Raw genomic sequence first — 136564 nt, 5'->3', positions numbered from 1 at the left:
ATTATTGAGAAGCACACCTTTCAGAGAATACATTCAAAATAGGCTTTAAAATCTGCCTGGTATACTGACTGGAAAATGTTCTGACTCTGATGTTACAGTAGCAATAAGATTTATTACATATATTATCCTAATTCACCATAAACTTATTATATTATACAGACACTTGGTCATAAATTGACTTTTTAAAGGTCAATTACAAACTGAATAATGCGACCTGGCAGTTCGATATACTATTCATATAAACATTGGCAAATTCGAAGAGATTTTGTAAAAAATTAATAAGAAACACTATATGTCTGAAGGGAAAGGTATAACATTGCTGTTTATGGATTTGTACAAACTGGTATGCCCATAGGAATTGTGCGGAAGTCTGGTAAAAAAATCGAAGAGGAAGTTAGGTAGCGAATATTAAGCCGGAATGACTACGTCGGACAACATGGGCCAGAATCGTATTTCATGTTCTATGCAAGTGAAATATAAACAGACATGCCAACAATAAAAAACAAAATTAATCAATTGTTGAATATGTTTTAACTATTTCTTACGTTGTTAGACCTTTTCAGGTATGTGTAACGGGTAATAAATAACTCACCGAGACCATGGAATTTCAGGATAACGCGCATGATCGTTAGCACCATCGATACAAGTAGCCGATCCATCATACAAGTAGCTGATCCATCATACAAGTAGCCGGTCTTCATATAAGTAGCCGACCCGACATACAAATAGCCGACCCATCATACCAGTTGCCGATCCATCATACAAATAGCCGATCCATCATACACGTAGCCGACTCATCACACCAACCGCCCACCCATCATACAAGTAACCGACCCATTATACAAATAGCCGACCCATCATAAAAATAGCCAACCCATCATACAAGTTGCCGATCCATCATACAAGTAACCGATCCATCATATAAGTAGCCGACCCATCATACAAATAGCCAACCCATCATACAAGTAACCGATCCATCAAATAAGTAGCCGACCCATCATATAAGTAGCCGACCCATCATACAAATAGCCGACCCATCATACAAGTAGCCGACCCATCATACAAGTAGCCGACCCATCATACAAGTAGCCGACCCATCATACAAATAGCCGACCAATCATAACCGTAGCCGACTCATCATACAAGCCGCCGACCCATCATACAAGTATCTGACCCATCATACAAGTAGCCGACTCATCATACAAGTAGCCGATCAATCATACATGTAGCAGACAAATCAAACATGTAGCCGATTAATCATAAAAGTCGCCGATCAATCATACATGTAGCCGATCAATCATACATGTAGCCGACTAATCAAACATGTAGCCGATCAATCATACAAGTCGCCGATCCGTCATTCAAGCAGGCGCCCCATCATTCAGGTAGTCAACCTATCATTTGAGAAGTCAAACGACAAGTGCATCCACTGGGGTCCTTATATACTATGCGTTTCGTTTCGATAGTATAATATTCCCATAATTACATACACCATTACGCGCAATAACTTGGGGAGTGATTCAATAATATGCCGAAGGCTTAATTCGGTTATTACCCGTGAGTTATTAATTCATGTGTGAAAGAGTTGGGCATATTTTTGTATAAATATGGCTGTGGTAAGCGTTTCACACGATCGACTGTTTTATTCATCAAGATGAGTGGAAAGTACTCAAAATTCGGCTTCTTCGCGAAGCGTATTAAAGTTATGTGTATATCAATCGAATGATTTCGTATATAATATGTAACTTAAATAAAATATGATCTAATCATCAATCGGTATGTACATTCATACAAAATATGTTTTAAGATAAAACTTCAGCTCGAGTATCTCTGTTTTTTTGTTTCATGAAATAAATTGTTAATTCAGTGCACGTTGTTGTTAATATACAACAATTACTGAATTGCATTAAAAATGTGGAGATGCAAACTTTGATATCAACCACAAAATATAATTTTTGACATTCATGGGTCTATGTTTGTTGCAAACAACCTTACACTCTTAAGAACTCACTTTAAAGATATTGTATAGATAACATCGATAGGAGACCTTAATCGAAGGTCAATAACAAAAGATCAGTATGCACAAAGATATAATATGTCAAATTCACAGACTGGAATGTATGTTTAAAGCAGAGGGTAGTATGGATACACATGTTTCAAACTTAAGGTGTTGAAACAGAGCATATCGCGTTTTGCTATATTATGCTCTGCATAGCATTACTTGGTGCTGTGTAGTACACTTTGTTAGTGTGTGAGCATGTTCCGTTACGAACGAAACGGTCTTCTCAAAAATGGTCAATACTGTATCAACTGCTCCACAGTTAACACAAAACTCCATGGTTTTACCAGGAATGTAAACAAGTTCGACGGGACTTTCGTTTGACTTACAGAAAGCTAAGACAAGCTTAAATCATTTGTATTGTGATGGTACGTTATTCAGCGATGTTGAATTTGCAAGAGTTGTTTTAGACATTGAAAAGGTTGTAAATGTTATAAATGAGAAGCAATTAGACAAATAGGTTGATATTGAGGAAGTTACTTAAGTTATTGAAAGTCGGAAACGAGGTAAAAGAAGTGGTACGGTTATCTCCGGAATTATTAAATACTAGTATGAAACACATTTGCTCCAATGTTATGCAAATTATTAAACTATATGTATTCCTATTGTTTATATCCTTCAAGTTGTTCAAAGTGTATTTTTGTCCCTGTACCTATGAAAGGTAACCTACACATTGTAAATAACCACAGAGGCATTACCTTCACCATTATGTTTTCGAAATTATATTAAATTATTCTAGATATTAGGCTGACAATAATAGGTTGCTGTCAGGGTATTAATATGGCTTTAGAGGAAAACCTAGTACTTCTGTATATTTAATTCATAGTCTAGTACAAACAAAGTTATAACCAATGATAAATGAAAGTACTGTGCTTTTGTTGATTCTCGTAGGGCGTTTGATGTTGTCTATCGAAATGGTATTTGGCATAAACTTATCCCTTACGGCGTGTCTTGCAGAATCAATTAAATGGTCCGAAAAAAATATGATGTCGTGTCTTCATGTGAATGAGTAAATGCAGAGTATACTGATTTCTTTGAAAGCCATATGGGTGTGAAACAAGGGGAACCAATATCGCCACTTTTATTAACCAGGTTTTCACATAGCGAAACCTGGTTATTACAACGACGAACGTCGTTGTTCGGGCGGGCGGGCGCGCGGCCGGGCGGCGTCAAACTCACCTATGAAACTGAATAACTTTAGTAAGGGTTGACATATCTTGACCAAACTTGGTCTATAGAAAGAGTTTATGGGTACCTTTCATTGGATTGCGTGTAGGGTCCCTAGGGTCAAGGTCAAGGTCACTGTTATTAAAAATAGAAAAACGGTTGAAACTGAATATATTTAGTTAGGGATGACATATTTTGACTAAACTTGGTCTATAGGAAGAGTTTATGGAGACCTTTCATGGGATTGCATTTTGGATCCCTTGGGTCAAGGTCAAGGTCACTGTTACTAAAAATAGAAAAACCGGTTAAAACTGAATAACTTTAGTTAGGAATAACATATCTTGACTAAACTTGGTCTATAGGAAGAGTTTATGGAGACCTTTCATGGGATTGCGTTTGGGGTCCCCAGGGTCAAGGTCAAGGTCACTGTAACTAAAAATAGAAAAACGGTTGAAACTGAATAACTTAAGTAAGGGATGACATATCTTGACTAAACTTGGTCTTTAAGAAGAGTTTATGGAGACCTTTCATGGGTTTGCGTTTGGGGTCCCTAGGGTCAAGGTAAAGGTCACTGTTACTAAAAATAGAAAAACGGTTGAAACTGAATAACTTTAGTTAGGGATGACATATCTTGACTAAACTTGGTCTATAGGAAGAGTTGATGGAGTCCTTTCATGGGATTGCGTTTGGGGGCCCTAGGTTCAAGGTCAAGGTCACTTTTACTAAAAATCGAAAAACAGTTGATACTGAATAACTTTAGTAAGGGTTGACATATCTTGACCAAACTTGGTCTATAGAAAGAGTTAATTGGTACCTTTCATGGAATTGTGTTTGGGGTCCCTAGGGTCAAGGTCACTGTTACTAAAAATAGAAAAACAGTTGAAACTGAATATCTTTAGTTAGGGTTTACATATCTTGACCAAACTTGGTATATAGGAAGAGTTTATGGATACTTTCATGGATTGTGTTTGGGGTCCCTAGGGTCAAGGTCAAGGTCACTGTTACTAAAAATAGAAAAATAGTTGAAACTGAATAACTTTAATCAGGGTCAACACATCTTGACTAAACCAGGTATAAAGGAAGAGTTTATTGACACCTTTCATGGGATTGCGTTTGGGCTCCCTAGATTCAAGGTCAAGGTCACTGTTACTAAAAATAGAAAAACGGTTGAAACTGAATATATTTAGTTAGGGATGACATATTTTGACTAAACTTGGTCTATAGGAAGAGTTTATGGAGACCTTTCATGGGATTGCATTTTGGATCCCTTGGGTCAAGGTCAAGGTCACTGTTACTAAAAATAGAAAAACTGGTTAAAACTGAATAACTTTAGTTAGGAATAACATATCTTGACCAAACTTGGTCTATAGAAAGAGTTTATGGGTACCTTTCATTGGATTGCGTGTAGGGTCCCTAGGGTCAAGGTCAAGGTCACTGTTATTAAAAATAGAAAAACGGTTGAAACTGAATATATTTAGTTAGGGATGACATATTTTGACTAAACTTGGTCTATAGGAAGAGTTTATGGAGACCTTTCATGGGATTGCATTTTGGATCCCTTGGGTCAAGGTCAAGGTCACTGTTACTAAAAATAGAAAAACCGGTTAAAACTGAATAACTTTAGTTAGGAATAACATATCTTGACTAAACTTGGTCTATAGGAAGAGTTTATGGAGACCTTTCATGGGATTGCGTTTGGGGTCCCCAGGGTCAAGGTCAAGGTCACTGTAACTAAAAATAGAAAAACGGTTGAAACTGAATAACTTAAGTAAGGGATGACATATCTTGACTAAACTTGGTCTTTAAGAAGAGTTTATGGAGACCTTTCATGGGTTTGCGTTTGGGGTCCCTAGGGTCAAGGTAAAGGTCACTGTTACTAAAAATAGAAAAACGGTTGAAACTGAATAACTTTAGTTAGGGATGACATATCTTGACTAAACTTGGTCTATAGGAAGAGTTGATGGAGTCCTTTCATGGGATTGCGTTTGGGGGCCCTAGGTTCAAGGTCAAGGTCACTTTTACTAAAAATCGAAAAACAGTTGAAACTGAATAACTTTAGTAAGGGTTGACATATCTTGACCAAACTTGGTCTATAGAAAGAGTTAATTGGTACCTTTCATGGAATTGTGTTTGGGGTCCCTAGGGTCAAGGTCACTGTTACTAAAAATAGAAAAACAGTTGAAACTGAATATCTTTAGTTAGGGTTTACATATCTTGACCAAACTTGGTATATAGGAAGAGTTTATGGATACTTTCATGGATTGTGTTTGGGGTCCCTAGGGTCAAGGTCAAGGTCACTGTTACTAAAAATAGAAAAATAGTTGAAACTGAATAACTTTAATCAGGGTCAACACATCTTGACTAAACCAGGTATAAAGGACGAGTTTATTGACACCTTTCATGGGATTGCGTTTGGGCTCCCTAGATTCAAGGTCAAGGTCACTGTTACTAAAAATAGAAAAATGGTTGAAACTGAATAACTGTGTTAGGGTTGACATAACATATCCTGACCCAACTTGGTTTAAAAGAAGAGTTTATGGATACCTTTCAATGGATTGCATTTGGGGTTCCTAGGGTCAAGGTCACTGTTACTAAAAATAGAAAAACAGACACAGGCTGAAGTTCTTCTGTCAATCATTAAAAACCTGGTTTCGTCGCATTGCGGCGTTTCTTGTTTCTTTTTTCATTAACGATATTCAACAGCATTTTGATAGCGATCACGAACATGCTGTTTCAATAGATGGTTTGTATATTTATGTTGTTGTTCGCAGATGATATAGAGGATATTTGTTTATTTCAGTGTAAGATCGTATTTTATTTCACGAGTGTCATAGAAAAACATATTTTCACGAGTGGTTCGCCACAAGTGAAAATATAGTTTTTCTATGAATCGAGTGAAATCAAATACGATCTTACAATGAAATAAACAACTTTTCTGTTTCTTTTATGCTTATTTTCGGAGTTTTATTTGTATTTTAATTTATTTTCTTATTTATCCCCTTTTTGAAAAGGGTGTTATTTACGCCGCTACCCGTGGTACGCCCCTCACGCGTAGTTATAGCTGATGACGTAGCTGTCAATTTTCAATTTCCGGTTTGCTGAGAAAAAGGTCTTTGATATTATTTTTAATAGTTTATTATTCGCTCGTTTTTAGTGCAAACAGTTCATGAATATCAATTAATGAAGTTTTATTAGTGCATCTATGTTCCAAAAAAATAACGAAAGCACTTTTATATTAAACAAGGCATGAACACATAGCCTAACTACTACACCGACTTTTATTGAATGAAACTTTGAAAGGTCGAACGTGCTAGCAAACCAATCGCGGATACTCATTGGATATAAAACATTTTTCTTAGTATAAGAGTGTGTTTTATAAAACATGGATATTCAGTCATCTCACTGTGTCAGAGACCAGTCTGTTTTGCTTGGAGACAGGTTGTGATCCAGGTAATGAGTAGTCCAAATAAACAACCGCTTTAGAGTATTTGACGATTTTTGTTTTGGCGACTCTGGGTTAAGGGACCAAAATGAATATCTAAATGTTAAACAAGTTCCCTAAACGCGCATCTTTGTGGCTAGGTAATGAGTGAAGACCACACTAGGTTGTTGCCAAATTTTCAGGCGTGGGTGGGGTAAAAAAACATCAGTTAATCTGTTAATTGTTGTGTGAGTTTTCCGGGAAGTTCATATTGCGTATAACAACGACAAACAGTTACAAAATATATTTGAACGATGATATAATATTCTATTATGTTCGAGCAGTTGTTTTCGTCTGTAATTTGTTTGATATGAAACCAACTGTTAAAACTTGTCAGAATCAAAGTTCAATAAAAAGTTTGAAGAACGGGATTTCAATTTCTAATAACGGTAAGTTGCTTATTTCCAAATACATTTTTATAAACTTATGTTGACTTTGTTTTTTTTTAAATTTCAATTTATTTTATTTTGGCAAAATTTTCTGGTTCATGTTTTTTTTTAGTATATAAAGGTCTGCCCGCGCCCTATAGTGGCTGCGTTATGGCTTGACCCCATCATATCCCCAAGTGTGACTGAAACATATTTTTGAGGCCAAAGGGGGAGTTTTATTCCCACCGTTTAGTGGGATATTCGCCAAATGAATAATTTTGAACCGCAAATGTCGAGGCCTACGGTGAATGACATCTAGAGTGGTCCTACAGCTCTGATTTTCTGGTTCAAAGTGAAGTGTTCTATTTTTATCAAGGGGAAGTAACTACAATGGATTTTAAAAGAAGTTCTGAAAGTTGATATTTTCACTCCTTATTTTGCAGTGAAAATATCAAATTGATATTTTCACTGTTGTTATTTCACGGATAAACTCCATATTTCATCGAAAGGCATGAAAGAAAATATAAAACTTTTCGATGGAATAATTAGTCCAATACTTAATAATGGTTCAGAGATTTGGAAATTTCATCATTGCCCGATTAAGAACGTGTTCATCTTATTTTTAAAACATATCCTTTGGAAACAAAGGCTCCGGTATACTGCGAATGAGGAAGATGAATATTTTGCGAATGATACGAAATGTGAAATTCTGGTTTAAATTAAAAAGTAATCTTTATTCATTTATATACACGGTTCATAATATGATTACATGGTTCTTGTCTGTTCAAAAATGCTAAATGAACTTCGCTGCTCATTCTTATTAACACAAGCCCAAGTTGACAGTGTTGTTAGACGACCATATGGTGTATATTATCAATAGTTGTGCGATAGTATCAATTCATCACCAAAGTTAGATAGCTACAAAAATTTCAAAACAAGATGAGTGTTAGAAAAGTATTTTTATGAATTAAAAATGATAATAAAATAATTATGATGACGAGGTTTAGATGTTCAGCTCATACTGTATCGAAAGAAAAAGGTAGGTATAGAAATATTGAACGAAAAATAGAATGAATACCACGCCTACTAATATGTCTTTTATCGTGACCTTAAAATAACTCATGTGCCTAAGTAGTATACGCGCTGGCCAAGTTTGTCCAAATTTGTAACACTATTGTCAACAATAAATGTAAATATCATTAACATAACTGCAACCTATTTTCGAGGATCAACGAGGATAATACTATTACACATTGATGAAATATCTAAATAATTATATGTTTAGGTCAGTTGACGATCTTATCAACTCGTCGACTCTTACCATTTAGTGTGCATACTATTCAAATATTTGTAAATAAAATACTGACTTGACAAGTTTTTCAAAACTATGTTTCCGTTTATGAATATACTGTTTATATGTAATTCAATACTTGTAAACAATTCATTCGGATAAAGCATTGCTTTCGGACACATTTTCTTACGGTTTATGTTCTATGTATATAAATAATGCTATGCAAAGTGTAAGCTCACGACAATGATTTATTTCCGTAATCTGTGATTACAGCCGTGAATTGAATATTGCGATTCTGTATACGTGCGTAGCAATGCAAACGAACACTATAGTGAAATTTGAATTTTCTTTATGTGGTTTCAATATTGCAAACATTATCATTAAAGTTAAAGATTAAAAGAATTTTCCATTTTTTTTTGTTATATATCGCTCATTAAAAATATACGATATTTTAAAACGATGCTTTGCACCCCGAGCAATAATTATAATGAGTTCTTTTTTCCTATATTGGCATTAACCGAGTCTAAATCCAAATACAGGCCGGCGCCGAATTCCCGGTTCGGGGAGGGTAACCTAAATGATCCATGTCGCCATTTTGTATTCACAGACTGTCCATTGTGATGCAAGTTTTTGCAAGTTATCAGCGAGAGCCTTATCAGGTCACCGACCTACGCCTTCCAACTCAAATCTTCTGTTAATATAGTTGGTCCATTAATTGGTTTTCCATTGGTTATCTTATTGATTATTTCGTATATTATAGCATATGAATATTCTCTGAAAATAAAATATTTTTAAACCAATTGGTTAGCCGTTCAAGAATACACCAAACTTCAAAAGAGACACTTTATTCCAAACACTAAGAAAATGTCTGGTAGAAGCCAAACAGCACCATATTAAATGTTTAGTGTCAATTTATTGCGCTGTCAGTCAAAGACGTTTTTTCGTTATCAGGCACAGTTTCAAACGATCATTTTTCATGATTGACAGTGTCAATGCAAAGGCAATAAACTGGGTAGTCTTTAATCGATGTCCTTGTCCACCAACATAAGTTTTAACCTTCAATATAAAGTTAAAATACCAAGTAAATGTTTCGTTTGAGCAATATACGACGAGAATAGAACAAAACAAAGTTTATTTCGTTTTAAACAAAAAACACAATATACACAATCATTTAAGGAAAACATGGCCCTTGGTCATTGATAAACTGAATCATACGCATATACGTATACATGGCGATCGTTCATGAAATATGGCTTATAAAAAGAAAGAAAATAGTATGAAAACCAAAAACAAAATCATAGCGCTTAAAGCGTTGAATGGCTTTCGGCCTGCAACGTTTTGTGAGTATAGTCATGCAATTGTAAAACATAATTATTAACATAAAAATCAAAAGATAGTATATGCTCGCTCATATTTTCCTTTGGAACATTTTAAAGTTTTATGTTGATTCTCTATTAGATCATATAGTACAAGTCACTTGAAATGTGTAATACGCCAAATATATACGTATAAGGTATGGAGTAATTCTCAATATCATATAAAACCTTATCTGGAGCTTTGGTTTCAAAAACAATGCACTGCCACGGATAAAGCATTTAGGAATTTTAGTAAAATCAACTCTACAATTTGAACTTGACTTAGGCGTATTAAATTTACTTCCAGGATATGCCAGCCTAACCAAATGCATCCCAACAAAATGCATTGGACACATTAATTAGGTTCATGTTTTAGGCTTCCTTCTACAACGATAAATACGTCTGGATCGAATCACCCAAATACTATTTATTCCCTGTATGTTTGATGTATATGTGTGTTAATAATGCCCTCAACCTATGTCACAGAATGAACAGATTTCTCATTTATATCAGTGGTTTTTAAATATGCATATGCATTATACTACATGCTCAAGACTTTGGTCTGAAATTTATGAGACAAACTGAGGAATATTCACACACTTTCTGTTTCATTCGGCATTACATGAATATACCACAAATTGTAGCAGGTCGATAGCCTGTCAATCCTTTACGCGATTTGATTTGAATGGTAAAAGTGCATAATATGCATTTAGTACTGGTTAAAGGTTGTTAGTATGTACTTACACAAGAGAATGGTCTATTGCGACACTCATTTTACAAACACAAGGAAAAACTATCAATCTCAATAAAAATGTCAAGTAAGAGCGATTTAAGCAGTTTAAAACATAGAAAATATTCTTATGAATGAACTTCAGTAACCAAAAAATAAACTGATTGTAGGATAAAATGAAGTATTATAATTTCATTTAGAACATTATGGTTTGATATCTTACGCCTAAATAGCATTTAATTGCATCATAATACAATCCATTTCTCGGGTTTTAACGAGTTCTCAGAGTTTATTTCCGGGAAATAAACCTGTCTGAATGCGATGACCCAGATTATATTCTTAACTACAAAGTACATGTAGATATTATCGGTCCTCGGCCTTACATGTATTTATTTGATTCATTACGCGTTCATTTAGAAACTATTTGCAGATTATGCTTTTTATATTGCGTTCTGTAACTCGCCGATATTGAAATAATTGCTTTTTGACAATTTTAATCGCGTTATATTATGCAAAACGCAGCTTATGCGAACTATATTAACCGCATAACAAAGATTGAAATCACCTAACAGCGCTACTTTTAGCTAGCTAATTAATATGCAGAACGCAGTCCGAAGCAATTGAAGCAGATTGCTTACATGGTATATTGGACGTAACTGTAAATGTAAATAAGGTGGTTGACCAACGCAGTTCTAACTGCGCTAGGGTTGATACGCCCGTGCGCGCATTAATTCGCCGAAAGTTAAAAATGTTATGTCGATCTGACGATGCAATTTCCGAGATACGGTTATAAAAGTCTGCAGGCCTAGCGGCCTACAGCCTAAACAAATAGCATTTGATCAATATATGGCAAAATACGGAGTAACAATATTCTTAAACAAAGTCAAATATCAAATTTTAACTTCAATTAAGTACATTAAAATATACAAACCGGTGAAACTTAACAAATTGTTTGTATCTTTAACAATAAATTATTTATTAAGAACTAATTAAAAACTTAAAGCGTATGTCCTTAATATACAATGAATGCGTACTTTATATATTTAATGTTCTATAAGTCACATAACACTGACAATAAAAGGTGCACAGCATAGAAATACATCTCATAAAACAGATTCCGGGAGCACATCCTATCATCCCGGCCATCATTTGCCGTTGCCGGTTCTCTTGCCGCTTGAACCACACCAACCTGGGATTGTACAGGCCCTAAGAGAGAAAACAACATATGAGAATACAAACAGGGGTTAAAAGAAGTCTGAATGTTCAATCAGGTTTAACATGATATCCTATTTTAATTTAAAGTTAACCTGAGTGGCTGTACGCTGTTCTTAAAATCGTGGTAGGAATCAAGATTGAAGTTTTAAAATATATTTTTTCCTTGGAATTTCTTTACCGAATGACTTAATACAAACATAACAATAAAAAATACATCACTTTAACAAAATATGCATACTTACACCCGGTTAGTAATTTAACCTTTCATTGGGTACAATTATATACTGCATATCGGGGTAAGACTTTCTAACGAAAATAACGTTAAGCTTATCAAATTCCAAATAATTGTGTAGATTAATAACTATTCTGAAGAAGAGATAAAGTTGCTCCTCAGATGGCGTTGAAGCTTTGGTAAACGATAACGAAAATGTATGAAAATTATTCAAATTCTATACAGTATGCTACATTTCATAAGTTCGTCCGTCAAAAGGTGAGTTTTTGGAGGAGATTTTGTGTGGACATTCCCCCTGTACAATCCGTGGCGAAAAGACAATCGTGCGGCTGAGTACTCAAGAACTAGTTAACCCCAAGTGAACTCATTATTTATGCAAAAAGCTACAGAAACATGCTCAGTAGCAAAACGTTTAAACATAAACCCGGTTTAGTGGCAATGGGCAAACGCCAAAGACATAGAACACAAAATCACAAACAAGAAACATAGAACAGCACAAAACTCTACAAACAGCACAGTGCATAAATAAATACTACGTATATATAAAAATAATTGGTATGTTTATCAAGAATTGTTAGGTACCGCCTTGGAACGGTCAGTAAAATGTAAATTTACTGGGGGTTTAAACCAGTTTATGTGCACAAACCTCACCCTTATCCCAACAATCCTTAATAAAGATAAAACGCAATAGGTAAATTTTATCAAAGTATGTTGCGCGTGAACTCCAACAGTAAGTAAATATAAGTTTTGATGTATACTCCATCTGTGATGCTGTATTGTTTCGAAGTGTGCCTCTCTTTGAGTGTATATTAGACCTTAACCGTGTGCCTAAAACAGGACTTTTGCTATTTATACTACAGGGCTAGTTGTTGTAGTTTCCTTTGTATTGATTAACACAAGTTGTAATTGACATTTAATAAAAATAAATTAACCCAGTTTAAATCGTACGTTATCGGAATTTAAGGTCAGAACGGTACAATTTGCCAGAATATTCCATTTTCACGTTGTACTATGTTGTAAGGATAACGATGAAAATTGTTTTATTAATTTCCGGTCAAGAAAACTATAACGGCATTATAAGACTTAGTGAAGTAAGTTTGTGTCAAAGTATGTATTTGGTACTATTATGTATCACCTTTTTGGTCTGTGTTTAACCGTCAGTTGCTGCCGATCTCGAACCACCTTTCGGATGTCACTTTGGTCGGCAGATACGGCGTCCAGGACCTCACCAAAGCGCAACCTCTCCTGTAACAGTCGTTTCCGATTCCATTTTGTTATGCGTACCAGGTTTTCCGCGTCCGCCGCCTCGGTGGCTTTACTGTATTCCAGTAAGTCGGCCAGCTCATCTGCTATCTGCATTGCCAATGCTTCTCCCCGCTCATACGGAATACCAGCTGAAACAATACTCATTTTAAATATCCAGTCAGAAAGCTGGACAGCCGGAAGAGTTTTCCGGTTTGAAGATAATTTTCCTGGCCATAAAACACTTCTGGCCGAAGGAATATTTTTTCCGGCCGTACTTTTTTTCTCGACTAAGAAATGTGTTTTGTTGTTCAAACCAACTTATATAGGTTACCAAACTGAGAACAACTCATCAACTAGATTTAACCATTTCCAAAGCTGGTCAAAATTCCTCAAAAAAACAATAATAATAATAAATGGTGTGCTGTAGGGGACAATTACACCTGTCACCCAATATGGTCACCATTATGGGAAAACTCGTTAACTCGTTTTAACCATTTCAAACGTTCAAAACTCCATAAAAGTCATCGGCGTCATCTAGAAATTTTACATTTTGATGAAATTCATGGTTCATTATGTGTCCTTATGTACCTTTTTAATTTATGCCAATTACGTGAACTGAACGGAACAATATCTCCATAAAATTATTCTTTATGTATATCGGTAATTTCAAACAAACGAGGCGAGCTCAAACGTTGCACATGAAGTTCAAACGATGTCGTACATTGTTGTACAATCTCGCAAGAAGAAATGAGTCGTAACTCGGCACAAATGTTGTAGCAACTGGTTCGGTACCTGCCTTTTGTTGCAATGCATGGCCATGAATATGTTGCTTCTTTACGGAGAACAGTCGAATATGTATATAAATCTATGGCATGATGTGTAGCAAGTATTCCTAACCGATGTGTAAAAAGTTAAATAGGACGGCAGTATGGAAGGTCGAGCGATCTTAAATCCATGTTTGTGAAATAGTAAGTGCATGTACAACAAACGCTAAACAACAAGTCTGCAACAAGTTTCACATTGTATCAAGGTTATACGTATATGTAAATAAATCATAGAATGATGAAAAGAGCCCACACTGTAACTGTGATCTGCTACACTGCTGCTGCCAACCATAAGTAGACAACAATGAAAGTAAACATGCATAACCAGTTAGACAATTCAAGACCTGCTAATCCTTTATTACACAATTACATCAAGTAAACGAAATTCCAATAAAAAAATATAACGCTCAAATACAACACATTGGTTTTTCATTAGAACGATTAAACATAGTTAAAATAATTCATAATTCTAATAAATCACATGTCTGCATTACAAAAGAAAACCGGTTCTACTGAAAACAAAAGGTGCAATTCACTAAATCTAGAGAGAGACCCCTTGTACCATAATATAAATTATTTTCATACACAATTTGTTCGGGTTGCATACCCCCAGGTTCTTTGGATGACATTTCGTCCATCCATTAAACTTCTACTACAATAAAGCCTAAATGCCACACCAGAAATCAAACTCCACACTAAACAAATTCGTACTCATACTTCAAGTTCACAGGAAAAAAATGTATCCAAAATTTCCATAATACTTACAACTCCATAATTTAAACCGTTTATCGCCTACTTTAAACGCGTCTATGCGTAACCAAATATAATCATAATTATTAAAAAAAAAAACATTTAAAGATAAAATTAGGACTTTACTCGTTTAAAACACTTGTACACTGTAAAAACCTTGGTCTGAATGAAATATCTTTGTAATGCAGTACAAAATAAAGTTGTTGTTAAATGCTTCTGGTGTTGTTATTGCAGTCTGGTTTCTAACCTTTGGACGGGTCAAGTGTCATTCATACTAGCTCTTAGGGTATGTAGTGTTGATGTTTAACAGAGGTATTGGTTGCTGACTTTCTTCTAAAGCACCTTACACATATACATACATTCTTGTCAACGTTCACTCATTCCAGGCCGATACTACTGTTGATACAGCTACATCATGGTTCTGTATTGTTCTATAATCGTAAGTGTCTCTATATGTGGTTGTACTACGAATGATTAAAACATCATTCACGACAATGTTATCTCCACTTCTGACCTTAAAGTTTAAAGTTGTACGGATCCAGTGCCGAGGTCCATCTCGTAGCATATATTGCTGATGTAAGTATGATGTTTAAGGAAGTATTGTCTACTAAACCTTTTATGGCTTATCCTTAAAAAACTGACGTCCAACTACAATGCAAGAAATTATAATGTATACGCCGGTTAGTTCTTCTCTTGATTAGTACGGGATCTTCTTGCGTATGCGATGACGCGTTAACGGCTGTGCAGCCCTTGATATGATACGGCACCAAGGCCATTGATGGAAGCATCTATGTGTATTTCGAAAGAGGAGTTGAAGTTATTGCTTATTGCTCTGTGCCAAAATGAAGTACTAGGTGGCATGCATCCTACACTATACAAACAAAAATTATGGGGCCGTGTCAACACACATATTGCAATGCTCTGAGGCCAATTTAAGTACCAGATGTCCCGGTTTTCATATCCTATACAGTATCCTGGACCCGTGTCAACACACATAATGCAATGCTTCGATGCTAACGCAAGTACGAGATGCTGATTTAAGGCAGCGCCCCTCTTTAAATCCACCTAACGGTCTTGGTCGACATCTCAGAGAAATACGCGAAATCGCTTATCTCAGTCAGACAGCTCTTCATAGGCTGCATTTTAGCTTGACCGGTGTGACTTAAAAATACATCTTTGGGGAAGTGGTGTTGACATCAAATCAGTACGTTTGAAGCCAAAATGCTGTGAAAACGAAACAGTGATTAAAGGAATCTGCAACGTAAACATTTTGTAAAGCACCCTTTATAGTGCCTTTTAAAGTCACCCTACGATGTTTCATGGGCTCGTACAGTGACTAGTTTTAGGTGGTGTATTTTATTTTACGATGGGGATCAAACCTGCGTCTTTTGCGTTCAAAGTCAACATTCATAACACAAGACCAGGAATCCGGCTGTGTTTATAACACTGTCACACGGTAACCCCGTTTAACGCCCACATATTTTACCATTTCAATAGTACAGATCATAAAAAAATAACTATAATTACAATTCCACGTCCGCCAATGTAAGTGCTTAAATATATAATTAAGATATTTCTCTTTAAATACGTCTAAATACTTGGTATTGTAGTAATGCATAATTAATAACTCACAAAGACCACGGAATTCCAGAATAAAGAACATGATCATAAACACTACCGATATTTGTAACCGCACCATCCTCGGTTGTTCAGCAGAAAAACAAGAGCATCAGTAGGATAGTTGCTATACATACGGAATAAACGCAAACGCCTTAACCACGGTGTCGAAACGTACACCGGATTTCGCGAAATAAGTGTGTAAACTACAATGACTCCTCATTCAATCTTTCATTTTAATGTACATGTCTAATTAGTGAACACATTAGGAAAGGGACCTTTGGTGCAATATCTATATCCAAGCACTATTGATAGTTTCTACTGTTCAAAATATTGGTCCGTTGCGAGGACTGAAAACAAAGTCACGAGCAATATTGTGTTCAGTCTCTCTTAAAGATTTTTGGACAGTTTGTCCCGACCCGATTAGATCAGCGGAGCGGTTTACTAATGGACAGGGTTAAGTATTGTGGTATTGCGCTGCACATGATTCTAAAAGCATGTTTTAATGGCGACGCTATTTAAACAAGTCAAAATTGGTACCTTCAAAACATGTTGCAAGGATGCGTTTGGAAGCCATGGATGGTATGAACAGAACAAGCATATGCATATGCAAAAACTAACAAATATAATATTCTGGGTTACATCTCTGATATTTGTTCAGCAGAAACGAGAATACAACACTTCTCAGCACTACACTAGACTCCATAATTGCACTACACTACACTAAACTACATTACACTACACTGCATTGTGCCACGCTATACTTCACCACGCTACACTGAACTACATTACACTGCTCTGCAATACGGTACATAACACTTCACTTCAATAAATAACACCACACGCTACATTTCACTAAACTACATTACACTGCACTGCACCACACTACACTACACCACACTACACTGCACTGCACCACACTAAACTGCACTTCATTGCACCACACTACACTGCACCACACTACACTGCATTGCACCACACTACACTGCACTTCACCACACTACATTGCACCACACTATACTGCACATCACTACACTGCACCACACTACACTGCATTGCACCACACCACACTGCACCACCCTGCACTGCACTGCACCTCACTACACTGCACTGCACCACACTACACTGCACTGCACCATGCTACACTACACTGCACCACACTACACTGCACCACACTGCACTGCACCACACTACACATCACTGCACGGCACTGCACTGCACCACACTGCACTGCACCACACTACACTGCACTGCACCACACTACACTGCACCACACTACACTGCACCACACTGCACTGCACTGCACTGCACCACACTACACTGCACCACACTACACTGCACTGCACCACAGTACACTGCACCGCGCTACACTACATTTCACTGGCCTGTACCACCTACACAGCACCTCACTACATCAAACTGCAATGCGCCACGCTAAACATCACTAAACCACATTATACTGCACAATGCTACACGTCAATGCACCGCATTACATTTCGCTACAGTTCACTGCACCTCACTACACTGCACCAAACTATCAAAAACGTTATTATACTGCACCACGATATACTACACTGCATCACACTACGCATGTCTACATTACAATGAACCAAAATATACCACACTGCACCAAACCACACTAAACTGTAATAAACTGCACTACCATATACTTCGCTGCACCACACTACACTTAGCTACATTAAAATGCACCACGATATACTCGATTGCACCAAACAACACTAGACTACTTTACATTGCACTACAACATGCTAAATTACACAAAATACATAAAACTGTACTGCACCAAGCAACCTACACTCAACTATATTACACTACACAGCACAACGCATCACGACACTACACTACACTACACTACACCTACACTACACCTACACTACACTACACTACACTACACTACATAACACTGCACCACATCAAGTTACCTTTCACAAATTTACATCAAATTGCACTGCACCACGCAACACCACACTAAACTATATAACACTACACTGCACCATGCTGTACTTTCAACACAATACTACACTTCACCACGCTATATTACACGCAATTACATCAAACTGCACTGCACCACGCAACACTTATCTTATCTACATAACACTTCACTGCACAACGCTACACTACACTACACTACACTACACTACATTGCACCACGATGCATCATGCTGCACTGCTCTACACCACAATACATTTCACCACGCTTCACTACACTATCCTACACCACGTTTTGCTATAATATACCACACTATAATGCCACCACCCTATAATGCTCCACGTTTTTCCTACAACACTTTAAGGCACACTTTAGATCGCCGTTTCATATTTTCTATCTAACTAGAAGTAGTTTGTCCGGAGACCCGGCTTCTGACAATGTACAGAAAGAATAAAATTTGAATTCGTGACCTGCATTTGTAGAAGATGAAGATATCAAATGCATTACAAACACGATATAAAGCGGGCTTAAAATGTTGATACCCCGAATGTTTGTGACCAGTTATTGAGCAATAGCAAGTGTACGTTCTCGTACCGTGACAACACCATATTTCAAATGCATGTATTATATGGGCGGAAAGGAGTTTAATACACATGTGATTTTCAATGGAATGTTTTACGTCATCCACAATGCCCCATACTCTTCCAAGGTGTTGCAAATCAATGTTAACAAGATTAATATGTAATTAATTAATAGTTTATATACGTACACCTATTCATGTCGATTTTCTTTGCTTCGTTTCATTAACGAAAGGTTAATCAAGCGCATTCTCTACAAAAACGTCCACATGTTTCTATGAAAGAATCAGTTCTGAATATAGGAATTTTATCTCAGTTGGTTTATTATTGAATACCACATAGAACTAGAACATACACAAATCTATCAATTATCTGACTGTAATTAATTCAAAACGGTGTCATCGACATGCTATCCTCTGTTAGATCTGGTTCAAACACGTCATCTAGCGCACCCTCGTCATTGGCGGCCGGGTCTGCTAGTCGGGGCGGGTCCGTCACGAGCGATGACGTCACCAGCATCGTATTCCCTGTGGCCTCAAGAACCACGTCACCATTTATCACGTTCTTGTGTTTCGTACCCGCGCGTGACCCATCGAGATTCTTTACTACAGTTGAGTACAGGTCAGACTCCTTACTGGCTTGTTCCTCATCTTGGTGAACATCGTTGACATAGTTGTTATGGTTCACACCTGGGTCCATAAAATTCGAATCACCGTATGGATCTTGAATATTCCTTTCTAGACTTCCAATAGACAAGTAGTGCCCGGACTCGCTTGTAGATGCGATTCCAGAAACTGATTCATATGTTACATTCCGTTTTACAGGTGTCGTTTTAATTCCGTCGGCAATGTAGTAGATGTCGTCATCGGACTTATCGGAAAGGATTGGATCCTTTGATGAAACTTTGTCTGAGTTCTGGGAGACGGCGAGCACGTTGCGCCTAGGCACCACCTTACAGTGAGCGCAGATAAGCCAGACTGCAGTCAGCAATACGAGTGTGCATCCAGCCGCGATACCACCGACCATGGCGCTGTGCCCGATATTGTCCATATATGCCGGACCAAAATATGGCCCGTCCACATTTAAACCCCGCTTTACAATCCCAGTTGAATTTGGCCCAGTTTGGATAATGCAATAATACAATCCAAAGTCAATATCGTCCACTTTGTCAACTTGCAGAACAAACCCATTGTCCATCAACTCGACATTTTGCTTAGGCATGTCTTTACTGCCAGGATAAACAACGTCACCGGAAGGGAGAATCCAGAAGTACACCGCCAGCGTGACGTTTTTGCTGCCAGTTTCACTGCAGTTGAGGAATACCCTTGCGAAATACTCCACTTTCTGCTTCCAGTCGACATCACGGGAAGTGACCGATAGCGCGACCAGCGGAACCGCCGCGACCATTAGCAGTGCCCTCATGATCTGTAATTAGTGCAAAACACATGACAAATTCAATACCTTTAGCTTCTATAAGAGTTCTGCAAGCCAACGCTTGTCCATTTTTCTTATTCGGTCAAGCGACCTACCGCAACATTTTAAGCCAGATTTGTGAACCTTGCAAAGCAAATTATATTGCATATTTTGAAAAAGAATAGAAAACTAAACAAAAATAAATGTAAAAAAATATCTTTTGGTGCGGAAAATGCCTTAAAAATATTATTTATAATTAAAAACTGGCCAAAATTTCGACTACGCGCAAATGTCATCTATGTATCAATAACATGCCAAGAAATGATAGAAAACGATTTTTATTGAAGTTTTTTTTTTCAGAAAAACGCGCCACAAATTGAATGAGAACGTAACGTCATTTTAAAAATGACGTCGTTGAAATTATGTCCCAGCTAGAGAATGGGCTTGAATTCAAAAAAATGTAAAAGGGGGCATATCCCGAACCCCCCAGCACAATTATGGATCCACGTGAATAGAGGGCTAGCTACTACAGCCCAGGTGTCGGAAGTCGAAATCGAACGCTCACTATACAGTAACATTCAGTTGTTTTAAGTATATGAATTGTTGGCTTGTTCAATTCAGGTCATGCCCATGAATATATGGTATCCATATAATGTCATTCGATGTGGTAAATATTCGCAAATGCATGGGGTGGAATTCAGTAACGCAAAATCCGTATTAATGCGGAGGTTTGGCGACGGATTATGTGGGCGTAATGTAATGTAAAAATTAGCAATATTGAAGTAAATAAAGCTGTAAATTAGCGATATATCGCCTATGAATGTTTAAAAAATTGAATGTTTAAAATTGACGTGTTCCGCAATTGATGTCGCCAGACCCGACCCCTTTCAGTATACAGAAATAAAGCAGTAGAAATTATCTCCTATAAATTCTGATGTTCTTGCCAAAAACACACAGGACATCAATGATGACATCAATTTATTGTTGACATAGCTCTTAATTGATTTATTATGTATATATCCAAAGAATATGGAGGCAGATGCTCCTTCCAGTTAACTAATATCCCTGATTGAGTAACCTGTTGCACGTTCAAACCATGGGCATGCTTCAGCTTTATGTTTTAGTCCATGTTGTGTTGCATTGTTCGCCTTAAACCGCGAGTAGCTCTGGTTGGTCACAAACTTCACGCTTTGTTTTTGACAATGCATTAACCCTGCTGTATGAAAACCGCAGTTTATGCAGTCTTGCCACAAGACCAATGACTGCTCTGAGGTTAAATCACTTATATTGGTTTCAGTTCTTATATGTATATATTTATCATTGAAACCCCTTATACATTTGACATGCTTGAGTTATAATGGAATATACATATTTTAAAAATTTGGAACCGTCTATATAATGGTCTATACTTGCTCAAGTGACAACTTTTTATGACGGATTTTTCTTTAGCATTTTATATTTTGTAAAGCATTGTACATTTACAATTCCATGAAGGCTGTGTGCTACAGTCATTTCCATGTTGTTATCTTTTTGTCATACAAGCACTCAAGTCAAAATTTGGGGAAAACGCGACTCAGCTAAAAGTTTTAATGTGTGAAAAGATGTGTAGAACAACACTATTAGATGCCTGAAATGCCAGCTGAAAAACCTGCAAGACTGGCCTTTTTGGACACCTTAAAATAACAGAAACACAAGCGTTTGGATGACAGTAAAACTGGAAAATATGACAGACTTTTAGATTGAGCATGTTGTGGGTGGATTTATGTATGCATGACTAATTTAACGTGTTTTTCATAAAAAACAGGGAATTAGGGGATCTACCTGCTTTGTTTAAAGTGTCATTGTTGACAAGAGATGTATTGCATTTCACTATTATTTGCAAACTATCACTATTTATTTAAAACATTTATCTTGTACGGTTGATCAAACATGCCAATTGGTTTTTCACAACTTTTGGCTATTTTTTTAATTGAGTCATCTGCATTCCTACAATTACACAAATGTCGAGTTTTTGAGGAAAAATGACAGCGAGAACTTAAAATGAGTGTAAAATGTGTAGAACTGCACCATGTGATGCTTAAAATGCCATGTGTGTCCAGGTTCAGTTGAAAACCCTGGAAGAATGGCAATTTTGACCAGAACGCCTTCAATTAAAGACACGTCTGAATGACAGACAGTGAAAATGGAAAACCTGAAACAGACTATCATATTTAGCTCGTTTTTGGTATATCCTTGTATGTAGGGCTAATCAATTGTTTTCCATAAAAATAACGAAAATTTACTTGACTGTATTCCTAAAAGCAAAGAATCGAAAGTGCTGAGGGAATGGTAAAGTGGGTGTTGTGAGTAATAAAGAGATTCTTTCAATGGACATATGGTATCGATATAATTTCAATTGGTATGGCTAACATTCGCAACTGCCCTGAGTTGGATTTTGTTATAAACACTAGCATTTTTGAAGTTTGGTGAAGGAACGTGTGCAGATGCGATGAAGATACTGCGGTCTTGTTTACGACTTGGTTCTTGCCTTTTAATGAAATTTACCTTTAAATCGTTGATACGAAGAGAAAGACACTTGATAAGCAATAGTGCAGTGCATTAAGGTGTAAATAGGGTATAAATATCCCATAGATGTTGTTGAATTTCATATGTTTCGTAATCGATGCCGTCACGGTGCCGACTCCTTGCTGTCTACATATTCGCAACTATTCTCAGAGCACTGAAAGTGCTTAGGGATTTGGGGAATAGTACATACATTGTCGGGACTGAACTAATAACGTAAAGTATTGAATATGTGTTTGCTAGATGCGTATGGTTTGCACGCACAATCAGTTCTATGCAAACGGACGAGTGTATGGTTGCGACGTTTGAACGAGTGGATGATGTATGTATTATTTGTAAGTCAATGTTGTAACAACTTCTTTCATACCGTATTTCTTCTTTCATATCATGCATTATGCACAGCTTACTTTTTGCAACATCCATTGATAAACTGATTTCCAATCAAATGCAGGCTAGCCCTAACAAATTTCAAGCAATTTTAGTCGGAATAACGTTTATTCAAGAAACCAAACAATTAAAAATACTTAATCACGCTATTGTATGTGAAAATCAAGTCAAACGTTAGGGCGTTGATGAAGAAAGCAGCTATGCAACTGATATCCTTCGAAGACTTTTGACAGTCAATATTAAGCGTATTATCTATAAACCTTTTTTGTTTATCTCCCATTTCAACTACTGTCCTGTTGTTTGCCATTTTTGTTGTAAGATCATCACTGCAAAAATAGAAAAGCTTTAATCCAAAGCTTTAAAAAGTGCTCAACTTACGAAAATCTTCTTCATTCTTGACTTTCAAACACTAGAAATAGATTTCATCGGACATTTTAAATATGAATAAAAAAATATCAAATTAAATAACAAGGGCTCATATCAACTTCAAACAATTTATTTATCATTAACATCTGTCAACACATACAAGTTCTTGCGTGTCTTTTTTCGGCAAGTATGTATTAAAGTGTAACGATTTTGCATTTTCACTTAACATTCTCACACAGTGATAGGTGCTGATATTGTCAGGACCCGATGGCCGGGCAGAGATTTGGATGGTTACCTCAACTTACCTGTAGATAGTGATTGGCATGATCATATGAGCATTCATCATGCTTACGTTACTGTTTCTGATAATTATAGCAAAATGTAGTAGTATCTAAATTGCATGATAAATTAGGTTCCTCCTCTTACAAATACTTTCCAAATATTTATTCTAGCAAGCTAAATTAATCATAACATTTTTACGAACTACGTATCACTGTACCATGCTGTAATTCCCGTGTACATAATGCTACGTACATTTCGCTGTGCTTTAAATGTATACGATTATCCTTAATTTATACTCTTTTTATGAAAGAATTAACATTTTACAGCCGTATGTCAACTACAGGATCCATGTGGACTGGCCGTACAGCCGGGAAAACCAGTTGATATAATCACTGTATACAGTGCTCTAATCCATCTAACTTCTTTGTAATTGTATGCATGAATATAATAAGAAACGGCCTTTGTCCAATAGTGTATCTATTTAAAACTATATGCTTTTATTTCTAGGTCACCAGTTTATTTTGTTACGTTTTGATATGTTATGTATGTTTGTTATTCATGTCGTAAAATATCTCATTGAGCTAATGTTTCCTGATAGCATATACCCGACTTTAAATAAAGATACATTGTACTTGTATCTTGTAACATTAACATATTGTTAGTGAATATCACTAATTGTTTGCAGAATTCACAAACCAATAGTCTCTACAGCATCTTTCGTAATCATCTCGCAATCACCTATTCAATTCTTTGCGTCATCGAAATCAGTCTCGACACCCATTCCCCAGTCTCACAGCAAGTTCCGTGCTTTGATTATATTACTTGATTTATAGAGTAAAAGTAGTAGTCGTAGGAATGCAGTGGTTGGGGTTATAATGGTAGCAGTAGTACTATGAAAATAAGTTGTTTTTGTTGTTTATGTTCTTGTTGTTGTTGATGGTGGTGGTGATGATGGTAGTGTTGTTGATGTTGTTATTAAATTTGTTGTTGTAGATGTTGTTGTTGTTTGTCTTGTATGATGAGCAGTACGTGGTAGCACCCGTAGTTGTAATCTAGTAGTATTAATATATGAATTAACTATGAAAACTGCATATATTACTATATATTTATAAGTCATATTTATAACATTCACTTCTACATGAGTGATAATAAAAATGATAATATATAGATGACAACAGATGAGCTTCAATTAATATTTCGTTCATTGGTATTGCTCCTATTCCATATGACTGGAGGGTTACGAACATTTTTCTATAAAGTTATGATCTTCGAGTCGAAACTATATGGACTCCATTATGTTTACTTACATCGGGAAAAACATGGACTTTGTTTTGACAGATTGGCTAGTATTAAACTTCTAAGTCAATTCAATTGAAATAAAAATCGAAAAAGAAAATATTAATACTACAGATTCAAGTCAAGATAAAGCTTTTCATAGAGACTTACTTGCTTCATTCCTTCCTACAAGTTTCCATATTAGTAATGAAAACACATTTTCAAGCCGGTCGTAAATATCTATTCGAAGATAAGAAGGATGAGTAAATGGATTAGCTTAGACAACTTTGTTATTTTATCAGTAAACTGAAAACATGCAGCATTGCATTCCCACATTTAAAGTGCATTCCTGCATCGTCACCATAATGAAGGGTTTCGATAACACAGAATAAAATGATTAATTTCACACAGGACGACTATCGCCTTCTGCGTTCAAACAAAGGATTTTCAACGTCCAGTACAAATATATCAAATCCAAGGGCCAACATACAACGCCAGTCGACACCTGCCGCGCCTGCTAAAGCATCCAAAATCGGTTGGAGTAAAATGATTTTAATTAAGTACCCGACGGTCGGATTTTTCTATCCTTGCCAAAACATGGATTTATAAATTATTATTGCATACCTTTAACTCTCACATTTTACAAAATTAGACTGTTGTACATTTACCTAAAAGCTCCTCATTCAACTATTTTTGATCGGCGAATTTTAAGATAATAATACAGGACTTCTCTTAAAATATAGTTCACTTTTTGTGTTTGGGTTAGCTGAAAACACTGCACGTTCAACATCTGAGGACAGAAAGTATTGTAAGCAGATTAGTTCTATGAACTATTTTAATATATGCCAAGTAAAGGTAATCTAAGGGTAAAAATATTTGCTTTCAAAACTGTACTCATGGTCAAAATTTCATTTCTGTAGCTTTAAAAATGAACAAGAAACGCCGCAATGCAACGAAACCAGGTGTTTAATGATTGACAGGAGAACTTCAACCTGTGTCTGTTTTTCTATTTTCAGTAACAGTGACCTTGACCCTAGGGACCCCAAACGCAATCCATTGAAAGGTATCCATAAACTATTCCTTTATACCAAGTTGTGTCAGGATATGTCAACCCTAACTTAAGTTATTCAGTTTCAACCATTTTATTTTTTTTAGTAACAGTGACCTCGACCTTGAATCTAGGGACCCCAAAGCAATCCCATGAAAGGTATCCATAAACTCTTCCTTTATACCTGGATTTGTCAAGATATGTAGACCCTGTCTAATTTTTTTCAGTTTCAACTGCTTTTCTATTATTAGTAACAGTGACCTTGACCTTGAATCTAGGGACCTCAAAATGCAATCACATGAAAATATCCATAAACTCTTACTATAGACCAAGTTTGGTCAAGATATGTCAACCCTAACTAAAGATATTCAGTTTGAACCATTTTTCTATTTTTAGTAACAGTAACCTTGACCCTAGGGACCCCAAATGCAATCCCACGAAAGGTATCCATAAACTCTTCCTTTAGACCAAGTTTGGTCAAGATATGTCAACCCTAACTAAAGTTATTCAGTTTCAACTATTTTCAGTAATAGTGACCTTGACATTGACCCTAGGAACCCCAAAACGCAATCCCATGAAAGGTATCTATAAACTCTTCCTGTTCACCAAGTTTAGTCAAGATATGTCATCCCTCACTAAAGTAATTCAGTTTCAACCGTTTTTCTATTTTTAGTCACAGTGACCTTGACCTTGACCCTAGGGACCCCAATCGCAATCCCATGAAAAGTACCCATAAACTCTTTCTATAGACCAAGTTTGGTCAAGATATGTCAACCCCTACTAAAGTTATTCAGTTTCAACCATTTTTCTATTTTTAGTAACAGTGACATTGACCTTGACCCTAGGCACCCCAAAAGCAATCCCATGAAAGGTGTCCATAAACTCTTCCTATTGACCAAGTATAGTCAAGATATGTCATCCCTAACTAAAGTTATTCAGTTTCAACCGTTTTTCTATTTTTAGTAACACTGACCTTGACCTTGAACCTAGGGACCCCAAAAGCAATCCCATGAAAGGTGTCCATAAACTCTTCCTATAAACCAAGTTTAGTCAAGATATGTCATCACTAACTTAAGTTATTCAGTTTCAACCGTTTTTCTATTTTTAGTAACAGTGACCTTGACCTTGACCCTAGGGACCCCAAACACAATCCCATGAAAGGTCTTCCTATAGACCAAGTTTGGTCAAGATATGTCAACACTATTCAGTTTCATAGATGAGTTTGACGCCGCCCGCCCGCCCGCCCGAACAACGACGTTCGCCATTCTAATAACCAGGTTTCACTATGTGAAAACCTGGTTAAAAAGTTGGTCAAAAGGTCAAAGTCAAGAACATCCGAGGACAACATTGATGCTTGTTTGCAAAACTGTACACATGGTCAAAATTTCATTGCTGTAGCTTTGAAAATTAAAAAGATAGTCAAAGGGGTGGGGCCAGCTTTTGCCCAAGGGGCATAATTTGAAATGTTTTGCTAGACGGTCATCATATGATGCTCCACAAAAAATATCAAAGGTATGGGCCTTGTGGTTTGAAACAAGAAGATTTTGAAAATATTTCTTAAAATAAGTCTCTAGGAAACTTGTGATCCCCGGGGCAGAGCAAGCTTTGACCCAAGGGACATAATTTGAACAACCATGGTAGTGGACCACTTAATTAAGCCTTGTACAAAATAGCAAGGATCTGCATAGCTGTTTCAGACAAAAGGGTTTTTAACATTTCCCAATTTAAGTATACCAAACTTGTGAACTCGGGGGCGTGGCCAGTAATGACCCCAGGGGCATAATTTGAACAAACATTTACAAGCAATTGTGACTTTACATGTAGACTTAGCTAAAAATAGATTAGCTAAAAATGGCATTTTTTATACTTTCAAGACGAATAATCTAGGCATGCATTAGCGGATCTGTCTGGTTTTCAAATGGAAATAAGCTTAATAGATATCTAAATACTGTACAAGTTTTATCGAGATACAATCAAAACTGAAGACTGTATCGTGTTCACAAGCAATTGTTTACAGAAGCACTGATTTTTTGATACTTTCAAGGCCCATAATCTAGGCATGCATGTGGAATCTGGCTGGTTTTCGAAAAGAACCGAGCTCTAATAGATATCTCAATACTGTACAAGTTTCATCAAGATACAATCAAAACTGAAGACTGTATCGTGTTCACAAGCAATTGTTGACAGAAGCACTGATTTTATTACACTTTCAAGGCCCATAATCTAGGCATGCATGGGGGATCTGGCTGGTTTTCGAAAGGAACCGAGCTCTAACAGACATCCAAATACTGTACAAGTTTCATAAAGATACAATCAAAACTGAAGACTGTATCGTGTTCACAAACAATTGTTTACAGACGCACGGACACACATACTACGTACACGTTAGCATCGCAAAAGCTCTTCTGGCCTTTGGCCAGTAGAGCTAAAAACGAAATAAACAATTCTCAGAAACGGGGGCTTTAGAGGAACGATATTACGTCAATATTGATCTAAATTTACTTCTCGTTAATTACGTCCGTTATCAACGTCGAATGCGTAACCAGCGCGTTCCTTCTGGTCTGATATTTTAATCCAACCAAAATCACATTATATTTTATTTGTATTATACAAAAAGAAAATTGTTTAAGTAAATTTCTTCTATGTCAATAAAACATAGTTTAGATTTGTTTGTCAATTTAATTTCTTTGATCCTAAGCTATGGTTCAGAATTATGGGGATTACTGAATAGTTTAGTTAGAAAGAGTACATTTAAATTTTTGATTTATAAGGAGTCAGAGCACAAACTCAAAATTTGTATATAGGGAACTAGGAAGAACAACACTGTAAACCAAATGATATTGGCTGAAAAATGTTATCATGGAGAATATTAAATATGTTAAAATAATATATAATAAAATGTATAGTGATTAAGATGATTTCCCTAATTCTAGATCGTGGGCTTACTTAGTAAGAACTCTACCCCAGTCATTGTGGTTTAACCATGCTTGGATTGCACAAGGCGTAGGGGATTTCAATCCATTTATATTATCATTTAAACAACGGATAACTGAATTTTTTTTCAAAATTGATAACGGAGTTAAACGAATCCACTAGAGAAAAAAACTTTTTGCTGATTTTAAACTTCAATCTTATTTGTCATATGTTAGTTTAGCTAAGTATAGAACTGCGTTGGCTAGACTTAGAATGGCATAGACTAGAGGCGGAAGCCGGGAGGTGGCACAAACCAGTTGCAATTCCACATTGTGAAAGAAAATGTAGTGCGTTTAATATCTTTAATAGAGGATGAATTTTATTATATTCTAGAATGTCCATTGTACAAGATTTAAGAAAGCAATATATTAAGAAATACTGTTATACAGGACCAAATGTACCCAAATTAATTGAATTGAAGGTTAATGTCAAAATTAACCTTGCCGTATACGTGTATAATGCTATGCAAGTAAGGGAAACATATAAAATGTATTATGGGTAAACCGACTCCATAAAAAGAATTGTCACGCTATGTGCACAATGTCCTATGCCTTATGAGTGTGATGTTCATATGCAAGTAATGAAACTTCATATACATAAATATTTGTCTCAGTGTGTGAATGTATATGTGTGCGTGTGCGTGTGTGTGTCGAGTTTGTAAAAATAAGGAGCAGAATATGAAAGGCCTAGCAAGTTTAATGATGGTAGGTGCAATACTTTTAATGCTACATTCGGCACTTTTTCAAACCATTGTTTACTTTTTCGAGGACAATAACTCTTGTTAGATAGAGTAAAATGTTAACAAAATGGCAGGTAAGCAACATTCATATGAAATTTCAGCGTGTATGTGCAATGCTTTCTGAGCTACATGCGACACAATATGTTCATTTTTTTTTTAAATTATAAGGGCCATAGCTATTGTTGATCAGTGTGAAAGGTAACAGGTGCTCAACATCCTATGCTGGCCGACATACTGATGAAGTTTCATGAGCGTAGTGGCATTAGTGCTACATGCTGGCCAACATACCTATGACATTTCATAAGCGTAGTGGCATTAGTGCTACATGCTGGCCAACATACCTATGACATTTCATAAGCGTAGTGGTATTAGTACTACATGCTGGCCAACATACCTATGACGTGTCATGAGCGCAGTGGCATTAGTGCTACATGCTGGCCAACATACCTACGAAGTTTCATCAGCGTAGTGGCATTAGTGCTACATGCTGGCCAACATACTTATGAAGTTTCATGAGCGTAGTGGCATTAGTGCTACATGCTGGTCAAAATACCTACGAAGTTTCATAAGCGTAGTGGCATAAGTGCTACATGCTGGCCAACATACCTATGACATTTCATGAGCTTAGTGGCATTAGTGCTACATGCTGGCCAACATACCTATGACATTTCATGAGCGTAGTGGCATTAGTACTACATGCTGGCCAACATACCTATGACGTTTCATGAGCGCAGTGGCATTAGTGCTACATGCTGGCCAACATACCTATGACGTTTCATAAGCGCAGTGGCATTAGTACTACATGCTGGCCAACATACCTATGACGTTTCATGAGCGCAGTGGCATTAGTACTACATGCCGGCCAACATACCTATGACGTTTCATGAGCGCAGTGGCATAAGTACTACATGCCGGCCAACATACCTATGACGTTTCATGAGCGCAGTGGCATTAGTACTACATGCTGGCCAACATACCTATGACGTTTCGTGAGCGCAGTGGCATTAGTACTACATGCTGGCCAACATACCTATGACGTTTCATGAGCGCAGTGGCATTAGTGCTACATGCTGGCCAACATACCAATGACGTTTCATGAGCGCAGTGCCATTAGTACTACATGCTGGCCAAAATTCCTATGAAGTTTCATGAGCGTAGTGACATTAGTGCTACATGCTGGCCAAAATACCGATGAAGTTTCATGAGCGTAGTGCCATTAGTACTACATGCTGGCCAACATACCTATGACGTTTCATGAGCGCAGTGGCATTAGTGCTACATGCTGGCCAACATACCTATGACGTTTCATAAGCGCAGTGGCATTAGTACTACATGCTGGCCAACATACCTATGACGTTTCATGAGCGCAGTGGCATTAGTACTACATGCTGGCCAACATACCCATGACGTTTCATGAGCGCAGTGGCATTAGTGCTACATGCTGGCCAACATACCAATGACGTTTCATGAGCGCAGTGGCATTAGTATTACATGCTGGCCAAAATTACTATGAAGTTTCATGAGCGTAGTGACATTAGTGCTACATGCTGGCCAAAATACCGATGAAGTTTCATGAGCGTAGTGGCATTAGTGCTACACGATGACCATCATACCTACGAAGTTTCATGAGCGTAGTGGCATTAGTGCTACATGCTGGCCAACATACCTATGAAGTTTCATGAGCGTAGTGGCATTAGTGCTACATTCTGGCCAACACACCTACGAAGTTTCATGAGCGTAGTGGCATTAGTGCTACATGCTGGCCAAAATACCGATGAAGTTTCATGAGCGTAGTGGCATTAGTGCTACATGCTGGCCAACACACCTATGAAGTTTCATCAGCGTAGTGACATTAGTGCTACATGCTGGCCAAAATACCGATGAAGTTTCATGAGCGTAGTGGCATTAGTGCTACACGATGACCATCATACCTACGAAGTTTCATGAGCGTAGTGGCATTAGTGCTACATGCTGGCCAACATACCTATGAAGTTTCATGAGCGTAGTGGCATTAGTGCTACATTCTGGCCAACACACCTACGAAGTTTCATGAGCGTAGTGGCATTAGTGCTACACGCTGACCATCATACCTACGAAGTTTCATGAGCGTAGTGGCATTAGTGCTACATGCTTGCCAACATACCTATGAAGTTTCATGAGCGTAGTGGCATTAGTGCTACATGCTGGCCAACATACCTACGAAGTTTCATCAGCGTAGTGGCATTAGTGCTACATGCTGGCCAACATACTTATGAAGTTTCATGAGCGTAGTGGCATTAGTGCTACATGCTGGTCAAAATACCTACGAAGTTTCATGAGCGTAGTGGCATTAGCGCTACACGCTGACCAGCATACGTATGAAGTTTCATGAGGCTAGTGGCATTGGTGCTACATGCGATTAACGATTATTCATACCATTTTTTACTAAATGGCCAGAATTCTTCTTAGCCCGATTGAAATGAGACAGGAATGGCAGGAGTACAACAGCCCATGCATACCTATGACGTTTCATCAGTGTAGGTGCAATACTTTTGGTGCATTCTACGATACAAGTGTTTTTCATGCCATTTTGACTAAGTCAAGGGCCATAACTCTCTTACATGTTCAGACTATATTGGATGTGTTGTTTTTTCAGTTTATATGATTGGTGTGTCAACTAAAAAAATCTCTTTTCCAATATAATTTTGGTACATTTGGGTTTAAAATGACAATAAAAAGCATACTATTTGAAAATGATACCTAAACAGATGTTGAAAAAAGTACTTTTTGGTCTTATAATAATGCAACCAGACCATTTTATGTTCGATTTCATCTAGGAATAAGAACAAAAATTCAAACTGCAGTAACTTATCATTAATAAAAAAGATATTCAGAAAATTATTTCACTTATATATTCCAGTACGCAAATCTATGTCTATGACCTAACAGTTACTGTGAAGTTGTCCATTTAAGACTGGTAAATTCTACTTGCCTGAAATAGGACTTATTAGTCTGAACAAAAAGTTATTTTGGTGAACATTTATACAACCAAGTCTGTGTTCAAAACATCACCTACAAAATCTCTACTTGTACATGAAGAACATTTCATTTTGATCAATGTCTAGGCACAATGCAAAACAATTTTGCACAGGCATCAAGCAAATGGTATACATTGTAGACTGGTGAAACACAGCTAAATTATCAACTGACAAGGTAAGTATATTTGATATTTTATTGATTATTTGTGTTACCATTGAAGTCATACATCAAAGAAACAATATTGCACTTACATTACGCTATTTGACTAAGATATGTTTGTATCCTTGTACAGGTTACAACATTGAAACTCTGCCAAACAAATACCTGATATGCTTTGCAGTAAATGATTCAATACCAATGTTGTAAGTTCTTCTTGGTTATCGAAATTTAAGGAGAAACACTCAATGAGAGTCAAGTAGTATCTGCTTAGGCATCGTGTCAGTACTTCGTCTAACTTTAATGGAATAAAAAGGTACATCTAAGAATCACAACACGGTATCTTATATTTTCATCCTAGGCTACAATCATTTAATAAATAATACAAAGGTCTATGCACATCTGTACTAGCAGGAGAAGCACTTTATGCGTGTGTGTTTGGACAAGCCTGGATACTACAGTGCACCATCTGCCATTGACCCATGCTGACACCACTCCCTCCCCTTCCTACCCAGGTGTAGCTGCTAGCTGTTCTCCTTCAGCAGGAAGTACAGGTCAGCAAAGAACACCACTGTGGCCAGGACTAGTCCCCCTATCATTTGCTGAAATCATACATATATATTATATATGTGAACATAAGATAAAGGAAATATATACATATCAAATTATATATAAGTATGGATATGTATGTTAACAATATACTGCTATATAATAATCAAGCGTATTACAGTTATCATAAGTAACTACCAGGTATACATTTTAATCTTTATCAACAATTTTTCAGTTAAATGGCATCATGTTAGTTTATTCTTGGAATTCATCAGATTTCAATATACTATCTGTATATGAAATGAAAAGTATGTACACAATTGTTGAGTGTAACAAGCTCATGTAAACCTACCATCATAAATGTGTCTCCATTAAATGAATACTCTATCGCTTTGTAACCAAAGGCAAATGCCCCACCCACAGTAATCACAAAGTTGAACACAGACACCATCTGCCTATTCATCTCCCTCACTGAAAAAAACAGTTGTGGGAACATTAAATTATAATTGAATATACAAGAACAGCAGCAGCAACAACACGGCAATCATTCACATATAAAACAAACAACAACAACAACGAAACAACAACACAGCAATTACTGACATATGAAACAACACCTGGACAATATAGTACATGCCTTGCAAAAACTTATTTATTACAAAACAGTATAACATTGATGCTTTAATAAAGCTTATTAAAGTTAACAAAGAATTAGTTAATGAATTAATGAATTAATAAAAATAGAATACTAAAAAAGGTTATCAGTTGACAGCAATTTGCTTTTAAGTGCATACTTACAGTCTTTTCCAACTGAGAAATAGTCTTGTTGCTGAAAAAGCAAAAAAAATCAAGTTCAAGTAAATCGAAAGAAAAAACTAAAAATAGATGAAGTACAATGTGTGTTCATTTTATAATGTTACTTAAGCTTTCTTTTAAAGGACATTGAAATATCTCTAAACAATTTCAAATTCAATATGCTGCACACTTTTTATACACCACCTCATTTACTATACAAGTACATCGACTATTGTAAGTCTTCTTTTTCCACACCAGGAAAGCAATGCCGCATATATGTAGCATGTCATACACCTGCGTTTGCAGACCATGTATCTGGTGTATGTGTATTTATCCACATATCATAATATGGTCTGCTATGTGGATAAATCCTCACGTGTACACACACATACACCAGATATATGGTATAATATCTGCTGTATGTGTGTGTACATATGAGGATTGTGCGTACATGTGAGGATTTATCCACATTGCGGACCAAATATCTGCTGTATGTGTGTGTACATGTGAGGATCTATCCACATTGCGGACCATATATCTGGTGTATGTGTGTGTACATGTGAGGATTTATCCACATTGCGGACCAAATATCTGCTGTATGTGTGCATACCTGTGAGGATTTATCCACATTGCGGACCAAATATCTGCTGTATGTGTGTGTTCATGTGAGGATCTATCCACATTGCGGACCAAATATCTGGTGTATGTGTGTGTACATGTGAAATATCTGGTGTATGTGTGTGTACATGTGAGGATTTATCCACATTGCGGACCAAATATCTGCTGTATGTGTGTGTACATGTGAGGATCTATCCACATTGCGGACCAAATATCTGGTGTATGTGTGTGTACATGTGAGGATCTATCCACATTGCGGACCAAATATCGGTTGTATGTGTGGTTACATGTGAGGATCTATCCACATTGCGGACCAAATATCTGCTGTATGTGTGTGTACATATGAGGATTGTGCGTACATGTGAGGATTTATCCACATTGCGGACCAAATATCTGCTGTATGTGTGTGTACCTGTGAGGATCTATCCACATTGCGGACCAAATATCTGCTGTATGTGTGTGTACCTGTGAGGATTTATCCACATTGCGGACCATATATCTGATGTATGTGTGTGTACATGTGAGGATCTATCCACAATGCGGACCATATATCTGGTGTATGTGTGTGTACATGTGAGGATTTATCCACATTGCGGATCATATATCTGCTGTATGTGTGTATACATGTGAAGATCTATCCACATTGCGGACCATATATCTGGTGTATGTGTGTGTACATGTGAGGATTTATCCACATTGCGGATCATATATCTGCTGTATGTGTGTGTACATGTGAAGATCTATCCACATTGCGGACCATATAGCCCTTGTATGCGTGCGTACCTGTGAGGATTTATCCACATTGCGGACCATATAGCCCTTGTATGCGTGCGTACCTGTGAGGATTTATCCACATTGCAGACCATATAGCCAGTGTATGTGTGGGTACCTGTGAAGATCTATCCACATTGCAGATCATATAGCCGGTGTATATGTGCATACCTGTGAAGATCTATCCACATTACGGACCATATAGCCGGTGTATGTGTGTGTACCTGAGAGGATTTATCCACATTGCAGACCATATAGCCGCTGTATGTGTGGGTACTTGTGAAGATCTATCCACATTGCGGACCATATAGCCGGTGTATGTGTGCGTACCTGTGAAGATCAATCCACATTGCGGACCATATAGCCAGTGTATGTGTGGGTACCTGTGAGGATCTATCCACATTGCGGACCATATAGCCAGTGTATGTGTGCGTACCTGTGAGGATTTATCCACATTGCGGACCATATAGCCAGTGTATGTGTGGGTACCTGAGAGGATCTATCCACATTGCGGACCATATAGCCAGTGTATGTGTGCGTACCTGTGAGGATCTATCCACATTGCGGACCATATAGCCAGTGTATGTGTGCGTACCTGTGAGGATTTATCCACATTGCGGACCATATAGCCAGTGTATGTGTGGGTACCTGTGAGGATCTATCCACATTGCGGACCATATAGCCAGTGTATGTGTGCGTACCTGAGAGGATTTATCCACATTGCGGACCATATAGCTAATGGATGTGTGCATACCTGTGAGGATCTATCCACATTGCGGACCATATAGCCAGTGTATGTGTGGGTACCTGTGAGGATTTATCCACATTGCGGACCATATAGCCAGTGTATGTGTGGGTACCTGTGAGGATCTATCCACATTGCGGACCATATAGCCAGTGTATGTGTGCGTACCTGTGAGGATCTATCCACATTGCAGACCATATAGCCAGTGTATGTGCGCGTACCTGTGAGGATTTATCCACATTGCGGACCATATAGCCAGTGTTTGTGTGGGTACCTGTGAGGATCTATCCACATTGCGGACCATATAGCCAGTGTATGTGTGCGTACCTGTAAGGGTTTATCCACATTGCGGACCATATAGCCAGTGTATGTGTGCGTACCTGTGAGGATCTATCCACATTGCGGACCATATAGCCAGTGTATGTGTGCGTACCTGTGAGGATCTATCCACATTGCGGACCATATAGCCAGTGTATGTGTGCATACCTGTGAGGATTTATCCACATTGCAGACCATATAGCCAGTGTATGTGTGCGTACCTGTGAGGATCTATCCACATTGCGGACCATATAGCCAGTGTATGTGTGCGTACCAGTGAGGATTTATCCACATTGCGGACCATATAGCCAGTGTATGTGTGGGTACCTGTGAGGATCTATCCACATTGCGGACCATATAGCCAGTGTATGTGTGCGTACCTGTGAGGATTTATCCACATTGCGGACCATATAGCCAGTGTATGTGTGCGTACCTGTGAGGATTTATCCACATTGCAGACCATATACATGTAGCTTCTGTATGTGTACCTACCTTTCAGGATAAATCAACATTGCGGACCATATAGCTTGTGTATTTCATAATGTGTGCATACTTGAGAGGATTTATCCACAATGCGAACCATATAGCCGGTGTATGTGTACATACCTGTGAGGATTTATCAACATTTCAGATCATAAAGCTTTTGTATGTGTGAATCTATGAAGATTCAACCACATTGCAGACCAAGTAGCTAGAGTTTATGTGTGAATTTGTGAAGATTTATCCACATTGTGAACCTCATAGCTAGTGTGTGTGTGTACCTGTGAAGTTTTATCCACATTGTGGACCATTCGCCTGTATTCCCGGTTATCCTGCTCCTTCTGCAGTCTTTGGCATCGCCTCTCTAGTTCAGGGTTCTGGAAAAAAGACACTTCTAATAAAAAATTCCACTACATTATATATCATGTGGGTTGATTTCAACCATCTTGATCATTTAAGCAATATATGGTTTAATTTCTTTTTTCACAGAAATATGTCTCAGAATCTGCAGCTGCTTATTCTTTACTGTAATTTTTCAATGTACATTTAATGGTACCTGTCTCCTCATTTGTGTGTATGTTTATCATCTTAGGGACTTATATGCTATAAACGAACAGGACAATGATGGATTTGCTAGGGATGAGAGCAAATACTGATATTCAGGTATGAAATACAAGGTCGTTGTGTAAAAACCTTACATCAATTGGCAAAAAAACGCCTTAAATAAAAAAAAGAAGCTAAAAATAGCTGCATTAAAAAGAAAACAAAATTAATGCTCATCAAACTTTCCAATCATAATGATATGCTTATTTTCTTCGATGTTGATGTTTCCTTTTAGATCCTATTGTTGATATTATAATTCTAGAATCATTTTCTTATTTATATGTCTTGAAACACCTATTTTGTATCTCACCCTGATGTAAACCATAATCAAAATGATCAAAAATGTTACAATGATTACAAAGTCAAACATAGCTTACTGTTGTTGTACAATCGACCTTCCTACCTTCTTGTGTTTCAGTTCAGTTCACCCTTTATTTCTCTTGCAAATATTGAGAATATGGACCTTAATTTTTCTTAAATAACTCAAAACATGACAAAAATCTTAATTGAAACTATGCAACTATGGTTCAGGTTATAAAACAGAAAGAGGCAAACCACAGATTGGAATTCTAAATGTATTACCCTTTCTCTTTTCTCCACATCCGGGAGATGAATATCACAGCCGTTTATAAGCTCATGCAAAAAACATGTCTGCACACCTGAAACAAAATATCTCATGTTAGATATATCAAAAGCATATATTAAATAATATTGTTGCAAAGCAGAGTATTCAACACTTGTTAAAAGACTTATAAGCTTATATTTGAACTAAGTGAAAGCCCTGCTGATGTACATTATATGAATTACGGACATTACAGACCATGGACATTACGTACCAGCCATAACGGACTATATTTGGGGACATTATAAACCATCTAGGGTAAATAACGGACCATGATTTATACTTTAATTTTTTTACATTTTTTTAACTTTATTCTCCCCATCGTCTCCATATTTTAATAAACACTTGTTTATTAATGCTCAATTTGATATGTTGCCTGCCAAATGTCATTCGTAAAGTCCCAAAATATGTTGTGTTATAAAGTTAAAACAAACTGTAAGAAAAATTATAGGCCGCGGATGTGCGTTCATAATATAACATTCCGTTATAGATGGAAGTACGTTCATAGTATGTATCTTTACTTGGTTGGTAATGTGCAAATTAGCAAAGCCCGGGCTCTGTGTGGATTGAAAATTTACTGTTTATAAAGACCAGCGGACCCCTTCAGGGTCAAACATGCTTTTCTCTGAAGGGATCTGTTGGAGTTTTTGGCTCGCACGTTACAGTACGTTATATAATGTTAAAACAAACTATAAGTAAAATTATAGATCATGGTTCGCAATGACCCACACTACGGTACCTTATAACATTAAAACAAACTATAAGTAAAATTATAAAACATCGTCCATAATGACCCACACTACAGTTTGTTATAACGTTAAAACAAACTAGAAGTAAAATTATAAATCATCGTCCGTAATGACCCACACTACAGTTTGTTATAACATTAAAACAAACTAAGTAAAATTATAGATCATGGTTCGTAATGACCCCAAATATGGTCTGTAACATCCCTAAATATGACCCATTATTTCTGGTCCGTATTGTCCATAGTCCATAACGTCCTGACACCGATAACCGGTATATTATATTGATTAAATGTGAAGAGCAAGCTACATTTTGGTGGGATACAATATCAATTGAACTAGAAGCTGAGCTGTTCAGATCATCATATTTTTTATGTATTTTCCAAATTTTATGTATTTTCCAAATTTTATGAATTTTCCAAATGAACACAGTTATAGTTGTCAGTAGCCTAAAATAAGCACTTCCTGTGAAAAGTAAACAATCACCTGACTGTGAGAAACTATGCAATTTCTTTACAAGACGGAAAGGTATTTGTTTTTTAGACAAACATTCCTGAAAGTCTTTTTTAAAGCCTTCATCGCATGCATTTTTCTCTTTTGAAACAACTTCAAACAAGTTAGCAATTCTTTGATTAACAGTAACAGTAGGTTCCATTGCTTTCAGATATTTACATGGTAGAGTTCATTAATTTCTAGGGACATCTTTGATTTGCTAAAACAAATCATTACAACTTAATTAATTTGTAAGTTTTCTGAATAAAAAAAACAGAATTTGACTACGGCCGAATTTATTTACACATTAAATAAGGTCTCTAATGCATGGAGAACACTTCAAAGGTTTAGTCAGTAACCCACACTTGAATAATGGGACATTCCCGGTGTCATTGTAAGATTTATCGTGTATGACAATTGCAAGTAGTGGGATCGATTTTTCTTCACAATAAAGTACTGAATCGAACATTGACCCCCACCCCACCCCCAAAAAATAAATAAATACAAATAAATAAATGATAATAATAAAGATAGTTAACTAAAGAATTCTGACAGTTGTGATGTTTGTTTTATAAATAGTTTTTGCCCTGACCAAAACAGCCGATAAAAGCGATGTGTCTGCTGTTCATGTACACGGGGGATGGTTCGGTCGGGTACAAACTGGTTTTGGCGAACAATCGGGACGAATTCTGGCCACGCCCCACTGACACGCTCAAAACCCGCGGAGATCCCCAACATCAGTGGATTGGAGGTTAATTAAATAGCTTGTATTAACGCAAAACGTCTCTAAAAATAGAAAAGAAACACTTTCAGATAGTTGACACTTATAAGGTTTTATTTAAGTTTCGAATATTGTGTTTTAGCATTACATACTCCATTATTGAGTTGAACCGTCAGTCGATCTGAATAAGCCAAACTTGCGAAATGCGAGAACAGCATGGCGAAATTTATATTAAAAAACAACACATGCTGCGCCAAGTTTCGGGACGAAAATGGGACAACATGATGCGCCAGAGTTGCGCGAAGAAATTGCACGAAAAGGGCGAAGAGACGAAAATGCAAAAACATAATGCCGCACATTTTCAACCCGCCACTTGGCGCATGGTCGCCTTTTCTCCTCAGCGACAAGTGGTACAACGTAAAGTACGCTTGACCAAGTCATATTTACTGTGCTGGTCAGGTATCATCATATAAGTACTTCAACAATGTCAAAGCAGTTGCAAAACCTCCATTTAATAATTATATAAAAAACAAATCGATTTTCTTCTGTATCATTAAGACCGGTGGTGTATCTCGGAAGTTTTGCCTGTGCTTTTCATATGGCTATGTTCTAAAATCACATCTACCTGATACCGTATGGTGTGGATATTATTTTTCGAGAAAATCATTCCTGTCACAAAGTGTTGATAATAATAATTGATGATTGGATTGATGGAATTGAAAATAGAAACTATGTTGGTGCTCTCTTTCTTGATTTACGAAAGGCTTTTGATCTAGTAGATCAAGAAATACTTTTACATAAATTGAAATTATACAATTTCAGTGATAATTCCGTTCAACTTATAACTTCGTATTTGAAAGATAGACACCAAATTGTAAAGTTTGGGGATTCCCAATCTTCACGAAGATGTATAAGGTCTGGTGTACCTCAAGGGTCCATTCTTGGTCCTATTCTTTTTCTTATATATATTAATGACATTACCTTTGAAATAGAAAATTCCTTGATTGACTTAAAAGCTGATGATACTATACTATGTGCAAAAAATTCAAATACGCAGGAAATTGAACGTACGTTGCAAATAAATTTAGATATAGTATCGGAGTGGTGCAAAGTAAACAACGTGGCAATACATCCACTAAATTGCATGATGCTGGGTTCAAATGCAAACGGCTAAGAAATGCATGTGCACTCAAATTATTCGTAGACAAAGTACTTATTGAAAATGTAACTTCGAAGAAATTGCTTGGAATTGTTATTGATTCATCATTGTGGAATCTGAAGTTGACTTTGTCTGCAAGAAAGTAACTGCAACGATAGCCCTTTTAAAAAGACTCAATTACTTTTTAACGGATCAAATGAGACAATTGTTTTATAAATCGTATATACTTCCTATGTTTGACTATTGTTGTAGTGTTCGGGGGAAAAGTAAGCAAACGTATATGAAACGAATAACCATGCTTCAAAAGAGCTGCAAAAATATTCTCTTTAAGCCTATTAGAACGCCATCGCACGAATTATTTAAACAATTAGAATGGCTTCAATTTGAATACCGCTGCAAATATTAAACGGCTGTTATGGTATATAATTCTATTAATAATCTTACACCGACTTATATAAGAGATATTATAACGTTATCTAACAATACAAGATATGGATTACGATCTTTTACGCGGCAAGACATTGCTTACATTCGACATAAAACACAATACAAGAAACACTTTGCATGCTACAGGGGAAATTTGGAACTCTTTACCAGAAGGAATACATAAATCGAACACGGAAAAGACATTTAAAGCCTGCTGCAAGAAGTTCTTTTTACATCATCAATTGCAAAAACCGTTGTCAGAATTGTACGCATAATTCCATGACTATTGTTTTTACATTATATATATCTCGAGTAAGGTATAAAATATATGTGAGACTGTCCTACTTACTCTGTTAATTAATTTTTAATGATATTTTTTTTGTTAACCTTTAGCTACAAATTGATGTATTGTTCGGCATTGATTTATTAACTAATGCATTATATTCATGTGTCTTTATGTTTTCGTATAACATTTTAATACGTACTCTTTTGAAATAACATAAAATTATGCTAATACGTTTTCATTCTAAGCATTTATGTGTGTGTGCGTGTGTATGTTCTTTCAGAAGGCCACATTGTAAATAAGTCGTGTGTTATGTTTGTTTATAATATGATGCCTTTATGTGTTACCTTCTTTAAATAAAGCTATAATTATTATAATTATTATTATTATTATTATTATTATTATTATTATTATTATTATTATTATTATCATGTTATCTGTGTATTGAAGGTATGGACCTGGAGCCCGGTCGGGAGGGGGGCACGTGGCTGGGGATCTCGAGGACCGGTCGACTCGCCTGCCTTCTAAACATCCTTGAACTACAAAGACCAGAAGCCCGCGGCAGAGGTACACGTAACATGTTCGGATAAGCCTTTCTAGATATATAATTTACGATTATTTTTAATAATTTAAGGTATAAATAGCAACAACATCGAACAACGTCCACGTCTTTATATTTAAGGTGGTCTTGTGCGAGACTTTATTACATCGGACTTGACGGCAGACGACTATTTGAAGATGATTGCGGATAGTGGTGAACAATACAACCCTTTTCATCTAATTGTTGCAGATCTCAGGTATTTTTGAACTTTCCACAAGCATATTGACTATATCTACTTTACTTTCATATTATGCTCACGTTTGTTGAAATATGCTCTTATCAAATTGTGCTCATGTTTGTACAAGAATACTCATTTCAATATATACATATTTAATGTGGTTATGTATCCTGTGTGGCATGGCAGAAATATAGGGCACGTGTTGTCCGGAGTCGTCGTCATCCACTGCGTCACACTTCAGTTAATGTCCGTTCTCCAACTTTTAGCATGTGTGATTCAATCTTCACCAACATTGTTTACAATGCATATTGGCATACTACCTTGACACATCACATTATCAACACCAATTCCACTTTGTTCGCTCTCTCACTTGGGTATTTCATACCCAATATTTTCTAAAATTTCCTATAAAGTGTATTAAGGCGTAATATACCAACCACAAGATTGTTATATTAACTCTGGAGTTGACACAATTCTTTTCCGCTCTCTAACTTGGTCATTTGTTATCGAATCTTTACCACAATGTGTAAAAATGTTTGTTGGCACTTTGACTTTAGAATCGCGAGGGTTGTGGCCCGTGGTGACCCATGTGAGGACGCATTTGAAGTCATTTTGTTATTTCTTTGTTTATTATTTAAGCTGATACGAAGTTCTGTTCAACAGTTGGGGGTCTGTGTTTATTTACATATAACAGCTATTTTCTTCTTCTTTTTTTAATATGGCACATAGTCGGCACCAACGTTATATATTGTGTAAATAATACACGAATTAACGGACAGACGTATCGTTTCAATGATTTATTAAAACAAAACAAAATCTAAAAATATAACTGGCAATGAGACGTCGTCCGCTCTTGCAGCTTCTGATCAACATTGTGGATAAATCAGTGGACTGGAAGTAAATCTCAAACAATTTCGGAATCCCAGTGAAAATTGGTAAACATCAATTTCATCGCTGTTTTAGATTAATAGTCAAAATTAAGGACTACCGAATGCTTAGTTAACGGAAATGTCACCAGAAGATAACCTCACTCAGGTGTACTTTTTAAAATGAAAGACGTTCAACATGGGATTCTTCTTATCCCTAACTAAAGGATTTGCCATATAAAGAACATAAAAAAATCCGTCCACGTAATATGACACCTTATTTGGACTAAGGTGAACATTAGATCCTGATGGCAGAACATATATGTTAGATATGTTTTTGTTCATATTGTGTTTCTAGGCGTATTATTTATTACAAAATCGACCAACAGCCGGATAGCACTATCTAATCTGGAGATAGTGCCCAAAACTGTCAAAACCTGATCATTTCCCTTCGACTGTCCTCTCATACTCGATCATGTATTTTCCAATCTTCTTTTACAGCAGATACGGTGGTAATTGAGAGGGGGCTAACATTTCTTTTCTTTTTTAAACAAGCATTATTTCTTCCAGAGTTGTGGGCCTTTCAAAACTTTAACCAAATTCACTTCGTTCATTTCAGCGCCATGTACAATCGCGACCATGATTCGAACCTATATTCGAATAGTTTAGTTTTTAATTGATGCTTTTCTCTTAGTAGTCTAGGAAAAGATGCAGCCATAGATCTCTAAACTTTGACATTTTTACCCTTATATTATAAAACAAATTATTGAAAGTACATGAACATATCTGTATGAGCTACGGTGCGTTAAGTATATCTACCATTTATTTAAAGTAATAAATATAATTGATACACTATACGCATCGTACCTTTCAATAATATTTTTTTTATAATATAAGGGTAAATATGTGTGCTTCCCGCTCGCTACATTATCCGATAATCCAAATTTTAGTTTTGAAAGTTATGCCTTTACGCACGTTTATACTGTATTTTGAAGCGAGGCGTGCCCGCGGCCCCGGTACATTTCCTGTCGCCACGGTGAAACTCCTGTAGTGGTCCCCTATGGAGAAGGTATTTAACATATATTATACTTAAAATGCTGGTGTAACATGCTGTAGGTTCGTTCGTTTAATGGGAAGGAAATATGATACAGTTTGAGCTTGTTAAATAAAAAACATTCACATTCAACATTTATTTTACAATTATATCTCTTGCTAACACCAGTAAAATAGACATTTTTCATTGTTTGTATTTTTCTCTAGGTCGTCATAACAAGAGTTGTAGTGATCTTGAAATAGTAAAACTTGTATTATGATGTGAAAAAATACTTAATTTCAGAAATACTTAGTTGTGACAATTCCACTCATCTTGAACGGCCGTGGCGAAAAACGCAGGCGGGTAAAACTGCCTTTTCCAGTGTTTTGCACAAGTACAGGTCTCCTTCACAGAAAGAAGAGCTGGTCAATGGACTCCTACATCTGCTGAGTGACAATAATAAGTACGTTTGTGATTTTTTATTCTTATTGATGCCATCACACAGTTACACAGTTAACATAGAAACCACAAACTGCCTGGAGACATTGCAGTAGATCATGAAGTCACCGTCTTCGGTTCTCAATGGAAAATAGTCCCGAAATAGATATAGCATGTTAAAATTTGGATTTGATTGGTTATGCTATGAGGACGTTAGCTTGAGCGGTTTTACTAGTAAACAGAAAGCAAACATAACACTCATTTATAAACACTCTGTTAATACGAATCGAATAGTACTGGTAATATTACAATCAAAGAAATAACGCCACAAAGAAATAACGTTTATATCCGGTAATGCAGGCACTTCCCGGACGAGCGGTTGGCGGCGCAGTTCGCGGCCACAGGGAAAAAGACGGACGGCAGGTTGATCGAGGAGCGAAGTGCGGTGAACGTTTTCTCACCGCACGTGAAGTACGGTACCAGGTATGACAAGACTGAATAGGATTTCAGCGCCAGTTATGATCTTGCTAATAACCTTGCCCAAATTCTCGAAAGAACTATAAAGCCAATTTTCTTTCTTAATCTTTATTTTACTTAACTGGATTATTTGATTTTAAAGTCCCAAAACACTTAAGAAGGTAAATGTTACACTAATTATACCAAAACAAACATAGTGAGCATAGTTTATTCCTGTTATAAGAGACTTAAGATTTTTCGAGAAATTGAAGTAAGCTAACATGGTTGCTCAAAATGAAAGAAATACTGATTTACCAAATAACATAAAATATATATTTTAACTACTCAAATCAGTTGTGTCTGTGATTTATTCTGACCATTTTAGTGAAATGAGAAAAAACATAATGATTACAAACATAATGATTACAAACATAATGATTACAGGCATCAACCTATATTGTATCCCTTTAAAATGAGAACAATTGCATTTCAGAACAAACAGCGTGATACTGGTGGACTCGGCAGGAAACTGTGATTACACGGAACGGACACTGGAAATGCCCGTTAATGTGGAAAATCCCGAATGGACCACACTCAAACATTCGTTCAGAATTGATCTGGGGTCATGAAGTATCCTGTTGTTATATCCGAATGTGTTCATGATGTGATATAATAATAAGCTTTGTTTTAAATTGTTTTAAATACATGGATCTAAATAAACGAGTTGAAGCACGATACGTGTATGATTTGTATACCAACTGTTGTTTATATAAGTGTAGGTTGGTTATATTTTAAATTATATATATATATATATATATATATATATATATATATATATATATATATATATATATATATATATATATATATATACATTTAAAGTCACCGCTCACCGCACGCCGTGTTGCACTTAGATGGAACCATCTACAATCAAACGTGATCTGTTAAAGAAATAAAACAATCAGTATGCTTAATCACACAATTGTTTGTTAATAACAAGTTCAACTTTAAGGCGAAGAGGTACATCGTTGCTTCAATTTTGGTGAACAGAATAATCCAATTTCAACTACTGCCCTGTTGTTTGGCATTTCTGTAGCAAGACCAACACAGAAGAAAAAGTAGAATATAAAATTATTTAATACAGAGCTTTAAAAATGGTTGGTTAGCTCAACTAACGAAATTCTTCTTGATAGCTACCAACATTACATCTGAGCAGAGTATAATGCAAACGAAATTGATTATAACAATTTTACAATCTACCGTGAGGCTACGCTGTTAAGCCCATATACATGATGCTACTTACAATTCGGCTGCTTGGACTTTAAATGTAATCCGTAGACTAGTTGTAAGACACTCCGCAATCAACCCAGTGATCGTAGATGCAATCTCATGCCTTAAATTATTAACCGTCTTTCGGGTGGCCGTTAGACGTGTCCCCACTTCAGTACCCCCACCACCCCCACCCCACCCACGGACTTATTAGGAATGCATATATGATTATCTAATTTTCACTTTGTATCATCGTTCAAACTATACACTGTATTGTATGTATGTTTTTGTCTTCTGTGTATATACACAATTAAGGATTTTGCGTAAACCAAATCCTTTCAATATAATCATATTGATGTATCAATTAGTTGTGTGTAGCCTCATGAACAGTGCTCAACTGCGAAACCGGTTTATCTTCTTGACACAGTTAACTGAAAAGTCCAATATTCATAATGTAAACACTTCCTGCAATACTGAAATTCAGAATATATAACGGAAATGTTTGTAGGTGAGTTATTTCATTTTATGTAATAGCATGCTTAATTCGTTTGTGTTTCAAACCATACTTGCATTTATATGACCACCTGATTGACCACGCCCCTTCAAGTTTGACCAGCTATTAAAATATGTTGTTGCTCGCAGTATTTAACTTTTATAACAATCTATAGAAGAAACATTTTATGCCTTATTAACCAAAAAACAAGAAACCTCACAATACTTCCCAATAAGATAAGTTTCACAAGCCTCCAGGTCCAAGAAAGTGCTAGTTTTATGCCTTATTAACCAAAAAACAACAAACCTCACAATACTTCCCAATAAGATAAGTTTCACAAGCCTCCAGGTCCAAGAAAGTGCTAGTTTAACAAGCCTCCAGGGCCAAGAAAGTGCTAGTTTAACAAGCCTCCAGGTCCAAGAAAGTGCTAGTTTAACAAGCCTCCAGGTCGAAGAAAGTGCTAGTTTAACAAGCCTCCAGGTCCAAGAAAGTGCTAGTTTAACAAGCCTCCAGGTCCAAGAAAGTGCTAGTGAAGTTATAAGAGCATTGCAACATGATTTGATCAGAATTTCTGACATCCAACCTAAACTTTCTGTTGATAAATTTGCACCCACCATTAACAACAACTAATATGCACTAACTTAAACAGTCAAGCAATTAAAACCCAATTTTTAAGTTTCATTTTAAGTCATCTTAAACTCTTTTGATGATATTTTTACTACAGCAGACTTGAGAGGATACATAAGAAATGTCAAAATAATTAAAAAGTATCCCTGATTGCTCATTATTGTAGGTACATGAACCTGATAAATGAATGAAAAAGACAACGAAAATTTCCTGTCAAGTCACAGCTGTTGTTTCTTTTGCTGTCTAGTATTCCTTTGGCGAAGCTGAGTGATTTTTTGGTACAATTTACTTCCCCTTTTCGAAAGCGAAAAAAATGTCCAATTACGTATTTTTTCTTAATTTGATAAATGCAGATAATGTTAATGAATTTCTGGAAAAAAATAAACAACATCTTGATTAAGACAAACTCTTTCACAGCGTAATTTATGCATTAAATATTGAAAACATGTATATTTGCCATTTTATTAGCTATTTTGGCCTGATTTTGTTTTTTTCAGGTGGTAAAAATTTACAAGTAAATATTATATAATATAATATTTGAAATAATTCCAAAAAGAAAACACTGCAAACAACTGAAAGAAGAATTAAGTAAAAGGATACCCTAAATATATCTTAACAGAAAGCATTAAAATACATAAAGCCTCTGTATTGAAAGTAAACAAGGTTATCAAAGGTGCACTCTCACAGATGGACTGATTTGACAACCTTAATTTTTGTCTCAGAATCAGCTGATTTTGACACCAATGCTTTCAATTCAGTTGTATTAGATATCTCACAATATAACAGATCTCAATTATTTGGAAAACTACCAAAAATGTCATGCTCCTTAAATCATTAGTAAGGCTTGTAGCCATAATACATCAATTGTAGAACATAAAACTAAAAAACTGTGATCTGATCTTATATCACCAGTCTTATATCACCAGTTTCCAAACATTTACGCAATATTTGGGTCATTTCAAGACAAAAAAAAAACTTGTCAAAATGGTCCATCTATGAGAGTGCAGCTTTAACACAAATGAAAAAAATGACCTGCTGTTAAAATTAGTGTTGTGCAGTTTTGTGACATTTCTCATTTTTTGTGAAATACACAAAACACAAATCTTCAACTTTCCAAAATGTCTCATTTATCATTAAAATTTTGGTGATATAAACATTTTATTCAATAAAATATTGAAATTTTACATACATATGAAAGAATGTACAAACTGATTTTTTAACTGAAACCCAAAATATCTTCTTGTTTTTATTAACTACAGTACTAATCAATCATATTAGATGTTACCTAAATCAGGCATTTTTCTCAGAATGTTTCTACATAAACACAATGAACATACCCTGTGTTCGAGAGGGAACTGGTAGGAAGGTTTTTTTGAAACTGGAGACAAACACAAACTACAGTTGAACACCTTAAATCTGAAATCATAGGGACCCCTAATACATGTAATTATTTCAGAATAGCAATATTTCGGATTAACAATTTTAAGAAATGACAGCGTTAGCGAATTATAGATGACGTGCAATACTAAGCCGTGAAGATTGCAATGTAGGTTACACGGTACCAACGAGTGATCTTTCGTATAATGAATGGCAAATAATTTGTTATCATACTTCTTTATTAAAACAACATAAACATTTAAAACAAAATGACAGCACAAGTATGCATTCAGAACATATCACAAATTGTTTCGCTACTGGGTCGAGTGAGCAACGCGGTAATCAAATCTGATGAGACATTTTCGAACGATATTCAGGTGGTGGTAAGTGAGCTTATTTATACTCGCACTCGGGACTTGCCCATTCGGCGAGTGCTCCGTTAAGATTGTTAGTCGTTTTAGGTTTTTGGAGCATAGTGCACAGACAGAATGTAATCCTTGTTAGAGCTACCCTGGTTCTTTAACGTCCCCCTATTGTATAGCACTGTCGCACAGGACCCCCATTTAACGTCCCTCCCAAAAGACGATTAGTATCTTTAGTGATGTGATGGGGAATCGAAACTGCAACTCCTGAATTGATAATCAAGTGTGTTACCACTAGACAACGGATCCGATATTCAGGTTGTGTTAACCAGCACTACACACTACATCAACCAAATGAATCGCCCATTTTTTTACATCAATGTTTGTAACATACGCGTGCTCAATGTCATTCTTTAACAAGTGCTAATTGTGCTCCATTGTCACCTCAAGCGGATGCCCGAGCACTTTCGCAGTATGGTGTGAAAAACTATGACATGATCGAGTTCCAAATAAGAATGGATAAATAGGTGTGAAATACCAAATTGCGCCCGTAATTTTTACTTCGGAATAGCGATTATTTCAGACTAGCAATTTTGGATTAAAGATTAGAAATTTAGTAAAACAAAGAAGAAGTAAAATCGGGACCGAAAAATAATTTCGAAATAGCGATAATTTCACACAAATGGTGTTCAGAATAGCGGTGTTGAACTGTAGTTAAAAGCAAATAATGTATTCAATGAGACATTCTTAATTTATAGACCTTATAATTCTGCAAGATGCATTTGTGGTTTTAAACTGTCAGCAAATGTTTTATGCAATAATCACCGATAATCTGACAAAACAAGACATCTTGGATTTTTGTTTACATTTTGCCTGGGTCTATAAATGGTCTTAAGATGGAACACATTCCAGGTGTTTTCATTTAAAAATTGATAACATTCTATGAGATATCTGACTCCCATGCTAAATAACATTAGAACCGAATATCCTGCGAACGCACATGAAAACATAAAAAAAAAATATGTCTTTTTTTTCAAAATAGGAGCTGACGAATTAAAACCGACATTGGTTCACACTCTGTGAAAAATTATTATTCATGAGATTCATAAGGGGAGATCACTCCAATTGATGTAGCATGGCTAGTTTGACTGATTTTCAGTAAATACTGCAGTTATTTATCAGGTCATTAATTGCAAATAGAAAAAAACAAATCTTCAGTCTGTGTGGTTGCATATTATTAAAGTAGTAAGAAAATGTCTTTTTGCTATTAGGCCAAAAAATGTGTGGTTAAACTTGCATCTTGTCCAGAAACAGGTTTGGTTGGTTACTGAGGCTTCTTTCCTTGTTATTTTTCTTTGTTAGAATGTTATTTTCATCATTGGGGAATGGCTTAAGAGTATTCTTCAGTTTATCGCTTTATAAACTACTATAAACTATTTTAAAACACACATTTTTTGTTATGAGAAGGTTTTAAACCTGAGGTTTTCATAAAACGACAAACCATAAAATGGTAGGGTCTTAAGTGCCTATTTTGTAGTTTAGGTAACCTGAACCAGAATTATTTTTTTGGCTTCAATAAATTATAATGGAGAAATTTAACAGGAGTGCTCTTTATAACCAGTACATTTACATGTTGTCTGGGTGATTGTTAACAAGAGCGCTCTTTAGAACCAGTACATTTACATGTTGTCTGGGTGATTGTTAACATGAGTGCTCTTTAGAACCAGTACATTTATATGTTGTCCGGGTGATTGTTAACATGAGCGCTCTTTAGAACCAGTACATTTACATGTTGTCCGGGTGATTGTTAACATGAGCGCTCTTTAGAACCAGTACATTTACATGTTGTCTGGGTGATTGTTAACATGAGCGCTCTTTAGAACCAGTACATTTACATGTTGTCTGGGTGATTGTTAACATGAGCGCTCTTTAGAACCAGTACAGTTAGATCTTGTCCGGGTGATTGTTAACATGAGCGCTCTTTAGAACCAGTACATTTACATGTTGTCCGGGTGATTGTTAACATGAGCGCTCTTTAGAACCAGTACATTTACATGTTGTCTGGGTGATTGTTAAAATGAGTGCTCTTTAGAACCAGTACATTTACATGTTGCCTAGGTGAACCTTAACATGAGAGCTCTTTAGAACCAGTACATTTACATGTTTTCCAGGTGAATGTTAACAACAGTGCTTTTTAGAACCAGTACATTTACATGTTGTCTGGGTGATTGTTAACATGAGCGTTCTTTAGAACCAGTACATTTGCATACACGTCTTTTCATTTCAATAAAGAAGAGGTATGGATAATATTTTACTTGAAGTGTATTGTACGCCCATATGTAATTTTGTGATGTGTATCATACACCTTGGTGTCATTCAATTAAGCTTAATGGTGATTATTAAAGTGTACTGGCACATAAAATGTATTTTATATTTGAGATATATGCAGAAATCAAATGTATGAAAACACCACACAGCTCTTACTTCCCTTTGCATAATGAAACAATATGCTTGTCAAGGAAGATCACTGTGTAGGAAAAAGTTTGAAAAGTTTATTTCATAAATCAAGGCATGTTAGAGTAGAATTGATTCTACGTGGCTTTAGCAGCCAACTTTAGTTGATCCAAAAAATGTTGTATATTGATCATATTAACACTGTGCCCTTACTACAATTTTTATTAGGACTTATACAAAGAGATGTCTTCAGGTCCTATTTTGTAATATTGGTGTAATCTAAAGCGTACTTAGACCCCTATCTGAAGATCGGATATAGTAATCCAAAAGATATACAATAGCCAAAGGAGTAAAAAGTTGTCAAAAGTATTTTGTCTGCTGGCAATATATATTTTTTTTTAAATGGGTCAGGACAAATATTTAGGTTTTTCTCACCAGGAAACGGATATTTCTTGTTATGCTTTGCATTCTGATGTTATTGCCTTTGACTATCTCTAAAGGACAAGCAATGTGGGGGGGGGGGGGGGGGCTTCAAGACATTTCTTTGGATCCTTTAAATCAGACATATGCTTATAGATTGATGGACCTGACTTTTAAAATATTCTGTTCTTATTACAAATGTTGTCACTCTTTGACTTTCAAAATAGTCTCTTGCTATCAGGTAATATTATCACTTTCACTGCCCTTGATTTGAAAAAACCCAAGGCACTGAATAAAAGCCAACTTTGATCCAGAAATTTGACTCAGCAACTGTTACCTGCACAGGGTGTTTTTCCATACATTGAAGATGGTGGACAGCATTTTCTTCTCCCCGAGTGTTCTTCAAAACATCGGAGTTTGTCTAGAAAAATTGTTTAGGCCAAAAATGAAATACCTGTGTTTCCGGTAACCCGACTGACCCTATTTTTTCCTCGCCGACCCTTATCTTTTTTTAGGCATAAAAGTAAAAAATCAAAAATTAAATATATCGTCGTTATTTTCGTTGTTTGCCTGTCTTTGTTCCCAGAGAATAAACTTCCATTCCTGATTATGTATTACCGAGACGCTTTGTCAACAGGGTAACAAAATGGCAGAGTTCAGCGTTCCCTGTCCGATATCTTCAAATTGGCAAACGCATGTTTATGGTCCAAACACGTGGTTGATCACAAGAGACACATTTTTCTGTCTTCATAATGAAAATATTTGGGATATAGTTCACGGTGTCATTTATCCATGTCCAAAATAGAACTTACTTTTTTTACAATAGGCTTTCCATATTCATGCAGGCTTCATACGTTTAGGCTCTGCAAATTCTTGCAGGCTTAAATGCCAGGTTTACATTTCATTAATCGTTACATTAATTTATTCGCAGTTATCAATGGTTATTTATTTCCCTTAATTTAAGTCCCATCAACTGAAATCCAAACATGAACCTGCGAAAGTTATAACAACACATTTATAGGAAGGTGTCGGCTGCGGATCAAACGGTACAATTTGTGACGTTAGAGCACGAGCGGTAATTAGATCAAAGGCGCATGGCTATGGTTTGTATTTAAACTGGTCGGTCGGATACTGTATGATACGTTAAAGAACCAGGTAGCTCTAACCAGGGTTACATTCTGTCTGTGCACTATGCTCCAAAAACATAAAATGACTAGTTAACACTCTTAACGGAGCACTCGCCGAATGGGCAAGACCCAAGTGCGAGTATAGATAAGCTTACACACACACACCGTATGATACCATTTAATTGCCAGGATTTTGTCTAGGCTGGTAAGAAAATACTATACTGATTTGTTCTAAAAAACGATCGTGTCTTATAAAGGAGTATTGTATACAAAAAACACCAAATTTCATCGGCAAAATTGGCAGGAAAATACGGTAGTCGAAGGTAAGGAAATGATTTCAGACATTAAACAATGCTGTTTTTTCTGACTTTTTTTGTTAATTATGGCAAGCTTAGTTATTTTATAATTGATTTGATACAACATATTTTTTTCATGTTATCGAAACTGTATAAAAAAAAAAAATCCCGACCAACCGACCCTATTTTTTTTCGCCATGTTACCGGAAACACAGGTTTTTTTTTTTCGCCTTACTATAAATTGTTTACACTATATTATGGGTAAAATATGTGTGAGGGAAACCCATGTGATACACAACAGCAAGTGTCATTTGCATACCTTTGGCTGCAGGTCCTATTTCTCATAGTGATGGCAAACTTTTGTTGAGTTTCAGCTTAGAATGTAGCTTGGATTGTCTGCTGCATCGAATACTTTTCTGGGATCCAGCCCAAACAGGAAATAAAAGAAAACAATGAAGATGTGAGTAAAATAGCACTTAATTTATATATTTGTCATGGGACACTATGGCAACAACCTTAGAAAAAAAAATCTTGTATCATAAAACCTCTTATGAAATTTGACATTTACAAATAGCTGTAATAATATAGGAAGGTTGGATAAAAATAAATGTGTTGTGTTTTGCATTAAGATCAAAATGTACAAAGAAAATTTGGAAAAATAATCATTTTACTCTTAACCGTACAAGTGTGTATGATGAACATAATATGTGAATGATGAGGTTTCCTGAATATTACAAATACCAGTAAATTAGCTGGCAATGAGAGATCCAGGGACGAGTATATCGAGTACAAATCTTCTTGGGAAAGAAGTGCATGCCTTACTTCCTTGTCTCTATAGTTCAGTAAAAATCACTTCTAATTTGATTGACTCTCCAGATGAGTCATTCTCATATCCTGAAATAGAGTTGAGGCCACATGTACATATACATGTAAATCACAGCGATCAGCTGGTCTATTGGTTATTTATTCCTTTATCAGAAGAAAAAAAGATCATGATTGTGTTTACATGCCTGCTCATCCATTATAATAAATTGGTATAGGAAGGGTAGATAGTTGGTCTAGTGGTATGATGCTGGCCTAGCACGTGAGAGGACCCGGGTTCAAATCCATGTCTGGTTTGCAAATTTCTTAAATACCTCTGGTATTTCCCACCTCACTGGAATAGTTAAAGCTGCCTATCAACTCAGAAACTGCCTGCAGAGCAGCCTAAAATGACTCACTGTTGACTTGTGACATGGCCAGAACAGCTTTGGATGGAAAAGTGTTTCTGAAGGGCAAGCATACCAAAGGTAAAGCCATCTGAAGTACCAAAAGGATTTAGGCCTCGTGAAACAGGCAAAAGAAATTATACCCTGGGAATTGTTGAACCAGGGGAGGACCGTCAAGATAATCAACTTCCGGGAAAGAGTTTCAATCCTCTTCAAGAGTAAACCAGACCCATGATGTGCTAGGGAAACCTAGTAGGCAACCTGGTAGTCCCTTAACAGTCAAGTAACTTTGGGAAGTACAGCCAGACACTGTGATGGCCAGGGTATGGGGGGTAAAAGGCAGGCAGTTTTGAATTGAAAGTTGGAGGGAAAAAAACACTAACTAGTTTAATCTTAAAGAATTATTGTTCATGGAAAGTGTTTTTTTTTATGGTTTTAATGAAGACCATTAAGAGTAATGGCCCTTTCATTAACCCCTGATGTAAACCTACAGTTCAACCAAACATATTTGTATGCACTCAAAATAGATAATGCAAGCTAAAAAAACATATAAACTAAGGACACAATTATTATTTTCTAAAATATGTTATGTAAGAGTAGGAGGCGAGGTTGCAACAGTTTGTACACTGAAGCTCCATATTGTGAAATGTTGCTTCCCAGTTTCCAGTGATAGGAGATGGTATTGATTTGTGTAGGAGCCTGGAATGATCGGCACCATTTCCAGGGAAATCTGACGCTTTTCTCTCAGATGTTGGCATTTTGTGCTTAGATATGTTAAATGTGCTGTGGATTATTTTGCATGTCTCAATTTGGTCACTTGTATAAGTAGCAGAGTACTTAATCATCATAAAAGTGAAAGACTGGTTAGGATGCTATTTTGATTATTCTTTTATTATTAATATTGTTTTCAAACTAATTCAATTCAATGGTATGTGAGCTTTGATACATGGTCGCATACATATATAAGTTATTACACTTTGATAGAAATACAATTATAAACATTTATATACTCTTATTACTTGCTTTTAGTTTAATTTATGTTTTTTTTCAATGATTTTTAAGATATAAGTATATTTCCTCCTTAGCCCAGTTCAAAATAAAGCTTCATATTAAGTGTTCCGTCATATAGTATTAATTAATGATGGAATATGGATGTTTTGTGGTGAATATCTAATGCAGGTCATAGGGGATACATTCCATGATTAATATGTCAGAAATGGTGTTATCTGATGAACATGAAATAATTCTGATGGAATAGGTTCTGCCTTGAAATAATTTGTAGCATGTATGAGAGGTCTGAGGATTTATATCTTTATCAACACCATGTCAACTTTCATTAGGCTTACATTTAGTCTAGAAACCAGAACTTTCTTGTACGAATCATACAATAAAGTGTGCGCAGAAGAAGATTGTATACATAAAATGAAGATCTGCATGTCATTCAGGAGAGGTACTGATTTTTCTGTGTGTTTGACTGTCATGTCTGTCTGTAAATTAAAATTGGCTGGTCTTTTATTTTCCAGATGAGCATATTGAACAGAGGACGATTAAAATCAGCATGCACACACCAGGCTGAGCCTCCAATTCCTGAACATGTGTGATAGGACAAGGACATGTTTTACATTGCCCTGTTATGTAGTTAAAGGACACTGCTTGTTGAACACTAGTCAGACTATATTCTACTGTGAAACGTAAGCAATGTATTGCTGTAAACATTGAAATTTGGATGGAGGAATAACTTTGGAAGATGTGTTTCATTTACATATAGTACAATTTGTTTGAAAAGCATAGAGACAGGAAACCCTGTGGTCAAGTCCTGATAACTTAAGAATAAGCTCCCTTTAAATCAAGATTTGAGATGTCTTTATCCGCCTAACACAGACAGGAAGAATTTGGCCGTGATAAAACATTGGTTGTACATAACAGTCCAGGAGACAGTGGCTGGTAACAGGGAGCCCACCATTCTGTGGTCCAAGAGTGTTGAAAGCTCCCATAGTGGTGGCTGTCAGGGTGATAACAGAAGTTTTCCCACTGTGGGTGTGGGGGGGCTGAGGTGGCAGTATGCTGGTGAAGGAGTACCGCATCTCCCTCCCCATGAGTGTGGAGGAGTACCGTATCGCTCAACTATATATGATCCAGGTACAGTAAACATTTTCTTCAGCAATGAATTATCATGTGTCTTTTAATATCTGTGTGTCAAAGTGCAAACTATAAAATTGTATATAAATGTAGTTCTTGTTTACAGTCTATCATCACTAAGCTTGTGCCAAACTGATAATCTCATTAAAACACAAAGGTTTTGTAGTTTTACCTAGCATTGGATGTCATGTCCTAATTATGTAGACAGGTTTGAAATGTACCTGTAATTTGTAAGAAAATAAACAGGTTGTAAGAGGTGAACAGTTAAGAAAGGTATTTCTCTTTACAGACAAGTAGATATTTTTATGTTACCTGCATAACATGGCAGGCAATGTCATCATTAGCAACATCTGCAGCATTACAAAGTTGCATGTCCATGTAACTTGATTACTTGTAATCCAATCTGTACCAAACCTGGTCACAATTTTTGTGGGCACTTAATCCCCACTGATTTTGATGAACAGTCAGATCATTTTATCATTTCTGGAGTAATGACCCTTGATTGTCAAAATTTCACCGAATTCTCTTTATCTGAGCATTTCTCGTCTAGTCAAAGTTTACCAAACTTGGGTTACTTTGTTCATGGGTATTTTAACTTCACAGAGTTTGAACAAGAGTCATAAAACCATATTCACTTTGGAGTCATGGCTCTTGAATTGTCAAAACTTTACCATTTTTACTTTGTCTGCATTTTGACTTGAGCATTGTTTTTAAGGAATCTTTGACAACCTGGCCAATATGTTTACAGACTGAGTTTGATCAACAGTTTGATCACATTACTCACTTTGGAGTTTAGGCCCTTGAAATGTCAAATATTACCAAATTCACCTTGTCCACTGTCACTTCAGCATTCATGTACTTTATCCAATCCTATCCAAACTTTGTTGCAATGTGTATAGGATATCATCTTAAATGATTTTGATCAAAAGCGTAATGATATTATCTATGGTATTCTGGAGTTATGGCCCTTGAATAGCCTAAAATTGACCAAATTCACTTTGACAGCTCTCTAACTGGAAATTTTGTTATTTTATTTTTAAGGGTATAATATAACATACAATTTTGATCAACAGCCAGATAACACATTCTGAGTTCTAAAGTGAAACACATTGCTTTAGCTACATCAGTCCTGCGCATAATTGATATCTGTTTAATATTTTTTTATACCAAAAATTGAGGATTTAAAGCAGTTGAGATATTCAATCTGCAGAAATCTAGTACAAACTTAACTCACTTATATCCCCTTAGGTGACACTTGCATTAAGTCAAATATTCTGTGTAAAAAGTCTGGGCTGAGGAAGTAGAATATGATGTTTGAGCACAGGGAGATTGTTGAAATTGCTAGACAATGACTATGTTGGTGTCCCTGTGACCTAGGGGGTTTGGGGTGGTCGAGGTATATTTAATTTTGTGGGTAGGTGTTATTAAATAATTTTATGTGAATTTCTGCAATACAAGCAGTCATCAAATTAGAATTTTGGCAGAACAAGCCTGAATTCTTACAATTAGTGCTTTGAATAAAAGAAATCTACAAGCCCTGCTAAATAATCTCCAGAATTTGAGCATGCAAAGAAGGCATTTTACTAGTGCAGGGCTTGTGCTTATTTAATCACTGTACAAGTATATTTCAGTGTGTGTATGTTCACATATGTGCAGTGCATTATGCTTACCTTTGTTGCTATGCTTATTTAGGCTCAACTGATGTGTCGTTGTTGGTTGACCATTGCAGAGAAAGAGTCGAGAAGAGAGTCATGGAGCGGGGAGCGGGGTTGAGATTCTGGAGAACAAACCATACTTGGATGGGCCAGGTGGTACAGGACAGTACACATACAAGATCTACCACATAGGCTCTCATCTGCCAGGTAATTACATAAAAACCACATTAGAATCTACCAAGTAATTGTATATCAGCAACAATAGGGTCTCATCTGCCCAGTAATTGTATATGAACCACATTAGGGTCTCCACTGCCCAATAATTACATATAAACCACATAAGGGTCTTATCTGCCCAGGAATTAAATATAAGCCACACTATAGGGTCTCGTTTGCCCAGCATTTGTATTTAAACCACATTAGGGTCTCATCTGCCCAGTAATAACAAATAAACCACATTAGGGTCTCATCTGCCCGGTAATTGTATATAAACCACATTTGTATCTCATCTGCCCAATAATTACATATAAACCACATTAGGGTCTCATCTGCTTGGTAATTGTATATAATTCACACTAGGGTCTCATCTGCCCCATAATTGTATATAAACCACTCTAGGGTCTCATCTGCCAGGTAATTACATATAAACCACATTAGGGTCTCATCTGCCCGGTAATTGTATATAAACCACATAAGGGTCTCATCTGCCCAGTAATTGTATATAAACCACACTAGGGTCTCATCTGCCCAGTAATTGTATATTAACCACATTAGGGTCTTATCTGCCCAGTAATTGTATATAAACCACACTAGGGTCTCATCTGCCCAGTAATTGTATATAAACAACACTAGGGTCTCATCTGTCCAGTAATTGTATATAAACCACATTAGGGTCTCATCTGCCCAGGTAATTTGATATAAACCACACTAGGGTCTCATCTGCCCAGTAATTGTATATAAACCACACTAGGGTCTCATCTGCCCAGTAATTGTATATAAACCACACTAGGGTCTCATCTTCCCAGTAATTGTATATAAACCACATTAGGGTCTTATCTGCCCAGTAATTGTATATAAACCACATTAGGGTCTCATCTGCCCAGGTAATTTTATATAAACCACATTAGGGTCTTATCTGCCCAGTAATTGTATATAAACCACATTAGGGTCTTATCTGCCCAGTAATTGTATATAAACCACACTAGGGTCTCATCTGCCCAGGTAATTTTATATAAACCACATTAGGGTCTCATCTGCCCAGTAATTTAATATAAGCCACATTAGGGTCTCATCTGCCCAGTAAGTGTATATCAGCCACATAATAGTCTCATCTGCCCAGTAATTGTATATCAGCCACACTAGGGTCTCATCTGCCCAGTAATAACATATTTTATAAGCCACACTAGGGTCTTATCTGCCCAGAAATTACATATTTTATAAGCCACACTAGGGTCTCATCTGCCCAGTAATTACATATAAGCTGCACAGGGGTCTCATCTGCCCAGTAATTGTATATAAACCACATTAGGGTCTCATCTACCCAGTAATTACATATAAGCCACAGTAGGGTCTCATCTGCCCGGTAATTACTTATAAGCAACATTAGGGTCTCATCTGCCCGGTAATTACATATAAGCCACAGTAGGGTCTCATCTGCCCGGTAATTACATATAAGCCACAGTAGGGTCTCATCTGCCCGGTAATTGTATATAAGCCACATTAGGGTCTCATCTGCCCAGTAATTGTATATAAGCCACAGTAGGGTCTCATCTGCCCGGTAATTGTATATAAGCCACATTGTAATTGTATATAAGCCACATTAGGGTCTCATCTGCCCAGTAATTACATATAAACCACATTAGGGTCTCATCTGCCCAGTAATTACATATAAGCCACATTAGGGTCTCATCTGCCCAGTAATTGTATATAAGCCACAGTAGGGTCTCATCTGCCCGGTAATTGTATATAAGCCACATTAGGGTCTCATCTGCCCGGTAATTGTATATAAGCCACATTAGGGTCTCATCTGCCCAGTAATTGTATTTAAGCCACATTAGGGTCTCATCTGCCCATTAATTGTATATAAGCCACATTAGGGTCTCATCTGCCCAGTAATTGTATATAAGCCACATTAGGGTCTCATCTGCCCGGTAATTACATATAAGCCACAGTAGGGTCTCATCTGCCCGGTAATTACATATAAGCCACATTAGGGTCTCATCTGTCCGGTAATTACATATAAGCCACAGTAGGGCCTCATCTGCCAGGTAATTGTATATCAGCAACATTAGGGTCTCATCTGCCCAGTAAGTACATATAAGCCACAGTAGGGCCTCATCTGCCCAGTAATTACATATAAGACACATTAGGGTCTCATCTGCCCAGTAATTGTATATAAGCCACATTAGGGTCTCATCTGCCCGGTAATTACATATAAGCCACATTAGGGTCTCATCTGCCAGGTAATTGTATATAAGCCACAGTAGGGCCTCATCTGCCCAGTAATTGTATATAAGCCACAGTAGGGTCTCATCTGCCAGGTAATTGTATATAAGCCACAGTAGGGTCTCATCTGCCCGGTAATTGTATATAAGCCACATTAGGGTCTCATCTGCCCGGTAATTACATATAAGCCACATTAGGGTCTCATCTGCCAGGTAATTGTATATAAGCCACAGTAGGGCCTCATCTGCCCGGTAATTGTATATAAGCCACAGTAGGGTCTCATCTGCCCGGTAATTACATATAAGCCACAGTAGGGTCTCATCTGCCCGGTAATTGTATATAAGCCACAGTAGGGTCTCATCTGCCCGGTAATTGTATATAAGCCACAGTAGGGTCTCATCTGCCCGGTAATTACATATAAGCCACAGTAGGGCCTCATCTGCCCGGTAATTGTATATAAGCCACATTAGGGTCTCATCTGCCCGGTAATTACATATAAGCCACAGTAGGGTCTCATCTGCCCGGTAATTACATATAAGCCACATTAGGGTCTCATCTGCCAGGTAATTGTATATAAGCCACAGTAGGGTCTCATCTGCCAGGTAATTGTATATAAGCCACATTAGGGTCTCATCTGCCCGGTAATTACATATAAGCCACAGTAGGGTCTCATCTGCCCGGTAATTACATATAAGCCACATTAGGGTCTCATCTGCCAGGTAATTGTATATAAGCCACAGTAGGGTCTCATCTGCCAGGTAATTGTGTATAAGCCACATTAGGGTCTCATCTGCCCGGTAATTACATATAAGCCACATTAGGGTCTCATCTGCCCGGTAATTACATATAAGCCACAGTAGGGTCTCATCTGCCCGGTAATTACATATAAGCCACATTAGGGTCTCATCTGCCAGGTAATTGTATATAAGCCACATTAGGGTCTCATCTGCCAGGTAATTGTATATAAGCCACAGTAGGGTCTCATCTGCCCGGTAATTGTATATAAGCCACATTAGGGTCTCATTTGCCCGGTAATTACATATAAGCCACAGTAGGGTCTCATCTGCCCGGTAATTACATATAAGCCACATTAGGGTCTCATCTGCCCGGTAATTACATATAAGCCACAGTAGGGCCTCATCTGCCAGGTAATTGTATATCAGCATCATTAGGGTCTCATCTGCCCAGTAAGTACATATAAGCCACAGTAGGGCCTCATCTGCCCAGTAATTACATATAAGACACATTAGGGTCTCATCTGCCCAGTAATTGTATATAAGCCACATTAGGGTCTCATCTGCCCCGTAATTACATATAAGCCACATTAGGGTCTCATCTGCCAGGTAATTGTATATAAGCCACAGTAGGGTCTCATCTGCCAGGTAATTGTATATCAGCAACATTAGGGTCTCATCTGCCCAGTAATTACATATAAGCCACATTAGGGTCTCATCTGCCCAGATAATTGTATATAAGCCACATTAGGGTCTCATCTGCCCAGTAATTGTATATAAGCCACATTAGGGTCTCATCTGCCCAGTAATTATATATAAGCCACATTAGGGTCTCATCTGCCCAGTAATTGTATAAGCCACATTAGGGTCTCATCTGCCCAGTAATTGTATATAAGCCACATTAGGGTCTCATCTGCCCGGTAATTGTATATAAGCCACATTAGGGTCTCATCTGCCCAGTAATTACATATAAGCCACAGTAGGGCCTCGTCTGCCCATTAATTACATATAAGCCACAGTAGGGTCTCATCTGCCCAGTAATTACATATAAGCCACATTAGGGTCTCATCTGCCCATTAATTACATATAAGCCACAGTAGGGCCTCATCTGCCCAGTAATTACATATAAGACACATTAGGGTCTCATCTGCCCAGTAATTGTATATAAGCCACATTAGGGTCTCATCTGCCAGGTAATTGTATATAAGCCACATTAGGGTCTCATCTGCCCGGTATTTGTATATAAGCCACATTAGGGTCTCATCTGCCCGGTAATTACATATAAGCCACAGTAGGGCCTCATCTGCCCAGTAATTACATATAAGACACATTAGGGTCTCATCTGCCAGGTAATTGTATATAAGCCACATTAGGGTCTCATCTGCCCGGTATTTGTATATAAGCCACATTAGGGTCTCATCTGCCCGGTAATTACATATAAGCCACAGTAGGGCCTCATCTGCCCAGTAATTACATATAAGCCACAGTAGGGTCTCATCTGCCCAGTAATTACATATAAGCCACAGTAGGGCCTCATCTGCCCGGTAATTACATATAAGCCACAGTAGGGTCTCATCTGCCCGGTAATTACATATAAGCCACAGTAGGGCCTCATCTGCCCGGTAATTACATATAAGCCACAGTAGGGCCTCATCTGCCCAGTAATTACATATAAGCCACAGTAGGGTCTCATCTGCCCGGTAATTACATATAAGCCACAGTAGGGCCTCATCTGCCCGGTAATTACATATAAGCCACAGTAGGGCCTCATCTGCCCAGTAATTACATATAAGCCACAGTAGGGCCTCATCTGCCAGGTAATTGTATATAAGCCACATTCAAGGGTTTCATCTGCTCAGTAATTATTATATATAAGCCACACAAGGGCCTCATATAAGGCAATGAAAGTAAGCAAATTGAATGAAAGTGGTTATGAAAAGCTTTCTGATTAATTACTTTAATTGCTTGATATTGTGACTTGTAAGTTCTTAAATGGTTTTGAGCCAATGAACATGTACCAGTGCAGTTACACCAGAATTCTTTAGAACATACAAACATGGTTAAAAAGAATGGAATTTGGTGCAGAATAAAATGTTTAAATTATCATTAAGTTTTTTTTTAATCCAATGTAATGGGAGTGAATTATTTGGCAGGAAATAACAGCTTATTTTCTACTTGTTCAAGTTGATTCACACAAATTACAATTATATCTGACAGTATTTATGGTAACTAGTAAAAGGTAATGGTTAAAACACTTATTGAATAAATGCACTGAAGGTCATAAATTGCTACTGCAGTCATTGTAAATTAAAAAGAAATCTAGACAAGATAGCTTAGTTAGAAGTTTCAAGCTCATAATCCAGGGGGCAGACCGTCAGTGGTTGAGCCCCAAGCTCATAATCCAGGGGGCAGACCGTCAGTGGTTGAGCCCCAAGCTCATAATCCAGGGGGCAGAACGTCAGTGGTTGAGCCCCAAGCTCATAATCCAGGGGGCAGACCGTCAGTGGTTGAACCCAGGTACAATTTACTCATCTTCTTCATTTTAGTAAAGTGTTATTATATAAAACCCATCGGTATTTTCCCACAATTGCTTTAATGCAGAAACACTGAAAAGTGAGTTCTTCTGCTTTTTGTGAAAATATACAAGCATGTTTTTCAAGGTATTCTAATATAACATGATCTCTGTACATATTTTAATGAATTCTGATTTTTCGAGAATGCAATAAAAAAACTTTAAAATAATATGTAATATTATGTGTAAATATCTGATTTTTGTAAGCATGTAATTATGTATTCCAATATATGAATTGTACACTATGGGCCAAATCCAAAATTATCTACACATCTTCATAGACCTTTCAATATCCCCCACACTGACCTAGGAGCTTTTAAGTACAAAAATTTGGATAGCAATCTTGGAAAATATGTTTTAATTATGAAAACATGGAGAAGCTAGTAGAGATAAGTTTCATAACAAAATAGGGTTCGCCAAATTTTTTGTTTTTACCAGTTTTTTTGACAGCAAAATAAAAATAATTCATATGTGTTAACTGACCTTCCATGCATGATTGAAAATGTCTTATATGTCAAAGCTTTTTTGCAATAATAATTTCGCTCACATAGTTATTATTTCTAGAAATAACAGATATTTCACTCTTTTTTATATTATATAATGTGTTTAGCTTGCCAGAGCATGTGATGCTCAAGGGTGAGCTATTGCTGTGATGCTCAAGGGTGAGCTATTGCTGTGGTGCTCAAGGGTGAGCTATTGCTGTAGGTGGGTTGTTGTCTGTCCATTGTGAACAATAACTTCTCATCCAAATCTCCTCTACCAAATCATATCCCTGTAATTCAGAATCGGCCCCAACCGCGGTTCTCCTGTTTTATGGTTTATTGATGTTCAAAAACAAGTCGAGGTAAGATTTTAGGGCTGTAGCATTGTCCTCTACCAAGATTCTACCAATCATGCCCCATTTTGGGTCACTTGTTTATAGACTTTTATGGTACAAGGAAAATATTAAAGAATGTTTTATGCCCAAATGAACTCGAGTCTCTTAACCACCATGAATCTCCTTAGCAACCATCAACTACTTAAGCAACCGTGTTTCTAAGTAACCAATGACTACCTCACCATAACTTTTCATAGGAACCATGGACCTTCTAATCAACCACTAGGTGAGCCGTGTTAGACTGTTACTCATTGTTCGTGTTTCAGGCTGGTTCCGGGCTATACTGCCCAAATCTGCACTGCGTGTAGAGGAAGAGGCATGGAACGCGTACCCGTACACGAAAACACGCTACAAATGCCCATTTGTGGAGAAATTTGTGCTTGAGGTGGAAACACACTACCTTAACGATGGGGGAGAGAGGGATAACATGTTCAACCTTTCCAAGACAGAGCAGAAGGACAGGACAATAGGTAAGATTGCTTAGCAAGGGGGGCTGCACAGTGGACATGGTCAAGGCTCCTGCACCATAGGGAGTACCGAGATGCTCAAAATGAGAGGATTTTCTATATAATGCAGTTTTAGGTAGTAAACGAATGTCTTAGAATGATTATGGTATTTGAAAAATACAGCAAATTATGTATTTACTTGTTTTTAAAACAATTTTTGTTAAAACAATTGAATCATTCTGGATAGAAAAATATAAATGACCCTAAGTGTTCAGAGAATTAAATGTCTTCAGTTGATGTTAAGCATTCCAATTATAGGTAATATAATACCTGTATATTGTGAAAGTTATTATTTGATTTCAGATTTCATTGACATAGTAAAGGACCCAATATCTACAGGGGACTACAGGAAGGAAGAAGACCCTAAACTTTTCAAGTCACAGAAGACCAACAGGGGCCCCTTGTTTGACAATTGGAGGGAAGACTATGCAAAGGCAGCTAAATCTGACCCAGACAAGAAGATAATGACAGCGTACAAACTGTGTCGCGTGGAGTTTAGATACTGGGGCATGCAGAATAAGATTGAGAGATTTATACATGACATTGGTATGTATAGAGTCCTGTGAGTTGTGTTTGCACATTTATACTCATTCTGAATTAAACTAGCAAACTTGTTTGTTTCATGTTTAATTTCATTAGTTCCCATTCCTTTGAGTTTAAGAAAAGGATAATTGTCAGTTTAACAGACAATTCACTTGTTAGTTCTCAAATGAAAAGGAACTAACAATATTGATAAAAGTAAAATTGTAAGTGGGCCGTCTGATTGACTCCAGTGAAAAAATACAGGTATCAGGTTGGGTCTAACACTAACTATGCATTTCTCTTGAGCAGGTAAAGCAATGTTTTGCAACAAAGTTGATAGGGAATTTAGTTGGTGGAAGTGATGTGTAGCCGATAGACACTTAGGCTATGTATTTGGTGGAAGTGATGTGTAGCCGATAGACACTTAGGCTATGTATTTGGTGGAAGTGATGTGTAGCAGATAGACACATAGGCTATGTAGTTGGTGGAAGTGATGTGTAGCCAATAGACACTTAGGCTATGTATTTGGTGGAAGTGATGTGTAGCCGATAGACACTTAGGCTATGTATTTGGTGGAAGTGATGTGAAGCAGATAGACACTTAGGCTATGTATTTGGTGGAAGTGATGTGTAGCAGATAGACACATAGGCTATGTAGTTGGTGGAAGTGATGTGTAGCCAATAGACACTTAGGCTATGTAGTTGGTGAAAGTAACATGTAGCAGATAGACACATAAACAGTAATCAAGGTTTATTTCTGGAAGCAAGTCTTACCTTCCCCTTAGATCCACATATTGATGTATTGTAGTAGCATTGCCTGCTATTGATCATTATACAATCAATACTCATGAACTTGACAATTTAACACAGTGTATAGCACCACCTTAAGCTTACTTTAAATTGTCAATTAGGCTGAGAATTATTGGAGATTTCAATTTGAAGCTCCGATAAATTGATGCGTATGGAAAGATTTAGCTGCCGGGGTATTTATGCAGACATTGTAGGGTTTTTTTAAGTTAAATATGAATTATTTGAAGACAGTGGATTTTCAGTGTTTTTTTTGTGTCTTAAAAGATACATGGTAAAAAGAAGCTTTTACATGAACATACTTGAGAATCTGAGTGCATTGCTTCAATATTTCCAAAGTTATAACATGACCTCTTATTTGCCATGCTCTGTGAGTGTGTTACGATTCCAGTACTATACACTTAATATTGTATATTGTATATGAAGATGACACTTTAGTGAGAGTTATGATGTGAAATGTTTGTGTATTTTGTTGCAGGCCTGCGGAAGGTGATGTTACGGGCACATCGGCAGGCTTGGTGCTGGCAAGATGAGTATTATGGCCTGCAGCTGGATGACATACGACGTCTTGAACTTGAAACACAGCTCGCTCTGCAAGAAACAATGGCCGGTGTCAATGATAATGATGAGTTTTTAGATATCAATGTGCCATCTACAGCAACGAAAGCTAAGACAGACAGTGCAGTTACAGTGACAAATGACAGTGATAATGTCAAAAATGATTCGACCCAAAGTCAGCTACCAAGTTCAAAGTCATTAGAACAGGTGAAGCTGACTAGTCGTCAGGGGCGACAAAGCCCTGTCCCCTCCCAGACCTCCTCACATTCCACACATAAACAGATATCACGATCAAAAACATCTCTTGGTGAGCTGAGTAGAAAAGCAAAGATTTAGATCACTGATTTTAAGTGCTTTTTTTAACATATCTGTTTTTCAAAGAACATATTGTGTTTGGTTGAATGTCATGGGCATCACAATACTGGCTGTTTTCCATGATTTATAACAGTAAATGCATTAGATTCAAAATGCCATATTTTAATTGCCACTATATAACTCATACAAAAACTCAAAAAACAAAAGTAGTGTTGTTTTAAGAATAATGCATTAGTTTTTACTTTCTTATTATTTTGAAAAAAAACCTGTGCCATGCTATTTTGTTATCATTTTCATTCAAGGCATAGTGTAAATATTGACAAATTGCATGCATTGTTTGTATATTGTAGACTCCAGCCAGGTGACTGACTGGCGATTCCAGTCTCTGGAACAGCTTCAAGAGTCAAGCTCCGATGAAGAAGACGAGTTCTTTGATGCACAAGGTAACAATGAAAACATGACCTGACCATTAATTTCACTTCTTAGTTCACTTCTTGGTGTTCATGAGAAGAATTGATGGTGATGCTAATTTGGCTTTCCTCAGGTTGCTGTTGTTGTTTTTTGTGTGTAGGAAATAAATATGAGCATTGCTCTGATATTAACAAATCCCCTTGACCTTTGTTGACAGAGTTTTCTAGATTTATGTTTAATTTTTGTTTTGCCTTATTTGAAATGTCTAAAAGGACAATACATTTTTGTAACAGCTTTGAATTTAAAATGGTGAAATTGAGTTTAATCTGATATGTTAAATGTTATGTCATCCTAAAACTTGTGTTTGTTACACTAGAGGAGGTTGTTATTAAGTCAGGAGACTTGCAAGCGAGGATACCGGGCAAGGGTAGGTTACATACAGTTAAATGTGCTCACGTTATGGAGCTGTTAGCAGTTGCAGAGCTTGTAGTGAGTGCTAATATCAGTTACATGTTAATGTGGTTTATGGTGGTAATGTAATGGATTATTATAACACTTTGTCTAGGCATGCAAGGCTGGAACAAGATAATCACTGTGTGATGATGACTCATCTAAAGCACACAGGCTTCCATTATCAAATTAACTTTTTGCAAAATAACGAATTGTGTGACCTTACTAAGAGATATTTAAAATGGATAGAACCAAATCTATTACCAGTATTAAACTGTAATAATACATGTCCCATATCTGTTGACTAAGAAAAGTATGAAACCACCATGAAATGTATTTTATCATAAAAAAAAGGTTTTTTATGTCTAAAATGTTAAGATTATGCATATTTCAGGTAATGTTACTGAAATGTGCATATATCAGGGTAATGCTACTTAACTGTGAGGGGAAATGTGCATTTCAGGGTAATGCTTCTGAACTGTTAGTGTCATGCTCATTACAGGGTAGTGCTACTGAACTGTCAGGGTAACAGCATTTCAGGGTCATGCTTCTGATTTGTTCAGATAATACGCATTTTAGGGTAATGCTACTGAAATGTTAGACTAATGCACATTTCAGGGCAGTGCTACTGAACTGTTAGGATAATGCCCATTTCAGGGTAATTCTACAGAAATGTTAGGACAATGCGCATTTCAGTGTAATGCTACATATTTTCAGGGTAATGCTTCTGATATGTTAGGGTAATGCACATTTCAGGGTAATGCTACAGAAATGCAGCGCATTTGAGGAAAATTCTACAGAAAAGTAAGGGTAATGCACATTTCAGGGTAATGCTACAGAAATGTTAGGTAAATGCACATTTCGGGGTAATGCTTCAGAAATGTTAGGTAAATGCATATTTCAGGGTAATGCTACAGAAATGTTAGGACAATGCGCATTTCAGGGTAATGATACTGAAATGTTAAGGTAATGTGCATTTCAGGGTAATGATACTGAAATATTTAGGTAATGCGCATTTCAGGGTAATGATACTGAAATGTTAAGGTAATGCACATTTCAGGGTAATGCTACAGAAATGTAAGGACAATGGGCATTTCAGGGTAATGATACTGAAATGTTAAGGTAATGCACATTTCAGGGTTACAAATGCTACTGAAATGTTAGGGTGATATGCTTCTGAAGTATTCAGTCCTATATTTGGTATTGCAGTCATGTGTACACTCCTAACAGAGAGATGACCATGCATTTAAGCTTGTTTTAGTTATTTTTGATATTTGCTAGAAATGCAGTGAATAGATATCCCTGTGTATGATAAGTAATGTAATCGTCTTCAACAGTTGTGCATGTCAGAGTTCCCATCTACATGTAAGTGCATGTATTTGTTGTAAATTTCATACAGAAATGTAGGGGATTATAGTTTTTATCCAGAATGCAGAAACTATCTTTTTCTTAATATGTTATAATGATACCATTTTCCTGAGGTAGAACTACAGAAGTAGTGCATTTGTAAGTCTTTGATTCAACTGGAAGCATCATATTAGCTTCAAAACTACCTCTTGAATTTATCAAAACATGCTGCATGTTAAACTCCCTTTTCCAGAAGGATGTTTTCTTATTTTTAGTAGTTTTGTTAAGTTTCAGTGTTTATCATTTTGTTCTTATGTTTTCCATATTCTCTTTTGTTGTATTGTGTTGTTATTTCTGTATTATACAGGCCTTTTTGATGATGTATTCAGCTCTGACTTAGAATTGTCAGATTCCGAGTCAGACGCAAGTAAAGCATGTGAGTACCCCACCCACCCAGTTTGCCGTGCATGTGTGTAGTCATCTAGAATTAGTGCCCTTGTAAAATCTCTGTAGTATTTTCTTCTATACCAACAGTGATATTTGATTTCTGTAATTTACAGTGTATTTTAATGGTCGAAAAAACATGTACCAAACTAGTGTAAATAAAATTTCACTTTTTTGTTTATGCCTTTCCTTAATTTGAAGTAACTTAAATAGAACAGAATCATTCACTAACTACAAATTCTATTAAGTAAATATTTTTTTGGCAAATGAAAATGAAATATTTTAAATTGAAAAATATCACTAATTTCTTTATACAAAATAAGTTTTTCTTTTATTTATCATCACTCAGAATTTGCCTTTGTTAATAATGGTGGATTATAGAATGTTTATGTCTGAGATCTCTATATGTACTTTACTCTGTAGTGTTTTCAATTTTCTACTGGATACTGCTCACATGTTGTACTAACCTCCATTCAGTAGCCCACATCACATGGTCTAATAACATCATTGTTTGGCCAGCTTTAGGATTGATGAAATATTCATTGAAATGAACTACAGTGGAACAACTCCGTTGGCCCAACTCACTTGGCTTGAATTTCTTGTTGGCTCTAACTCGATGTAATGGACCGATTTCTTTATACTGAAGGAAAGCATTCCCACTTGGCTAGAATTTTCCGAGGCTCGAGGTATTTTTCAAAGTCCCTGGGAGTTCAAGCCAACGGGGGTTGACTGTACAGACAAAAACATATATAAAAATAATTTTTAAAGGTGCATAAGTGTTAACTGTCTGGGTGCAATTATTTGAAAAGTGCAAAATAGTTGTTTATAGCTTCAAATTCAAGGCTATAGCTTGTTAAAATCTGTTTTCCATGCCACCTGAACATAAATATAGGAATTTGTAAATACATTGTACATGTATTTCTGTCTTCCTGATTTAAAAATCCATTTGATTAAGATATCTTAGATATTCTATATAAAATGCTTTTGTATCTTTTTTAAATTTCTGAATATAATTATTTGCTTCACATTTTACTAATCACTTTAGCATACATAGTACTTTTTGGGTCGCCTGAGAAGCAGTGCAGACACTTTGGGATTACTTTGTCCTGCCTTATAGTCGTCTGTGTTTTAGCGTCAAGCTTTCAATTCCCAAGTATAACTAATTTTGAATGCCTTTATAGTGTAGACTCTTCAAACTTGGTATGCTCATTGGTCATGGTCGGTAGATGACCCCTATTTGGGTAAGTAGGTAAAAGGTCATGGTCGGTAGATGACCCCTATTTGGGTAAGTAGGTAAATCATGGTTACCATTCCCGACAGGCTACACATCCATTTTGCAGTATCCTAGTTTCATTTATTTATATTTTTTTGTAGACCAAACTTAAAATAATGTTGCTCTTTTAGTAATTTAACTTTGAATGACAGGGACTGAATTTTTATTTAACAAAAGACAGTTAACAAACATTTAATGGGAGAAGAATTAAGTCCAAACATTTTGATGACAAGTTCTTTGTCATGACTACTCATCTACAACTAGGTTAATGTTGTCTTTTTAAGCAATGAATGATGTGATAAAACACATGATGTGTTTCAGGTGATAAAAAATAGAATAAGCCTGTGTGGATCCTTATCTTTCATTAACCTTACAATGTTATATTATTTTATGATATGAATTATTACAATTATAAATTTTCACAATGACATTTCATTAGTTTTGCATATCTTCGTAATGCTTTCTTCCCATAGCCTTCAATGTTGGGAACAAAACATTCATATAGAAAACTGGAACAAACACACTATCTGTCTCTATGCATGGCCAGCAATCCAATTTTATGATGCAAATGTTTAAAATTGAACAGCATTCATCATTTCATCTGTAATTTGTATACAGCTCATACAGATATCTTGCGTGAAACCAACATTGGGTAATCTCTTGTCAGAAGCTGTTATAAAATGCTGTAGTTGTAGTTGTCACGGTAACTGTATTGTGTGCTGCAGGGGAAGGTCTCGGCGCAAGGTCACTCTCCATGGAGACACTCTCAGTGTCTAATGACGAGTTCACCGATGCCAGGTCACAGCTCTCCTTTGATACAGGTATGTGTCATAGTGTCTGGCCTTAGACTACACATAAATAATGAAAAGAAAACAACAACCGCTAATTTGTCTGAGAGAAATTTGTTATCATTTGTATGTTAATGATAGCAGAATGTTTTCTACACAGAGTTATGGTAGTCGGCTTGTTATCATTTGTTTGTTAATGATAGCAAAATGTTTCCTACACAGAGTTATGGTGGTCGGCATGTTATCATGTGAATTGTTATGACAGCAGTATGATTGTGTTCTTACAGACAGTCACGGCGGTCGGCGTGTTATGTTAATGATATTAGTATATTTCCTACAGAGAGTCATGGTGGTCGGCTTGTTATCATGTGAATGTTGATGATATCAGTATGTTTTCCTACAGAGAGTCATGGTGGTCGACGGTTTGAGAAGCTGTGCCAGAAGTACAGCCTGGAGACGGGCAAGTTTGAGAAGCAACCCCCTGTGGCCCCCCTTTGTAAAACCAACATCCTCTTCCTTGTCATACATGGGGGTGAGAAAGCTTGTTTCACCCTGAAGTACAATCACTGTCATTCAAAGAACCTTTTGTTTTAAGCTATGTATTCATTATTTGTTATTTTACAATATCTTTAGACATGCAGATTATTGATATGACTTTCCTAAGTTGAGGACATGTTTGAATTTCTATTTGAAGGTTATATTAATGAAATGAAATACTTTTTAGCTGAAAGTGCTCAGCGTGGGCTATTTTGATAGGGTGATTGTCCATTGTGGTCCGTCCTTTTACATTTTCCTTTAAACAACTTCTCCTCTTAAACCACTGGGACAGTTTCAACCAAATTTCACAGGTATGCTCCTTGGGGGATCCTCTTCTGATCAAAAGTGTTTCCATGCAGAACTCTGATTGCCATGGCAACCGCAAGGAAAAACTTTGTAAATCTTCTTCTAAGATAAAACTGGCCCACTTTAAAACTATTTCACAGAAATGCTCCTTAGGTGACCTTGTAACAGATTCCTTTCCCCAAAAAAACACGGTTGCTAGGGGTGGGCGTAATTTCCCAACACATGTCTGGATTGATTTAAAAATAATTTCACAGAAGAGATCTATAGATGACACTCTATCAAATTCCTTAACCCCATGTTAATTCCTAAAAAGCATGGCCACCAGTGGGGGGAGGGGGCTACTTTTCACCATATGTCTATATGGAAAACTTTGAAAATCTGTTGTTTTTTTTTCTTTTTGAGACATCAATGAAGTCCCTTTTATTTTCCCCGAAACATATGTGCTTCCAGGGATCGGGGCACCCCTGACAACACTTATACATAACAAAAATAACCAAACAGGAAATGTTTTAAAGAAATATATCAGATATACATATATATTTTATCAGCAATACATCAATGCAGTGGTGGAATAAGTATGGTGTAGTGTAGTCCCATTCACGGGTTACTTCCCTTATCTTGAACATTTCTACTTCCGTTAAATTTACATGTGCTTCGAATCTTCTCTTCTGGAACCATTGGCCTGATTTCAAAATATATTCACAGAAATGATCCTTTATAACCCTTTTATCATATTTTTTTTTGGGGTGGGTGATTTTTTTCTTAATATTATCACTTTATTGCTTTACAATCATTAAAGATATCAACTTCAAACTTTATAAACTTATTCACAGTTACAATGTGCTATTTTGTGAAAAGCCCCAACTTAAATATTGTAAGAATTATGGCCATTTGTAACATTCTAAGAAAATACATATTTTTCATGTTTTTATAAGCTCGTTTAAAAATTGATGGTATTATAGTTTCACATGCGGTGTGGGGGCAGGAGGCGTCCAGGTTGTTTTTCAATCAATAACTTTAGAACCCTTTGTCCAATCAGATGAGCGATACAGGGCTGTCTTTGCCCTCTTGTATTATCTATAAAAGTCTTGTATGTCTTTGCCAGGAAGTTTACTTGACACTGCATTTGACCACTTCAACTCATCAAAGAGGAGTGACTATAACACATTGAAGGCGACGTTTGACACAGTGATGGGGGCCCACTACCTGGCTGCACGGGGTCACGTGGCCCTCAGGCTGGTACCCTGCCCACAGATCTGCTCTGAAGCTCTCAGTGTACTTTCAAGGTATACTGACACATAAAACATGAAACATGAACTTTATGGGTTAAATGTTATTATTATTGTCATAGTGTCATTACCTGTTCAGGTGTTTTGACAATGTGTAAGCTGTCCAGTAGCTTAGTTGGTAGAGCACTCCCCGGGTCAGCGAGGGTTTCAGGCCAGGTCCGGCTGCACATATTTCTCACCCTGTGACCTTATCCTTATTTTTGGCTCAGGCTTTAATAATTGTCAAGTGCCCCTAGATACAAAATATGCATGTGTAACCAGGCCCATTACTATTATTTCAATAATTGTTGAGTTATGCCAACTGATAGCTTGAAAAGGTCATGAGAAAACATGGAACTTTGCCATACTGTACAGTAATAACCATTTAAAGTATACTCATGAAACCTTATACCCTTACTAGTGATGAAATACACATGTGAAGCATGGCCAAAAATCTTTAATAATTGTCAAGTTACGCTCCTTGCAAAATCTTTATCAGAGTTATAAAACATCTACAGTGAAACTGCGATCGCTCGAGGACGCCAGGGACCGAGCCAAAACCCACGGGAACCGATGTTTTGAACGATCCGATTTTCAATTCTCCGGTCTGTTATGAAATATCTTTCAGTGTATTTAAGTTTGAAGTCGTCAAACCAACTGTTTACTAAGACCCCGATTATGTGTTGCGTTGTGGAAATCGCTCATATGTTCAAAGGCTGTTACTAAATGTAAAAGAAACATCAATTAATGAATAAATAGAAATGATTATTTTTACAAAATTGCCATTTTGCAAAGCAAAGAGACAAGAAGAAATTCTTTTCAGAGATTCCGATGTTGGATCGATATGGTAGTGTGTATTCATATTTTTATTACTCATTTACATTTCTAACAATTAACTTCACATCATTAACTTCTCGTAATTATCTTCTCAAATGCCGTTATTGACTATCGGTCATGCGTAAACAGTGATAAATGTTTTTTCACACCTTATCAAATGCCTTTCAACTGTCATTGCAATTTTTACAACTTGCTAAAATTTTAACACCTAGCAATTGTTGGTTTATTTTGGAACACGCGTTCATGCAAAAGTGTGAAATTATGACCTCGAGGGAGCCATAAGGTTTTGTGCATGATTTATGTACTTGGGACCGAATATATATTGCTCGACTCCTCGAAAAATTTAGGTTTTGATGCAGCGTAGGTATATTTTATATGAAAATAGAAGGAAAAATGTTCGGCACCAAGCTCCGACCTCGAGGGACCGCCGGTTCTCGAACGCTCGCTTGTTCGAACGACCGCAGTTTCACTGTAAGAGATTAACATGAAATGTTTTTTCCATACTACCAGTGAGAATGTGCACATACGTAACAACGCCCATAACACTTGATTTGATTAGTTTTCCCTAATGCCACTTATTGACTATTATTTTTATTTCTCTTATTATTCTTATTATCATCCTCATTATTATTGTTATTATTATTATTATTATTATTATTATTATTATTATTATTATTATTATTATATTATTATTATTATTATTATTATTATTATACTTATTATTATTATTGTTATGGACTCTTGTGACTTCTATTTTGTAAAACTGTTAATGCATAACTTAAAGTTTACTGGTTTTTCATAAAAATACAAACTCTTACCCATTATATATTAGGGATGTAAACGAATATTCGAATATTCGAATATTCGATCAAACGTTTAGTATTCGAATGTTAAAATCGGTATTCGAATATTCGATTATTTTTTTTCAAAAAATAATGATATAAACCTTGAGTCTTTAGGGCAGTTGTTGTGTTTAAAATTATATTGTCTTGTTTTTACAACAATACGCATCTTGTGCCTGAGGCGTTAACGAGATGACAATCGAGTGTGCGTCATGTGTCAATTAGGGATCGATCGTAGGGTACTATAAACAGTGTCCATAATTGTAAAATAACTGGCTATTAGGAAGTGACATCAAACAAGTTTAATTGATTTTTAGTTCTTTTAAATGACCATGCCAATTAAGAATTTAAGGAAGCGGCCTTCACACCCTCTTGTCAGTTTGCCTGCCAATTAAGCTGAGCAATATTGTTCAAATCGGTGATTGATATTATACGCTGAAAGTAGATACCACTTCATTCCTTCAGAATATATGTTCGCAAAACATTATAAGTTAAACTTATTATTATTATTATATATTAGATTTGTATTTCTTAACAACGTAAAAAATGCCAGCCACATCTGAAGTATGGACTTATTTCACGCGCTCTGTTGACAAGAAATCTGTCACGTGCAAACTATGCAGTGTGAGGTTGTCGTACATGGGCACGACGACTAATCTCTGGAATCACGTGAAGGCTAAGCATCCGAGTTCTCAAAGTGAAAGCAGTAAACAGCAATCAATGAAAAAGTTTACCGTTTCTGGTCTTAAACATGAATTGTGTTCTGGGTGCTTTGGGCAAACACTGCAGCTGGCCATCAAGCCGGCATTTGCTCTCCCTGATGTCAACAGGGTCGTCTCCAGATGTCGTAAGCTGGTCGGGCACATCAAATACTCGACTACATTGACGGCCGAAATGCGCAAGCGCCAAGCTACTCTAAAGGTGCCCAAACACGAGCTGGTGCAGGATGTTACAACCCGATGGAACATCACGCATGCTATACTGGCCCGGCTGAACGAGCAACGCCGCGTCCTGTCCGACCTCATGCTGGACACTCGGGTTACCCGGAAGGCCGACCAGCACCTGTCGTTGAAGGACGGCGAGTGGGCTGTCGTCTCCGAGCTGAGTGACGTACTCAGTCATTTGACTGAGCTGAGCTTCGTCGCCGCTTCCGACCTTCGAACCATGTCACCGCCACATCCACCCTAGTCCTTGCCGCTCTATTGGACCCCCGCTACAAAGACCTGGACTTCCTGTCAACGGAACAGCGGCGCTACACGGAAGACGCCCTCGAGAGTAGATTGGACGATGTTCCATTTCGGTTGCCAACCCCGACAAGAGTGCGTCAACACCCTCCAAACGACCCCGTCTTAGCTTCATGGTTCCAAAGACGACCAAGACGGCTAACGACGAGCTGCGTCAGTACCGGCACGAACCTTCCGACGAGGAGGCCACTCCACTTGCATGATGGAAAAAGAACGAGGGACGCTTTCCTCGCGTTGCACATGTTGCTCGCCAACTGCTTGGGATACCTGCGACGTCTGTGCCATCAGAATTTTCTCCTGCGCCGGACTCATTGTTAACAAACTTAGAAACAGACTGTCATGTGATCTTGTTGATAATATTTCTGAATAAGAACAAGGCCATCATATGTGATGATTTTATTGATGAGTGATTTCATTGAATTGTATGTGCTTGTTATGTGCTAGATATGTATTTCATATGTCGATGTAATAATATTCGACACGCTACTATGTATTGTATTGTATTACGATAACACTGGAAACATTCGACATTCGACAGATAAAGAAAAGGGTATCATGGTTTATAACTAAAATTAATATATAACTATAACTTTTTAAAGATTCAATTTTTATCGAATATTCGAATATTCGATCGAAAGAATTACCGAATATTCGAATATCGATTTTGCCATTCGTTTGCATCCCTATTATATATACAGCCTTAGCCCGTTTGGTTTTGATGCGATGAGCCCGAACCCTGCAGAGAGTGGTCTTCCCTGGAGCCAGGAGTTTGTTCCCCTGGGGGCCCTAGGGCTGTTCTCATCATGCAGCCCAGAGTACCAGGACCACATCAACTCTATGGTGGCCAAGGCCAATCTCGTGTACATGGACTTCCTACAGAGTGACGAGGGGCGTGGGTTTAATGGCCAGGTATGTTCAGGGGGAGAAAATATGACTTACACCATCTCTGCTATGGTTGGAAATGTTTCCACCGTTGTAGTTGGCTACTGGTCTATTTTTAGCTCACCTGTCACGTAGTGACAAGGTGAGCTTTTGTGATCACTCTTCGTCCGTCCGTCCGTCCGTCCGTCCGTCCGTCCGTCCGTCCGTTCACAATTGCTTGTGAACACAATAGAGGTCACAATTTTGACCTAATCTTTATGAAACTTGGTCAGACTGATCATCTCTATAAAATCTAGGTAAAGTTCGATATAGGGTTATCTGGGGTCAAAAACTAGGTCACTAGGTCAATTAGTAGAAAAACCTTGTGAACACAATAGAGGTCACAATTTTAGCCTAATCTCAATGCAACTTGGTCAGAATGGTCATCTCTATAAAATCTAGGTCAAGTTCGATATTGGGTCATCCGCGGTCAATAATTAGGTCACTAGGTCAATTAGTAGAAAAACCTTGTGAACACAATAGAGGTCACAATTTTAGCCTAATCTCAATGCAAATTGGTCAGAATGATCATCGCTGTAAAATGTAGGTCAAGTTTGATATTGGGTCATTCACGGTCAATAACTAGGTCACTAGGTCAATTAGTACAAAAACCTTGTGAACACAATAGAGGTCACAATTTTAGCCTAATCTCAATGCAACTTGGTCAGAATGATCATCTCTATAAAATCTAGGTCAAGTTCGATATTGATTCGATTCATCGTCTAGTGGACCTCTTCAAAGATTGTTCAAATTATGGCCCTGGGGTCAAAATTGGCTCCGCCCCTGGGGGGTCATGGGTTTTCTCTATATGTTTATAGTAAAAAAAATCAAAAATCTCCTCTGAACTTACGTTGCTTAGAGCTTAGATATTTGGCATGATTCATCGTCTAGTGGACCTCTACAAAGATTGTTCAAATTATGGCCTTGGGGTCAAAATTGGCCCCGCCCCGGGGGGTTAGGGTATTCTCTATATGTTTATAGTTAAAACTTCAAAAATCTTCTCCTCTGAACTTACTTGGCCTAGAGCTTAGATATTTGGCATGATTCATCGTCTAGTGGACCTCTACAAAGTTTGTTCAAATTATGGCCCTAGGGTCAAAATTGGCCCCGCCCCGGGGGGGTCATGGGTATTCTCTATATGTTTATAGTTAAAACTTCAAAAATCTTCTCCTCTGAACTTACTTGGACTAGAGCTTAGATATTTGGCATGATTCATCGTCTAGTGGACCTTTACAAAGTTTGTTCAAATAATGGCCTTGGGGTCAAAATTGGCCCCGCCCCGGGGGTCATGGGTTTTCTCTATATGTTTATAGTGAAAACTTCAAAAATCTTCTCCTTTGAACTTACTTGGACTAGAGCTTAGATATTTGGCATGATTCATCGTCTAGTGGACCTCTACAAAGATTGTTCAAATTATGGCCCTGGGGTCAAAATTGGCCCTGCCCCTGGGGGGTCATGGGTTTTCTCTATATGTTTATAGTAAAAAAAATCAAAAATCTCCTCTGAACTTAACGTTGCTTAGAGCTTAGATATATGGCATGATTCATCGTCTAGTAGACCTCTACAAAGATTGTTCAAATTATGGCCTTGGGGTCAAAATTGGCCCCGCCCCGGGGGGTTAGGGTATTCTCTATATGTTTATAGTTAAAACTTCAAAAATCTTCTCCTCTGAACTTACTTGGACTAGAGCTTAGATATTTGGCATGATTCATCGTCTAGTGGACCTCTACAAAGATTGTTCAAATTATGGCCCTGGGGTCAAAATTGGCCCCCCCTCGGGGGGTCATGGATTTTCTCTATATGTTTATAGTGAAAACTTAAAAAATCTTCTCCTCTGAACTTACTTGGCCTAGAGCTTAGATATTTGGCATGATTCATCGTCTAGTGGACCTCTACAAAGTTTGTTCAAATTATGGCCCTAGGGTCAAAATTGGCCCCGCCCCGGGGGGTCATGGGTATTCTCTATATGTTTATAGTTAAAACTTCAAAAATCTTCTCCTCTGAACTTACTTGGACTAGAGCTTAGATATTTGGCATGATTCATCGTCTAGTGGACCTTTACAAAGTTTGTTCAAATAATGGCCTTGGGGTCAAAATTGGCCCCGCCCCGGGGGTCATGGGTTTTCTCTATATGTTTATAGTGAAAACTTCAAAAATCTTCTCCTTTGAACTTACTTGGACTAGAGCTTAGATATTTGGCATGATTCATCGTCTAGTGGACCTCTACAAAGTTTGTTCAAATTATGGCCCTGGGGTCAAAATTGGCCCCGCCCCTGGGGGTCATGGGTTTTCTCTATATGTTTATAGTAAAAAAAATCAAAAATCTCCTCTGAACTTACGTTGCTTACAGCTTAGATATTTGGCATGATTCATCGTCTAGTGGACCTCTACAAAGATTGTTCAAATTATGGCCTTGGGGTCAAAATTGGCCCCGCCCCGGGGGGTTAGGGTATTCTCTATATGTTTATAGTTAAAACTTCAAAAATCTTCTCCTCTGAACTTACTTGGACTAGAGCTTAGATATTTGGCATGATTCATCGTCTAGTGGACCTTTACAAAGTTTGTTCAAATTATGGCCTTGGGGTCAAAATTGGCCACGCCCCGGGGGTCATGGGTTTTCTCTATATGTTTATAGTGAAAACTTCAAAAATCTTCTCCTTTGAACTTACTTGGACAAGAGCTTAGATATTTGGCATGATTCATCTTCTAGTGGACCTCTACAAAGATTGTTCAAATTATGGCCCTGGGGTCAAAATTGGCCCCGCCCCTGGGGGGTCATGGGTTTTCTCTATATGTTTATAGTAAAAAAAATCAAAAATCTCCTCTGAACTTACGTTGCTTAGAGCTTAGATATATGGCATGATTCATCGTCTAGTGGACCTCTACAAAGATTGTTCAAATTATGGCCTTGGGGTCAAAATTGGCCCTGCCCCGGGGGGGTAGGGTATTCTCTATATGTTTATAGTTAAAACTTCAAAAATCTTCTCCTCTGAACTTACTTGGACTAGAGCTTAGATATTTGGCATGATTCATCGTCTAGTGGACCTCTACAAAGATTGTTCAAATTATGGCCTTGAGGTCAAAATTGGCCCCGCCCCCTTGGGGGGTCATGGGTTTTCTCTATATGTTTATAGTGAAAACTTCAAAAATCATCTCCTCTGAACTTACGTTGCTTAGAGCTTAGATATTTGGCATGATTCATCGTCTAGTGGACCTCTACAAAGTTTGTTCAAATTATGGCCCTTGGGTCAAAATTGGCCACACCCGGGGGCTGATGGGTTTTCTCTATATGTGTTATAGTGAAAACTTAAAAAATCTTCTCCGAACTCAAAAAGACAAGTAACGTCTTAATTTAAACTGGATAACATATTTAGTACACAAACCAATTTTCAATATGGGCCACATACAACAATTATTAACAAATATACATATATAGATACACACGTAAAATCAAGTAGTGACAAGAGCTTAGATATTTGGCATGATATATCATCTAGTTGACTTGTACCAATATTGTTCAATCTTTGGCTCTGGGGTCAAAAAATGGCCCCACCCGGGCGGTCATGGGTTTCCTTATATATGTATATGATGAAAACTTAAAAAATCTTCTTCTCCGAAACCAAAAGGCGAAGGCCTTAGATATTTGGTATGAAGCATCGTTTATCGGACCACTATTAAGATTGTTCAAACTTTAGCCCTGGGGTCAAAATTGGCCACGCCCCGTGTTCATAGGCTTAGGTTTTCAATATTTGTATATAATGGAAGAATGTGCAATATATGACAGGTGAGCGATTCAGGGCCATTTGGCCCTCTTGTCTGATGTTAAGTTATTCTACTATGCTGAATTTTCCATATTAAGTATCATGAAATGTTGAGGTTATACATAAACCTTACTGGTTATGGTACTTCCAGGTGTGCATACTGGCAGATGCTACTGGCTCCATCTTGACATACGATGCCCTGTGCCATTCTCGCACTCAGCTAAGCAGGTGTGGGAGCCAATATGGCAGCCATTCTAGTGACATTAATGAGGGTGAGCGCCCACATGGCAGCACACACACCCTCTGTGATGGGGAGGAGTCTGCACAGGACAAGTCTGAGAAATCCATGGATGAAAAATCTACAGTTCAAGAATCTAGACCTAAATCTGGAACTGACAGTACTGAGCATATCAAGCAAAACACCACCGGTACAATCAGAGACAGTGCTGACCCTATACGGAGACATTTCTCGGAGCATCTTTCGTCATCTCAAACTCCAAAAAGTGTTTTGCAGAAAACAGAAAGTGTCCCATTTGAGAATCGTACTCGTAAGCCAGACCAGCGGCCATTGTCAGTGCGGCTGCAGGTGACCCAGTCGATGGAAGCATCGAGTGAGTCGTGCCAGCGACGCACAAGCATGGAGAGCCAGTATGAGCATCTGAGGTTTGAGTTTGAGGTGGGCGACTTCTTTATGCTAGGTTCTCCCTTGGGTCTTGTCCTTGCATACAGGAGAATGTTCTCGGGGGAAAACAAGCAAGGTAAGACAGCAATACTATGTTGCAGTTTATTGAATATTCCATGAATTTGTGAACAAAATAGTGCATATTAAATTAAGACTTTTATTGACCCATATTTAAAACAAAGAATGTTACATAGATTCAACAAAGTAACATGTATCAAAAGCATTTACTTAGAAGGAGAATCTGCTGTTGAAAAACTAATGATATCTAGCTATTGTGAGATGACTGTTTGTGACATTGTATGTGCATGTTTTAGCGTCGCCAAATCGCCCTGACTGCCAGCAGATATACAACTTGTTCCATGCAAGCGACCCCTCCGCCTTCCGTATTGAGCCCCTCCTCAACTACATCTTCCGACAGATCCCTCCCATCAAGGTCGCACGTTACAACAAGTTCCCAATGGGGGATGGCGAGTCTATACAAATTGGTATTCTTTTATGTCAAACTTGTTTGAAATTTATTTTATGTTTTTGCATATATAAATGTATTTAAAAAAGATGTTGTTTGAATCAGGTTGAGAGAAAAATTTTACGAGCAATGATTGCATACCACCTTCAAATTGTTGCACTAATGATAAAACTAATTTATTCCATCTTGTGCACCCTTTAGTAGAAGCTTACACTGTCAGCCTAGTTCATCCTGTTAGCAAACTAGAAGACTTGTCAGCATGCCTGTTTCCATGGTAATTGCAGTGGAGACTGTGTGTCACTATGTGCACATGTTCCTTGACCAATCGCTGACCGAACACATAGAGGGAATGAGTGACCAGGCCAACATTGGCTCGGAGCTGCTCGTGTTACTACAGCGGCAGGCGAGCGTGACAAGCACGTGTAGCCAGCTGTACAACAGTGCCCAGTTTGGCAGCACGTTCTCAATCATCGCCAATGGTATCTGCCTCGGTGTTGTGATGCCTGCACTGTGGTGATTCACTTGTGTCAGCATTTCTGTCAGCAGTTTGTCCTTATCTGTTGCCTAACATAACTAAATTTTCAGGTGTGTTAGATTAAGTCAGAGACTTACAAAACCGTTAATAAAGGTCTGGGCTGATAGTCATTGTTGATTTCAATATGTTTTTAGCTCTACTGGCCAAAGGCCAGAAGAGCTTATGCGATGGTAATGTGTACGTAGTATGTGCATCCGTGCGTCTGTGCGTTCGTGCGTCTGTAAACAATTGCTTGTGAACACGATACAGTCTTCAGTTTTGATTGTATCTCGATGAAACTTGTACAGTATCTAAATATCCATTAGAGCTGGGTTCCTTTCGAAAACCAGCCAGATCGGCCCATGAATGCCTAGATTATGGGCCATGAAAGTTTTAAAGAAATGCTTTCTATTTTTAGCCAGGTCTGCATGAGCGAATTCTATTTTTAGCCAAGTTTACATGTACATGTAAATTCAAGTCTAGAGTTAAGGGAGACAATTTTCAAGTCTAGGATTTTGAGAGACAATTTGCTTTTTGCTTCTGCAGTTGATTTTGTGAATTACTCTGCCTTGTTCTTGTTGAAAGCCCAAAGGCCATTTTTTAGCTTTAAGTTCTGTAGTTTGTGCATTCATCTTAACAAAATTGGTTGTGAATGTTTAAGTTATGGACCTAGTGCCATTACTGGCCACATCCAGGGTTCACAGGTTTGGTAAACATAAATCTGGAAAGCTTTGAAAATCTTTTTGTGTGTTCGTGCATCCATCTCAGCACAATTGATTGTGAATGTTTGTTCAAATTGATGTTGTCCTAGGATGCCCTTGACTTTGACCTTTTGACCAACTTTTTTTAACTTTTAAAACTACATAAATTTTTACTATGAGTACAGTTTTGAAAGCATTTTTTTTTTGTCAGATGACTTACTTGGCACATATTAAAATAGTTCATGCAACTAATCTGCTTACAATACTTTCTGAGCTCAGATGTTGCTACGTTTTCAGGTAACCCAAACACAAAACATAAACTATATGTCTGTTGCCTTTTACCCATACATACATGCTGTGGATTGATATGACCACAAAAGCCATGCCAGTAGAGCATAGGCCCTTTTGGGCCTCTTGTTTTATTTTGTGATGAATGTAGTTTTGTACTGATAACTTCCTGTTTAAATAAGGAATCATGACTGAGTAGCAGTCCAGACATTACAGTTATGTACAAACACACTTGGCTGATTCACCTGTGCACTGCTGGCTTTCAACCCTGCTAGGCCTGGTACCTGCATATCCTGTGCGTGTAGTTGTGTGTAGGGATTGCCAGCTTATACTTGTGGCAGCTAATGCGCTACATCCTATGCCATGCTGCGCATGCATTCACCTGTACCCTGTGTGGTTCCCATCCATCTGCTTATGAAGATGGCAGCTCATTCTCTGCTTGGCTTTGTCGATTTTGTGTAGCACACAGATGAACCTCAAATATATTCTGGAAATGTTGATGTATTGATGTACTAAGTATGGTAGTAACATATAATTAACAAAGCTTTCTTCAGGCTTTGAGAGACTTATTGCCAGCAGAATTGGGATAACAGTTCAACAAATCTATTCAACTCTATATAAACAATTGAATAGCTTTCTGATTAGATGGATCATATACCATTTGAACCTAGAGGCATAAGACTTTCAATTTGAATTACTAAGATAGTTTTGGTAGATCTACAGATTTTTTTGCTTCCATTTCATTACATTTCTTTCTTTACAATTTTAGAGAATTTTTATATGTTTCTAATAGTGCCTTATAACAATAAGATAATTGTATTATGCACTCTAAATTGATAAAAAAAAATGTAAAGCAGGAGTTAATATACTGTAGCAGTTGTTTCTAAAAACATATCCATGATTCATGGCTACATACTGTAATATCCATGTCTGTATATTCGTGGAGCAGTGAGCAGTAAATGGTGGGGAAACAAGCGCCTGGACTACATGCTCTACTGCCCGGAAGTTCTGCATTCGTTCCCCGTGCGTGCCCTCCCACCATTGTTCCACGCCAGCTTCTGGGAGTCCACAGATGTTGTTGCCTTCGTCCTCAGACAGGTAAACACCTCTTATGTGTGTTTTATAATTTTCTAGGACATTAACATGTTTCAGCTGTTTAGACTGTTTGCAAAACAAAAACCATGTTTAACGTGATTTTACTCAGAGTGTAATTGTACATTCATCATGATTATTCTCCATTAGATACGTGTAGTAATACATCAAGGCCTTGATGTGACACTGTAATAACAACTGCTCATATTGTTGGCATTGTTTTCCAGTTGTTCCAACAGGACTTGGGCTTCTCATACCAGGATGAGCCTTCTCCCGCGACATACACCAACCAGGCCTCTGACGACAACCAGCCACGCGAGAAATGGCAGAAGAAGAGAAATATGTACAAAGTCAGGGTATGGTCTACAGTCTAAGCTTTATTTAACAACTTCTGATTACATGTAGAAACATTTAGTAAGATGTTAGATTACCAACGCCCACTCCAGCACACTTTAATATCTCCATCTGTATTCCATTACCTGAAATTGAGTAACTGATTGGGGAAAAACGTAATTAGCAATACATTCGCTTACAAGTGTGTGAATACATTTCTTTGGTCTTGTTTTAAACTATGTTGATATTTTGCTTAACTTAGACACATTTGAAAAGTCTTTATGATCGTGTTATTTTCAGAAAGTTGATTTAAATCAATTTTTCCATTATGTTGCCCAAACTTTTTGTCATATTATGATGATGATAATGAAGTGATTGTTGGCAGAACCTGCAGCCAAATCACCGTGGTAACGATGTGCTTGTGCTGGAGGATCACACACAGAAGATTACGGCCAAGTTCATGTATGGTCCCCTTGACATGACCTCACTCTCTGGGGAAAAGGTACACCATGCTGTACTCACAAAATATCACCAACTTACTTCTAACAGTTTGTTTTATGCAGTTCTACATTGTCATTATTTGTTTGGAAGTACAATTATGCCATTTATTTGTATTCTGATCAATTTTCTTAATATCTTCAAGTTATCATGCTGATAGTTAGTTCCGTTCCATTCTGTAGACTGACGTGCATGTGATGTCAGGCTTGGGTGAGTGGACGTACATGGGTACGGAGGTGACGGACGGGCACGGGAGACTCTCGTTCACCATTCCTGCCGACCGCCAGCTGCCCCAGGGCATACATCCTGTCAAACTTGTGGTCAGGTAAACAGAATTGTAAACTTGATAGTTTATAAAGAGATTAACTTTAGATAAAGATAATTTGATGGTAATAAAATAGGCAGTATAATAACAATTTTGGAGGTCAGAGTGTTTACTCGTTGACTTGGTTCCCGACATGAGAAATTATCAGAAGATGAGAAGTTTATTGCTTTGCAGGTCAAATGAGTTCCTGCTTGAAAGTTTGATATCTGAGAAGAATTTAAGTTGTAAGTTCTGTTAACCATTGACTCTTATTTTTTGTTATCAAACAGAGTAGACCACACGACTGCAGACCTGTTCCTGGCTGTGTTGCCCCCCAAGACAGAGACGGTGGTATTTAGCATTGATGGCTCATTCACTGCAAGTGTCTCCATCATGGGCAAGGATCCAAAGGTCAAACCTGGGGCTGTGGATGTGGTCAGGTGAGGAGACAGCGGCTTCATGCCTGTCAAAGTTTGAAAGAATTCATGTTTTATTTTTTCTATGAGTAATTACCTCAGTTTGTATAACGATTATGTTTGGTATTCTTGTTTTCAAACTCATATGAAACTTTTTTGACCTGCGGTATGTGGAATAAACCAGACCCAGCATGACCATGTGTATGCCCGTGTTGTAGGCACTGGCAGGAGCGAGGCTACCTGATCATGTATGTGACAGCAAGACCTGACATGCAGCACAACAAGGTAGTGGCCTGGCTTGCCCAGCACAATTTCCCCCATGGCATGGTTACATTCATGGTCGGCTTCTCCAAAGACCCGCTCAAACAGAAGTTCAACTACCTTCGCGGGCTTCAAAAACAGGTACTCTCAAACTGAACACGCCTTAAACATAGCAACAGCTAACAGAGTTTGTTGGTACTGGTAATGTTTAGGTAGTAATGTTGTTTGAGAAAATATCTGAAATTACACATCAATTTATTTCCATTCTATTTAAATAAAAATATGTTTTTGGTTCTGATTCAGCCTTTTAAAATATATATATATATTATACATTTTATAATGTATTTTTAGATCTGTTTATAAAATCTATGTATAATAGAATTGGATACAGTAAGTGTTGTTAAAATGACCAAATGGAAACTGTTACATGTAAGTGGAAACTTTATATCTTCCTACAGGCCCAGTTGTCATTCCGGGCAGGCTACGGGTCCAGCAAAGACATCAATGGCTACAGGGATCTGGGGCTTACCCAGGAGAAAATATTCATTGTGGGAAAGGCAAACAAGAAACAACAGAATCTTGCCACTGTAAGGGCACTTTTATATGTTTTAATGTAGATTATGGTTTACTTGCATGCTTTTAGAGCAAATAAAACTCCATTTTTAAAAATTATCTTAAAATTAAATTAAAAATTATCTTAGAAAAAATAGATTATCCTTTTTGTTGTAGAGTTTCTTTTAGGGAATAATTTGATATAAGATTTGAAAAAAAAATCAATCAAGTAACATGTGTATGATATATTTGTGTTTAGTTCATCAGTGCTGGTTATGCAGCACATCTGGAGAACCTGATGAGCCCGGGCGGGTCCCGTCCCGCCAGTGGTAATGCTGTCTTCCTCCTCCGCAAGACCTGCTTCAGCCTGCCCTCCTCAGATAGCAAGCGAAGTTCCAAACACCGCCCAGCCTCAGGGCTGACTGTGTCAGGATCGGCAGATATTCCCGCTATCGCGCGGCCGGACAACAGCACCGCCCAGACCCATATCACCATCAGTGACCAGGGCAACACCCTCCTGCAGCCTGTTCAAGCAGGTTTTGGGGCCGCAGTCAGAGCGCGTGGGACTTCACCCAGGCCTAAAATGGCCCTCGATACTCATAAATAGCTTTATGTTCATTGTTAATCAAATTTTGATTTTATATTTGTTAAGCAGATTTGTCCCTGTTATGATGTTATTATGATATTTTTTTCTTTATTTTTTCTTTATAGTATTATATTACATATACTGAGGAGGTATGTTAGGAAACTGCTGCATGCTATGACCTTCAGTGTGCTGGTAATTGACCCGCATGCATAAAGTCATACAAATATTTAATGCAAACCTTAGGATTAAACTCTTATATATTTTGTTATGATCAATAAAACTTTTATCGAGTTTTCAGAATAGTTGCTATTGTTAATAAAACAAAAAAGTAATATATTCACACATACGTTACGGCCATTAGATAGAACCCCTAAAAGTGATCTAATTGACAGTTTTGTTAAACTAGCATTTTAAAGAGGGACCAGAGTATTTCTTTTTTATATTTTCCTGTCAAATGTTTTTAAAAAGTTGATCATTTTGAAGTGTTAATACACTGTTTGTTTTTAATATAGTTTTATTCAATGAGGTTTGTGCCTGATAATGTTTTGATTTAAAATTGCCCCTTTTATACAAGTAGTTTGTTGTCAACCATTGTTATTGATTAAACGAAATACATACCTTACATAAAGATGAAGTCAGAATAGGTTAAATCTGATCTCACTTCATTCTTCAAAACACTTCCTGCATATTTTGTTTTTAATTATACTAGAAACAAAATTGATCAATTGGAAAATAGGTTTTGGATGTTAAAAATATGTAATATAGTCGTAGATCTTATCTTTTGGTCTGAAACTGTTGTTTATTTTTACATTTATAACTTTAATGAATTGCACATTTTTTATTACACTCTGCCAGCTAAGTTTCTTCCAATAAAGAGATAGGTTAAAGTTACATAGGAATGATTTCCTGAAACTTTGATTTTTGTATATTAATCAATTTTCTAACCTGTGTGTTTTACAGTGTGAAAGCAATGTTCACCTTGTTGTCATAGGTTGCGAAACACATTTAAGCTCTGTATGGTGAGCTCTCTATATGGTGAGCTATATCTGGTGAGCTCTGTAGAACTGTATGTGGTAGGCTCTGTCTGCTGAATCTGGGTCATGTTTACATGCAAACCTTAACTTGGATGTTCAACTATTGTTGTTTACGGCCTAATGCTCGCCCAAGCTTCACAAGATACTCAAGTTATTACTCCATAAGGTACTGAACTCATTTTACCATGTTTCGCATTACAATGGTACGAAATATATAGAACTATTTTACTCTGTTGGAATAGCATTTTCTCGCAAATTATGTTGATATCATTGTTCAGACAATGCTTGTAATGAAAGTCGTTTTAGAGCATGCAATCTACTTGCATAATTACTTAAATGTATTTTTCATACTTATTAATGACCTTAATGCGAAAACACACATTTAGGTTAAACAATATTAATTTTTAGAAATAGAAAAGAAATCAAATTTGAAATTACCATCTGCAATTATTTCATTATTTTTGTATATTATATACAGTATTTAAAAATATTGAAGTCCGTCAAGTTAATACTGGATTTTATTTGGAGAAACTGGGACCTGCTTTTTTATATGTACTTAGTTTATAATATAGACAAGAAGAAAGGTTTTTGTCCTCTAGTCAGGGCAATATTTATACTTTGTATTAAATCAAACGTCCGAGTGAGTAATGGTTTTTAAAAGGATTTTACATTACTTGCACTAAATGTTGAGTTTTATGACCATACATGTATATGTGTTAAAAATGACAAAATATGTGTGGAATATTGATGCCTTTTGTTTGACATGTTTGTTGTTTATTAGATATTTCTCTTCAAGTTGTCCACGTGTCAAAACATTGTCCATATAAACCCAATGTGCCAGGCCCATATCCTGGATGGTTTTATCTAATTGTGAATATTTATATTTATTATTATTTTTATTTACGAAAGAATCAAACATTTTCTCTAGTCTAGTTTTAAATGTCTTTATTATGCCCCCCTTTGAAGAAGAGGGGTATATTGCTTTGCACAGGCATGTCGGTATGTCGGTCGGTCCCTCGGTCCGTCGGTAGACCAAAGCTTGTCCGAGTGATAACTTGACAATGCCTGCACCCATGGCCCTCATAATTGACATGGAGGTTGGGCCTGACCAGTAGATGACCCCTATTTTTTTTTTGGGGGGGGGGGGTCATCGGGCCAAAGATCAAGGTCACAGTGATCTTGAATGTTAAAAGGTTGTCCATGTGATAACTCGACAATGCCTACTCCTATGGCCCTCATACTTGACATGGAGGTTGGGCCTGACCAGTAAATGATCCCTATTGTTTTGGGGTGTCATCGGGCCAAAGGTCAAGGTCACAGTGATCTTGAATGGTAAAAGGTTGTCGGTGTGATAACTTGACAATGCCTGCACCCATGGCCCTCATACTTGACATGGACGTTAAGCCTGACCAGTAGAAGACCCCTATTGTTTTGGGGGGTCATCGGGCCAAAGGTCAAGGTCACAGTGACCTTGAATGGTAAAAGGTTGTCCGAGTGATAACTCTACAATGCCTGCACCCATGGCCCTCATACATGACATGGACGTTGGGCCTGACCAGTAGATGGCCCCTATTGACTTTAGGGTCATTGGACCAAAGGTCAAGGTCACAGTGACCTTGAATGATAAAAGGTTGTCAGAATGATAACTCAACAATGCCTGCACCCATGGCCCTCAAACTTGACTTGGAAGTTGAGCCTGACCAGTAGAAGATCCCTATTGATTTTAGGGGTCAAAGGTCAAGGTCACAGTGACCTTGAAAGCAAACTCGACAATTCCTGGACCTATGGTCATCAAACTTGACATGAAGGGTTGGCCTGACCAGTAGATGACCCCTCTTGATTTTGGGGGTCATTGGACAAAGGTCAAGGTCACAGTAACATTTAACGCACAAAAGTTAACAAATCTTCTCCCTGTGATATCTCAATGCCTGAACCTATGATCATCAAACTTGACATGGAAGTTGGGCCTGACGAGAAGATGACCCTTATTGATTTTAGGAGTCATCGAGTCAAAGGTCAAGTTTACAGTGACCTTGAATGCGAAAATGTTTCGAGTGATAACTCGACAATGCCTGCACCCATGGCTCTCAAACTTGATTTGGTGTTGCGTCTGATCTGTAGATGGCCCCTTATGATTTTAGGGGTCATGTGGTCAAAGGTCAAGGTCACAGTAACCTTGAACGAAAAAAATCTTGTCTGTGTGATAACTTGTCAATGCCTGCATCCATGGCCCTCAAACTTGACATTTAGATTTTTTGTGACCAGCTGATGACTCCTATGGATTTTGAGGTCAAAGGTCATGGTATCTTAAAACTGCCTCAACGGCATCCAATGTCAGTGACAAACCAGCTGTCATTTGGGTCCATGCATATTTCATTCAATTGTCCATATAATCCTGACAACATGGCGCTCAGGGGGGCATAATGTTTGACAAACATCTCTTGTTGTTACCTGTTTCCAATAGTTTTATGTGAGATCAAACATTAGCATATTTTTATACTAGTCCCTATTTTACTGTCTGTATATGTTCCATCAATGTTTCAGCAAACATGCATGTCTAATATTTTCAACATCACTGTATAATTATTATGTTTATGAAGTGTACAGAACTATGTCCATGCTTTCTTTGTTGGATCATTTCATTATGAAAGTTATCTTTTTCATCTTTCAAAAACGTATGTACATTTTTGAAACAATGTCTGTTATTTCCGATTTCTCAGTGTCTAGTAGCAATATACAGGGCTCTTACCATCAACTGTGTGGTCAAACCAATACTGAATACACGCGGAGGAGTTGACTTTTATCATTTTTATTAAACTACATAATAGTATCAATCATTGTATATTGTGACCCTTATCCAACACCAGCTTGTTCATGACATACATGTACATTGGTGATGTCATTGGCAATGGTGGAGTCATGTGACCTATCTTATGACTGGCCATGTGAGTGATCTTTCTTTGGCATTGTGGCGCATGTGACCATGTTATCGCTCCGGGATGGTACCCACATCCCCTTTTGTTACTGATTATTTTAATGTTGTTAATATAATGTTATAGTAGATAATAAATAATATGAAAAATTGTGTTTTGTTGTAGGTTTTAATGTCGCCTGTGTAACAGACAGACATACAGGGATCATGATTTCTTGCGCAGCGAAGGGAAATTCCAGTAAACTCGAGCGATTTGGAACTTCTTTCTATCACACGTGACAGCCCCTCCCCTTGGTATGCCTATTTATTTATGGTAGGGCATATTTAAGCAGCACTTAATACTAGCAGTGTCTGTACGCAAATAGTAACCAACTTATGGGTTGTATTCTTCAAGCTCCTTTGTATCGCACTCGCGTGTTTAAATGTGCGCTGAAAACGAATATAAAACATCTACAGTACACCAAAGTAGTTCTCTCGTTTCCCGTTTCCCTACCTGCCATAGTGTTTAAACCGTCGTTTGACGTGTTTTTATTAGGCTATGTGTCACAACGTACAAAATGCTAACGGGCGTCATGAATACAATGTATGTTGCCCCGTCATTGTTAACACTGGTGTTGTTGTTGTCAAAGCATAAACTCTTGTTATGTGTTCATGATCTTTGGCGTCATTATCACCATGTAAATGCATATATAGGATATCAAATTTAAAACATGTACTTAAAACTCTGGGACATAACAATGACCTAGATATTTGGCCCACTACACGAGTAACTTGACCAAATGATACCCATGGTGCTAGAGATGGCCCCTGCTGACGACTTCATACATGAATGAACGATTCAAAGCTATTGAGACCAACTTACTACTAGGACTCGATAACTCATTAAGTGAGAGGGATAGAACTTGCTACTCATAAAGCATGTGATAAAGGCTTTGATAAAACTATTCAAATAAGACCAGCCGAAATAACCTATCTCGCATACTGTAACCTCACCAGATCTCACCGGTGCGAATAAGACCAAATAAGCCTGTCACAAAATATTCCCAAATGTTAAAGCAAAACCAACAATTACAAAAACTCGCGTACCAAACTTGTTGGACTGCTGTACCCAAGACTTAAATACGCCCGCCGTTCTGCATGAATAATGTACCGGTATGCGTTAAAAGATACAGGACTCGCTTAAACACCAAGCAGTATTTATAAGACTCGTTAAAAATAGACATGTATTCCAAATCAGTATAGGCATGTTCCTCGGTTTCTGGTAATGATATTCGAGTGACCAAAGGTACTTTTGTATGTTTATTTTCAATTTAAAGGCTGTTGCTTTTTAGTTGACACTTCCTAAGCAATGATATTTGTTATAAAGTGATCAGTTTCAATATTTGTTTCACCAATGAAAAGAAAAAGTCAAAATAACGCCGACGGCCGGTATTCCGGCATTTGACCGGGTCCACCCTGGCGGCTAGGCGAGGTAGCGGGCGATGTCGGCAGGAAGCTCGTGCACCTCGGTGTTGTAGAACTGCTCCAGGTCCCTGAGCCGCCCCTCATCCCGTGTCGTAATGAAGTTGATCGCCACGCCCTTCCGGCCGAAACGACCACTGCGCCCAATTCTGTACAAGAAAACAGTAAAGTCAAGTAACATGCCCAGTTACTTTCGGATAGGCTTATTTAATTTAAAATGAAAACGCATTTAAATTAGTGATTGCATTTCAACAAACCCGGCGTAACAAAAGTAAGTACAAGAATATTAAATACGGACGCCATCTCACCTATGAATGTAGGACTCCCTGTCGAAGGGCAGGTCGAAGTTGATGACGAGGGACACTTGCTGAACATCAATGCCACGGGCTAGCAGATTGGTTGTGATGAGGACGCGGCTTGACCCCGTCCGGAACTCCCGCATGATCACCTCCCGCTCTGTATGCCCTAGCTCACCGTGCTGCACGGACAAGAAAATACCGATGTGAATGAACGGGGTTAACTGCGATATGTGCATGCAGTTTTGGAGATTTCACGTGAACATTAAAAGAAATACTGAAATATCGATCTCTTACTATGGCTGAGACGGTGAAGTCGCGCTCGTTCATCTGACGTTCAAGCGTCTCTACGCGGCGGCGGCTGTTGCAAAAAATGACGGCCTGGTTCACGCAGACACTGGAGTACAAGTCGCAAAGCGTCTCAAGCTTCCATTCCTGGTAGTATACAAAGTAGAGATAAGTTGATAGTGAATTGTAGCAAATCCTTATGAACAAATCTAAGCACTGTTTAGTTTGCGAAGAAAGAGATTTAGATCAGGAATTATAACAATAAATAACATCTTAAAAAATATCACTGAATCTCAGTAAATTTAAACGAAAGAAATCCTACCTCTCTCTCACACTGCACGTAGAACTGACGGATGCCCGCTAGGGTGAGCTGCTCCCTCTGCACAAGGATACGGACCGGCTGGCGCATGAACTGACCAGTCGCATCCAGCACTTCCGTGGGCAGCGTGGCTGACAGCAGCAACACCTGAGACGGATAACAGCGGAAAATAATAGAAAATAACGTCCGTAGTATTATATAAACTATTGAAACATTCGAATTGTCGAACTGATTATTAAATGAATACAAAAAATCAGTTTCTAGTGTTTCTTTATTTTTATTCATACGTATATACATGTATATGTGTGGTTACCTGCACGTCCTGATCCAGGTGTCGGAAGATGTCGTAGATCTGGTCCTTGAAACCCTGAGACAGCATCTCGTCCGCCTCGTCCAGCACGAACATGCGCACCTGACCCACGTCTGCAAAATATAGCACAACCCACGGTTATATATGTATGAGTTACGAACAAATATTAGTGAATCTCTATTATAAATAAATACATTAACGTTGCTGTTCATTTTCACGATTAGATATTTACTGCCTTTTCACGAAGACATACCACTATGTATCCCACTCGTAAACACCGCTGCTGACTCTTGTCAGCTAAGAAATCTTACCTAGCACGTTGTTCCTCATCAAATGCATGATGCGCCCAGGCGTGCCGACGATGACATGCGCAGGACGCTGCTTCAACCTCATGACGTCATCAGACACGCGGTTGCCCCCGACGACGGCGACCGTTTCTACGTCCATGTAGTCTCCCAGGGCTAGAAGACACCGGTACGACTGAAATTGGATGTATCGCGGATTATTTATACTGGACATACTAAACCAAATCATTAAATAACATTTTGACGTCGGAGTTTTTCATTCTCCTGCTATTCATCACATCTCAACATTTGTATCTACAATTATAAATGAACGTAAATCGTGTTACCTGTTGTGCAAGCTCCCTGGTCGGCGAGAGTACGATGGCCTGAGTGGCAGGTACGTCCACGTCAACGCATTGCAGAATAGCAATGGAGAACGTCGCCGTCTTCCCTGTTCCCGACTGTGCCTGCGCGATAACGTCACGTCCTGTGCATAGATAAGCTAACATGTATCTCCCCACATTATTATAATATGCCAAGGGAACCCATTTACATATTTATATAAATATTACACACATATTTATCATAGACTATCATGTGGTGAGTAGCTAGGTTTTTGCGCGCACCTTGTATACAGGGACCGATAGCCCTCTGCTGGATGACGGACGGCGTCTCGAAACCGAAAGCGAAAATTCCCCTCAGGAGTTTGTCCCGCAGGCCCATTTCCTCAAAGCTTTCCACGCCCTCGGCCATGTCCCCCGACGCCCCTCCGTCCCCGGTCTGGAACATACAGTCAACGGTTTGAGAACATGTGTGCACAATCTAGACAACCTTGTAATCTAAACGTAATGGATTGTCATATAGATGTGGCAGTTATGTAGTTAGATTACAAAACTTGAAACATAACATACCCCATCATTGATGGCGGTGTCCCCATCAAGCTCCTTTTGGTGGCTGTAATGTAAAAGAAAACATAATGTAAAGGGACTAATTATAGAATAACAACGATACACATCAATCATATGTTCTTGAAACTTGAAATTCATGCACATATAACTATCAGAAACACTATACAGTATGTTATGGAATAATACGCCTGTGTAAGTGAAACAAATATAAGAAATAATTATACTTGTACTAAAAGTACATCATAATGATTTAACATGTGTTCAACATCCAATTAAAGCACAACATATTTGTTGAAAACGGAATTACCTCTTGCGACCTTTATCTTCGCTGTATGCTCCACCGTCGAAGTAATCTCGACCCTCGGGACTATCCCTGCCCCTCACTCGGGCTGTCTCCGCGTCGAGCTCTCCCTTCTCCTGCGAACGCTCCGGTGTGACGTCACAAGTAGTCTTCTTAATTGATGCACTGGACATTAGAAACAGTACAGCAAACAAAATACATTTGGATAATATAGGGTTGATTTGTTTAATCTTTGTGGAGACTTACCAACACGCTCCTGTTTATATACTGAAGGTATTTTGAAATACGAAACAGATTACGTAGTGCGATAAATATAGCAATGACCAACGTTCTATCGATAGCCGTATTAAGTCATACTCAATATTTGTAAGATCAATAATATCGTAATGTTTATAATGATTTATAATTAACCCACTGTATCCGATTTTTAAATTATTCAATATTTTCCATACCAGCATTTAATTATTAATAGCCCTTACTTGAATATTACGATTTTCAACGAGTACTAAACGGTCGATGAATGAGTGGACCGAGGGGAATAGATCATTATAGATAATGAAAATATCTTGTTGATGCACGGGTGTGGGCGAGGGGCAACATTAAAATCCTCTAAAAGCACCTGTTCAACTACATAGTTGTATAAATATACCACTGGTTTAACAGTCTTGGGGGTACTGACTATACTTACTTGTTCGTTTCATGTCAGGTTGATAGAATTAGTGATATTCCTTTACTTTGGGGGCACTTTAATGCAATATATGGTTCAATTAATGTAGAGTTGTGTTTTCTTTAATAAAAATATTTATATTTATGACAAAAGTATGAAGCTTCTGGATGATAAATGAAATGTGCAACTGAGTGTTTTAATTATTGAAACTGGAAGGATGTTCAGGATGTTCATGGATGCAGAGCATTACAAACGCAGACTAATGTGTAGAATATGCATGAATAAACGTAACTTTAAGAAGAAATTGAATATATATAATTGCTTAAAGAAGAACATTGAAACATAGGCTTATTCATATAGATGTCGTCCAAGGTTCATTATCTGAGAAGTATATTGTATATACGTACCATGCAATTGAACTTTCTGAGTAAGGGTTCATCATTTTTTTGTCTTTAAAGCCGTATATATATAGACATAATCTGAATCCCCAACTACGGACTGGTTTGTAGTTGAATATTCGCGAATAATCGACTGAAAATGGTCGAATATCCGACTGGCGAATATACGAATAAAAGTTATTTAAATAGTGTTTGTGATGAAGGACAATATGTGTTCATGCATAAACAAACATTTGGCGTTTGATTTTTCCATATGTGACTTTTAAAACCATATATACTGTATATATAGACATACTCTGAAACCCCAATTACTGACTGGTAAGTAGTTGAATATTCGCGAATAATCGACTGGAAATGGTCGAATATCCGACTGCCGAATATACAAATAAAAGTGAATTAAAACAGTGATTGTTACGAAGATACATATGTGTACATGGATTTTTCCATATGTGACCTGTAAAACCATAATATAGACATACTCTGAATCCCCAACTACCAACTGGTCGGTAGTTGGATTTTCTCGAATAACCGACTTGAAATAGTCGAGAAGCTTAATATCAACATCAACATCTAACTCTGTTTTTTTTTTTCGAATCCCCAACCGGCAACTAGCAGGTAGTTGAATATTTGAATACCCAACTGGCAACTGGTAAGTAGTTGAATATTCGAATCCCCAACTACCAACTACCAACTACCTTCCAACTTTACCGTCATCACAACGAGACCCACTGCAGCTTAACATTGAATCCAGCGGTGCCCTGTGACCAATTTTCACTTTGGTTTAAGTAGTTATCAAAGAGCATTGTTTCCGCTACTGGTGCCCATAACAATGTATGATAAACATATAGCCACCGTTTTAAATTTCTATGTTACTTCGGGCGCAAAACAAACCCGACAGTGACGACACTACTCGATTAGGGCAACAGCTCCACCATTTTTATAAATATGTGCATTTTTTTTTCTTTTTAAAAAGTGCTTATGTTTTATTGTGTTGCGGCGAAGAACTGTTAGACTTACTAGTTATATATGCTCTTACGATGTGTTAAAGCAACGAAGTCTACTGGAAATGCTAGCAGGTGTCAAATTATCCGATGCGGGAGAAAGGCTCCTGGCACCACAGTTCGCACAATATTGAAACGAAATCGTTGCCAACATCCAGTAAAAGTGTTCTCACACGGTATCAAATTCTCCGATTTTCGAAATATATCAGTTTCATAAAATTATGAAATAAAATATAAAGCATACTCACGTGTGTAGAAATAAACACAAGGCGCTGTTGCACCACGGAAGTGTCGACAGCACATTTTCTTTGCTCCACTGATAAGTGGTGGAGCCGGCGTTTGGTGACCGTAAATAACAGCAAACAGTAAACCCCAAAGTTTCCATACCAGAAACCCCAGTGTCAAATAATACCACATTCAAATAATATCATTAAATAGATTATAAAGATATATATATATGTTGATATCAAACACATAATTTATATAATAATATCACCGTGAAGGGAACGCGATTAAAAATTGTTGTTGCCATATACAAGTAGTTTTGTTGACATTTTAGTATATTCTAAAATTTACATATGTATTGTTTTCTTAAATAACTATATAATAAACATTCTAATAAGAAATGAAATTCGTCTTCATGGACATTTTCTTTCATCAAACAGGTATAGGGTCAGTGTTGTCCCAACTACCGGCTTCAATGTCTAATCTGCATGTATGTGATAACAAATATAGCCTCGTTAATGTTTTCTTAATTTTGCAATATTAACATCACACAAGTGCGTTTGCAATTTAAAATCGACAAACCGTACACTTTTTGTGTCGCCTGAAAAGACGACATATAGGGGTTACTTTTGTCGGCGGCGTCGGCGGCGGCGGCGGCGTCCGCGTCCCATTTTTGCTTGTCCGAGATATATCTCCTAAACTATTAGTGGTATCAACTTGAAACTTCATATGTAGATAGATCTAATTGAGGGCAAGTGCAGTGCACAAGAACTGTTACTCTTGCTTCCATATTTTTAGAGTTATTGCCCTTTGTTATTTTTCATGCTTAAAGTTTTGTCCGGGGCATATCTTGTAGAATATAAGAGTTATCAACTTGAAACTTCATATGTAGATAGATCTCATGGAGGGCAAGTGCAGTGCACAAAAACGGTAACTCTTGCTTTCTTACTTTTAAAATTATTGCCCTTTGTTAATTTTCATGCTTAAAGTTTTGTCCGGGGCATATCTTGAAGAATATAAGAGGTATCAACTTGAAACTTCATATGTAGATAGATCTCATTGAGGGCAAGTGCAGTGCACAAGAACCGTTACTCTTGCTGCCATATTTTTAGAGTTATTGCCCTTTGTTAATTTTCTTGCTTAGGTTTTGTCCGTGGCATATCTCGTAAACTATAGGAGGTTTCAACCTGAAACTTATTCCGTAGGTATATCTGATTGAGGGTTCAAATGCCACCTACACTTGAAAGTTAAATGGCAACATCATTGTCTATAAATGAATAAAATGCCAATCTAACAGCTATAATGTCGACAGTAAATAATTCGTCAGGCGACACATCCGACTCGCGGAGTTCTAGATAGTTTTATTTTTGGATGAAGCAGTTTTATATGACTGGTTTACATCCATTTTCGCATAAATCTGCTCGTTCCAGGACCAAAAAAAAGTTGTCAAAACGTTCAATCTGTGAGACAGCATCTTTAATCAAATATCGGCAGTGTAGTTTTCTGTAAGAAAATGAATGAAATGAAATGTGTACCAATCGACAGCAGTGTTAGAAATGTTGCAGCCGAACCGAACGAAAAGGGAAAAGAAACCTCGTCGATTATTGAGTATTGCTGGACAAAGGGACCAGACTATGCCAATCAGAAGACACTGTCAACCTGCCCCAGTGTATTTCCGTGGAGTATTACCGTTTGAAACATTGGCTTCCTTGCATTCATGATACTCGTGTTTGATGTTTTATTAATAGTGTTTCATCAATTTATTCAGGGTATCGGTTCCATGTTCCTGTAACAGCACTACATAAGACTTATAGAAAACCCTAGAAAAACAACGAAATAAATTGTATGTAAATTATATCTGCGAGTTTCTTTTTCACTCATTCATTATATGTTTGACCCATTAGTTTAAGAAGACTGCTTGTGTTAAGTTGTGTATTATATACAAAGCAATAGATTATTTCTGTTGTTTTATTTAACAATATAAAACCCCGTAGTCACAATTAGCACTGCATATGTCTTTTAAAACAGTAAAAAGGCCGATTCTATTTCCTCGTCTGAAGATAAATTATTTTCATCACTCGATGCGAAATCTTCTTCAGACCGCATAATGCCAGTTTTAAATGGTGTCCTCTTAGCCTGAAGGTCCGAGACAGTGGCACCGGTAGCATGATGCGGTGTCAGTGGTCGAATAAAAGTTACCGAACTTTGCCCAGATGGACGTTTGTACAAGCCATGATCGTATCCTCGAATACACGCGTAAAATGTGTTCTTTTCTTCATTTATTCTGTCGTAAGTTGATGGTAGTCCAATTTGTAAAAGAAATTTCAGTTCATCATATGTAATGCCTGAAAAGATAATATTTTTTTAGTCTTGAAAGCAGTTATGCTTCCCGGCATTAAACGTTGTATTGTTCAAATGGGATAGGCTCTATATATAATTATTTCATTTTATAAAACATTTACTCTGGTATTGAAAGTGCACGAATGTGATACTCTGTATCTATCATAAATATTATTGTTTTTTATTTATAGTGCTGAATGCATCAAGCGTCGTTATAATACGTACACTTTACAACGCTACTGTATACATTCACACGTCACCTTAAGAGTCTTTACACTTGTCTAGTTATATGTCAACATTTAAGAAATATTACACACCACTGAGGGTCTAATGACATTATAAAGACCGGCCAGTCAGCCCCCGAAAGTGTATAATGGACCCCGTTGGAAATAAGCTTTTGTACTTGTGCAAATCTTTACGGGTTATCCTATGCAATGTCATTTATTATGTTAAACTTTTTTTGGTAAAACTTTATTTGGTAATAAATTAGATAGTTTTATCATTAACACCAGAAGTAATACTTGTTTTAGTAGATCTAGTATTATGTATTTCATGTTAAGCTTTCTGTGATATAACTTATTAGGACTCTAAATATCATGCAAATACAATATGTGATATATCTTATATTGATGTAAAATGTACTGTTATTGACATAATGCACGAATAAAACTACTACTACTACTATATGGAGGCGTTAGACGAGGTCCATTCACCTTCGTTGCTGACTGCCCGGTCCTTATAATGCCATATGGCCCGTAGTGGTCTGTTATATTTCTTATATTATACCGAACACTTTTTACCATTTAATAATTATAAAGCGCCTTTGATGTGTTTTATTGAACACATCTAATAATGTTTACTTGCGAAAAAAATGTCGTTGTGAAAATTGCAAGCAGCACCCACAAGTTTATGACGTCAGCGGTCCATATTATATGACGTCAGCGGTCCATATTATATTTTTGGCGAGGTCCGGACCGGCCAAAAACAAGATATGGACCGCCGGCGTCATAAAAACTTTTATTTAAATTCATTGCTATACGGACCGATAAACTTTATATACACAAAGAAGGGACACATTTATGTAAGGTATAATATATATATTCTAGCACACCGGATTGGCATTTCCAGAAAATTTAGCCGTGCTGGAATAATACTATCTGGCACCCCATGCTAGATGGGTTATACTTTTTTTATTTCTTTTATAATACACTTTATGTAAGCATTATTATGATATTTCAATAGGTAATTTCATAAACATTAACTTTACCAAAAATATAGCTTCAACACAAAACTAAATAACCCTTAAAAGACGTTATATTGAAAGAACTTCTTGATGTATACATGTAGTGAACAAAACTACTGCGTGTCATGACGTCAGTAAGCTTCATCGTAAGCGAGCTTTGTGAAACGTACAAAAATGCGTTTTTCCGTGTCTTGGTGGGGTTTTTTTTTCAAAAAATAATTTAAGGTATGCTAGAAAAAATAGCAATCATGTGTGTCCGGTCCGGAAAGAAAAATCCGACCTCAGCAACGCGTTCAGTAAACATGTTTGCGGCGAACGTTTGCTGTTTGATTTCCCGCTTAACGTGTATGCGCTGCGTTTCAACAGGGATACAAAACAAAGCGTTTGCGAGCGTTTTGTAAACGCTCGCCTTACTGAACGCACTGCAGGGCACGCCGTGTAGCCTAGCAACGCAAGTGCCCTCAGGTCGGATTTTTCTATTCCGACCGGAAACAAATGACATATATTATTGCAGTGAGGACGTCGTCTGTGATATAAATAATAGCAACATATAAAGATGACTTAACTTACCGATTAGCTGTGAACACTGTCTTAGTTTTTGTGTTGGATGATTTCCACAATTATGTGTTGTACACACAGACAGACAGACGAACAGTACCCACAGTGTACCTGTAAGTGCAATGTGTACTCCTCGCAAACAAAACAATTACGACTAAATAGCATTTACGTTTTGGAAATGAAATTAAATATATTCGAAAATAGTAAAGATTGATATAATATCTATTAAGAAAATAGAAGGAACCTTACATCCTCTATATATATCATCTATTGTTATATATCAACTAATTTACGAACCTCGAGGCCTCGAGGCTTCTGATTAAGTTGAGTTTTAGACTACACTTAAACAAAATTAAAGGTATAATTATTTGAAACATCTGACGCCATTGGTCAAGGAAAATTACTTTTACACCGGCAAAAAGTTATCCTTTATTTATTTATAATTTAAAAAGGAACATAAAAAGAATCACGCAAACACTTACCACAAATGTGCGACCGACTCCCAATGCGCAAGACGTCCATAGCTGCTTGTCCACCAATTCCCTTATGGGCCTTTTATAAGCCAGAAAGAGGCTCCATCGCCCCTGCACGTCGTTTTTCAATGTCATTGGTAAGTGACTATCACACATTCACTTGCAAAGTTGATGTGCACAAGAAATGTTTTCTCACTGATGAAGTGTTATGTTATGGACTTAAGGAATTGTTATAAATCACTGTTATTGCATTACAAGCGAGTTGGCAGCTATGGTGTCTTTTTATTTCGGAGACAAATGTCTATAGTTGACATATTTCAATTTACCGTACTTATGACAACCTACACTCGTGGTTTGAACATTCTTGGTATGTCCGTTAATACAGATTTTAGATGTTTGAATACGATAATGGTGTTAATGGTAGAGAAGAGTTAATTGCCGTCAATAGAGAACAACAAGTCCATATTTCATATCAAATCTCATTTGTTTTAAACAAGAGCATGTTTGATAAACAAAACTATCGTCAGTTACAGTGTGCTGGTAAAAGCATTTTGAATAATTAAATCGCACTCAAAGGGACTAAAAAATATATAAAGACGCAGCTTAGTTCATTGAGTAATTGATCAAAATGGGAAAATGTTGCCCGAGTAAATAATCGTGCAGCCTTTATGAACTATTTGATATTATAAGCCCCGCGAAGTTACAAAATAAACCTAATTTAAGTTTTGATTCGAAGTTCGTGCCGTTAACTGTTTTGTATTTTATAGTGTCAGACGCAGGAAAATAAGTGGTCGATGATTGTGGTGCCGTTGAAAGATAACACAATTAAGAGTGTCAAAATGGATTCTTCTGGATCGCCAGTTCGCATTGTTTTCTACCCAGTAGAGGATATAAGATTGTTCTCCTTCAAGTGCTAAAGATGTTAGGACAACGGCAACCTTGATAGAATACAATTGCCACGACAGTCAAACACTCAACTGTAATACTGGGTATGGAGATTATAAGTATCTTCCATGGCCGAGAGTGTAAGATAGGTTCATTCCGACCCGAGCGTAGGGTGTTTTGCGGAAACGAGGTTTACCGTCCTTTAAGGGTATGTGTATTTCAATCCAATAAAATCGCACATCAACCATTGATAAGTACCACGCTAAACAGTTACAAATTACTGTTTTACAAGTTAACAGATATGCCGTCGGATAGTACACAGTTATGTCAAATCTACAAAGTATGGCTCACTCGCTTTACTTGCACAGCCTTCCTTAGGAATTAATAGTTTACATACTTTGTTCTAACTTTTACTTAAACAGCATTTGCGTTACTGGATCTGGACCGCTTGCTTTGGTAGGTGTCAAACTGGTTGTGGGAGAGTAGACATGATTTAGACATTGCTACGAAACAGTGTCGGCAATCAACTGGCAAACAATTAACGTTCGGTCGCTGATTCGCTAACGTTTGCCGAACATCGACAACAGCCACTCGGCGAGCGACCCTCTAAGGTTCGCGTACTTTGTCAAAATATGTTGTTTTAGTTGCAACATAAGTAAGAGCATCTTATATTGGACACGTGTTGATGTCAAACTATCTTTGTAACTCTTTTAGATACATACATAGTCGATCAAAAGCCCGTAAAACATTTAAAGCGAGTTAAAGCTTATGCTGGATATATCGCTAAAATTGTTTTGTTGTCATGGAGTGGAAATTATTACACAGATGGCTATGAAATGATAAAATAAAGGCCTATGGTATGTGTATTAAGTATAGTTTATAATTTTGGAGGCGTTTGTTTTTCGGAGAACTCTGAAATGATATCAAAAAGGCCTCAAATATAACAACACAGAAACATCAACACAGAGTGTAATTTATCATTATTGGTTTTAATCGGAACCAACAGTATAAATTGCACTTCCTAAATGTGATCTAGATTACATTGTGATGAAAATTACACCTTAGTCACTGGCCGCTTCATAAACATGAATAAAACTTGTTCAACAATTTTAACTATCGGGTTCGATGAGATGTTTATGTCGTCTGTATGTGTTGTTCATGAAGGAACCGTCATAGACCAGTAATGTCGGAATCGTCATGATAGAAATCGCCATTCGATCTATATCAAGGCCGTATTAACCTATAATACAAATATACACAATATATTCTAAGGATTATTTTTTAATTTAACTACATGTACCTGGGAATGTTTATTGCAGTTATGATGACAAGCTGTATAAAAATGAACATACAGAAACAAAATGTTTACTATTGCATATTAACAGTATGATTTGTATAGGCAAATATGATTGAAACTGACTACCTTCTTATCAACAGAGGGATATCGGGAACCTTTGGATGGCTCGGTGTATTATTTGAAAACGTGTTCTCCGCAGGATCCAAAGAAGTCTCATCTCTCCATACACTACCCGGCGTTTTCGAAAGGTCATTTTGGAATTTATTTGCAGCTAAGCGATTATTGTTTTGGACGTGAATAGAGCGCTTGAAGGAGCCCGTGTGAAACATGCGTGTACAATCCAGGTAAACCTCGTACTCTTGCATGAGACGTTGGTAGTCGGAGGGTGTGTTTTCTTGGATAAACGACATCAGGTCACGTGAATTTATTCCTTTAATAATAAGCGATATGTATAAGCGAAAACTGCACTGAACACAGAAGAGTTTTAGAAATATTTAAACATTTGCCAATCTATTTATTTCAAACTCTAATTTATTAAACTAACATTAAGACCTCATTTCCGTTATTCGATACGCGATACGATATATATATATATATATCTATTTATTTCAAACTCTAATTTATTAAACTTATTATTATTATTTCAAACTCTATTTTATTAAACTAACATTAAGACCTCATTTCCGTTATTCGATACGCGATACGATATATATATATATATATATATATATATATATATATATATATATATATATATATATATATATATATATATATATATAAATGTTATTTAGATGATCATAACACACATCATTTATATTTCTTAGTCTTGTTATCTACATATTTAAAATAAAATAAAAATACGTTCGTTATTTGCAAATGTACATTTATACGTATTGATATTATTCCATGAAACATTAACACTTTTACTAAAATGTGTATGCGTTTAATCGTCGACACCATAGTGTACATCCCGTTTAGCATTGTCAAGACATATGATTTGGTGTCCCAGAAACGAGGTTAAAAAAGACAGTTAAAGTGTTGTTTTGAATGATCTTATTCATACTATGAGGTTTATAAATAGAATAAAACATAGAATAATGATAGATTTTAAAAGGTTGCATATTGATAAATTTAAGTCATATTGGTCGAATTTCTGTTAAAAAGAAAGCGATAATGTACATTATTTTACCATTTTAGATGCAAATCAGTATATTCGATAGACATTTCTTAAATCTAATATAATCATTTTATACCGTGGTTATTCGTGTGCTGTTGTGTGTGTTTTTTCTGCTTTCAGGTTGATGGTTGTACAAGAAAGGCCTGACAGCTTGGACCGTCAGCCATCTTTCTGCGAGCTGATGATATTCATCGCTTTTTTTGTACATACTTGTAAATTACTGTTTGTTTTGTAACTTTCTTCATCGATTTTTTTTACCCAGATTCATATCATTTCAAACAACCATCATTCCACTCATCCTTCATATGTATATATTTCCCCCCTTCAAAATATTGTGTATCGTGTTAGATTATTAGTAAAACATAAGAACATTTTTTCTCCGAACATTACTTGATATAAAGCTCATTGTGAACTTTCCACTGACATTTCGTGACATCAGTGTAAATATGTGACTTTCATCTTTCATCTTTTCTAAAACATATTGTGTACCTGTATATATATATATATATATATATGTTTCAGTCAGTTTTGTTATTGTGTTTTCTTGATGCATGTTTGGTGGGGCGCTATACACCCCACTCTCATGTTTGTTTAATATGAATAAATTTTATGAAAAAGAAAAAAAGGTATTGTCTGTGTGTTTGTGTGTGTGTATGCGTGCTTGCGTACGTGCGTGCGTAAGCGCGCCCGTTCGTGCGTGCGTGCGTGCGTGCGTGTGTGTGTGTGCTTTTATATCTGTATAATAAAACGATAAGTTTGTCATGCTTAAGTCGAAATAAACTTCTGTTCCGTTATGATGTGTTAAAGGATCTAGACACCAGAATGGGAAAAGTGGATTGTCACACGGTCCATGGTGCAGTGCAGTGCACAAACGAATACCGGCAATATCCGACAATGATGTATTAGAGAAACAATATTTCAAAGTCGCAAAATAATGCTCAAGTGTGCGGTTGTGATACTTTCCAAAGAGTGCTGATATTACTTGCTTATTTAGTTCGCAAGATAACTTTATTTTCAATAGTACACTATGTACGTTTTTAATATGTCACAAATATTTTTCTTGCATGCACAACACCAGACAATGCCAAACGTTTTTGATAGTTTATCATCAAATTATTATAAAATTATACTTATCGTCTAATAGAATAAGAGCGCTTCTAAGACACTAACAGTTACATGGTATGTGCACCTTTGGGAGGAAATAGTGCTGCTATATCTCACTCACCTCTAGATCTGGAGTAGTGGTCCACGACTATGATCGGGTTGTCCCCGCACGGATGTTCCGTTGTAAGGCCCGTCACCGCCAAACACACGGACGTAGTCACTATCACGAGGCATCCAGTCGAGTGTAACATAACTAATCTGAGACAAAATTCAACCATTTAAATCAGTTCTAATGAATTGTATAAACAAGGAGTATCAAACTTTTAAGTTAATTTTATTTTAGTAATATTGCTTCTCGATGTTATTGACAACGTCGATACCCCATGCACATATGAATATTATAGGATACAGTTAAATGTGAGCACTGGGTAATACAATTTAAGAAATATTACTCAACTTTTTGACCGCTTTTTGATTGTATAAAATCTCTTTAAATATCAGACATATTGTTTTATTTGTTGATAGAACAAGACTCAGGCGATGCTGTATCATCTACCAAGTAATGTCAAAAAGCTAGCGTTGTAAGGCTAACAAAAGCGCTATTGGTTGGTCCCCTGCATCTTTTTTATCGAGTTTCATTCATAGTTTTCAATTCGATAGAAAGTAATTTATTTATGTTTTAACAGCATATATTCAAAAGTGGTATTCATGTTGTTTAAATCACAAGATATTTCATGCTTACCGCGGTCCAAATTGGGTTTTTTAATCTTCCAAGCGTCTTCCGCGGTTTTCCCGGTATCACAAAATAACGCACTCGCAATGTTTTTTCATTGTCATATATATTTATACTATATATATAATGCACGCCCTCTTCTTTCTACATTGGTCAAAAACTGTTTGTGACTTTGTAATATTTAACTTTTAAAGATTTTAATATATTTCGCTTTATTAAAGAAATCAGGTATTAAAAATATCACCGGTTATTAGTTTTTCCCCATGGCTGAGACAAGTAGATATTCAATAATTGCAACAATGTTTGCGGATTTGTAATAAATTTTGAACGAGAATAAAGACTAATATCTCTTTATAAGGTTAACATATAATATATTGCTTTATTTAGATGTTTTAATTATTAAGCTGTCTTTATTTATTTTAATTCCGGAAGACGCGCGTGATATTTGTGTTGGCAATTGTCCATTTGTGCATAAACGGTAACACTCGACAGTCCATTCTGAGCACTAGAATTCCGCGGAATCGGAAACACCAAAAAACAACAACAGACTTTTGTATCAATTTGCCATTTTAACAAACTAAACAGTCCACACATCCATCAAAATAACTTGACCGATAAATGAAGGGATTAGCACCTTGGAATCGGCAATGTTTACAAGTTTATTGATACACTTAGCACATACATACATGTGATAAAAGGTTATACAACAGTATATTAATAACTACAATAACCAGGCTGTGGGTTGTTACTATCAGAAGGAAGAAATAATGCGGAAAAGTGGCTACACATTTATAAAAAAGGGGAAAAACATGCTTCTATGATTATCTTACGTTTTGTGTGTTTGGAATGCCTGGTGGGTTTTTAAAATGATTTAGTATAATAGCCAAAAATTTGCCTAATTGACGAAGTGTTTGTTCATTGTTTTCATTCATAAGAGATTCAAAATTAAGACAATTTGTGTTTCTTTGGAATCGCTCTGGAATTTGTTTTTTCGTAATTGATTAAAAAATCTACATTTGAATAAGTAATGAAATTCGTCTCCGACCTCTCCAGAATTACAAACATTGCAAATCCTATCGTTACGTTGGACATTTGCCCATCTAAGTTTTTCAATAGGAAGATGGTTGTTACACATTCTAAAATTAACTAGTTGTTGTACAAGGTAGGGTGACAATTTATCAAAATACTGTTCATATTTATGTTCGTGTTTGTACAAACGGTAATTAAGGCATTTACTGGAATCAAAGACCTTGCTATGCCATATTTGTGAGGACTGATTTTGAAGACTTGATTCTATTTTCTTTAACAACATATCTCTAGAACCATCAAACATTTGGTTTATCCATACATAGCTTAAACCACATTCATCTAGAATAGACTTCACACATGTTAACCAATTATAAATTTTAGAATTATGAACATAGTCTGAGTACATGAATTTATAAAACAACGAAGAAAGTTTATCAGTATTTGATATCATATTATACCAAAAGCCAATAATTCGTTTCTTGATAGCAATAGAAATGGGATATCTCCCAAGGACTCCATATAGCATTATATGAGGAGTACTACGTTTAACATGTAATATATTTTTCATAAAATCTGTATGCACTTTTTCTAACAGGTTAACGTCTGAATACCCCCAAAGTTCGCATCCATAAGTAAGAATTGGGAGAATAGTTGAGTCGAACAGTTTAAGTTGGCAATCCATAGATAAATCTAGATTTCTTATTTTTCTGTATAGACTAAATAAGCCTTTCCTTGCCTGTTCAGCTATATGTTTTTTAGCAGATGTAAACTGTCTGTTTTTAGAGAAAATAATTCCAAGATATTTAAATGTATCCACCACCTCGATTTGGTGGTTATTTATGATAAAGTTTCTTTTTCTACGGAAACGATCTCCAAATACCATTATCTTAGTTTTGTCAAAATTTATATCTAATTTTCATTGTGTGCAATATTCGTTAAAAGAATTAAGCACTGAAGTCAGATCCTCCTCTGTGTTTGCAAAAAGTACTGTGTCATCAGCATATAATATAACAATCAGTTTTATATATATATGTCGAAATTGACATCAGCTAAGACTAGACTTATGTCATTTTTTGTCAATAAGTAATTCTCTAAATCATTTAAAAACAGAGAAAAAAGTATCGGTGAAAGATTCTCGCCTTGGCGTACACCTCTAGCACAGGGGAAAAAGTTTGACATCTTATTATTAACAGAAATACAAGATTTGATACCACTATTCATACTTTTTATAATAGTTAACATTTTTCCATTTATATTATAACACATTAATTTACTCCAGAGGCCGGTTCTCCATACAGAGTCAAAAGCTTTCTGGAAATCAATAAAACAACAGAACAACTTTTTATTTTTACGTTTACAAATTTCCGCTAATGTATGTAGTACAAAAATGTGGTCTATTGTAGAGTGATTTTTTCTAAAGCCCGCTTGATTTTCATTTAGAAGATTATAGCATTCTAAGTATTTAGTTAGCCTATTGTTTAACACAGCAGTAAATACTTTTCCAACACAGCTTAAAATTGTGATAGGTCTATAGTTTTGGGGATCATCTTTATCTCCTTTATTTTTATAAATTGGTTTAATGGAGCCAATTAGCCAAGATTCAGGGATATAACCCGTGTCAAAGACTTTGTTAAATAACTTATGGTACAGGGGCATTAAAAGATCACAAGACGCTTTAATATATTCATTTGATACCCTATCAAGACCTGTAGCCTTGTCAGACTTTAATTTGTTTATACAAACAATAATTTCATCAATTGTAATTTCATTGTTAAGGTTATGGTCTATGCTCACATTTGGAAATTCAGCTTCAACATGCTCATTTGCATCAACGTTATTAGCATTTAAGCTTTTAAAGAAATAAAAAAAATTCGTCAAGGTTAACATCATCAGTCTTATTTCTAGTGTTTAAACTGTTTATGTAATTCCAATAATCTTTAGGAGACTTACTACGCACAGATCGGATTTTTTTCCGCATGTCTCTTTTATGTGCTACTACAGATTTTCTAATGATAGCCTTGTATGTCTTCGATGACTGGACTAGATCATGTTTTGTATTAGTATTCTTTCTATGACTATATATACGTTTACAGGCATGGAACTTATTTCTAGATGATCTACATTCATTATTAAACCATACTTTATTATTTCTACTAGTATTCTTACTTTTATGTGGGTAAGTTTTATACACCCCGAATGTGGTTCTGGCAGACTCTACTAAGGCGATCTCAACAGAATTTACTATTTCACATAATTTAGTTTTATCTAGATTGCCATCATTTTTAGATAGATTCTCCAAAGCATCGTCTATAGTATGCATATTGATATTATTAATAAATTCTTGCTTTTTGTCGCCATCCCATTTACGAATTTTTTCTCCATTTGCATCGTTATCAGATGAGGTTAATTTTTCTGTGACTAGTTTAAAGTTGAGACAGCAATGAACATCAGAGAGAAGGGGACAATATTCACTTACACTAAAATCTTGAAAAAACGAAAGCGAATCGCACAATGTGATTACATAGACAATAACCGATATATCATTGCATGTATAATGTCCACTTTTGTCATCGAAAGCTCTGCCATTGATAATAACAAGGTCGTTAGTTCGACAAAAGTCAATCAGCTGTCTACCTAGACGGTTTACAGTGTCATCTTTAGAACAACATTCAAAATTCATATTGTTGGTTCGAAGCTTTTCTCTCAAATTACTATCAAAAACATCCGACGTGTCAATATTTACATAATCAAAAATGTGCTGATCTACATCTGCAATATCCATTAAATTAGAAGTTCTAGCATTAAAATCACCCAACAGTATCTCATATTTGTTATTACAATTAAACTGTTCTAATTCAGTATAAAAATCATCAAGTAATGTTTGATTAAAATATTTTGAGCTATCCGGTGGTACATACACAGCGCCAAATATAACATCTTCATCAGATGTGAAAACAAGAGTTCGAAAGCTTAAACCATTGTATATACTCACAAGCTGTAGGTATTATTGAGAAATAATTTGAAATATCTTTTTTAATAAAGGTAGCTATTCCACCAGACTTTTTCAGTGTTTTTTGGGAACGATTCTTAAGAAAACAATCATAGTCCTCAATGTTGATTAAATCAAACTCGTCAAAATGGGTTTCGAAACAAGAAAATATATCGACGGACTTAATATGATTAACAAATTCAGGGATATTTAGTTTTGAAGTTAAACCACAAACATTTAGACAAGAAAATGAAAGTCCACCACGGCACCCCTACAGGTGAGTGGATTCGGTGTCATATCCGGCGCCGATCGGTCGACCGTATGCGGGATTGTTAGCTCGTCCTCTTAGGGACTGTGTATAATTCCCACGTTGGTGCTGGTAACGTGCGCCTCCACGGCCACGGATGCCACTTCCGGTCGGCAGTCCGTGGTTTCCCCTTCGGTCCTGCGATATATCGATTTCCCCGGCTCTTACTTCCCTACCGTCGACAAACAGTCTGTCACGCACAAGAACAGTATGCTTTTTCTGGGCCCTGAAGTGCCTCACAAGGGGATACAGTTCGCGGCGCTTCATCTCAATCTCCTCTGGGAATTGTTCACTTATACCAAAAGTTGTCCCTTTAAGCATGTACCCAGAGCGACGGACTACTTCCCGTTCCTTGAAAAAGGAGAATTTGGCAACTATTGGACGGGGTGTATTTCGCTGTGGGTCGCGACTCGATGGCATCCTGTGAACACGCTCAAATTTGATTGAGTGTAGATTTAAATTTGTAGACAAAAACTCAGTTAAAACAGTTTCAGTGTCTTCGTACAATTTGCCAGTGGGACCGGTTTTCATGACTTCTGCTATGTTGGTGAATACCAAATTGTCTCTCATCTCTCTACACTTGCTGTCAAGAAGTTGTGCCTTAAGACCTGAGTGTGAAACATTAGTTCACTGGAACACCAGTCAACTGTTGGCATAAACTACTAGTAGTTTATATGGCCATCATCTCACACTTGTCCCAACATTAAACAACACAGCATTCACTGTACGAGTTAATGGCCACAAACGAAAACGGAAGACATAAGAATAAACTAAATACAAACGAAACGAGACGCCTATTGGTAAAGACAGGGGTACACATGTCATGACTTATGCAATAAGTATATAGGTATACACACTGATGAATGTATGTATATATTGTAAGACATTGATGTATATAGATTGCCGTTTGGAAGCCACAAAAGCAGCCTCGTACTCATATTTCTTTATTATTCCTATGCCTTACAGAGACTGAGTCCGGTAGTTATGGATTTAAATCGCCCTAGGCCATGCGCTTCTAGGCAGGATGTATATTTGATTTATACTTTTTAGCTACTGGGCTTGTCCCTGTATTTTTCACAGTATAATTTGTATGCTGGGCCGATGGCGCAATTTTTGATAGCGCACTGTTAAAAATTATTCCCTGGTTTAATAGTTCTATTTTTATGAATTGACTTCCACAGTTTCTTGAATGAAGCAATTTTAACTTACTACCTTAACTTATCTGGATATTTATCATACGATATTACATCATTTATCCATGTTTAAATTGAAATGAGTGAAATAAAGGAAACTTGACTTGACGCAAAGACAACGGCTATAGACACGTTCTTTTCTATAAGAACTTTGCATTGTATTGAAACAGATTATCTGAATTTATTATTTTTCTGGATTCTTTCAGATCCTATAGACGAAAGTTTTGACAGAGATGAACAAGAGTCGTCTGAAATTCTCATTTGGGAACATTTGTTTTGTTCAAACGGTTCAATATAATTGTGTATTTTACCACTCTTATTCAACTGAATGCGTAATAAGGCTTTTATAATATTGTAATAGGAATGTGCGGCAAAGTTTTTAGTTATCTTGCAGACACAGTGTAGGCGGGGACGGTCGGGAAATTAAAACATTTCAAGCCAATAATGTTTGTAAACTGTAGATGAACACGCCGTACAATAGATACTCCTCCAGAATGGTTCAATTATAAGTACACGCTCTCATTGGACACAATTATTTCACAATGAGCTCCATGGTGAAGTGGAAGGTGTCGCTAATTTTTACCTGAAGACTACGAAGTTCGTAGTGATACACCCTGATAAAGGTCATGTGGTTTTGTACAGAATCCCGGTTCTCAAAAAAATATCTGAAAAAAAGAGATGATAATGGAGATGATAATGGAAACATAGAATTAAAAAATGGCCTTATATGATTCGGACCATTTGGCCGCTCTTGTCGCTTTTTCATGTTTGGGTTTTTGTATTTTACTTGACTATCTAGTATGACCTTTTTCGAGTTTAGAGAACTGTATTTGAATGTGATTACGAGTTTATTTGAGACAATGGTGTAGCCGTGTTACGCAAAAATTCCGGGAACAGTTACTTTTAGTGTCAATTTAATCCAAGTCATAAACCCAAGAGAAAATTTTCAACCTAAATTAAAGAATTTCTTTTAAGCTTTTCGATGAAATATGGAGTTTTATCAGTGAAAAAACAACAAATTTTCACTGCAAAATAAGGAGTGAAAATAGCAATTTTCAGAACTACTTTTAAAATCCATTGTAGTTACTTCCCCTTGATTAAAACAAAACACTTCACTTTCAACCAGAAAAAGTTGGCAAATATTTTTTTTAAAGAAATATTACAAAAGTTTAAATAAAGATATATTTGGAAATTAACAACTTGCCTTTTATTAAAAAATAGCTATCCCGTTTTTCAAACGTTTTCTTGAAGGTACATGTTTGAACATTTGCTTTCATACCAAACAAATTACAGACGAAAACAACTGTTCGAACATAAATAGAATGTTATTTCATCGTTAAAATGTATTTTGAACTGTTTGTCGTTGTAATACGTAATACGAACTTACCGGAAAAATCACACAACAATTTACAGATTTACTGATATTGTTTACCATGCACACCCACGCCTCAAACAAACTAGCGTGGTCTTCATCATTACCTGGAAATCGACCTGTCTTCATAAAGCATTATATTTAGATCTGCAACTCGAAGTAAAGGAAGATAAATTGAGTACCAATCTTTATGATAAAACGTGATGATTTTAATTATAAAATAGTTAATTACCCTTCTTTAGATGGAGATGTTCCTAGTCCATATGGTGTTTTTATTGCACAGTTGATACAATTTGATAGAATATGAACAAATGTCAAAATTTCAGCTCTCGCAACACACTTATGACGGAAAAATTCTAAAACAGGGTTTAAATATTATAAATTAAGGAAAACTTTCCCAAAATTTGTTAATGGTCATTATAATCATATGTCAAAGTACTATAGTAGTCTTGTCTCCAATCGACGAATCAGATTGGTCTATATCAGTGAGAGTTGGCGGAATACCCTTTTATCATGAAACAAACTATAACACCGGAAATATGTTTTTAATCAATGTTTATCCACAAATAATTTGCTAACACGTTCGACCTTTAAAAGCTAAGGATAATTCTAATTTGGGTATCTTCTCAATATCTATGCACAGTTTATCAGGGGTGTTCAGTTCATAAACGTATTACTTTTGGCCATTAAAGTTTGGCAGAGCAATTCAGTCAAACAAATAAATGGTGTAGCTTAAGTTGAATCCCTGTTTGGTATATTTGACACTGGGTATGATTAAGTTATGACAAAAATGAGTAAAGTATATGGGGTGGGCTTCTGAAGCGCCACTCAGACAATACGTGTTGGAAACGAATTGCACAGTTGGCACTATATTAGGCACGATTTGGCTTACTTATAATACTAGCGTTTTTGCTAGGACATATGCACATATATTAGCGGGATATGAAAGTCGTTTAAACGAGATACGAAATCGTTTTAACGAGAAACGTTAGTCTTTCAAACGAGATACTAAGCCGTTTAAACGAGATAAGTAAGTAATTTTAACGAGTTACCAAGTTGTTTAAACAAGATACGTAAATCGTTCTATCGAGTTAACAAAATAACACAAATGTCTCTTCTATGCCACCGTAAGTATTGGCTTAAATAGTACATAATAAAGGCCGTTTATAAACAAGCTTTGAACAATTATTATAATGTTTATACAAATTGGGTATCCAAAGTTGAGAAATTATTAAACGATTAGGTTTTTTTTCTTTGAATCCGATAATGTTGCTTCATATATAAATTACGATGTATTTTTGTGTGGAATTAGAAATAGAATCTTTAGGAAAGATTGGTGTCGTACGCTTAGCAATAGTCCTGTGTAAGTGATATGCACAGACATTAATAATACCTAATATATACTAATATGAAACGTTGACCGAAAAGATTTCGTTTATATTTTACTAGACTTAGACATTCTGTACATCCTCTTATAATTCAGTCAGGTAGATACAATATGCCAGAAATCGAAAGCCTCGAGAAGAAAGATAGTGTTTATAATAATGTTTGCAATATGAACTATATGGAAGATGAATTTCATTGTATTTGTATATATCTATGTGATATTGATAACAGAAATAAGGACTAAAAACATAATTATTTTACCAGTTCGTTGAATAGAAACCAAATAAACAACATTGACATTTCCTAAGTTTTACTTCTGCATAATAAATATTATAAACGTATAATAGCCTTGCTATATAATAACTGCAATTGGTACAACAGGTTAACGAACAAAAATAAAAGGATTGGCAAAATATGGCCGTGAAAACGAACGGACTCCATGATAGGTCATAGTGACACACGCCTGGAAGTCCGAATGGAAAAGAACCACGCAAGCCGAGAGAGGCTAGGCTGAGCCGTTGTATTAAATGTATATTCAAAGTGTACTCTATAAATTCTATAGTGTCCTATAATATGCCCGTGCTGGAATAGACTGTTTGGCAAAATGCGACAACCCAGCAACTACGGTCTACGTGCAAATGCTCCTTACCAAAAGCAACTGCAAAACCCGCAATATACCCGCAATCTCCTAGCAACGCAACGCAACAATGCAACCCACAATTGCCAACAGCCAATGCAACATCCGCAATATATCTCCGCAATCTCACGGCAACGCAACGCAATGCAACGCAACAACGCAACCACCGGGACGCCAAGTACTAGGACGTTCCCGGCCTTGAGCAACAGACATGCAACAGACTCCTTAAGAACTTGTTATTCCAGCAACGGGATAATAAACGTTATTTATATCTATATTCATCCTAATTAATTGATTTTATTTTATAATTCCCAATTTCACATGTATAGCCCTCTTGTTGATTCCCATACCGAGTGATTACTAGCACTGAGGTGCTCGACCAAGGTAAAAGGTCTCAACAAGCCAAATACATCTAAATCATAAATTATATATGTATGCATTTTTAAATTGAAATGGATGACAACCTAGCCAGCTCTCGGCTTGCGATTTTTTTTCCCGCCACAAAATTGTTAAACAATTTCCCCCCCAAAAATATGTTTATAAAATTATACGTAATGCATTATCGAATCCATTAAAGTGTCAATATAAAATCCAGTCTCCCAGTTTTGGTTTGGCCTCAAGGGCTAGTGATATTGACAGTGTGGAACTTTTACACATATCGTTCAATTCAATTGCCCCTTTTAACAAGATAGCCAAATTTATGTATTCTCCCCTCATTATTTGTTGCTTCAATTGCGTTGGTACATGTGATGAAAGATAATCGTTCGCTAACCTATACATGTCCATGCTACCATCAAAATTTGCACCCATTTGGAACTCTCCACCTTGGCCAGACCCCGCCAAGCCACACCCAGTATCTGAAGGACTTTGCCTATTACCCATAGGAACCACATAGGAACCACAGTTTCTGTGGTTAAAGGGTGCAAAATATGAGACCTAGTAATGATATCATGGAAGTCAATTACATTACCTTCATTGTTGTTTCCCAGCTCCGCGTCTGGCAAGGGTATCTGTGGCGCCTGTGGGAGTTGTGCTTCCAAATTGACACGAGGCGGTTGCCTTAGCCGCCGTGCACGTGGCTGTTCCTCTTCCTTTACTTCTGCTGCTTCCGCCACCTTCCTTTTCCTCCCTTTAGGGCGTCCTCTACCCGGCATTGTTGTAACAGGCGTATTAAGCCGCGAGTGTCAGATATTAAAGTACTAAACTTCTTTATTTTCCTATTTATTCAAGAGCTTTCAGTCCTCTCCGCACGAGATTTCGCTAGCAAAGAAAGATTCCCCGTTAATAGACCGGTTTAATTTAATTGAAAAGTGCACTTTAAACTAGTGTCAAATATCGAGAACCAGTCTGCATTGACTTGACCGATAGAGGCCGAGAGTGTTCCGATTGCTTAGCAACGGAACAACAGACCTTAAATTCCATCTCGCGAAAATAATAAAATTCATTTTTAAGCAAAATAAATTAACTTATTCAACATACCTTTCTGTGTACAAATATTTACAGTTTTTAAAATCTTACGACAAGAATGGAATCATTCAACTTGATCGATATGTTAAGAAGAAAATTCATTTGAAATACCGTATTGTCATCTGCTGGCAAAATGTAAACTTTTAGTTCAACCTCAAAGTATGATCTTAAAATACGTCTGTACGTTGTTTCCTAATTATAGTAATAATACGATGTTAACTAAAGGGACATACCTAGTAGCCATTAATTCAAATATTATCACAAAGGCATTTTTTAATGACTTGTAACACAACACTAACATGTATGGATTAAAGTAATGTATTGTAGACGATGTATGTGGTACAAGTCTTAAAAGATGTTCTGTTCTGTTTCCAATTTTAGACTCGGAAAATGTTTATATCAACCTGTCCCTATTGGCCTCTGTTCACAGCTATGTTTTAAATTTGGCAATATATATCCGTAAACTCTTCTATGTAAATGAAGAAGGCTTTTAATCATTGGATTTAAATATAGAAACATCCGAATTAATGTATGTACATTTGTATTTTGTGACCAATATATCTTGTTTTGTAACAGTTATAGACAGTGTAGGAGCACGCACACATCTCTAAGGCAAGCCAAATTGATTGGATTTCACTTAGTCATATTTACAACACTTCAAACGTTTAATTATTTGATTATTTTTCACTCAAATAGTTTAATATCAATATCTACATTTATGGACTAACTTGGCTAGTTCTTATTATAATAGCATTAGTACCACAATCGAAATATTGTTCAAACTTTATTTAATTATATTTTAAACATTTTTTATAATAGTCGCTTAAAACTACTTCTATTGCGAGACAGCAGGCGCTATATCCATATACCTGGTTACATTAAGCTGTGTTCTCTAAAATATTATTAATATAAGTTTGTGTATGTATGACTGCATAGTTTTAGTGAATCCATGTCTTCGCAGTTATGAGCCCAAGTTGCCAATAGCGTTCGAAACTTTTCTGCTTTTTAAGGTGTCCTTTGATTTTGCGAGAGCTGTATCTGATGTGTATGGGTGTGTGAAGTGGACTCATCCACCAGCGGTCGTCATTCTGCTCGACTGTGTATGGGTGTGTGAGGAGGACTCATCCACCAGCGGTCGTCATTCTGCTCGACTGTGTATGGGTGTGTGAGGAGGACTCATCCACCAGCGGTCGTCATTCTGCTCGACTGTGTATGGGTGTGTGAAGTGGACTCATCCACCAGCGGTCGTCATTCTGCTCGACTGTGTATGGGTGTGTGAAGTGGACACATCCACCAGCGGTCGTCATTCTGCTCGACTGTGTATGGGTGTGTGAAGTGACTCATCCACCAGCGGTCGTCATTCTGCTTGACGTTAAGCTCAACATTCAAAATAACACAGTCACAATATTGTCATTCGGACTTTTTGAATGTTGAACTGAGTGTGTAGCTAAACGCCAAGCTGAGACAAACCAGATCGAGCTGAACGTGAAGCCAGGACGACATTCGGACTTTGAAATATTGAATATCGATCTGAACGTCGATCTGAATGGCGATTTAGGAAGACATTCGGACTTTGAAATATTGAATGTCGATCTGAACGTCGATCTGAATGGCGATTTAGGAAGACATTCGGACTTTGAAATATTGAATGTCGATCTGAACGTCGATCTGAATGGCGATTTAGGAAGACATTCGGACTTTGAAATATTGAATGTCGAGCTGAATGGCGAGCCAGCTCATTTCGTATGTCGATCAGAATGTGGATTACTGATAGATGAGCCAACTTTGGTGTATAATTTCATTTTAATGTTGAATTGCACTTTTTTATTTCTCTGAAAGAAAATATACGAAAACATGTTGATTTATATTTCTTACTGTTTTAGACATCAAAAATGATCATCTTTACTTCCTGACGAAACGATAGCATTGCTTCAAAGCATAAAGGAGAAGATACAATAAATATATTTCAAATACGTCTGAACTAATAAACGAAGGGCCACATGAAACAATTGAAGACGTTTGAAGTATGATATTATCGTTTCACTAAATCGAAATGGGATATGTATCCTTTTATTACGTCGACATTTAGTGTTATTAATCAAATTTCCTTGAATCGGTCCAGCTTACATTTTCATTTATATATGGTTAGAAATGTGTATACACAACTTGCAGATTGTGGCGCTTTAACATACTGCTTTCTAAGTAAATGGTTATTAAACTTATAACCACTAAATAAGCTCTGTTGTTAGCTTTATTGATTATAAAGTTTGAAAATAAACATAGTAATAGTAATACGAACTCGTCAATTAGTTAAATAAAGCACGATCGCAATGTCAATTTGCACTTAAGAAATGGTTAATTTGTACCACCGCAACAGCGGTATCGAATCGAACCATCTGTTTTTGGCACTTCAAAGAGTTTCATTTCCACCGAGCCTCTCTTTCGCTCGTAATTCATACATGCCGTAAGAACATTCTTGAGCATGCAAATATAACTCTTATGCATAGTACATACGCCGGAAAACAATAAAACTAAAAGACACTCCTTAAAAAGAAATTGTGCACATATGTTGTTGGTGTTGGTGCTGTTGCCCTAGTGGTGGCGCTGTCGAATATGTTTTGCGCCCCAAGTAACATAAAGATTTCACGCTTTTTACATGAATACAAACTAAAGGTTGCTATGTCTATCATACAATTGTTATGCGTGTTATGACCACCAGTTACGGAAACACTACTCTACGCGAACTACCTTAACGAAAGTGAAAACTAATCCGAAAACATTAAGCTTGATGCCTTAAATTGTATCTATATAAAACTAAAATTCATTCATAACCTAAGTTATCGAAGCAACGGCTGTTGTGCCGGAATGTTGGGGAAAGGGCGCAATAAAAGTTAACACCTTATTTTAGAAAACATCTTAAATGTTCAGCCAATGAAACTGCAGATAGGCAATCAGAACTAGGCTGAAGTAATGCTTGGTTGTATTCTAACTAGTAGTAAGATGTCATGAACTTTTTAAATTATTAAAAATGGACGAAGTGAGCGTAATATTTCACATTATACTACATTATACTGTTATCACTTTTGCTTGACCGTGAGTGTTCGCATCTGAAATTTTGTTAGTCCGAAAGAACATTTATCATTCTGACTAATTACTTCTAAAATCTAAATTATGTCAGACCCATGCTGCAGTCTTTGCAAAAAAAATGCTACAGGGCATGAGGTTCTGTAACAATGTGCAGGACTTCACAATATTATTACTGGACCGAAACGTTTCAGTCTAGCGATTTTAAATAGGTAACATCTAAATAGGTATTCATCATTTCAATGTCGAGAGTTACACCATCGCGATAAAAAAAGTATGAAAATATCCATATTTTATGACAACCAAGCAGTTTGCTCTGTTTTGAATTCGGTGAGAACCAAGGATCCAATCTAACAGAAGCCCCTTTCTCGAGGTAGCATACTTGGCGTGCTCTCGCGAGTTCGAGCTTCGAGCAGTGCATCTGTCCTCGGCCAGCAACAGACTTGCAGACTTATTCAGTCAGGCATCTAGATCGTTCTTTCGCAGAACTATTTGCGCACGAGGCGCTTCTGAATGGATATACGGAGATAAATGTGGAGGATTCAATGTTTATCTTAGAAAACTTATATCTTTACATTTTTGTTAACCTGTGTGTAACCCAATTTTGATCATTCAAATGCATATATTGATTATTCTACATTTAATGTGCCTAAGTGTTCCATTCATGAGCTTTTGATCATTTCGATATTATTATTATTTTTTTATTTCAGAATATCTCCACGGACTTATATGTTTTAAATGCCCTTGGTACCTCTTAGTTTGTTAAAATTTGTGTACAAGGCGTGCATTTTAGATGCGTTTCTTTTTTAACAGATGAAGGATCGAACAATAGTATGGGGCTTAATCTTCTTCGTCAACAGTTAGTTCATACCCAACGGTCTGCTTATTCGCACGGGACCTACAAGAACTTTAAGACTCAAATTCGCTCATTTCTGTTATTTTCTGAGTTTTACTCATTGCAAGACCGTGCTGTAAGCTGTAACTATTGAAACACTATGTTTATATGCCCAATTCTTAAGTCGTGGCATTAAATCTTCAGTCCGTCTGTTGCATCGCATATCATTCAGGTCCGTCGGTGACAGCCAATAACGTTTCCTGTCCATCGGTGGCACCCAATAACGTTTCCTATTCATCGGTGGCAGCCAATAACTTTTCCTGCTATCGGTGGCAGTGCATATCGTTTCCGGCCCGTCATTCAATTATTGCAAATGTAAAAGCGAAATAGATAAAAGAAAAAAATATCTTTAAGAATTATATTTGTTTGTTGGTAATAAAACAATACATTCAATTTCTTAACATTTCTGATGATAAATATTTGAGCACTATACCACGTGAAATAACATAACGGAGTTGAAAAGGAGAACGATCAATTAATACGTTAAAGGACATACAATATTGGTACAACGTGGACATATCCACAACTGGACGACGTGAACGGCTCGATTTCACTTTTAACTTCAGCTTCTGTTCGTTTTTAATATTATAAACGACTTATCTTCATTTGTTTTCTGTATATATGTATGGTTCTGACCACCTTTTTACATTTTCGTAAAGTTGCGTCCCCGATACTATTTATTTTCGCTGTGGTGAAATGGGAAAAATAAAAACATATTGAAAAGTATGTATATTTTTTTTGCAAAACGGAACGTTTGCTTTTATTTGCTTCAGACATTGAATTAAAGTTTAAGTGTAATGGGGGAAAATTCGTTTACTAATTCAATGGAAACTTCTAATTCTTAACAATGAGCAACCTTTTGCAAAACGGAACGTTTGCTTTTATTTGCTTCAGACATTGAATTAAAGTTTAAGTGTAATGGGGGAAAATTCGTTTACTAATTCAATGGAAACTTCTAATTCTTAACAAGGAGCAACCTTGTTGAGTCAATAAGGAGAATTGAAACTATCTTAAACCGTCTATTTATAGTTCTCAATGAGAACTTAGTCGAGATAACATCAATAGAGTATGAAGTATACTTCGAATATTATAAAAACATATAATCAAACAGGGATTATTTATGTTAAAAAATAACACCTATAATAACGTGAAAATAATTACTAGCTCTATAACTGCTACATTCAAATCATTACAAAGATTCACTCTTAATGGCATCGGTTGTTTACAGAGGTCTGTAAGTGAAATAGTTGATCAAAAATAGCGTTAAGGACTAATATGTCTATGTATGGCATTTGAACAGGACACAAGAGTTGCTATTGCACATTCTACGAATATCTAAACCTATATTGGCCAGCCAATTCGGAATGAAGTCATTGCAGGAAATTGCACTATCGGGAATAATTTCGATGAGAATATCATGTCGTCGTTTTGTGACGCCCACAGGGAAACGTCATAAACCAGTAATGTCGTTACTGTTTTGGTAAGGATCGCGCCTCCTGTCCAATCCTGGGCGTGATAACCTGGAAGACAATATAAATATTTATATTTAAAAGAGTTTTAGTAAAACTATACAACACGTCTGAGAATAAGTATATTATTGTTCATATACAATGAAAGGGTTTTGTTAGAAATAAATTGAAACCTATCAAAAAAAACGTTTACGGTAGTAATAAGTATAAGAGGTGACACTTGTATTATAAAAGCTACGAGAGAACAACCAGACATTGAGACAGCGCCTAAACAATAATCTCGTGACATTTAAAGTTTTTAATACTCAAAATTGAAAACAGCCATATTAATCTAACTACACTTATAATACTTTTCCTCAAATGTATTTACAAAAAAGGCTTTACCTCCGTATAAACCAAGGACGATCGGGAGCTTTCTGTCTGTTTGTTTTACTGTCCGTAAATGATATCTCTTCAGAATCTAAAGAAGTCTCAACTCTTAAAAAATCACCAAGTGTTTTAAAAAGATCGTTTTGTAAATCTGGCAAAATGTTGTCTGTTGTTGTAAAACGATTGTTGGTTTGGACTTCATCAGACCGTGGGAACTTGTCTATACTTCCGGAAGGGTCGTCAACTGAGCGCTTGTAGTATCCGGTCTGGACCATACGTGTACAATCCAGGTAAACCTCGTACTCTCGCATAAGACGCTGGTAGTCGGACGGCGTGTTTTCTTGAAGAAACGTCATCAGGTCGCGATAATTTATTCCTATAAGAAAAATACGATATAAGTCCACAATACTTTAAACATTAGCTTTACCGGATAAGACTGCGTTAAATCAGTGCCAGCTATCATGAGGGAAACTTCGGAGGGAAACAAGCTACTAGATGGTTCGATTCGTCTTTCGTCCCTATACTCAAGTTTGACGATCGATTTACACGTCATAGACGCTTAGGACTTGAATTATGATGACCGTTTTTAAAAAAAGAGCAATGTATATAAGGCTAATTCCTTTATAGGAGGTTTATAATTGTATTCTTATACGATGCGAGATAAGAAGAAAAGCCGCTCTAACTCCCAAAATCAAGTCATATACTTTTTACGGTACTCACACAGCCTTAACATACGATGGATAATACATTTTAAACATATAACATTTTTTATTGAAATTTAAGCATAATTATGAAGCTTTTTTTCATATTTAAATCAGTAATTCATGAATCACGATGTACACATTCACACACAAAGAATGGTAAACGATTTAACAAAGACCCTGTTTAGGTGTACACTGCTGATTACTTATGACGACGCTATGAAGTGTTCGTCATTTTTTCATGATTAAATAGCTTTATATTACTATAAATCAGCACCCTGTACACATTGATACAAGCACCCTGTACACATTGATACCAGCACCCTGTACACATTGATACCAGCACCCTGTACACATTGATACCAGCACCCTGTACACATTGATACCAGCACCCTGTACACATTGATACAAGCACCCTGTACACATTGATACAAGCACCCTGTACACATTGATACCAGCACCCTGTACACATTGATACCAGCACCCTGTACACATTGATACCAGCACCCTGTACACATTGATACCAGCACCCTGTACACATTGATACCAGCACCCTGTACACATTGATACCAGCACCCTGTACACATTGATACAAGCACCCTGTACACATTGATACAAGCACCCTGTACACATTGATACCAGCACCCTGTACACATTGATACAAGCACCCTGTACACATTGATACAAGCACCCTGTACACATTGATACCAGCACCCTGTACACATTGATACCAGCACCCTGTACACATTGATACAAGCACCCTGTACACATTGATACCAGCACCCTGTACACATTGATACAAGCACCCTGTACACATTGATACAAGCACCCTGTACACATTGATACAAGCACCCTGTACACATTGATACAAGCACCCTGTACACATTGATACCAGCACCCTGTACACATTGATACCAGCACCCTGTACACATTGATACAAGCACCCTGTACACATTGATACCAGCACCCTGTACACATTGATACCAGCACCCTGTACTCATTGATACAAGCACCCTGTACACATTGATACAAGCACCCTGTACACATTGATACAAGCACCCTGTACACATTGATACAAGCACCCTGTACACATTGATACCAGCGCCCTGTACACATTGATACAAGCACCCTGTACACATTGATACAAGCACCCTGTATACATTGATACAAGCACCCTGTACACATTGATACAAGCACCCTGTACACATTGATACAAGCACCCTGTACACATTGATACCAGCACCCTGTACACATTGATACAAGCACCCTGTACACATTGATACAAGCACCCTGTACACATTGATACAAGCACCCTGTACACATTGATACCAGCACCCTGTACACATTGATACAAGCACCCTGTACACATTGATACCAGCACCCTGTACACATTGATACCAGCACCCTGTACACATTGATACCAGCACCCTGTACACATTGATACCAGCACCCTGTACACATTGATACCAGCACCCTGTACACATTGATACAAGCACCCTGTACACATTGATACCAGCACCCTGTACACATTGATACAAGCACCCTGTACACATTGATACAAGCACCCTGTACACATTGATACAAGCACCCTGTACACATTGATACCAGCACCCTGTACACATTGATACAAGCACCCTGTACACATTGATACCAGCACCCTGTACACATTGATACAAGCACCCTGTACACATTGATACCAGCACCCTGTACACATTGATACCAGCACCCTGTACACATTGATACAAGCACCCTGTATACATTGATACAAGCACCCTGTACACATTGATACAAGCACCCTGTACACATTGATACAAGCACCCTGTACACATTGATACCAGCACCCTGTACACATTGATACAAGCACCCTGTACACATTGATACCAGCACCCTGTACACATTGATACCAGCACCCTGTACACATTGATACAAGCACCCTGTATACATTGATACCAGCACCCTGTACTCATTGATACGAGCACCCGTTCCAAAACATATTTCGTCATGCCTACTTTGTGAAAATTAATGAGCCCATAAGTATGTACATATTTTATAAGTTTCCTGTTAAAACCCTCCTACAACTTATTCTATTCCCGGACTTTAATGATACTATAATTTGCGGTATGCACTCACCTCTAGACCTGGAATAATGTTCCACGACTCTGAGCGGGTTGTCCCCACACTGGTGGCCCAGACCCAGGCCAGTCACCGCCAAACACATCCAAACAACCGAACACACGCCTCCTCGCATCGAATATAGCATAACTGAAATCTGAGACAAAGGTGTTTCCATTTAAAAGTCCTAATGATCTGTACTAACACTGATAGGTAAATGTGTACGCATGTTCAAGTCAAAAATGTTTGTTTTATTTTCGGAAAAGCAAGCTGCAATTCTTCCACGGGTCTATGACAACGTCGATGACAATGGCTTATGTACCTTTTGAAGATAATGGAATACAGTCAAATGTGCGCACTGGACAGAACAATTTAAGAATTATTTCTCTAGACACCTGTTTGACGCATTCCAATGCATAAAATATCTATAAATATATGATATAATAGACATTTCCCATCATTTGTAGGCAATTTGTATTTTATTTATTAGTCGACTTAAATTCAAGCAATTATGTATTCTCGGAAACGTGTAATCAAACTTTCATAACAATTATAGTAAAACACCAAGCAAAAACGCATGTGTTTTTTTTTTTGTTATTTCTGTGTTTCCTGAAGTTTTTTTCTTTTCTATTCTCAGACCACAAAAAATCCTTTTACAACACAATCAAATCTACAAATAGTAACTATTTTACTGTTGATTATATTACGCTATCCATAACTTTAATAGTATTAGTATATCTCGAGTGTGTAGTCATTATCGTGTTCATATGTACACAGCGACAGCAATGATGTGTATTATATTCCTACCACAGTTCTAAAGCAGTTCCTGAGTTATTAAATCTTCTTTGAAGCGCCTTCCATAACTTACTTGCCGTTTTTTTCAAGCAACACTTTTACAATTACTTATTTTTCAGATGTATTTTATATAAGTTCTGCCAAACCTCTTTTGTTGTTTTTAATCAAATACTGTTCCTGACTTGGTAATCTTAAACCATAAAGACTTTCATATGTTAGGTTGTTTTTTTATTTAATGAAATATTAAGAATGATACAAGTTATTAGTTTTATGTCAATTTTAATAGAGAAGCTAATATGCCCCTTTGTCGTAATTCAGTATTGTCAACGTTCAGCAATGTGTATGGGCGAGACAAGTAGTTCGGATTTAAATCGAACTTGTATGTATTACTTGCAACAATATTTGCGGACTGGAAACAATATGTCAATAAGACTAAAGACTAGTTTCTCCTTATGAGGCTATTATGCAAATAAATTGGTTTATTTAGGCATTTTCCATCTTTTGGCCCTCTTTCTGATTCCGAACTAGGAGTCAACATTTGTACTTTAATACACTCACTTTGAACAGTATCGAGTTAGAGAAAAAATATCATTCATATAATGGGGAATGAATCTGAGCCATTATTGTTTTAGAAAGTCATCCAAAAGATAAAGCTGACTGTTTGTGATGTTATTTCTGCCATTGTTGTTATTTATTTTTTGAATTAAGAATTATAACCCTAACAAATCTACTATGTGGCCATTAATAATCAAAGATCAAACTTATTTGTTGAAAGTGTTGTTATGTTCAGGTATTTGTGGATTTGTTAAATATCTCTTACCCAAGTGTTTGACTGCACAGACAGTGTTGCACCTGCAGTTGTTGCACCTTCAGTTCGTGCACCTAGAGTTGATGCGCCTACCGTTGATGTGCGTACCGTTGCTGCATATACACTAAACAAAATTTCTAAACGCCTACTATGTTTTTTTATTAAAATATGAGCATGATAACAAAATCACAAAAGTTGTTTAATACACACGTTTTACGCATTCTATAGCAAATATTTTAATAAAATTGCATTTCGTTAGAATTATTAATTCATTGGAAATAACAATGTTAAAGTTAATCACCCATTAAATCGAAAGTCACAAAGTACTGTCCAGGAGAACGTGTTAAATTCAGTAGCTTGTGTGTCCACCACTTGCAGCAATAATTACATGGCACCTTGTCCTCATTGAAACCACATACCTGTGGATGTAGTTCTGTGGGATGATGTCCCACTTCCGACGAATATCACGCCTGAGTTCGTCGGCATTGTGTTGTTGGGGCTTCCTTTCCTCTTTAGCAAGTCCCACACATTTTCTATTGGATTCAGATCCGGGCTTTTTGCCGGAAAATCTAGAAAACGAATGTTGTTTGTTGCCAGCATATTCTGAGTTTCCCATGACAAGGCACATTATCTTGCAGCAACATCATGCCTCGATTAGCTTGAATGTGCGGTATCAATACAGGTTGAATAATGTCGTTCTGATACCTCAGTGCGTTTAAATTACCATGAATAGGGACAATTGGAATCTTTATGTGCATGGAATTTCCTGCACAGACCATCATGGAACCACCGCGGAACTGGTCTGCCTCAAACAGCATTCCTGTTTCGCTCTCCCCTCCGTCGGTAAATGCGGACGCGCCCATCTGACCCATGGAGCTTCAATCTGGTTTCATCCACAAAAATGACATTAGCCCAGACAGCTCTAGTTAATCATAAATTCCGTCTCGCCCATGCTAGTCGTGCTGCTCTGTGCCTCGCAGTACGGACAGTAACCTTCCGTGGTTGACGGTAGCGAATACCGACGGCCTGGAGCCGGTTGCGGACGGTCTGTGGGCAAATTGGCCGGTTGTGTGTACCAACGGTCCGCCGTGCCGTTGACGTAGCAGGAGTGAAACGTTTGCGTAGGTGAGAAAAAAACATATAACTATCTTTGTGGCGAATTTTTTCTCTTCGTTTGGGCCCCCGGCCTATGTCAGCAACACTTCCGGTTCTTCTAAATTTCTCCCAAAGCTGACGGATACTCGAGTGTCGCCTATTAAACAGCCGCGAAACCTGAAATACATTGATTATTATGCGTCATTCGATTTAACAGTACATTTTTGTATTATTTCGCACAATATATTGGAATTTATTTATTAATTTAGAAAATTGGTTATACCTGCCGAATCGGGATACCTACATCAATCATGCCGACGGCCCTTGCCCGCTATTCAATGGTCATTCTAGCCATTTTTTCTATGTTTCAAGTTAGCATTAACTTCATGATTCTCGTGCCAAAAATCGGATATCGCACCTATCGTTAAGCATGATTAACATCGACCGTAAGGTGTGATTTTCTTTATAAAAATCGATAGAGTACTAGGCATAAGGAAGTAGTTTCAATTTTCAAGTCGATACATTAAGTAGTTTTCATATAAATGAATTTCATAAAATACACGTTTAGAAATTTTGTTCAGTGTACAGTTGTTGATCGTGGTTCAAAGAAACAATCGTTTGTAACCAGTGTACACACAAGCTCTTGTACATTATGGTAAACGGTGAATTGCCATGGTATACAGTTACACCGAAACACTCGTGTATGACCGTGAAACACAGAAACACTCGTGTATGACTGTGAAACACAGAAACACTCGTGTATGACCGTGAAACACAGAAACACTCGTGTATGACCGTGAAACACAGAAAGACTCGTGTATGACTGTGGTGTACAGAAACAATCGTGTATGACTGTAAAACACAGAAACACTCGTGTATGACTATGAAACACAGAAACACTCGTGTATGACCGCGAAACACAGAAACACTCGTGTATGACCGTGAAACACAGAAACACTCGTGTATGACCATTAAATACAGAAACACTCGTGTATGACTTTGGTGTAGAAAAACACTCGTGTATGACTGTGGTGTAGAGAAACACTCGTGTATGACCATTAAATACAGAAACACTCGTGTATGACTTTGGTGTAGAGAAACACTCGTGTATGACTGTGGTGTAGAGAAACACTCGTGTACGACTGTGGTGTAGAGAAACACTCATGTATGACTGTGAAACACAGAAACACTCGTGTATGACTGTGGTGTAGAGAAACAATCGTGTATGACTGTGGTGTAGAGAAACACTCATGTATGACTGTGAAACACAGAAACACTCGTGTATGACTGTGGTGTAGAGAAACACTCATGTATGACTGTAAAACACAAAACACTCGTGTACGACTGTGGTGTAGAGAAACACTCGTGTAAGACTGTGAAACACAGAAACACTCGTGTATGACTGTGGTGTAGAGAAACACTCATGTATGACTGTGAAACACAGAAACACTCGTGTATGACTGTGGTGTAGAGAAACACTCGTGTATGACTGTGGTGTAGAGAAACACTCATGTATGACTGTGAAACACAGAAACACTCGTGTATGACTGTGGTGTAGAGAAACACTCATGTATGACTGTAAAACACAAAACACTCGTGTACGACTGTGGTGTAGAGAAACACTCGTGTATGACTGTGAAACACAGAAACACTCGTATATGACTGTGGTGTAGAGAAACACTCATGTATGACTGTGAAACACAGAAACACTCGTGTATGACTGTGGTGTAGAGAAACACTCGTGTATGACTGTGGTGTAGAGAAACACTCATGTATGACTGTGAAACACAGAAACACTCGTGTATGACTGTGGTGTAGAGAAACACTCATGTATGACTGTAAAACACAAAACACTCGTGTACGACTGTGGTGTAGAGAAACACTCGTGTATGACCGTGAAACACAGAAACACTCGTGTATGTCTGTGGTGTAGAGAAACACTCGTGTATGGCCATTGAACACAGAAACACTCGTGTTTGACTGTGGTGTAGGGAAACACTCGTGTATAACCGTGAAACAGAGAAACACTCGTGTATGACCGTGAAACACAGAAAAACTCGTGGATGGCCATTGAACACAAAACACTCGTGTATGACAGTGAAACACAAAACACTCGTGTATGATCGTGGTGTAGAGAAACACTCATGTATGACTGTGAAACACAGAAACACTTGTGTATGACTGTGAAACATAAAACACTCGTGTATGATCGTGGTGTAGAGAAACACTCATGTATGACTGTGAAACACAGAAACACTCGTGTATGACTGTGGTGTAGAGAAACACTCATGTATGACTGTGAAACACAGAAACACTCGTGTATGACTGTGGTGTAGAGAAACACTCGTGTATGACTGTGGTGTAGAGAAACACTCATGTATGACTGTGAAACACGGAAACACTCGTGTATGACTGTGGTGTGGAGAAACACTCATGTATGACTGTGAAACACAGAAACACTCGTGTATGACTGTGGTGTAGAGAAACAATCGTGTATGACTGTGGTGTAGAGAAACACTCATGTATGACTGTGAAACACAGAAACACTCGTGTATGACTGGTGTAGAGAAACACTCATGTATGACTGTAAAACACAAAACACTCGTGTACGACTGTGGTGAAGAGAAACACTCGTGTATGACCGTGAAACACAGAAACACTCGTGTATGACCGTAAAACACGGAAACACTCGTGTATGACTGTGGTGTAGGGAAACACTCGTGTATGGCCATTGAACACAAAACACTCGTGTTTGACTGTGGTGTAGAGAAACACTCGTGTATGACCGTGAAACACAGGAACACTCGTGTATGACCGTGAAACACAGAAACACTCGTGTATGACTGTGGTGTAGGGAAACACTCGTGTATGGCCATTGAACACAAAACACTCGTGTTTGACTGTGGTGTAGAGAAACACTCGTGTATGACCGTGAAACACAGGAACACTCGTGTATGACTGTGGTGTGGAGAAACACTCGTGTATGACCGTGAAACACAGAAACACTCGTGTATGACCGTGAAACACAGAAACACTCGTGTATGACTGTGGTGTAGAGAAACACTCGTGTATGGCCATTGAACACAAAACACTCGTGTATGACTGTGAAACACAAAACACTCGTGTACGACTGTGAAACACAAAACACTCGTGTATGACTGTGAAACACAAAACACTCGTGTATGACTGTGAAACACAAAACACTCGTGTACGACTGTGGTGTAGAGGAACACTCGTGTATGATTGTGGTGTAGAGAAACACTCATGTATGACTGTGAAACACTAAACACTCGTGTACGACTGTGGTGTAGAGAAACACTCGTGTATGACCGTGAAACACAGAAACACTCGTGTATGACTGTGGTGTGGGGAAACACTCGTGTATGACCGTGAAACACAGAAACACTCGTGTATGACCGTGAAAAACAGAAACACTCGTGTATGACTGTGGTGTAGGGAAACACTCGTGTATGACCATTGAACACAAAACACTCGCGTTTGACTGTGGTGTAGAGAAACACTCGTGTATGACCGTGAAACACAGAAACACTCGTGTATGACTGTGGTGTGGAGAAACACTCGTGTATGACCGTGAAACACAGAAACACTCGTGTATGACTGTGAAACACAGAAACACTCGTGTATGACTGTTAAACACAAAACCCTCGTGTACGACTGTGAAACACAAAACACTCGTGTACGACTGTGGTGTAGGGAACACTCGTGTATGATCGTGGTGTAGAGAAACACTCGTGTATGACTGTGAAACTCAAAACACTCGTGTACGACTGTGGTGTAGAGAAACACTCATGTATGACTGTGAAACACAGAAACACTCGTGTACGACTGTGGTGTAGAGAAACACTCGTGTATGGCCATTGAACACAAAACACTAGTGTATGACTGTGAAACACAAAACACTCGTGTATGACTGTGAAACACAAAACACTCGTGTACGACTGTGAAACACAAAACACTCGTGTATGACTGTAAAACACAAAACACTCGTGTATGACTGTGGTGTAGAGAAACACTCGTGTATGATCGTGGTGTAGAGAAACACTCGTGTATGACTGTGAAACACAAAACCCTCGTGTACGACTGTGAAACACAAAACACTCGTGTACGACTGTGGTCTAGAGAAACACTCGTGTATGATCGTGGTGTAGAGAAACACTCGTGTATGACTGTGAAACACAAAACACTCGTGTACGACTGTGGTGTAGAGAAACACTCATGTATGACTGTGAAACACAGAAACACCCGTGTACGACTGTGGTGTAGAGAAACACTCGTGTATGGCCATTGAACACAAAACACTCGTGTATGACTGTGAAACACAAAACACTCATGTGTGACTGTGGTGTGGAGAAACACTCGTGTACGACTGTGAAACACAAAACACTCGTGTATGTCTGTGAAACACAAAACACTCGTGTATGACTGTGGTGTAGAGAAACACTCGTGTATGATCGTGGTGTAGAGAAACACTCGTGTATGACTGTGAAATACAAAACACTCGTGTACGACTGTAGAACACAAAACACTCGTGTACGACTGTGGTCTAGAGAAACACTCGTGTATGATCGCGGTGTAGAGAAACACTCGTGTATGACTGTGAAACACAAAACACTCTTGTACGACTGTGGTGTAGAGAAACACTCATGTACGACTTTGGTGTAGAGAAACACTCGTGTATGGCCATTGAACACAAAACACTCGTGTATGACTGTGAAACACAAAACACTCACGT

General features: G+C 37.1%; 5 protein-coding genes across 13 annotated transcripts; 2 read left to right on the top strand and 3 right to left on the bottom strand.

The window, feature by feature from the left end:
- Window positions 1–11537: 11537 nt before the first annotated feature.
- On the bottom strand, window positions 11538–16422 carry LOC128231269 (uncharacterized). Its single transcript, XM_052943865.1, has 3 exons — window positions 16350–16422; window positions 13034–13292; window positions 11538–11657 (listed from the first exon to the last, which is right to left on the bottom strand). Exons 1-3 carry the CDS (start codon window positions 16414–16416, stop codon window positions 11597–11599), a joined length of 387 nt encoding a protein of 128 aa, XP_052799825.1. The 5' UTR covers window positions 16417–16422; the 3' UTR covers window positions 11538–11596.
- A 2395-nt stretch (window positions 16423–18817) lies between these two features.
- Window positions 18818–40200, bottom strand: LOC128232056 (transmembrane protein 199-like). Of its 4 annotated transcripts, XM_052945396.1 has the most exons (7): window positions 39816–40200; window positions 38544–38620; window positions 37640–37735; window positions 34430–34460; window positions 33984–34102; window positions 33594–33684; window positions 20154–20288 (listed from the first exon to the last, which is right to left on the bottom strand). In XM_052945396.1, the coding sequence occupies exons 1-6, from the start codon at window positions 39982–39984 to the stop codon at window positions 33607–33609; spliced, it is 570 nt and encodes a 189-aa protein (XP_052801356.1). In that variant the 5' UTR covers window positions 39985–40200; the 3' UTR covers window positions 20154–20288; window positions 33594–33606. The 4 variants fall into 4 exon arrangements, with proteins under 4 accessions (XP_052801354.1, XP_052801353.1, XP_052801356.1 ...); XM_052945395.1 differs by lacking the exon at window positions 20154–20288 and having other exon boundaries at window positions 33106–33684; window positions 39816–40199; XM_052945394.1 differs by lacking the exons at window positions 34430–34460; window positions 37640–37735; window positions 38544–38620; window positions 39816–40200 and having other exon boundaries at window positions 18818–20288; window positions 33984–34029.
- Window positions 39779–46717, top strand: LOC128232058 (transport and Golgi organization protein 2 homolog). The gene is made up of 8 exons (XM_052945397.1): window positions 39779–39857; window positions 40401–40572; window positions 42861–42977; window positions 43093–43207; window positions 45051–45124; window positions 45392–45551; window positions 45887–46009; window positions 46476–46717. The coding sequence occupies exons 2-8, from the start codon at window positions 40434–40436 to the stop codon at window positions 46609–46611; spliced, it is 864 nt and encodes a 287-aa protein (XP_052801357.1). The 5' UTR covers window positions 39779–39857; window positions 40401–40433; the 3' UTR covers window positions 46612–46717.
- Window positions 46718–47614: 897 nt separating this feature from the next.
- LOC128232324 (protein retinal degeneration B-like) lies at window positions 47615–93984 on the top strand. Of its 6 annotated transcripts, XM_052945814.1 has the most exons (25): window positions 47615–47759; window positions 54782–54867; window positions 57139–57754; window positions 59484–59616; window positions 66304–66507; window positions 66847–67089; window positions 68350–68736; window positions 69095–69187; window positions 69532–69582; window positions 71320–71388; window positions 73395–73490; window positions 73861–73989; window positions 75406–75586; window positions 79190–79400; window positions 83325–83931; window positions 84170–84340; window positions 84606–84800; window positions 86774–86922; window positions 87144–87272; window positions 87635–87751; window positions 87930–88072; window positions 88342–88491; window positions 88686–88869; window positions 89187–89315; window positions 89540–93984. In XM_052945814.1, exons 3-25 carry the CDS (start codon window positions 57677–57679, stop codon window positions 89885–89887), a joined length of 4197 nt encoding a protein of 1398 aa, XP_052801774.1. In that variant the 5' UTR covers window positions 47615–47759; window positions 54782–54867; window positions 57139–57676; the 3' UTR covers window positions 89888–93984. The 6 variants fall into 6 exon arrangements, with proteins under 6 accessions (XP_052801774.1, XP_052801775.1, XP_052801779.1 ...); XM_052945815.1 differs by lacking the exon at window positions 54782–54867; XM_052945819.1 differs by lacking the exon at window positions 84606–84800.
- A 1134-nt stretch (window positions 93985–95118) lies between these two features.
- Window positions 95119–98228, bottom strand: LOC128232325 (uncharacterized). Its single transcript, XM_052945820.1, has 10 exons — window positions 98006–98228; window positions 97702–97744; window positions 97417–97570; window positions 97138–97277; window positions 96818–96986; window positions 96510–96619; window positions 96200–96343; window positions 95887–96024; window positions 95602–95771; window positions 95119–95442 (listed from the first exon to the last, which is right to left on the bottom strand). Exons 1-10 carry the CDS (start codon window positions 98170–98172, stop codon window positions 95295–95297), a joined length of 1383 nt encoding a protein of 460 aa, XP_052801780.1. The 5' UTR covers window positions 98173–98228; the 3' UTR covers window positions 95119–95294.
- Window positions 98229–136564: the final 38336 nt, after the last annotated feature.

The sequence above is a fragment of the Mya arenaria genome, chromosome 4 (assembly GCF_026914265.1).
Source record: "Mya arenaria isolate MELC-2E11 chromosome 4, ASM2691426v1".
Lineage (NCBI taxonomy): Eukaryota > Metazoa > Mollusca > Bivalvia > Myida > Myidae > Mya > Mya arenaria.
The sequence above is the reverse complement of the archived record's forward strand: the minus strand, read 5'-3'. Positions and strand labels throughout refer to the sequence as shown.

Coding starts and splice junctions, on each gene's coding strand:
- LOC128231269 (XM_052943865.1), bottom strand. CDS start 16,416: ATGGTGCGGTTACAAATATCGGTAGTGTTTATGATCATGTTCTTTATT. Junction 13,293..16,349: donor TCTGGAATTCCGTGGTCTTT/GTGAGTTATTAA, acceptor GTATTGTTTCAG/CTGGTATTCCGTATGAGCGG. Junction 11,658..13,033: donor GTTAAACACAGACCAAAAAG/GTGATACATAAT, acceptor TTTCTCTCTTAG/GGCCTGTACAATCCCAGGTT.
- LOC128232058 (XM_052945397.1), top strand. CDS start 40,434: ATGTGTCTGCTGTTCATGTACACGGGGGATGGTTCGGTCGGGTACAAA. Junction 43,208..45,050: donor CTAATTGTTGCAGATCTCAG/GTATTTTTGAAC, acceptor TGTATTTTGAAG/CGAGGCGTGCCCGCGGCCCC. Junction 45,552..45,886: donor CTGCTGAGTGACAATAATAA/GTACGTTTGTGA, acceptor CCGGTAATGCAG/GCACTTCCCGGACGAGCGGT.
- LOC128232324 (XM_052945815.1), top strand. CDS start 57,677: ATGCTGGTGAAGGAGTACCGCATCTCCCTCCCCATGAGTGTGGAGGAG. Junction 84,341..84,605: donor TGGCGAGTCTATACAAATTG/GTATTCTTTTAT, acceptor TGGTAATTGCAG/TGGAGACTGTGTGTCACTAT. Junction 88,870..89,186: donor TTCGCGGGCTTCAAAAACAG/GTACTCTCAAAC, acceptor ATCTTCCTACAG/GCCCAGTTGTCATTCCGGGC.
- LOC128232325 (XM_052945820.1), bottom strand. CDS start 98,172: ATGTCCAGTGCATCAATTAAGAAGACTACTTGTGACGTCACACCGGAG. Junction 97,571..97,701: donor ACACCGCCATCAATGATGGG/GTATGTTATGTT, acceptor TGTATGTTCCAG/ACCGGGGACGGAGGGGCGTC. Junction 96,987..97,137: donor CCAGGGAGCTTGCACAACAG/GTAACACGATTT, acceptor ATCCAATTTCAG/TCGTACCGGTGTCTTCTAGC.